At 32.9% G+C, this 118,022-nt stretch overlaps 15 protein-coding genes and 1 long non-coding RNA gene across 24 annotated transcripts; 7 read left to right on the forward strand and 9 right to left on the reverse strand.

Moving 5' to 3' along the window:
• Window positions 1–17,420: 17,420 nt before the first annotated feature.
• LOC145943081 (uncharacterized) lies at window positions 17,421–33,789 on the reverse strand. 2 transcript variants are annotated; one of them, XR_014426476.1, is made up of 5 exons: window positions 33,572–33,789; window positions 32,527–32,631; window positions 31,587–32,003; window positions 29,600–29,790; window positions 17,421–17,489 (listed from the first exon to the last, which is right to left on the reverse strand). It is a non-coding gene; the product is annotated as an uncharacterized LOC145943081 (long non-coding RNA). The 2 variants fall into 2 exon arrangements; XR_014426475.1 differs by lacking the exon at window positions 33,572–33,789 and having other exon boundaries at window positions 32,527–32,816.
• A 479-nt stretch (window positions 33,790–34,268) lies between these two features.
• On the reverse strand, window positions 34,269–44,372 carry Kto (mediator complex subunit kohtalo). The gene is made up of 12 exons (XM_083049337.1): window positions 43,322–44,372; window positions 42,358–43,088; window positions 41,483–42,263; window positions 40,826–41,151; window positions 40,104–40,635; window positions 39,405–39,998; window positions 37,569–39,283; window positions 37,045–37,470; window positions 36,485–36,965; window positions 35,954–36,237; window positions 35,410–35,571; window positions 34,269–35,322 (listed from the first exon to the last, which is right to left on the reverse strand). The coding sequence occupies exons 1-12, from the start codon at window positions 43,863–43,865 to the stop codon at window positions 35,074–35,076; spliced, it is 6,825 nt and encodes a 2,274-aa protein (XP_082905463.1). The 5' UTR covers window positions 43,866–44,372; the 3' UTR covers window positions 34,269–35,073.
• Window positions 44,373–45,919: 1,547 nt separating this feature from the next.
• On the forward strand, window positions 45,920–51,324 carry Tm9sf2 (transmembrane 9 superfamily protein member 2). Of its 2 annotated transcripts, none has more exons than XM_083049071.1 (16): window positions 45,920–46,049; window positions 46,125–46,335; window positions 46,641–46,708; window positions 46,816–46,909; window positions 46,989–47,124; window positions 47,579–47,700; window positions 47,775–47,898; window positions 47,996–48,135; window positions 48,240–48,416; window positions 49,046–49,202; window positions 49,360–49,537; window positions 49,655–49,814; window positions 49,903–50,054; window positions 50,130–50,241; window positions 50,329–50,500; window positions 50,605–51,324. In XM_083049071.1, the coding sequence occupies exons 1-16, from the start codon at window positions 45,964–45,966 to the stop codon at window positions 50,670–50,672; spliced, it is 2,157 nt and encodes a 718-aa protein (XP_082905197.1). In that variant the 5' UTR covers window positions 45,920–45,963; the 3' UTR covers window positions 50,673–51,324. The 2 variants fall into 2 exon arrangements, with proteins under 2 accessions (XP_082905197.1, XP_082905198.1); XM_083049072.1 differs by having other exon boundaries at window positions 49,058–49,202.
• An 854-nt stretch (window positions 51,325–52,178) lies between these two features.
• On the reverse strand, window positions 52,179–57,778 carry Acn (apoptotic chromatin condensation inducer acinus). 2 transcript variants are annotated; one of them, XM_083049070.1, is made up of 9 exons: window positions 57,614–57,778; window positions 55,556–57,059; window positions 55,161–55,248; window positions 54,956–55,066; window positions 54,672–54,876; window positions 54,386–54,594; window positions 54,079–54,303; window positions 53,722–53,979; window positions 52,179–53,418 (listed from the first exon to the last, which is right to left on the reverse strand). In XM_083049070.1, exons 2-9 carry the CDS (start codon window positions 57,055–57,057, stop codon window positions 53,299–53,301), a joined length of 2,718 nt encoding a protein of 905 aa, XP_082905196.1. In that variant the 5' UTR covers window positions 57,058–57,059; window positions 57,614–57,778; the 3' UTR covers window positions 52,179–53,298. The 2 variants fall into 2 exon arrangements, with proteins under 2 accessions (XP_082905196.1, XP_082905195.1); XM_083049069.1 differs by lacking the exon at window positions 57,614–57,778 and adding an exon at window positions 57,445–57,581.
• Window positions 57,779–58,072: 294 nt separating this feature from the next.
• On the forward strand, window positions 58,073–58,908 carry Np15.6 (NADH dehydrogenase [ubiquinone] 1 beta subcomplex subunit NP15.6). The gene has a single exon (XM_083049702.1). The coding sequence runs from the start codon at window positions 58,235–58,237 to the stop codon at window positions 58,664–58,666; it is 432 nt and encodes a 143-aa protein (XP_082905828.1). The 5' UTR covers window positions 58,073–58,234; the 3' UTR covers window positions 58,667–58,908.
• Window positions 58,909–59,043: 135 nt separating this feature from the next.
• On the reverse strand, window positions 59,044–63,749 carry Grasp65 (Golgi reassembly-stacking protein 2). The gene is made up of 7 exons (XM_083049701.1): window positions 63,545–63,749; window positions 62,743–62,823; window positions 62,434–62,637; window positions 62,126–62,343; window positions 61,928–62,012; window positions 60,073–60,400; window positions 59,044–59,739 (listed from the first exon to the last, which is right to left on the reverse strand). The coding sequence occupies exons 1-7, from the start codon at window positions 63,605–63,607 to the stop codon at window positions 59,321–59,323; spliced, it is 1,398 nt and encodes a 465-aa protein (XP_082905827.1). The 5' UTR covers window positions 63,608–63,749; the 3' UTR covers window positions 59,044–59,320.
• A 173-nt stretch (window positions 63,750–63,922) lies between these two features.
• LOC145943132 (uncharacterized) lies at window positions 63,923–67,171 on the forward strand. Its single transcript, XM_083050538.1, has 10 exons — window positions 63,923–64,059; window positions 64,261–64,433; window positions 64,584–64,725; window positions 64,809–65,017; window positions 65,109–65,255; window positions 65,358–65,593; window positions 65,675–65,857; window positions 66,055–66,217; window positions 66,411–66,608; window positions 67,105–67,171. The coding sequence occupies exons 2-9, from the start codon at window positions 64,278–64,280 to the stop codon at window positions 66,444–66,446; spliced, it is 1,272 nt and encodes a 423-aa protein (XP_082906664.1). The 5' UTR covers window positions 63,923–64,059; window positions 64,261–64,277; the 3' UTR covers window positions 66,447–66,608; window positions 67,105–67,171.
• Window positions 67,172–68,184: 1,013 nt separating this feature from the next.
• LOC145943135 (uncharacterized) lies at window positions 68,185–78,990 on the forward strand. Of its 4 annotated transcripts, XM_083050541.1 has the most exons (9): window positions 68,185–68,593; window positions 68,658–68,792; window positions 69,316–69,533; window positions 76,940–77,016; window positions 77,102–77,302; window positions 77,716–77,924; window positions 78,139–78,282; window positions 78,451–78,550; window positions 78,734–78,990. In XM_083050541.1, the coding sequence occupies exons 3-9, from the start codon at window positions 69,451–69,453 to the stop codon at window positions 78,823–78,825; spliced, it is 906 nt and encodes a 301-aa protein (XP_082906667.1). In that variant the 5' UTR covers window positions 68,185–68,593; window positions 68,658–68,792; window positions 69,316–69,450; the 3' UTR covers window positions 78,826–78,990. The 4 variants fall into 4 exon arrangements, 3 of the variants coding, with proteins under 3 accessions (XP_082906667.1, XP_082906669.1, XP_082906668.1); XR_014426485.1 differs by having other exon boundaries at window positions 68,185–68,792; window positions 78,139–78,367; window positions 78,734–78,988; XM_083050542.1 differs by lacking the exons at window positions 68,185–68,593; window positions 68,658–68,792 and adding an exon at window positions 68,929–69,012 and having other exon boundaries at window positions 69,312–69,533.
• Window positions 69,585–72,696, reverse strand: LOC145943131 (uncharacterized). Its single transcript, XM_083050537.1, has 4 exons — window positions 71,895–72,696; window positions 71,427–71,528; window positions 71,005–71,214; window positions 69,585–70,231 (listed from the first exon to the last, which is right to left on the reverse strand). The coding sequence occupies exons 1-4, from the start codon at window positions 72,639–72,641 to the stop codon at window positions 69,842–69,844; spliced, it is 1,449 nt and encodes a 482-aa protein (XP_082906663.1). The 5' UTR covers window positions 72,642–72,696; the 3' UTR covers window positions 69,585–69,841.
• On the reverse strand, window positions 74,469–76,752 carry LOC145943130 (uncharacterized). Its single transcript, XM_083050535.1, has 2 exons — window positions 76,578–76,752; window positions 74,469–76,352 (listed from the first exon to the last, which is right to left on the reverse strand). The coding sequence occupies exons 1-2, from the start codon at window positions 76,724–76,726 to the stop codon at window positions 74,567–74,569; spliced, it is 1,935 nt and encodes a 644-aa protein (XP_082906661.1). The 5' UTR covers window positions 76,727–76,752; the 3' UTR covers window positions 74,469–74,566.
• Window positions 78,991–79,143: 153 nt separating the features above from the next.
• Window positions 79,144–82,049, reverse strand: Rdgbbeta (cytoplasmic phosphatidylinositol transfer protein 1). Its single transcript, XM_083050545.1, has 8 exons — window positions 81,811–82,049; window positions 81,493–81,641; window positions 81,284–81,372; window positions 81,052–81,059; window positions 80,906–80,977; window positions 80,658–80,756; window positions 80,405–80,560; window positions 79,144–80,195 (listed from the first exon to the last, which is right to left on the reverse strand). Exons 1-8 carry the CDS (start codon window positions 81,859–81,861, stop codon window positions 79,950–79,952), a joined length of 870 nt encoding a protein of 289 aa, XP_082906671.1. The 5' UTR covers window positions 81,862–82,049; the 3' UTR covers window positions 79,144–79,949.
• A 128-nt stretch (window positions 82,050–82,177) lies between these two features.
• On the forward strand, window positions 82,178–85,973 carry Der-2 (Derlin 2). Its single transcript, XM_083050544.1, has 6 exons — window positions 82,178–82,460; window positions 82,984–83,049; window positions 83,322–83,489; window positions 83,608–83,730; window positions 83,858–84,021; window positions 84,183–85,973. The coding sequence occupies exons 1-6, from the start codon at window positions 82,362–82,364 to the stop codon at window positions 84,283–84,285; spliced, it is 723 nt and encodes a 240-aa protein (XP_082906670.1). The 5' UTR covers window positions 82,178–82,361; the 3' UTR covers window positions 84,286–85,973.
• Window positions 85,974–86,654: 681 nt separating this feature from the next.
• On the reverse strand, window positions 86,655–89,682 carry LOC145943134 (protein phosphatase PTC7 homolog). Its single transcript, XM_083050540.1, has 5 exons — window positions 88,851–89,682; window positions 87,846–88,025; window positions 87,539–87,737; window positions 87,159–87,415; window positions 86,655–86,840 (listed from the first exon to the last, which is right to left on the reverse strand). The coding sequence occupies exons 1-5, from the start codon at window positions 89,101–89,103 to the stop codon at window positions 86,791–86,793; spliced, it is 939 nt and encodes a 312-aa protein (XP_082906666.1). The 5' UTR covers window positions 89,104–89,682; the 3' UTR covers window positions 86,655–86,790.
• Window positions 89,683–89,997: 315 nt separating this feature from the next.
• Window positions 89,998–92,140, forward strand: 128up (GTP-binding protein 128up). Its single transcript, XM_083050539.1, has 8 exons — window positions 89,998–90,198; window positions 90,282–90,447; window positions 90,642–90,772; window positions 90,967–91,206; window positions 91,295–91,463; window positions 91,547–91,676; window positions 91,766–91,888; window positions 91,974–92,140. Exons 1-8 carry the CDS (start codon window positions 90,157–90,159, stop codon window positions 92,074–92,076), a joined length of 1,104 nt encoding a protein of 367 aa, XP_082906665.1. The 5' UTR covers window positions 89,998–90,156; the 3' UTR covers window positions 92,077–92,140.
• Window positions 92,141–95,405: 3,265 nt separating this feature from the next.
• On the reverse strand, window positions 95,406–100,134 carry Dila (centrosomal protein dilatory). Of its 2 annotated transcripts, XM_083050325.1 has the most exons (11): window positions 100,124–100,134; window positions 99,304–99,531; window positions 99,074–99,167; window positions 98,852–98,915; window positions 98,294–98,738; window positions 97,828–98,045; window positions 96,465–96,624; window positions 96,126–96,382; window positions 95,881–96,052; window positions 95,633–95,796; window positions 95,406–95,544 (listed from the first exon to the last, which is right to left on the reverse strand). In XM_083050325.1, exons 2-11 carry the CDS (start codon window positions 99,523–99,525, stop codon window positions 95,406–95,408), a joined length of 1,935 nt encoding a protein of 644 aa, XP_082906451.1. In that variant the 5' UTR covers window positions 99,526–99,531; window positions 100,124–100,134. The 2 variants fall into 2 exon arrangements, with proteins under 2 accessions (XP_082906451.1, XP_082906452.1); XM_083050326.1 differs by lacking the exon at window positions 100,124–100,134 and having other exon boundaries at window positions 98,294–98,735; window positions 99,304–99,568.
• Window positions 100,135–100,351: 217 nt separating this feature from the next.
• On the forward strand, window positions 100,352–117,477 carry Drep2 (DNA fragmentation factor-related protein 2). 2 transcript variants are annotated; one of them, XM_083050327.1, is made up of 5 exons: window positions 100,352–101,330; window positions 106,474–106,570; window positions 107,647–107,820; window positions 108,595–108,959; window positions 109,471–117,477. In XM_083050327.1, the coding sequence occupies exons 1-5, from the start codon at window positions 101,319–101,321 to the stop codon at window positions 110,326–110,328; spliced, it is 1,506 nt and encodes a 501-aa protein (XP_082906453.1). In that variant the 5' UTR covers window positions 100,352–101,318; the 3' UTR covers window positions 110,329–117,477. The 2 variants fall into 2 exon arrangements, with proteins under 2 accessions (XP_082906453.1, XP_082906454.1); XM_083050328.1 differs by lacking the exons at window positions 100,352–101,330; window positions 106,474–106,570 and adding an exon at window positions 108,161–108,345 and having other exon boundaries at window positions 107,682–107,820.
• The last annotated feature ends 545 nt before the right edge of the window (window positions 117,478–118,022 follow it).

Consider the following 118,022-nt stretch of genomic DNA (forward strand, 5'->3'; position numbering starts at 1 on the left):
GTAATTATAACAATTACCAACCATATATTGATTCGATTATCTTATTTGATAATTTCTCATTGCATTATAACTGTTCGAACAGTCTGGCGTGGAAAATAGACTATATGTTCACATGTGTTCTTTTAAGATAGCAGGTTGTCAGTTGCGCGTTACACTATTCTAACGTAATATTTCTTCCCACAATCTCATCCATGGAACAATAACTGATGATCGCATGAGATCCTCACACGCACGAAGAGAATTCTTTTTCTCCTTACTTTTCTTTCTCTATCAAAATCTTGGACAAGAATAGGAATCAAAACGAGCAAAATATAATTGAGCAGAATTACCTCGATAACAATCTTCCTAATTGGAAGTAGAATTCTTATTACGTATTATAAAAGAGCTTATTTTATTATTAACATTTCCTGCATTATTAAATATATTTAAGAATTAAAAGATTTAGAATAAACAATGAATTCTAAATTTATTTTTTTTTTAAATTGAAAAAGATAAAAAAGTTAAGTAATCTATGTTTTAACTGATATATTTCAAAATTCTATCCATTATCGATATAACAAAACAGATGTAATTAAAAAAATTGTTGCATTAAAATTTAATAGGAAAATACAATATATAATTATTTTTTTGCAATATGATCGCTTCTCTCCATATACTTTCTTTATATAGAAATGTTAACATATTTTTAAATGATGCTAAAGAGATGCTAATCTATTAAAATGTCTAATAAAATGGATCTATTAAAATGTAGGTTAATACATTTCTATGACATTGACAATTTTTTGATGTTCCAGATTTTTAAATCAATAAAACTTTTATCGAATATACATAAATTCGCGATTTTTTGCGAATAACAGAACAGAGGGGATTCACAAGAAATCGGTATTCACAATAAGTAGCCGTGAAGGAAAGACTTTCTAAGCTGAAACTGTCGCAGTCGTGACCGTCTGCACCTGATGATATATTCCATAAGATCGTCGGAAACTTGCCAATCACTATTCGGGGATTTACGCTGTCCCAGAAGTGACCCTTCGCGGTAGCTCATACAGAATCGTCCTAAGCTATGACATCGCTCGACTCTAGTGTATCCTTCGGTCGAAAGTCCGTGATCGCGCTTACCACGACGGATTTGCATACGAGGATGAGAGAGTAAGAGAAAGAGAAAGAGAAAGAGAATAATTCTGGTATATATATGTGGTATATATATATATATATATATATATATATATATATATAAAGAAAAGATATTACACAAATAAGAATAAAATTAAAAAATAATTTTATTCTTATTTATGTATCTAAATTTGATTCTTACAAACAAGCCCTCCCCTATGTGACGTGTGCGTGTAATTATTTTTGACATATATTACTTTTTATCGTCTCTTTATTATACAGCTCATTTCATAAACTTTGCGATAAATTTCGAAATAAATTTAAATTTACATTTCGGTTGTTTTCGTCAAAAACTTAAAGTGAGTCATAATTATAGTTTTTTTTAACGTTGAAAATTGAGAAACGGTAGAAAATTAATTTTCAGGGATGTCTTCATCATCGTCTTAGACGCGTTATCTGCTCGAGATAAAATCATATTTCTCCAGTGCTGACAAGAGCTTTATGTCGCCCCGAGCCAAAAAACGATTTTGAGATATTCACGTGCTCGTGAATGCGAAATAAAGGATGCCATGAAGATGATAGTGCCGTAAGCGGACCGTAAGAACGTCGATCAAATTTTTATCGACTTTCTGCGCCTCGTCATACTTTACTTTGCACATAGCCTCCTGTTATACAGATAGTTACGTCAACACTATCAGAGCAAATATATTTCAAATTGATTTCGAAATACGCTATGGAACTGATAATAACCTTGAAAAGTACAATAATTAAAAAAATTAAAACACTAACGTTCAGTCATTAAATATAAAATAGAAAGTTAAGATTGACACGTAGAATACAGAAGTATTATTATCTTTTTCTCCACAAACTTATTAATTAAGAATTAATGATAACGATATTTGCATGACAAAGATTAATTATCCATCACATCTATATGTTCAAACCTGTATTCGGTTGTTCTAGAGTTCTAGGTCTAGTAATATTAAGTCATTAAGTCTATCAGAAAATTATTATATTTTTGATACTTCCACAAAAATAAAAAAAAGGATTTTTTTTAAGAAATATAAAATCCTATTCAACTGTTACACGGCATAATAATTTAATTAATAAAATTAATATTTTATTCTCTGAAAATTCTTTGCCACAAATTATAAATTCTAAAGAGAGATTTATGATATTTTATCGGTTTTCTCATTCTACAATCGCTCCACAAAAGAACTTTTATCACACATTTTATATCAACACCGTAACGCGTCAGAAAGAATCGAGCAGTAAAACATGTAACGAACGTATGGGCAAACAAAACGAGCTTCAATCCGTCGCTTTCCATATCCGCCTCGAAATAACATAGCGGGAAAGATTCGTCAATGCGAATCACTGTTGACCAATAAACTCCGTTGTCAAATGGCAGTCATTGCATGGTATTTTTTGAGCTGGGCAAGGCGCGATCGAGGTGGAAAACGCAGCGTAAGAGAGCAGGTGACAAAATTCAACGGAATTCACCTGGTTTTCTCCGGAGTGGCTGCGAATAACTATGATGAGGAGGGAGTAACGCGGGAGGTAAGCGAGAGAGCCGCGGGGCAATTAGTTAATTGAGTTGATCGATGGATTTCGTTCGCGCGACACGCGCCCTGATTCAACGTCTGATTGAGAGGCTCCCTCGCTTGCTTTCATTGTCTCTGTCTTTATCTCTATCTCTATCTCTCTCTCTCTCTCTCTCTCTTTCTCTGTTGTGTGTATACACGTGGTTCAACGGGCCCCAGGCGTTTCTATGTCGACAAAGGACCGCCGCGGTAACGGTGCGTGTTTCGGAACGCGAAACACCAGGGAGACACGGGAGACGTGGTTTTCGCGGGTAATTAATCCCCTCGTATTCATAGGTGAATTATCTCGTGATCTAATTAGTATTTTGTGAAAGGCAGCTTGCAACGCGATATCGCAAATTTGTCGTATCAGATGATATTTCGACATCGCGCGATAGATTTTCCTCTTTCGAGACGATATCGCATTTGTGATCTATAATTTATATGTTGGCATTTACACTTTCGCATGTGGTCAAGAATATAATTATTAAAGACCTATATAAGTAAATAAGATTCTGTCTGGTTTCTTTCTTCAAATAACACGTAGCAAATATAAAAAGATCTAACGAGGCTCAAACAATCGAGTCTGGTGTCTAGATTAATTAGAAGGAGACGCCATTTAACTTGGACACGCTCGCCTGTCTTCTAATTATAAGCAAATCTGCTTTCTTCTACGATTTTAATCCAAATGAAGGCAAATTTGCCGATTTTATTTATTATGGAAAACTTACCTTTCAACAGAAAGGCCACATCGAGTAACGGAGGTAAAGGCGCAGTTAATCCAGTTTTAAAATGCGCTGCAGACACTCTAATAAGTCGAAACCAGTCAATTAGCGAACTCGCGCCGCCGTTCGTCCTGAGCAAATACCCGCAGGTGTTGAAACGACGTGGCTGGCGATGCAGAGGGTCACATCAATGGACGAAGCTAAAACACATGCGAAAATTCATTTCATGAATAATCGTAGAAACAAGAGACCAAAATCGCATTTCGTAATTTCATAAAATCTTATCCGTTATCAAACATAATTGATTTATATACGTGTATGAATATGATTCCAGTATATTCAGAGTATTATTTCATAATGCAATAGTCTGTCTCTCACAATAAAAGAGAATAATTACATAAATATCACTATATTTTAATAAGAAAAAAAGGGAAAAAACAGTTCTATTTTTTAGATAATTTTAATAACTTCACAATAATTGTTAAACAATAATTCTCTCTTTCTCTTTCTCATTTCATAATTTTTTTATAATCATATTTTTTTTAATATTAAAGGATATTGCATTTTATTTATATTTATGTTCGTTATATACATTGGATTGTATTAAATTATATTAATATGTACTTTTGATTAACTTGATGTAAAAATGATTATTTATTTTAAATCTGCATCATTTAATATAAGAGAAGATAGAATTAAATAATGAAAGCAAGATAAAAGAGTCGTATCGCTTAAGTTTGCTTACAAATATTTCACTTGCACTTTTCGCATCGAATGAAAACTTCTTGACGAAAGGAGAATAACAGGAATCCCGACAATTTATCGACAAGAAGAAAACGCATTCCAACTTTACATAGGTTTACTATTCTCCATACAAGAGTAACATCGAAATCTTAAAGAATAGTCACATCCTTCCTACTTGTCTTCCCTACTTGTTCATGATACAATCTTATCGTAAAGCTTTAAAATCTAATTATATTACGTTAAAATATGATAATACAATTTATTAATAATTTTTTATTAATAGAAGTTCTATTCTATGATGTATTTTTTATGGCAAATTGTATTAACAGAATAGAAATGAATTAATTATGTCGTTTTATTTTAATTATAAAATTATATTTTTTTATTAAAATGTCTTTATTTTTAATTTTTTTTAATTAATCAAACTTTAACTATCCTTTAACAGAAGACTGTTAAAAGCATTTGAATTTTACTTCAATCGAATTTCAATTGCAAATTAAATTTCGTATTGCAACGAAATTCTGTATGAGAAATTTCCGTAGATTGTGGGCTGCTTGTGTATAATAATCGATGCCACTCATTCCCAAGCTTCGCAGCAGTTTCTTACGAGCGTCACTCGGCCTGCTGACTTTCGGCAAAACTTTCGAGCAAACTTCGCAACTCTCACGCGGTAGCGAGTGAATAGCTGAGAGTGACAGCGAACGTTGTTTCGAACACAAAGAGCGCGCTTCTTCTTAAGATAGAAGCGCAGGAGGAGACATAATGTATCTCTTCATTTCGCAAGTTCTCGTGATGACTGGTGTAAAGCCGCTTGTAACAATATCGGTTAATAATCACTTAACCCTTACGTCTCTATATCAACTCATATTTCCTGCTTCGCCAATTTAAATATTATAAAATAACAAGAATATCATAATTTTTTTACATTTTCTTCGATTAAATTTATCGAGATTATACAATTTTGCATAGAAAAATTGCGATAAATCACTATCATCAATTTAAACTTTATTTTTTACGATTAACTGGAATTGTAAAAAAATGCCAAACAGAATTAACTCATTAATTGTGTGATTAAGCAGAATCAAAAAGTTAATCAAGATAATATTATACTTTAATATATTCTTTCTTTTTTATTCTTTCTATTTATGTTTTCGCTACATCTTGAAAAGAACAAACAGCCAAGTTTAGATCACGGAAAATAAATACTGTGTTGATGAAAAGGAACCTCAGAATCGTTTGGAAAAGATTTTCCTTTGCCTTTTCAAGAGACTCGAAAGATCGCCAGTTAAGCGAATCGACTTTGCGAGCAACGCTTCATTCGGGAAAACGTATCAATTAGTCTTATCGCGGTCTGTGTAGAAAACCGCATTCCGAGACTGAACTTTAATTCCATTAACCGTCGCAAAGAGGTGTCTCCGAGCACCACGAAGGCGCGAAAAGTAGATTAGAAACGGTTATCACACGGAACACAGCCACTTCGTGGACCTTAGACGAAGGATCTTGCGAAGTTTCTGAGAGGCTCTATTTCCGCTAGTATCCTTCGTCGCAGGCGGTACATTCTTTGTTAATAAAACTGAAATATGTAAATTTTTTAATGATAAAGCTTTATGCACAATAACCGTGATTTTTTCGATTAGAAAAATATGAATTTTGAAATAACTAAAGCTATGTGATATACAAAAATGATATAAATTTGTATTTTTGTAATAAAATTATAATTTAAAAATATTTTGATATATCGAAAGATCACGAAAAAATTTCACAATATCTGTAGAATCATCATCGCCTCTTGAGAATGATTTATAAGCCAGCCGTAAAGACAACAGTATATAAAAATATAAATCTTATACGTAACATTTAATAGGTAAATATATAATAGCATATTTTTTATTTTTTTTTTTAGTCAAAAGATGAATTATCTAAATAACTTTTAACCAATTAATTCACTAATTTATTTTTTTTTATTTTAGTTAATATTAATATTAAATTTCTGCTAAGGAAAAATGCATATAAAATATATATTTTATACATACTTATTTTATGAGAAAAAAAAAATTACGTAGTAAATAGAAACTCACGAACATGTGCTACCATCTCTGAATACGAGAAAGAACTAAACTTGAACGTTATATTGTATATTATATTCGTGTTTCTCTCAACAAATATCATCTGTGATAATTCGTGATATTAGAATAATATAATAAATTTCTCAACTTTCTAAGCAAAAAAAATTCTAATTAAGCATATTATATATATTATATCAAATTCTAAGTAAAGTTACACATTTTGAAATACATAAGTAAAACAAGATTTAGTTAAAAAATTTAGTGAGTTTTAATTTCAAATAGTGTCTAAAAATAATAAGATATTAAAAGCTTTTTTATTTCGTTAATTGTTTAATTTTTTGCTGAAATAATGCTAAAATTTCTGTTGAGTTTCGAATAATTTTTAAATATAAATAAATAAACTATAATACTAAAATGTTAAAGATTCATATACTTTAATTTATCGCTTGTTTATTGAAATGTTTGTTAAATATTTGTCTATGAAAAGAAATGTTGAAATAATAAATTAAAAATAAAATAATAGTAAAAATATTGCAAAATTTGCTAATCTCTAATGTACTATATTCTATATCACATACAGAAAAAGATTTGTTAGACGTAACACAATAAAATTTTTATATAAAACAATTTCTCCTCTACATTAATAGAAGGTTCTGTAAAGGAATAAAATTCAATCTCGATAAGATGAAGCCGCTTCTCGTCGCTTCGCGCCGCAATTTCTCTCGACGTCGGGACGACGAAGGGGCGGTAAGACGCGAACTCGTGGAAGAAGTTTCGCGCAAATTCATCCTTAAAATGAGGCGCGGCGTAAAGAATCGGGAGCCTCAAAGCTGCAAAAAGGGAGCCAGGCTGCTCCAAAAGGAGAGAGCGCCGGGCGAGCTCGTCGGAACGGCTGGCTTATAAATCGTTCTCGAGGGGCGACGACGATCCCACGGACGTTCCGGAGCTCTTCTCCGCGATCTTCGCGGCAACATCTAGGCGATATATTTTTTGGTACTTCAACGAATTTCGACCCACTTCTCTAGAGAACGACTCCGGGGGATTCGGTTTCCTAACATACCACCGTACGAATTTTCCGTAAAGACGATGCTCTATTTTTTCCGAATAATAAAGTATAGACTGCGCGATAGTATTTTAAAGTATCGATAACGCGAGTCAATAATTTGTCAAATCGACAAATGCAATTTTTGTGATTTTAAAATATAAACTTAAAAATTTCTTTTATATAAACTTGCAAAATTTTTTATTTCTTAATTGAGAAGAATTAATTTCTTAATTTATTAATACAGAAATTATTTTGTTAGAGAAGACTTTCATATAATTTTCGTATGATTTCTCTCTCATTTCTTAATAATGCCATTTTTATAAAAAATGTTTAAATTTATTTCAACTGAAAAGCATTCTTTTCAGTGGACATTTGTATCTACTTTAAACATTTTCTTTTATCAGAAAGATATTTATTTCAGATTTTGAACAAACTTATATTGCTTATGCAGATAATTTGTGTTGACTTGTTACTGTGCTTCGTGCATTTATTCTTTTGTATTCATTTATATGTGACACATTTTCATCAATTCTAGTTAAACAATTAAGTAACGCTATCTATATTGAGTTAAATGAAACTTAACTAAAGCAAGTAACACAAGTTAATTAGTCGTGTCAACCAACAATAGAATCTCTACAAGCTGTGACAGATAATTAACTCATATAGCTCCCCCGTAACTCAAATTAAATGGTTGAATTAAGTAAAGTAAGCAAAAGAAGAGAACTAAATCACAGAAGACATCAAAGCACGGTTATAAAAATTTTTTTCCCTTTTCTCAACTATAGAAAAGCTAAATCTGTTATTTTAGTTTCATAATTTTTTTCTTCCGCTGTATAACTAGTAAAAAATTTATGCTTTACTTAGAGCCTTTATCTCAGATATCTTCTTATTAAACTTCTCACGTAAAAAAATTTCGGAATATTAAATTTTCCCAATTTATATTTTTCAATAAAATTATCCTTATATAATGTATTTTTAAATTTTAACATGAATAAAGAAATATATATTTTAAATATAAAAATTTAGTTTTCCATTTCCTTAGGATAGTTGACATTACAGGCCTAAATCTGTGAATCTATTTCTAAATCTAATACATATAAACTTTATCGCTTGCAGTGTCATCGTCGCAAGAAACGGCGAACTTCACCAGATCTCAACCCTTTTAACACCCTCTCCCATTCTTTGGCAGACGCGCATTCTTTCCCCGGAAGTGGTGGAATTCCAATCGAAGTGAACGAGCGATTGAGCCACCCCGCGGCGTATTCGGAATTGTGCCGAGGCATCAGTCGATTCTCTCTCGACGCCTACTGTCGTTGAAATATGTTCGACGAGGGTGAAAAAGAGCTGACGATATTCATACCCGTTGCCAGCGGGACGGTGCTGGGTGCGAGGCGAAGTGGCGTTTTCCAAAGTCGTCAACAGCGACGGGATAAAAAGGGAGAGGCGAAAAGGGAGGCTAAAGGAACGGGGGCGAAAGGCGAAAGTGTATCCTGCTGTACTTCACGCTACAGCGAACTCGCGAAGCGACTGCAACGTCAGGCGTTTCGTCGACTTCGATGGTGCTCGAATTCGCCGATGTGAAACGTCTCTCTGTCGAGATCGCCGCGCGGCCCTCTCTGTGTATATATTATATATGGTATTGTGCATATTATAGTTTAATATAATCTACTATAAACTTTTATCTTGTTCTTCTAACTGCAAATTCATTGTCGCAATATCACTTTTACCTATTCTTTCTATTTGAATTATATTTGAATTGTATTTGCATTGTTTTTAATAAAAATTTTGACATATATCGATAACTTTTGCATCTCTTTTATCGAGAATTGAATTTTAGGAATTTTAATAAATTGCAAAAGTACACAAATAGATATAAAAAACTTTGCTTATCTGATTTTAAGTATATTATTGTTTAACAGCAGCATGATTAAACTATTTGATCAATTTGCAATATGTAAAGATTCAATTGTTCCAGCAGTTCAAACATAAAAAAATTGAAAAAATTTGAATAGTATTTGTTGTAGACAGAAATACTTTCAAAAGATATCGCCTAACTATATTATTTTACCTGAATTATACCTTAATACCTTTCGATTTAAAAAATCTGAACAATTTCAAATTCAATATTCTGAAGGTATTCGTATTTTTATAATCATTAAAAAATTCCGAGTACAAATGCAAATTGGCTCTCTTCTAGTTTTGTCTACACAATTTGTTTAATTTGATATGGGCACATAAATTTGCAGTTTTGTTCACGATCTAAATGGTCGTCGCAATTGCTACTTCATACCGAGTTTATTTCAAAGTCCTATTCAGATTAATTGGACCGCGGATTTCCTATGATCCGGATAATCCCCGTAATCCGACGAGTGTGAAGGCTTCGGGACTAATTTATACGAAGCAGGGGCTTAAGAAGATCCTACGCTGTCTTCCTGCATCTTTAATTTCCAGGATCACGCTGCCAGACGGTCAAACCATTTTCTTCGCGCAGAAATTTGACTCTGCCATCTTCAATTACTGATCTTTACTTGTCAACGATAAAAGTTCTCCTCTTTTCACGAAGAACGAGGTGTTTCAGTTAAATAATATTCAAATTTCAAACGAAGATATTGAAGGAATCGCAAATTTAATTTAATGCAGGCGAATATATGACAGCAACTTAAAGGATCATTGATTCGACATTATTATACAAGCTGCTCCAAAAACGGTAAAATTAATCGCATGAATGTATTTTATCGTCACGTAATTTTAATACACTTTTGTAAATATGTGTACACAAATAATGAAATAATTTAATTGACAAAGATTTAATTTTACATTATATTTTAGATTAAAATATTTTTTTGTGTACAAACATAAATCATTTTATAATAACATACGATAGATCTCATATATGAATGTTAACAAACATTATCGACTGTTGTATTAAATTTTATTCTGAATAAATACACGCGTTTTGTTTCTCAAATTAATATTCCCAGAGTTCTCTCACTTAAAAATGCATGACAGAATGCATAAAATTGCGAAAGACTGTATAATAATGTCGTTGAAACAGACTACTCTGGTTTATAATTTTTGAAGGGGACTTTGGGTTTTTGGTCAGGATTAGTTTGCGGAAGCTAGAAGAAAGAAAAAGAGAGGAAAGAAGAGTAAAAGAGCGAGGGCACTCGTTATACCAGAAGCGATATTCGCGCGTGTTTTCCCTCTCCATTTTCCGCACGTGCTCGCGTTCTTTCTCTCGCGTTTCGCCCTGCCGGTCCCTCGCGTCTACTCGTCTACTCCCTCTATTACGCATTTCCGGCTCGCTGGACCGGAAACGCTAAGATAAGACGGGTCTGCGGGGCGCGCACACGCACATACAAACAACGACCAAGAAAGCGACGGAGGAGGGTTAGAATGGTCTTATCCGAAAAATGTTACGGCCTCGTAGATGCCATCGATCTTTCGTATAATGAACTGATAAAACGTACGCGAACATATCTTTAAGCAGAATCCACGAATTTAACATTTATATGAATCGATCTAATTCACTGGTCTTTTTCAATTTTCGATGCAAAAATAGCATCTCATTGAAAAAAGGTATACATTCTCAAATTAGACAGTAAAAACTATTTATAAGCGTAGAAAAGATTAAATAATCGCAACACACATGCTTTTCAGAATATTTCTATAATGTGTGAGCCAAATTGATATTTTAATCTTAAATATTTCTTAACACAACAATCTCTTTCCAATATTTCTTATTTTCTTTTAATTAACCGATCAATCAATAAGTGACAACTTTGTATTAATGTGTATATCAATAAGTGACAAAATTGTAATGGAGGAGAGTATGATATCCTTTTATTACAAAAAAAAAAAAAAAGGAGATAACGTATATCCATAAAATTGAAATTATTCTAATTCTCCTATTTTTTAAATAATCAAATCATCCTATTTTGAAACTATTTAATCTGTAGTTTTATCGAAAACTTTTCTTTTAAATTTCTAAACTATTCGTTTACTGCCTACTTGAAGTATATGTACAAAGTTTTTAATTAAAATAATTCAATGCAGTTCTGATATATAAATAAAATCTACATACGAAAAAATAGAGATTTAAAATAGAAGCAAAATTTCAACTCACAATCAGATCTCTACTACTAGTCGATTCGACAGAGCCTATAGATTAAATGTGCTAGATATTTTGCCATTCCGCAGCATCTTTCCAGAGACGAAGATATCGACTGGAGGTGGCGGCCGATGCAGTTGGAGAGTGCTGCATAAGCTTGTTAAGGCAAGACAAGGCAAGACAAGGCGAGACAAGCTAAGACAGGACAAGCCTGCCTCTTCGTGTCCCAGCCTTCGCTTGCAACCCTCCTCAGGCTCGCGCGACGCAAAAACGGAACCTACCATACCGACGTCGTGTCCCAAGAGGGTTGCTCGTCGGATCGAGCGGACAATTTCAAAGAAAAGGGGACGGCGAGTGTGCAGGAGGACGCAGAGAGGCAAGGGAATTGCGAAGGCGCAAGCAGAACAAGCCGCGAGGACGAGAAGGGACTAGGAGATGGCTAGGGGTGGTGTGGGGAAAGGATGAAACTGAAGGAGACCCTCGAGAGACAATGAGGCCGCTCACGAGTGTCGCAGCGAGTGGGTGCTCTTCACTATTGCTAACTCAGACCCTTCAGGCCTCCCAGGCCTGCATTTCGCGCGCCGGCTAATACACGTTGCGTCGCAACCACTACGAACAACTACGGTAAGACATAGCGAGGTCGGAGGCCTCGAGAGAGATGCCATCGTCACATCTGCCGATGTATCCTGATTTTTAATTTGCTCGTCGAATCGTGACAAACTTCCACTTCTACCCGACGTATGTGAACTCGCGGATCGACTAGCACCGAAAAAGGATTGTGTGATGTGATATTCGATTGATAAATTCATTAACAATCGACTGGTTAATTAATTTACATGGGATATTCGGATATAAGAATGAAAGAGTGAAAAAAGACATGTAAAGAATTTCGATAAAGTCAGTTGAAATAGTTTGAAAAATAGTAAAAATTAATTGACAAAATAAGTTTAATTTTTAAATACAAATAGAAGACAAAATGACTACTTTTTTGTTTTCTTTTTCACTTTAATAAATTTCTATTCTCTAGTACGTATATGTGTAAATAATGATCAAAAATTTAAATAAACTTTCATTAGATTTTAAATGTTTCAATAAATCTGCGTTTAAATTAGATAAAAAAAATTAAATTTAAAAAAGTTTAAGTATCGAAAAAAGAATTAAACTAAATGTACGATATGTTGTATTGGCGTTTTTTGCGAAAAGATAATCTAAATATCTAATCTAATTCTGAAAACTGTATCCAGAATTTTTAGAATAGTTTGTAAAAATACTTAATCTGATATAGTTTATATATATAAATTATAATAATTATATTACAATAATCAAATATAATTTAATGATATATAAACATGTGTTGTAAAATGTAATAAAACAAATTGGATTAAAATACGTATGTGAATTTCGGTATAATATCCAGTCAACTAAATTATGAGAATAGGAATAATAGAACGTGACGTTTATTCTTTTCCAGAAACAAAAGCGCAATCTCATTGCCCGACAGTTATAATTCTGGTGTAAGTTACGTCAGCGTTTTCATAAATTACATCCGAAAATGGAATACGGCTTTTCGTTTAACTCATTATTGTTTTATTTTTAAAACTAAATGAAACGGCTGGGATTAAAAGAGAGATTTTTATACATATATATGTTAATACTAACCTCACTCTGATATATATATGTATATGTTAATATATAAATATGTATTTACAATAGAAGTGAAAGCCACATTTGCAATTTCAACATTTTCTGTTTGAGTTGAGCTTTGCAAGCACGAAATAAGTATTTGTTAGAACGATTATTCGTGTATAAAATTTCTTTGATGTTTGAGAAAAAAAAGAGTGCAACTTAAATTTTTATATAAAAAAATACGTGCCTTTATAAATCATATAAGCGATTATAATCGTCAATATGTAATAAAAAATGTAAGTTTGTTTACTTTCAATACCTTAATAAAATGTTATATTTTAATAGTTTTATTAATACAAAAAGATATTACGTAAAGACGAAGAGAATATGCAATTCGACCATAATGAATAAAGGCGAAAACAACAAAGGCGATATCAGCCGGAAATTCAAGAGAAAACGCAATGACAACGAAGACGGAAGGAAACCCCTCCGAATCGTCGCTGCACAAAGAAATCGCAAAACTCGTTTCGCTTCCTCTCAGTTTTCTGGACAGCACCAAATCTCCCTTCAATTTAGTGGCGTCCACCGTCAGCGAAGAACGCACCCGGGTAATGCATCTTCATCCCGCTCGTATTTAACTTGTACGAAAGTTTATCGTCAACTCGGCAAGAAGCAGCCGGCTCCCTCCCCGCGATCCACCCGATATATCCACCCCTACACGCACATCCTCTCCATCTTTCAGCCTTCCCGACGTAGACGAAGAAGACGAGCGTCTTCGTGAGTAAACCGAGAACGCGAAAGACGCGCCATAAAACAACCCCGATGCCAGGCGTCGTCGATACATAATCGCGCGGTCGGGAAAAGTTGCGTTCCTATGCCAGAAATGCGACAACGCGATATTCCGAGGTCCCTTTAAGTAAAGATCCTATCGCGTTAATGTCAAACCGGCGATTCTACATTCCGAGAAGGAAAAACCGAAAGATGTTGCGAAATATACATTCTAAACAGTTCTATATTCTAAACAGAAACGAAAATATCGACGGATATAACATACATCAAAATTCACTCGAGTTTATTTTTTATGCGATATCTTATGTATTATAATTTGTTAAATCTGCGCATTTTTTGAATTTCAAATAATTATATGAAACGTATTATTTTATCACATACAAAACTAAGTTATAATGTGAAGTATTAAAAATTTACTTCATAATTTTATTCCAAACCTATTTAATAGGGAAAGTAGACAAATTTTTTTTATATAATTCATTAATAAGAATTTTAGCAATTATTTAAAATTTAAATTATAAATATATTTAGATAATTTTATGAAATAAACTGTAAATAACGCTTGAACCCAATTTTACTTTAAACAAATTAAAGAATATATTTTTATATAACTAATATAATATTACTTGGATTTAATTAAAATCTACCCATTAAGAGAAAATTTGTGTGTGTATGTGCGAGAGAGAGAGAGAGAGAGAGAAAGAGAAAGAATATTATATATCCCTTTTTAAAAAAGGCATGTTAAGTGCAACAATACTTGCGAGAATCGACTTAACATGCATTTTTTAGAAAGGAATGTTATAATATTTTCAATTCAATTAATATTTTTGACAATTATCAGCTAATTCCTATCAAAAAATATTAATCGCGGATAAGATATTATAATATATTTAAAATATATTACTATTTTAATATTTTCAACATATTATTTTAAAGTTTAATTAGTAAATAACGCTTTATTATCAGCTAATTTCTATTTAAAAAAATATTAATAAAGCGTTAATTTGCTAAATTTTTAAATAATAATATGTGTGTGAAGCTGGCGTATAATTTCGTGAAAACTCGTAAATAATTAAGAGTTCTGGCTTTATCTGCAATAGTGGAACTATTGAAAATAAAGCCAGAATTCTTAATTATTTATGTTTTCACGAAATGAGACGCCAGCTTCATACACCTCCATTATCCATTATCGTCATAGAAATGTTATAAAATAAAATAAATAATTTCTCACTCACCGATGCACATATGTGCAATAGCAGAGTTGTAGAACACAGCACACACGTTGATCTGAAAACAAAATATTCAAATAATGTATATACATATATATGTGTGGGGGGGGGGGGGTATGTGTGTAGACAGGGTGTTTTGAAAGTCTGGAAACGGTCGAATATCTCAATGTAGTTTAGAAAAAAAGTTTTTATTTTCTTACCTTGCAGTTGCCCCGCTGTCGCCCGATGCCGCCCTGGGCCTCCTCCTCCTCTCTTGGTCCATGGGTGGTTGGAAGATCCGCAACACTTATTACAAACTACGCGAAATAGGTGTTTGGAGAAACGTCTCACGACAAACACTCGAACTCGCGAAGCGACGAACGCCGATTTTAAATAATCGCGGATGCCCGACCGCGTAATCCAATGGGTAGATCGAGACGTTCGTTCGTCGCTAAATTCGACACTCGCGACTCGTCACACGCGGCAGATATTTGCGACATTTATCATAAATTGCGCGAAATACGTGTTTGGAGAAACGTCTCACGACAAACACTCGAATTCGCGAAGCGACGAACGCCGATTTTAAATAATCGCGGATGCCCGACCGCGTAATCCAATGGGTAGATCGAGACGTTCGTTCGTCGCTAGATTCGACACTCGCGACTCGTCACACGCGGCAGGTATCTGCGACATTTATCATAAATTGCGCGAAATACGTGTTTGGAGAAACGTCTCACGACAAACACTCGAATTCGCGAAGCAACGAACGCCGATTTTAAATAATCGCGAGATGCCCGACCGCGTCATTCAATGGATAGATCGAGACGTTCGTTCGTTGCTAGATTCGACATTCGCGACTCGTCATACGCGGAAGGTACCCAAGACATTTATCATAAATTGCGCGAAATACGTGTTTGGAGAAACGTCTCACGACAAACACTCGAATTCGCGAAGCGACGAACGCCGATTTTAAATAATCACGAGATGCCCGACCGCGTAATTCAATGGATAGATCGAGACGTTCGTTCGTTGCTAGATTCGACATTCGCGACTCGTCACACGCGGCAGGTATCTGCGACATTTATCATAAATTGCGCGAAATACGTGTTTGGAGAAACGTCTCACGACAAACACTCGAATTCGCGAAGCAACGAACGCCGATTTTAAATAATCGCGAGATGCCCGACCGCGTCATTCAATGGATAGATCGAGACGTTCATTCGTTGCTAGATTCGACATTCGCGACTCGTCATACGCGGAAGGTACCCAAGACATTTATCATAAATTGCGCGAAATACGTGTTTGGAGAAACGTCTCACGACAAACACTCGAATTCGCGAAGCAACGAACGCCGATTTTAAATAATCGCGAGATGCCCGACCGCGTAATTCAATGGGTAGATCGAGACGTTCGTTCGTTGCTAGATTCGACATTCGCGACTCGTCATACGCGGAAGGCACCCAAGACATTTATCATAAATTGCGCGAAATACGTGTTTGGAGAAACGTCTCACGACAAACACTCGAATTCGCGAAGCAACGAACGCCGATTTTAAATAATCGCGAGATGCCCGACCGCGTAATTCAATGGGTAGATCGAGACGTTCGTTCGTTGCTAGATTCGACATTCGCGACTCGTCATACGAGGCAGGTACCCGAGACATTTATCATAAATTACGCGAAATACGTGTTTGGAGAAACGTCTCACGACAAACATTCGAATTCGCGAAGCGACGAACGCCGATTTTAAATAATCGCGGATGCCCGACCGCGTAATCCAATGGGTAGATCGAGACGTTCGTTCGTCGCTAGATTCGACACTCGCGACTCGTCACACGCGGCAGGTATCTGCGACATTTATCATAAATTGCGCGAAATACGTGTTTGGAGAAACGTCTCACGACAAACACTCGAATTCGCGAAGCAACGAACGCCGATTTTAAATAATCGCGAGATGCCCGACCGCGTCATTCAATGGATAGATCGAGACGTTCATTCGTTGCTAGATTCGACATTCGCGACTCGTCATACGCGGAAGGTACCCAAGACATTTATCATAAATTGCGCGAAATACGTGTTTGGAGAAACGTCTCACGACAAACACTCGAATTCGCGAAGCAACGAACGCCGATTTTAAATAATCGCGAGATGCCCGACCGCGTAATTCAATGGGTAGATCGAGACGTTCGTTCGTTGCTAGATTCGACATTCGCGACTCGTCATACGCGGAAGGCACCCAAGACATTTATCATAAATTGCGCGAAATACGTGTTTGGAGAAACGTCTCACGACAAACACTCGAATTCGCGAAGCGACGAACGCCGATTTTAAATAATCGCGGATGCCCGACCGCGTAATCCAATGGGTAGATCGAGACGTTCGTTCGTCGCTAGATTCGACACTCGCGACTCGTCATACACGATGTTCGAAGGTACCTCCATTACTTATCCCTTTGTCAGATTGCACTCGCAACTCGACATCTGCAACATTAAAAGATATTCGAGACATCAGACTATGCGAAACATACAACTCGTGTTTTGCATGTACACAGAATTTTCTCTTAAAATTTACCCTTAAACTCGATTAATATTTTTTATCAGAAATGAGCTGATTAAAGCGTTAATTTACTAATTAAATTTGTAAATAAAAATATGTAAGTAGATATTAAAATAACGATGTTGCAAATAATATATTATAATACTTTAAATTCGAATAATATTTTCTGACAAAAATCTACTGATAACTGTCAAAAATATTAATCGAGTTAAAAGAATTACAACATATTTTATTTAAAACATATTATATCACATTATTATTTTAAAATTTAATTAACAAATTTTCGCGTTATTAATAATTTTTGGCAGATATCAGCCAATTAGAAAAGCGTTAATTTGCAAATTAAATTTTAAAATAATATGTTTCAAAAATTAAAATAATAATATGTTTTAAAACATTATTTTAATTTCTATAACATATTTTTATTTTAAAATTTTATTAGCAAATTAATACTTTAATCAACTGATCTGTCGAAAAATACACAGAGAGAATTTTCTCGTAGAATTTATCCTGAAAATCATGATAATCGTGGAACAATATGATATAGAAAGAATTTTATGAGATTTTCTCTGATTAATATTTATCACAATAAAAATAATATCTATTACAATAAAATATAAAATATGTTTGATCAATTTTACTATGCAGTTTAGTAAAATTAATCAAATATGTTTTATCAAATATATTTTATTGTGATAGATATTTTTATTGTAATAAATATTAATCAGAGAAATTCTCATAAAATTCTTTTCATGCCATATTGTCCCACGATTACCGTGATTTTCAGGGTAAATTCTAAGAGAAAATTCTCTCAGTGTATTAATCGTTTAAATAAACTTTATATATATTTTTTTTATATAATAATTCTTTTTAATATAAAATTGAAGAATAGCGCGCGCATAGCACGCGCTTGTGTTTTGTTCTAGTATTATATAAGAAATAAAATAAACTCTTAAGTTGCCTTTTTTTAAATAGATTTTTTGTTTTTTATACATTATTTTATTCCCTTATATATATTTTTCAGTGCCATCGCCTCAATTATTGGACATGTTACTTAAAAGTCAAAGATATATTTATATCTTCAATAATGAAAAAGCAATCGACACGGAAATGCTAAGCTCTCCGATACGAATAGAAAAACAAAGAAAAAAAAAGAAAAAACAAAAATCGGTACAGCTCGCGGCGTATGAGTAATTTCGTGCACGGAAGAGCCTGTTTTGCAGGGATACGCGGGATAAAGGAGAAATATGACGACACGGGAACGCGCGCGGTTATACGATAGTGCGTTCAAACGGTCGACGTAACGGGAGCGTGGAGACGATAAACGATTTGGATGGCGAAAATGTCCGGTGGCGGGGAGAGATTACGCGCGGTCGCCGAGAGATACCCTAATTCGTCGACTGACTGGCGGATCCTGGCTAAGCCACTATCAGAAGCTTTCGGGTTCGGCCGGAGCTACAGGACGGGACTGGGCTCGCCAAAAACGTGGCTTTATTAGGTATCGCGGATTTGCTTCGAGATCTCGAATCAAAGCGACGCCCTGGGAAATGCAATGCTTGCAATGATGTATAATTCTTTTTACATTACATTATTCGTTTTATTTCATGTATGAAGCATCTAGAATTTATAACTGTTAATTGTCAACGACATTTCTTTAATAATATTTTAACATTTCTCATTTTAACATGACTTGAATATGAATTTAAAGCGATCAGGCTATAAGACTAAGTCATACCTCAAATTGTAAAACAGCAGTGAAATATTAAAAATTTTATAAATCATAGTCTAATATGCTTACAGGACACTTTCCATTATTAATTTTTATTTTGTATCTGAAAATAACACATGAAAAATCCTCAAAAATCTTCAGTTCTTTAGTCTCTTTTATACTTTCAAAAAAGAAATGTATATATTTAGTAATTAATTATTAAATAATTTCAAATATAATTAATTTATTATAGTTATATTTTTCTCTAATTATAATTTTTCATTAATATATACGAATGCTATCGACATAAATTTTGTTTCCTTCTAATCAACAAACATATTAATAAAACACATAATAATTACGTCTACGTTGTACGTTGATATTATATAACGATAAAAAAAAGATTGAATTGAAAAATATTATCGCATTTATAAGAATGGTTCTTGATAGCAAGGCTACATTATGTATATACAATATGATATATAAAAATTTAGCGCCTGATGTTTGTAGAACGTATTATTATATGCTGTCTTGTCATTTGTGTAGTGAGATTTGAGCGCAAAATAGCAACGCAAACCATTCCATGTATTGTCACACTATCTCTCGAGAAATATAATCGTGACAAGTAATAACAATAAGAGATACCAAAATCGTTTGGGTGAATAAGCAGCGGCGATCCTTTTATACGAGCAATTGAAGATCAGCCTACGCGTTTAATTAACGATTAAATCAAACGTGCCTAACGAAACGATGGCTATCTATCAAAATAGCTATTTCTTATATATTCAATCATTATATAAAGTGAATGAAAATGCGAATTTTAAATTATTGTTTTACTGATATTCACAAGCAATAATCATTTCTGAAAATCCTTAGAATAAAATATATTTGGCCTTGCATAATGAATTTTTCAATTTAAGTATATTTTTCAATTTTGAATTATGAAAACGTGAAATAATACATAAATCGTCGTATCAAGAATTCAAGCAATGAAAAAAATTATACATTTCAATAATCATTTCGTACATACATATTATTAATATTAAATATTTCGTGTCAATAACAAAGCTATTATGAGTTCGGCAATGTTTTACTTTCGTGCCGTATAACATACTATTCTCTATACACAGTCACCTTGTTGTCATTCACATGTAAGATAATACAATAAGATACACGTTGTGCGATTAATGTCGAAAGTATCGTGGAAAGTGCTGTTGTCTTCTATTAATTAGTGCATCATGCATAATCAATGATCGTGTTTTCGCGAGTGAGTATCATAAAGAAACGGATAAAAAATTATGGCGTTAGGCAACGACAAAGCAACCATAGAAAAAATAAGTGATTTATTAATTAATTAATTTGACTTATTCTTTATTTGTTTTATTCGATTTATTATTTGCTTTATTATTTGCTTTTATTATTTTTTGTACTTGTAAATTTAATTGCTCTAATAAATTAGTACAATATTTAATCCTTACATATTTTGGTATCTATTACATAATAGAATATTAATCAAATTGCACAAGTAGCTTGAAATGTATAGAAAATTTAAATTAAATTAGACATAAATAAAAAAAATCGATAGAAAATTTCGCAATATATTATATTATATTCTACAACGTGTCAATTTGCTAATTTTTTATAGTCTATCTATATTCATCGATAACTTGTATATATATGATTTAAAATAAAATTGAATGACATAAAATCCAATAATATTGAATAATTCTGACAAAGAGTCGTAAAGGCATCATACCGAAATAATTTTTAACAGGATTGTAAACAATTAAAACTATGTTATTATTATTATTATTAATCTTTTCATTATTCTTTAAAATTCCTATGTGAATGACAACTGTGAATACGATAATGACTCAAAATGGACCAAGTTCTTAGAAATGCAAGCAAAATAGATTTACCGCGGAAACAAACTTCCCAATTAAACTCGTAATCGCCAGGTAATGGCATTTGACTCGTTTTTTATCTAATTTTGAGGATTAATCCACTTTTGCAAGCATTGAAAGGGTTGAGTGCGGCGAAACATCGTTCTCGTTCAACGTTCCTCGGCGATAATGTTGAATTGGAACGATTATGTCGCAATGTGAACGCGATAAAAAAGCTGTTTGAAAGAAAGTTTCCTCGACGAGCGGAGTGGAGCGGAAACGAGCGACTGCCACTGTCGTTTGTTTAACTTTTGCGACGATTCCCGGCGTTTTTGCATCGGTTAGAAGGGCTTTTCCTCCTTCTCTCTTTCCCTTCCCTCTTTTCGTCCTCCCCCCGACCGATTCCTTGCTCTCTGTTCCTCTTTCTAACTTCGCTCTTTTCCCTACTGTCGCAAACAAACAAGCTACAGGCCGAACTTCAGCCTCGAATGTGCTTGGCGAGACTTGTCGAAACCTTCGACAACTTTCAAATGCAATTTTCAAATTCGTTTCAGCGCAGTTTTCGGGGTTCGCGACTTTCGAGTTAGCCGATACACAACTTCAGCCGCGTAAAATATTCGCGAATCTAAATCACGCCTTGAATAGTTAACCCTTTCGACATTTTTAATGATGCAAGAATTATTGCATCGTTAGAGATTTTTTTTTTATAAACTCTTTTTAATAAACTCAATTCTCTTGATACTTTTAATAGCAATGATAGCTTTTATAGCATTTTAAAAAAAACAACTTTTTATATTATTCACAATTTTGTTTTTAATTTTGTTTCTGCACTGTCGATTTGCTTTTGATCCATTTTACGATATATGTATTTATAAACTATCCTCTCAACGCTAATTTTATTCTGTATACATCCTATTCCAATATATCTGTGAGATCTTCTCATATCTACAGGTCATTGGATCTACATCCATGATCTATTTCGTGGAGCGATTCAATATCAGTTTTATTCACTATATATATTTCCTATTCTTATTTCCGAGACTCGCGTATTCCACATTGTCGGCACACTTGGTAACGATTTCGACCATCTTCACAATCTTCCGACAATCTTTTCAATTTCTTTGTGCCGCTCGTTCGTATTAAATTTCATAAATGCAACCTATAGCGCGTCAGGGAAACGTCGAGTAAGAATGAAAATGCCGCGATCTGATCGAGAGAGCACTATCGTTCCAAACTCCGAGAAATCGCGCACGTTATTTATGGAGGCGGCCGATAGCGATAAGAACAGCAAATCGAGCGAACTCACAATCGGACCAAGCTGTATTCAATTCCGGCTCATAATTGTTAAAGTGGAAAAGTTTCAAAGCGCCGTATCGGGCCACCCTCGCGACATCCCTCCCCGCTTCGTCCCGCGAAGGATCCCCGAGAAAGCGAGTGTTCCCTTTTCTTCTTCCGCGTCCCGTTTCCGCATTCGTTTCTACGAGTTCCGGACTGTCGCACGATCCTTTCGCGAGTTTACGATTTCCGTCTACACTGTCTGTACCGCAAAAGGTTTCCTCGTTCTGTTTCAACAATCGGCGAACTATCCAAGAATGAAGGCGTGTTCTTTATACGTTGTTTCTCTCAGAATTAAAAAAAAAAAAAATTCCGCTATTTCTCTCGCCTTATAAAAAAATATGTAAGGCCGTTTCCGTATCATGTATCGTCACATCGTTTTGCAATCTTTTTTTATCAGTGCTCTTGATATCGTAATATAATTAATAATCTTTAGTAATAAAAATTGTGTTTTTTTTTTTCGTTATTTAAATTTACATTCAATTTCAATTTCTCTAAGTTTGTGGCACGAGCCACATTTAGTCAATGTCATATACATTATATAACACATGCCAGTTTATACTATTCTCGAGGAATTTGATCGCTAAATATTAAAGTACTCCGTCAATCTTGCTTTACTAAATTTCACCAGCTGTAATAATACAACCCTAACAAGATTAATTATTAGAATTTTCCCAAAATAATCCTGTCTTCTTCTCTTTTTAATTCTATTATCGAATCTCCTCAATGTTCGTCAAAACGAGCCAAAGACTTGCAATATTTCAAAATCTTTCAAAATCTTTCAAAATCAAAGTCAGATGATTTAATAGGAGCGTGCACACATATTTTATATCACAATATAATTTCATTTCGGATAACAAATTGTTAATTACAATTATTATTATTCTCAAGAGCTGAGAGCATTGTATACTATTTAATTATTAAAAAAGAATACATTATATGATTATAGAGAAATAAAGAATATTACATATATTTCTTCATAAACTGATTAATTATATAAATAAATCCAAAAATGATTACAAATATATATTTCCTGCTAAAGTCATAAAATCATTAATTATTTCAAGAATGCTACATCTCCTGAGGAAAAACTAAACATTTAATAATTTAATTTTTAAATTGAAAATATCATATTATCTCTTCAAAAGAGAAAGAATAACTCTTATCAGACATAGAATTATAGAATATTAAATATTAAATATTTTTAACTTCCGTGTATTTAACGACGCGTTTCAATAAAAATATTTCGCTCGCGACAGCAGCGTGGCGATGGTAACCGGTGTAAAAAAAAAAAATATCAATATCAATTTCAATTGCGGCGAAACTCGATCATCTCCGTCGAAGAAATACTTGCGCGTTTTCGGCTGCCGGCCACAACGGGCCTCCACATCCATTTCGCGGGTATGGAAAAAGCGGTGCGGGAACATCGGGTTATTGACCCCCTTGCTTTCTATCAGGGGCTCTATCGGCGTCCTCCGTCGCGCTACCGGGCGTTTCAAATCGATGTGGCCGGATTTACGAGTTGCGGACTACACATGACGCGTTAAAAGCGAGCGCTTTCACGCCCGGGGACATTTTCCGTTAAATCCGCGCGCGACCGCGAAAACAATTCTGGCATGGCGCGAAAATATTTTTTCGCATGGCGCGAATAAAACGCGAGCATTGCCCCTGCAAAATGCATTTGCTTTCCTCCCGGAAAACAGGATCTTTCATGCTTCGATTCATCGGAATTCGACAAATGTGACACGCGACTTATTCCGTTGCTGCAATTAATTTCGCTGTATCTAAATAAATTCTTAAAAAAAAACCACCATTTTTATTGCTACAGAGATACAAGAGTTACAGTTTGCTCTTGCCCTTAATTTATTTTGTCGCCCTGAGATAACGTCGAAATACTGTATTCAAGAATTGGTATCGTAATTGGAAATACGTTTTAAATCTAAAACGATCCGTACATCATCTCTTTTGCCACGCAAAAGATACATTTTTATTATTATTTCTATATTTTTGCACATTTAAAAATAATAATAAAGAAAAAACACGCGGGTTGCGACACAAGGAGGCGAAACTTGGCGCGTTACCAGTGACTCGCTTTCCTCTCTAACCCATCCACCGCTTCCACCTTCCGATCCCCTTATTTTTCCGTATAAATGCAGTCGGGACGATTCCCTTCCAATTATCCTTAAGAATTAATCCGCTTTTCGACGTTAGCCGGTTGTTGGCGATTAAATGCGCCAATAGGACGCGATGGAGGGTGGCGCCGTACGATGGGTGCGAGTGTGACGGCCGAGGGTGGTTGCACAAACAACAAGATGGCCGCCGGCGGGGCTCCTTCGGCGCCCTCCTTCCCCCCCGATTCTACCAGGGAGTGCGCCGCGACGCCAGCCTGGCCCGCGGACGAAAGGGTTGTTTTGCGAAAGGAGAGAACGCGCGCGTACCTTGTCAATTCTTCCCGAATGTCTGGCCGTTTGAAATATTGGCCGGGCCGGGCCGAGCCAGGCTGCAAAGCCAACCACCACCCTCTTCCTATATCTCTCGACCTCGATCCTCTCTCGCTCTCCCTCGCTACCCCTGACGATCCTGCGGATTCCGCGATTGTTAAAAACAACGAATATCTAAACCCGCGAATTTCTGGGGACTACCGCGTGCACCACAAAATGGGATATGTAGAACGTCGAATTTTCGTTTTCGTTATTCAACGACTTCCGGTAGAACGAATTTATTTTCCTTATGATGAAATCTTTTCAATATAAAATTAGATACGCGCGCGTTAAGTGAAAAAAAAGATCAATATTATACATGGAGCGATCACATGCACCGATATTGAAGCTAGAGAATTAATGTTTCAGATATTAGATCATTTTTATATCTCTTTTACTACGCTGTTTTTATTGTATAAGTATTTTAATCTTGGTAGCTTTTTATTTTCCTACGAAATGCTAAGGTAATTGGGAACTCAATGCTCGGTCATGCAGCCGACGAAAAGATTTGTCCAATTAGTGGAGCCATCTCCAATGACGAAGATAAGACATGTCTCGTCTACATGGCCGATAAGCATCACAAATAATTAACATACTCTGCCTAAATATGAGAGGGACATCGCCCATGCTCTCCACAATTTGTATGATTTCTCGATCCTTAATTTTCTCAATAAAAATAATAATAGAAAGATTAAATAAAAGATTGAAATAGATTAGTTAAAAGATTAAAAGGTAATCCCGAGATTTATTTTGTGATTAAACACAAAAAGAAACGAGAATTAAATATAACATTGAATTTCTATCTCATTTATCAAATTCTTTATTTTATTTCATTCACTTAATAAATGAAAAAGCAGCACTTTTCTCTTTGAGGAACAAAGTCTGCATCAAAAATTAAAACATGAATATTAGATCGTTTATTTTTGATATTTATTATGTTTAAGATAATAAAAAAATTTTTAAACGAGCTTGAAAATAATTTGTTGTATTTCTAATAACTATTTCGTAAATATTTGAACTGTGTGATTGAATTATAAATATTCCCTATATATTGTTCATTTATAATATTCATTTTATAATATTAATCAGATTTGTAGATACTATGCATTAACATTATGTATGCTCCATAGTAATTATAATCACACGTATCAATCTTTCGCTAGACCCGTTTTTGACCTCATTACATGACAGGTGATCGATAATTTTGGTAATTATATCAAAATCAATTTATATCAAAAATTTCGTGTATATATATATATATATATATATATATATATATAATTTAAAAATGACAGAAAAGAAACTCAATGTCATACATGAGATAGACTCGAAAAATTCGCTTGTTTCAGATTGTGTTTTTTTTTCTCGTTTCTTTCGTGTTAAACTCTTTTTTTTTTAACTCGTAAAGCAAATCGCCGAGCGGTACTGGCAAGCGATCGCAAGAGATGGTAAGACGAGGAAAGGGCTCGGGAAGACGTCGAATAACTCGATTACTCGTCGGAGGAGTGTCACTTTGCCAGGCCGTGCATCCAAGTGCGAGCGGAATTTCGTTAAGGCGCTTCTCGTAACCACCTCCACCGTCGCTTATCCGTCGCTTTTCTCGTAACGTCTTTTTTCCGAAATATTCGACGGAACGTTTTTGCGATAATGTCGCGACAGAAGCGAGCACTCGGGATAAATGTCGGAAAATGTGGCACGTAACCGCGAAGAACGATATCGAGCTATTTCAAGGAACATCATATATATCTCAATTTCAATTATTCAACACTCAGTATATTAGCAAATGCTACGTGCTATGATAAGCTGATTTCTTTGTTGTCATAATTAGATATCAATTAAAGAGTTATCTTACGTATAAAAAATAAAATAGTTGTTTAATGTTAAAAATATGTGTTGACTACACATATAACTTATGTCAAAAGTCTAAAAAAAAATAAAAGAAAAATTATTTCAGAAAGATAAACGTGCGACTTTGGTGTTGATTAATTTTGATATACTTATATCATAACTTAATAAAATCAAATATCATTATTAATTAAAAGATTTTTATTTTCAAATAACTCTCCAAATTTTGAATAAGTAAATCAGCCATGGTCATTTTCGACGTATAGTTAATTATGATTATATAACATTCATCGTACATTTCTGAAAATTAGTTAATTTAACTAGCCAAAGATTTTCAAGCAACTTAAATTTTTTTGTAAATAAATCTTATTTTCTATGCATGTACCAAATTTTTCATTTTGTTATCTTGTTAAATATTAATTATAGCAAATAATGTATTTCGTGATATTCTAATACAATATCGAAATTAAGATATCAGTAAGGAGAAAAAGAGAAAGAGAAATATAATTTTAATTTATATATTTATCCTAAAGTGATTCCGTCAATATTCGAATTTACATTTTACACTTGTATATATTTTATTTTATATTATTTATATTCTATTAATATCAGTTGTATTAATTCTTTTAAAGAAATATCGCGTTTTATTAGTTCTTTAAATGTATTAAGTTTTAATAAAACGTGATATTTTTAAGAGAGTTATAATATAGTTGATATTAATAGAATTAATAAAAAAAAAAAGTAAAATATACAAGCGCAAAATGTAGAGTTGAAGACAACAGATCTATTAAATAGCGTATAAAATATATCCTGCCAAGTCATATTCTATCGCACGAAATATAAAAATCAGAGCGGCGAGGCAGAAATAGGATTCCAAGTCATACGCGTTCTAGATGCATCTAGGAAAAATATTGCACCGGCTTATCAGGTTTCGCGAGCAGGCTCCAAATTCGCCCGTGATGTTTTGTGCTCTGCGATATAGTCTGCGATTTCCGAAGCGTCCGCGGAAACTTGGGATGAGAGCTACGAGCTCGACTCTAATCAGATACCGTCTAGGTCGGGTTGGCATCAACAGCCAATCGCATTTACGAGATTGCCGCTCGCTGTTTTTGGCATAAAGGCTCGCGCTTATTTCGCGTACCATAAGTAGATCATGGTAAAACGAAAAGGCACTCCGACTTAAATTCATCTTTTAACGGCCTCGTCTTTATTCGATACGTAAAATATCGAGAATATTGGAGAAATTGCGAAAAATATCTTTCATATAATTTACTAAAGATACCAAACTGCCACTCCCCTTCGTATAAGATTGTAATATAGATGAAATTGCATAATGTGTACTGTGCATAAATGTGCACAGTATGCTTATCAAGAAGTTATTCAAAACATTATGGCATGTATAAACTTTAAATATAATATTTTATGACATACACATTGCTCTTAGTATTTGCCAAAACCAATAGCATGTTAAATATATTCAGATTATTGGAATAAGTCTTTCGACATTTGAGATTTTTTATTTGTTATAACTATTTTAATTCTGTATGTTAAATTATCAGAGAAAGTTAAAAAAGAAGAAAGAATTGCTTACAAATTAAAAAATATTAAATCAATTGTTATCAGAAAAAGTTTACAACAAATTTGCACAATGCAAATAAGATTATATTATATTTCAATATTAATTCCGATATTGCTAAATAACTCTTAAAATATTTTAATCATTAAACTTCTTATTAATAAAAAGTCCATCAAATAAATTATAAAAAATAATGTCTAGAGAATATTTTCTATTTTCTATTTACAATAATTTATAATAAAGCTAAAACATTAAAACTGATTATACTAAAGCAATTTATTTTCTAATTTTGTATATTATATAGTTCTCTACATGATAAAATTTAATATTAACTTTTTTAAAAAATTTATTGATAATTAATCAAAAATAAATCCTGTTCGCAAAAAATCGATACTTTTACAGTTTAATTCAATATAAAGCAAAATAAGAATAATGTATTTGATATATTTCATTAGAAAGACATTAAATTATATAAATAACGCATTGCCATTATTATGTGCAACTTTTGTGCAAATCTGTTGTATATACATGCAATAATTTTATTTGAATAAAATGAAATTATATACATGTGCACAAAATACATCAATAATACTGATCTTTTGCAGTAAAGTGATAATTAAAAGCTCAGTTCATTTATATAATAACAAAATAAAGTTAATTAACTATAAAGTATTAAAGACTTGAATGATGTTTCATGTGAAATAAAAAGTTAATATCATCTCCATCTCTCATAAAAGATAGAGAACTGTTTGATATCTTATCGTTGTGCGCTCGATAATTTCTATTTTGAAATTAGTATTACCATCGAATTTCTCAGTTATCAAATATATAGGAACAAGTGAACAATCCTAATATTATCAATTGTTGATAAGATAGCGATAATAATGATCGTGTATAGATTAAATTTATCAACTCGTGAACCCACGAAATTACCATTTCTTATGAGTCTTATGACTAGCTTTCTCGTGAACAAGTGTTTGTCATTATAGGGCCAACGTTGAAAATAACAGTGGCGTAGATACTGGATTACTGCTGAAAACTAGATGTTGAATACACATACGAGATAGATGCAACCAGCATCTACGACACTGCTATTCTCGGCGGATGAGAAAGTCGACTGTAAGAAATGATAATTTCTTAGAACATCGATTATTACATTTATACAATAATAAACCAAAAATAATACATAAGTACATATTCGACTCACCAACTGCATTCCGATGAATTCTAAATCCTCGGTAATCCTTGGTAATCCTTGGTAATCCCAAAAAACCGGTACTGGACACTTTACACTTAACATTTAATTTCGAGAATCGCAGGATTTTTCTCGATAGTCTCGGTCGGAAGCAGCGAACCAATCACAGTTGAGCGTTGTACAATCGATTCTCCAGTCATAATCTGTAAATAATATAAATGTATCTCTTATTTTATTGCAAGCAGCCATTAGAAGTAATGTTAAAAAGATGGCGCAATAGAAAAAATATAAATATATAATGTATAAATATATAACTATAAAAATATATAATATATAAAGAAATGTTTGCTTCTTTTGTTCTGATCGAAAAATTAAACATTTCGAAATATTTGTAATGTCCATTCGATCGCATTCAACATTTCATGTTGTATGTAACAAAGAAGCATAAATAACGATATTTAAAATAGAGAACAATATGGAGATAAAAATATATTATATATTTATATATAATATAATATATTTATATATAATATAAATATAAATATATAATGTATAAATATATAACTATAAAAATATATAATATATAAAGAAATGTTTGCTTCTTTTGTTCTGATCGAAAAATTAAATGTAATGTCCATTCAATCGCATTCAACATTTCATGTTGTATATAACAAAGAAGCATAAATAACGATATTTAAAATAGAGAACAATATGGAGATAAAAATATATTATATATTTATATATAATATAATATATTTATATATAATATAAATATAAATATATAATGTATAAATATATAACTATAAAAATATATAATATATAAAGAAATGTTTGCTTCTTTTGTTCTGATCGAAAAATTAAACATTTCGAAATATTTGTAATGTCCATTCAATCGCATTCAACATTTCATGTTGTATATAACAAAGAAGCATAAATAACGATATTTAAAATAGAGAACAATATGGAGATAAAAATATATTATATATTTATATATAATATATTATATATTTATATATAATATATTTTTATCTCCATATTGTTCTCTATTTTAAATATCGTTATTTATGCTTCTTTGTTACATACAACATGAAATGTTGAATGCGATCGAATGGACATTACAAATATTTCGAAATGTTTAATTTTTCGATCAGAACAAAAGAAGCAAACATTTCTTTATATATTATATATTTTTATAGTTATATATTTATACATTATATATTTATATTTTTTCTTATATAAATATATAATATATTTTTATCTCCATATTGTTCTCTATTTTAAATATTGTTCTTTATGCTTCTTTGTTACACACACCATGAAATGTTTAATGCGATCGAATTGGCATTACAAATATTTCAAATTATTTAATTTTTCGATCAGAACAAAAGAAGCTAACTAAGCTTTCTTTGTTCTGGTCGATCAATTAAATATTAAATGCTTCGAAATATTTTTTGACGCTAAATCGACCACACCTATAATTACTTTAAACTTCAATTTTTTCAAGTTTGACGACGATTTTCATATGCGACTATACATTTAAAACCATCATTTTCGTATACGAAACTTATTTGTACTTTGTACATGCTCAAGAAAATTGGAGCTTTAATATTGTATCCCAAGTAACAAATTAATGTAATATAAATATTAATTTAATGTTTATTAAATATTTGATATTTCATTAATAAAATATTAATAAAATAAATATTTAATAAACGTTAAATATTTATTTTATTAATATTTTATTAATGAAATATTAAATATTTAATAAACGTTAAATTAATATTTATATTATATTAACGTTAAAATAAACGTTTTTTTAATGAAAAAGGAACTTAATCAATTATTTTAACATTTTTAAAATATCTTTAAAAATGTTTTAAACATTTTTTATACATTATTTTGCTACTTGAGATACTGATTTTTTTCGGACATTGTCAAACAAAAAGAAATAAATTAGCGATACTCAAATTGATATTAGCGTACAATAACTATTGCATACCTAATGACGATTATGTACTAGCTGAATTTCCGCTGCATTTTCGCTTCGACGAGAAAATAACACGAAATATGCAAAGAAATCTTTGTTCGTAGAGCACAAAGAACATAAGTGCCGATATTTCTGAAATATCGCGATATCGATATATTTTCAGAATTGCAGGCAGCGTGTTTACATTACGATGGAACTTTGAAACACTCCCTACAGTGAATCGCGCGCGAAATCCACTATTTGACTCTAATAATCGCGTGAAAATTTCCGGAGCGAAACGACTACACGATTTTCCATGGCGTCCGTTGTTGACTGGCAATTTAACTTTCGAGAATCGCAGGATTTTTCTCGATAGTCTCGGTCGGAAGCAGCGAACCAATCACGGTTGAGTGTCGCACAATCGATATATCGATTCTCTCCAGTCATAACCTGTAAACAATATAGATGTCTTACTTCATTGCAAGCAGCCATCAGAAGTAAATGTAAGAAAGATGGCGCAACGACTCTAATGTAATTTTATCTCCATATTGCGTCTATTCTCAATATCATTTTATGCTTCTTTGTTACATACACGAAACGCTGAATGCGATCAAATTAGCATTACAAGTATTTCGAAATGTTTAATTCTTCGATCAGAACAAAAGAAACAAACATTTCTTTGTTCTGGTCGATTAATCATACGTTTCGAAATATTTTGTTGACTAACTAAATGGACCATCCTATAATCACTTGGCACTCCAATTCTCTACGATGATTTTCAGATGCCACTGTACTTCTGAAACTATCATTTTACGTATACGAAACTTATTCATACATGCTCAAGAAAATTAGACCCTGCTCAAATATTAATTGCGCTTTCTTTCGAACATTCCAATATACAAGTAGCCGAGCACAAAGTAGCAAATTATCGATACTCAAATCATGATATTAGCGTACGATAACGATTGCATACCTTATAAAATGATTGTCCACCAGCTGCATTTTCGCTTCGGCGAGAAAATAAACGTGAAATATGCAGAGGCCTTTCTCCAACCTTGGAATATGATTGCCGGTACTTCTGAAATACAGTATCAGTGTATTTCGAGAATTGCGGACGAATAATGGCGAAAAATATCCGGAGCGAAAGGACTAGACGATTTTCCACGACGCCCGTTGCTGATTGTAATTTAACTTTCGAGAATCGCAGAATTTTTCTCGATCGTCTCGATCGGAAGCAGCGTATTCGCATTACGAAATACTCCCGACAGTGAATCGTGGGTGAAGTTCACTCTTCGACACTAATAATCGGCAAAAATATCCGGAGGGATACGACAGGACATGCAACAAGTCTCGCGATCGCGTCCGTTACGGACTGGGTGCTCAACTTTCGAGAATCGCAGGATTTCTCTCGATAGTCTCGATGGAAGCAGTGAACCAATCGCGGTTAAGCGTCGTACAATCGATATATCGATTCTTCAGTCATGACTGTAAATAACATAGATGTCTCTCTTACTTCATCGAAAACAGCCATTAGAAGTATATGGAAAAAAGATGGCGCAACGACTCTAATACAACACATTTTCATCTCTATAGTGTATCTTTACTCAATATCATGATTTATGCTTCTTTGTTAAATGCATGAAATATTTACATGAAATGTTAAATGCAATCGAGCTGGTATTACAAATGTTTCGAATGTTTAATTCTTCGATCAGAACAAAAGGAGCAAACATTTCTTTGTTCTGGTCGATCAATCAAACGGTCGGAAATATTTTTTGGCCCTAAATCGACCATATACCTATAATTATTTGCATCTCCAATCCTTGAGCGACGATTTTTTATAGGCCATTGTACTTCTGAAACTATCATTTTACGTATACGAAACTTGGTCGTACATGTTCCGGAAAATTAGACCGTGATCGAATACTAATTGCGTCTTCTTTCGAACATTGTCGAGCACAAAGTAGCAATTAATGATACTCAAATCATGATATTAGCGTACAATAACGATTGCATACCTAATGATGATTGAGCACCAGCTGCATTTTCGCTGAATTTTTGCCTCGGCGAGAAAATGACGTGAAATATGCAAGGAGACCTCTCTTCACACTTGTTGCACGATTGCCGGTACACCGAAATCGCGATGTCGGTGTACTTTGAGAATTGCAGACAGCATATTCGCATTACGAAATACTCCCGACAGTGAATCGTGGGTGAAATTCACTCTTCGACACTAATAATCGGCAAAAATATCCGGAGGGATACGACAGGACATGCAACAAGTCTCGCGATCGCGTCCGTTACGGACTGGGTGCTCAACTTTCGAGAATCGCAGGATTTCTCTCGATAGTCTCGATGGAAGCAGTGAACCAATCACAGTTGAGCGTCGTGCAATCGATATATCGATTCTCAAGCTGTAGATTATAATAAAAATATATTATAAAAATTATATATTTTAACTAATTATTAGAAATCGCTATTAAACGCAAATATTTAATGAAATAAATAAAATAAAAAATAGCGCAATCTTTCTTTCATGTTTTATCTCCATATTATGTTTTATCATTATGTATGTGTAATTATTATTATTAATAATTCTTTGGAAAATTCCTTGAAATTCGTTTCCACAAATAACATAAAGAAAAATATTAATTTATATACGATTCCAATTATATCTGTGAATTTGAATTATTAAACAATTTTTTATTACCGAGTTTTTATTAAATGCACTCTTGTTAAATACACTTATTTTTATTATTAATATACACGAGAGAGATTAATATTATAATATACAATTCTATGTAAAAAATATGATATACAAGTACACTTAAATAATCAGATAACAGTAACAGTACATCTACTTTTTGAGATATACAAGTTATAATACACATGGTCTTATATTATATGATATCGATCACCTCATATTCGCTTTATATCTGTGCTCTCTCTTTGGAGATTTTATACCATAACTTTATATAGGTATTTTACGAGAATTTTTTTTTATATAAAAGAGAAAAAACTGTTTACACACAATTTTTTTATATGATAACAAAAGTGCATCAAGTCAATATATAATTGAATAATATATCGAATAATCATTAAAACATGATTTTTTATATATCCTAAATAAATCTCCATATATAGAATATAAAGTACTTATTCATATTTTTGATTTCCCAATTAAAGATAATTTGTATGATCAAAAACATCATAATAATTGTAAAAATATTCAGTTAGTAAAAATAATCATGATATTCGGCTTGATATGAGATGCATAATTTCGCACTTTTTTCTATATTAAGAAATTATTAAACATAGCATCCAAGTATGTAAAAAATATTAACCAGTAAAAAAGATTGCAGTAAGTCAAATAAAAAATTTCTTTAGAATTTACCTTTTATTCTCTATTGCAGGCGTCGCTTGTTCATTCAGCTTGCAACATAAAATTCGGAAATGATCTATTTTAATTATGTGCATTGATCTCTAATTAGCACATTCTAAATAGAATATTTTTAAATTTTCAATAAGGTGGCGGTTGATGCTGATAGGAATGTTGTGGTGGTTGACTCAAGTGCCTTTGCAAATGCGTCACAATTTGCGGAGTTGGTTGTTGGCCACCAGCACCACCCTGCTGCTGCTGTTGTTGAGCAGCCTGCTGCTGTTGCTGCTGCGCTTGCTGCTGCGCTTGCTGCTGCGCTTGCTGCTGCGCTTGCTGCTGCTGTATGGCCAACATCTGTTGCCTTATGCGTTGTTGGTTAATGGCTTGTTGCTATATACGTAAGAAAAATTAATAACAATAACTCATCAAATTTTTTAGAGATATTATACTGCTACTGATATGTCTTAAATTGCATACCTGCTGGAACTGTTGATTTTGCTGCAAGCTAACATTGGTCGCTCCTACTCCTGTCACTCCAACTGCACCCGGTTTCCCAGCAGATTGTCGATAAGGAGGAGCAGGTTGATTCTGAACTCCTCCACCCATTGGTCCCATTGCATTCATTGTTACGTTTGGCGCCTAAATGAATAATATATCTTTTTTAATATACATTTATTAAATTTTATAAATGTATTTTGTAATCTTTCTATATGTATTTATTAATATTATATAATTTAATATTATATAACATTATAATTTTCTGTATGTAATCTTTTAATAACAATGTTATGCTGATATGTTTAAAAAATTATAGAAAAGATTCGAATATGATCGATTTAAACCTTAACAATTTTGTAAATTCCATTTTAATAAAAATATTCAAAACAATTAGTAATTTTTACATGCTCATCACGTCTCATATAAAAAATTATCAATTTAAAAAAACTAAATAAAACTAATAAATCTTATGCTTGAGTTAATTATTTTTATCTTATCATAATAACGACTATTATAAATGAACCTGTAAATAAGGTGGCCTCGCAGCACCAGGTTGCATTCTCTGTTGTGGCATATATTCTTGTCCCCTCTGTGGAGCCATCATTTGTTGCTGCTGATTAAACATCATATTTTGTTGTTGATTCAGAATGCCTTGCTGCTGCTGCTGCTGCTGCTGCTGCTGCTGTTGGAGCAACTGCTGCTGCTGCTGTTGCTGCTGCGTTTGCTGTGGCGTTTGCTGCTGCTGTTGCTGCTGCTGTTGTTGTATCATTTGCTGTCCGCCATATCCTGCATAATTCTGATTCATACCTGTAAAGAAAAATTGTTTTAAACTACGCTCGAAATTGTAAAGACATCACACTTTCTCTATTAAACCATATTGATTAGAATTGCAAAGTATAATGTTTCACAACATGTCGCACTTATTAAGTTTATTGAGCGCGTTTTTTAATACGTTAAAGAAAATAATATTTGTTGAGCCAACATATTGAACTAGATCTGTGAAATCATATTTTTATATATATATATATATATATATATATATATATATATATACCTTGTTGAATTCCAGCATATATTCCTTGTTGTTGCTGCTGCTGCTGTTGTTGTTGCTGCGCCGCAAACATGCCCTGTTGAGGATTTATGCCAGGTGCCCCATGCTGTGCTCTCAACTGTTGCCTGATAAACTGTTGCCTCTGCATTCCTTGGAATGCACCCGGTCCGGCGACCGGTGTGGCAGTCGGTGGTTGCTGCTGCGAACCCATGAATTGAGTGGACGGTAATCGCAAGCGCAGCATGTTGGATAACGCTTGCTTGGATTGATTATTCATCCCTGGTCTCTCATAACGCGGACCACCGACCGGCGCAGGCGGCAACTGCTGTCCGTATCCATACTGTTGTGCTGGTGTGTGAGTCTGTTGATTGCCGTACCATTGTTGTTGAGGCTGTGGTGGTTGTCCAGCAAACATCCCAGGTTGTTGCGCAACAGGAGCTTGTTGATTAGCAAATGCCATTTGTTGCAATTGAGACGGTGGTTGCTATTAATCATAAAAGAAAGAAATATTAAATTTAATATATAATATCTCATATTATATTATCATATATAGTTAAACTCACCTGCATCTGCTGTGATATGGGCGTTGTAGGCGTAGCAGCTTTCGCACGTCTATTATGTCGTTTATTTTTCATAGCTTTCCCTTTACCATTAGTATTAGCATTACCTACTCCAGCGTTACCCACGCTGCCGCCAACTCGTCCTGGTGAATCAATACTCATAGGAGTATCTGCTTTGCCAGGTTCCGATTCCTTCTTATCTGGCTCTAGATCTTCCGGTGGTAATGGTGGCGGATCCAAATAATGGCTGGCTTGACGAATTTGACTGTGTGTGTGATATCGCAATAGTTTATGCGCATTTTGATACGTAAGAGGTTTACGTTCCAACCGGACAGCTCTGAACCAAGCCCAAGAAAGTGGTGCAGGATTTTTATGACCTTCTAAGAGCTCCCATGCCGACACTCTTTGAGAATCGCATACTTGCAATCCCTAATTTCAAATATAACACATTAAAAAGAACGTTTATATATTTTTACATAATATAGAAAAAATATTTTTATTCAAAGATATCAATCAAATAAATATACCTGTTTTTTATCGATGCTATCGAATCCAGCAATCTTGTTGCCTTTAGTATCAGTCAAACATCCGACCGGTTCGCACGTGATGACTTCCATAGCCAATTTCGGCAAAGGTAGGAGTTGTCTAACAAAACGAATACTCGGAGAATTTCTATCACCCAATTCTTTCTTCAATTTTTTCATTAAGTTTTGATAGTGTTTTTTATTTTCATCTTTTTCAGACTGCGAATCTGACACTAAAGTAGAGTGGATTAGCGTTGCTAGCATATCTATAACGGTTGTGAAGAGTTCTGCATTATTATTTAAATCTATAACACCATAGCTGACCAATTGAACTAATAAAATTGCCCAGTCCGTCGTAGCAGTCGTATTTCTCTGTATCGTGTCAAATACACCTCCAACGAGACTGAATCTTAATTGCAATGCATCTTGCAACACTTCTCTGGTTTTAGGATCTTCAGAGCCAATATGCTTCTCTTCCTTACTGGTATTCAGAAATTGTGAAAGTTGTGAATGTAGTGATGTCAATAAGCCTTCTCTCTGATCGTCTTGTCCTTTCAAACATGTTAATACCAATGATAAAAATGGCTGATGATTGAACAAGGAGGGCGATTTGGATCTGCCTCTCTCACGACCAGCTGTTTTCGACCAATTACCAGATTCTAATACCTGCCCTGCTACTTTAAGAACTCGGCCTTGTACTGCACTTGGTAACTTAGAAACCAGCGGAGCGACTAGCCATATAGAACCCGATCTTTTATCAGGTTTGCTACTTAAAGTATTGTTCAACTGAAAAACGTCAATTGCAGCTTTTGCGACTGTATCCAACCACTGAGAAAGATCGTTGCAACCTGGCGCAAATTGTTTATACATAAGTTGTAAATCCAGCCACGACATTCTCAGACTCCACTGCTCCAAATTCTCCAAAATATTCGTAATATGAGTTTTCTGATCGATAAAAGCTTCGATTGGAGTTTCAGGATAACAAATCATATGTAATAATTTTTGCGCCTGTCGTGGTATCAACATATTGTCCAACAGCATATCTTGATGACAGAGTTCTTCCGGATTTTGTAAACATCTCTCTAGCACCCATTCCTGACTGCAGATCTGACGTAAAACATGATGAGCAAAATCGGAAAATCCCTTTACATTTTCCGTTGTCATGCCAGCGCTACTACTGGACGAAGACATAGCCAGATCGAGGCCGAGATCGTCGCCGCCACCTAAGATATCACTAGTCCCTAAAATGTGGCTGATCGATAATTCACCAGATCCGCTACCGCTCACACCGACTCCAACTCCGACGCTGGCTGGGCCACCTCCCTTACTGGAATGGCTCAACGGTATATCAACTTTCTTCGGAGGCTGTTTAGTGGCCGTAGCATCTCCTACGACTAATATAGCCTTGAGTACTGCCAATACTGGCCCTACTCTTATATTATTGTGTGCAGCTGCCAATAAGTGCCTATCGCAGCTTAATTTTATGCTGTAACCTCTTGTATTTCCACTTGGAAGGGGATGAGGACTCGTGCTAACCGAGTATAAAGCCGGCTGCGGACATTCGACGGTTTTAAAGAGTCTCAATAATAAATGACAAGTTAAACGCGCACCAGCTTCTGCTTCGATATCAATATCACCACGACCGTCATTACAAGTTTTTACTAATGATGGTAATGCTATATGCACAACAAAATCCTCCAAAGAGAAACAATGCCTTGCTGTAAATATAATAAATCATTATATGAATTATAAGATCCACTAGATATTATATTAGTATGCTATTACGACATTTCGCATTTAATAATCATACATAAAATGTAATATTTTTTTACAACTTACCGATTAAAATTGATGTGAATATAGCCAGAGAATTATGTATACTCAAATCTTGTACATCGACTTGATTTAATACATCAATATAGAAAGCAGAACTATTGGAGGAACAACAAAGTGCCATAAGTACGCCCAACCATTCAGCATTGAGAGCATTGCAACACGCAGTTAATTCTGCACAAGTTATAGCAATGTCATTGAGTTTATCATTATCCGTTTCGCTGCAGACCGCAACAATTGCATTGCAAACGAAACTGTAACGATTAGCCGGTGTTTCGTTTAATTGTCTTGCCCATTGCGGCTCAATTTTTCCACCTCTTCGTGGACTAGTAAAGACATCCACCATAAATTGCGAATTATAAACGTGGCTTGAAGGCGTTGGTTGCAATGTACTATAAAGAGCAGCGCGAATTTTTGGATAAGCGTTACTAAATGCCTCCACTCCGTGTGATTTCGTTTTCAGAAGGGAACACGTCGAATATAAGTCATACAAATGCGCTAATACACATCGTTCAGCAGAACTGCAGTCGCTTGGATTTGAGACATGTTTCACTACTTTGCATAGTAAATCAAACACTGCTGTCGTCTGCTCAGGTGATACTGTAACAGTCATTTAAATGTAAAATGTTAAATGTAAAATGAATATATACATATCATAATTTATATATATGTATATATGAAAAATAGCGATATTAATAAACTTACATAATAAACAACAGTGATATCTTCTTAATACACCAACCACATACAAACTCAGATTTGTGGTATAACTTCTAACTAATTGACTGTTTCTAGTTGTCAACTGGGCTTCTACTTCTGGCAGCTCTTTCAGAATTTGTATACAAACATCGATTAGGCCATATATATTTAATGCCAGTTCCATCAGATCGAACAGAAAAGCTACATGTTCATGGACTGGTAAATAGGATGAACCAGATAATGCAAATGTGTTAAGCATTTCTATAACTTGTGTTGCACACTGCCACGTCACAACATGTTGATCAAAGTAACTCAGATTTTGAAACTTCATAGTGACAGCTTCAAAGTTAAATTCACTTCGAGAATGTTTCTTCACTTTACCACCCTCTGCGACATCAATGCTAAATTTCTTGCCAAATAGTTTACACACCTCTTTCGTCATTTTTTTCACGACGTGTCTGGCCTCATCTCTGACACGTCCAACACCATAAAGTAATACATGTCGCTGATTACAGTCGTGCTGACTACATGTTTCGTCCTGTATTAATAAGTATTTATAAATTAAATATTATTAATAATATTAATAATTATTAAAAACATTGTTTTAAAAATATTTATACATATAATTTATATCCAAACAATTTCAGCAAGTATATAAGAAATATAGGACAATTTAATTAAACAATTTGCTAAAATTATTTGATGAAGAAAATATAAAAAAAAATTACTTGTGGCAGAGGGAAATGGGTAGTGTACAATAAATGCCTGCTATGACTCGATGGCATCTTTGAATCGAGACTTTCATGACCTCCATGTCCAGTTAATGCATCCTCTTTAGGGCTATCTGGTGCATCCATGCTATTTTGTTGATCTTCTTTAATATGCTGTAATATTTTGTCTAAATCGTCATCGATTTTACTATCATCATAGTCCATAGTACGTCCATGATCTGGTACTTCCAATTTAGTTGGTTTTAAATCTATACCCGGAAAGAGACTATCTTCATCGATTGGTTCTCTGTTACTGGGTGTTCCAGGTTTGCTAGCTACTGGACCTAGTTAAGACAAAATAATTTAATTTAATTAATTAAATAATTAATCAATTTCCAGAATATTTTATAATAAAATAGAAAAAAATGCCTATCACTTAATATTAGTGTCTGAGAAATAATTTTTGAAACATACTTTGAATATATTAATATATTCTAGTATCTCTTTTGCGTTTTATTGTTATGTTAAATATATTTAGCACGAGAAATGCATATCTCTTAATTTCAAAATGTAAATTCACATATAATTTTTCTTTATAGTAATATAAACAAATAAACAGATTAAAGTATATACAGTTTTTTTTTTTTGAGATAAGTAAATATATATTAGTATTACCTTGTATAAGATCACCTCTTGAAATAAGAGTGCACATGTATGCATCATGTGAGAAAACATCGTGCCTTATTAATTCCGAGAACAGATGAACTAAATTCGTAAACTGGGCTTTAGATTGAGCTGAAGTATTATCCAATACTGGCGCGTCCACATCCAAAAATTTCATTAACAAGGGTTGAAAGATTGGAAGTACAGGCGGACTTCCATTACTACATGTACTGTCTTTATCATCATTATCATTAGTCTCGCCAGTAACCTCACTCTGTCTCTTTTCAAGAAGCTTAGCGACCGCCATTGCTCTGTGTTCTCCCCAACGTTCGGCGCTTACTGCCCATTCGCACAAAATTTCAACTACTGCTGAATCCTGTTGTGGATTATATTCTGTCTTTGTGTCACGTTCGTTACAGTTATCTTTTGGCGGTTGTGTAAAGATTTTTGCATACAACGTATCGAGTGAATTAGAAGCATCCATTCTATCAAAACTATGTCGATCAAGAGCGTCTAGTGCAGCCAATACTTTAGTAGTCGTCGTTCCAGCACTGCTCTGTTGCCATTTGTCGCACGACCATCTACCTTCCGCTGCTTGAGATCGTGCCTTTATATTTTCTTGCGCGATTCTAAGTTGTTTCATTGTAGGATTGCTGGAACTCGCTGGTGGACATGGCAAAGCTGCAGGAGGACACGGTAAATAATCTAAGGGTGATCCATTCAAAACTGATGGTGCCTTTCCCTCGCCAACGCTATTCCAGACCAGTGCTGTGGGACACTCCAATGTTATGACCTATTGAATAAATTTTTTATTTAATACTGCAATACAATTAATTTAATGTATATTAATATGTAAAATATGAAAAATGGTAACATATTTTATTTACCTGTATTATAGTAGATAAACTGTAAATTATATCTCTGTGATGCGCACAAGTTAAATAATCATTGAAAGCAATTGTCAAAGGATTCAATGGTGCTTGGACAGCAACAGTAGTGTCCTTATTACCATTAACTTCGTTCTTAATAATGGAAGGACTCTGAGGATTGTTGTTACTTTCAATATTATTGCACATATGTGCTAATTTACGACAGCACAAATATGCCAATCGTCTGGCTAATAACTCAGATTGTATAAACTCCTCTAAATATTGTAGAGCTAATGGTAATAGAAGCTTCAGTATACCATCTTCCGAGGGTGAAGATCTAATCTTATCTAATAATTCTAGGATCCATTGTAGCAACTCTTGTCTGTCCAGCAAGCCTTCCTCAAACATGTATTTAGCCAACTGTACACAATAGTGCCATTGTTTAAGCGCTAATTTATGTTCTTCGTTCATTGTACTGCCTGTTACAGGCTGACTGCTCGAAGTAGGTGTTGGTGGTTGATTATTGACAGAATTGTTATTATTGCTTGCATTATTATTATTATTAACATTGTTGTTACTATTATTGTTACTACTGCTATTATTCGTCACAGCAGTCCCATTGCTGTTGCAGGAATTGTTTGTTGTACTACTATTGTTACAGGTATTGGCTACATGATTGCCCATATGATAGTACTCTTGCAGTTTAGATAATTGGTCTTTCAAAAATTTTATCAAGGTACCTGTCCATTCTGCAAGAACAAAAACAATAATGTTTAATATTCTTTACAAGCAAAAAATTTTATACAGATTCATATTAAATTATGATTGAAAAGTATATCATCTAAAATAATTCCATTAATTTACAAATCATTTGCCTAGCTAATAATTCTCTATTCTTCCAATATATTTCATTATTTTTTTTTTTTATTTATCAAAGACAATAGCTATATTATCTGACATATGAAATAAAATTGTATTTTACCTGTGGTTGGATCAGGCAGTTGACGTTTCTTTATCTTGGCCTCTGAAACTGCAACCGTATAAGCCGAACTGAGCTTGATAAACCAAGCTGCTCTCAGCATTGGTACTTGATATTCGCAGAGCATCATAAATATTTCTTCCTTTTTATTGAAGTTTGGAGCTTTCTTCGCGAGAGCGACCAATGGCTTGCTGCCCGAAAGATCTTTAAACCACGCCTCGATGCCGTTTTTAGTTCTAGCTGTCACTGGCCAAAAGTTGTCTTTGGGATTAATCTGCTGCCTCTTCCTGCCAGTGTCGGGCATCGTCGCGAGTTCCTCTTTTTTGGCGAGGATCGCGTTAAAATACGCGCCAACCTTGGCGGCAGTGACATTGGAACTTCTGGCCGTTCCAAACTCATCCGCGAGCTGAGGTATAGTGGTAAAGCCATGCTTGACGTTTGTAAGGGAAAGCTCGTCTTCCTTTTGCTTCGGCTCCTGCGGATAAACGTCTGGAGGGCCTAGCCTCGGCCTCTTCAGCGGCCTTTTCTCATACAATATGCCCATCATAGTACAATTGGATGCAAGAGGTCGTTACACCACGTACACAATCGTGAACATTATTTTTTATATATATATATATATATATATATATATATATATATATATCGCTGGGCTAATTAAATAAGCGGAACTTTGGTGCGTATAATAAATTGTAAATACGCGTAACATATATTAATCAACGTTGCGAAATTTACATTCGTCCGCATCATTACGACTATAATGAGAGTTCCTAGACGACGTACCGACGCCGTTAAGGTCACTGTATCACCGCCTCATCGCTGTTAATTAGATACACTGATGTATGATCGAAGGATCAAAGTTCGTCACGATAGAAGCCCCAATTGAGACTTACATTGCATCTATCTTATTATCTTTTTTTATACAATTACTCACATATATATATTTATATATATATATATATATAGAGCTTACATATGTACTTTAGAAAATTTCAGCTGTTATCAGCTGGTGTCCGCTGGTTTGATTCGTTCATGTATCATCGAGTATCGTGATGGGTATGTCGAGTCAGAACATGGACGTCAGGGTGCCGTCACATGGGGCGTAACTTGCGTAAGCGTAACCAGCGGATCGCCAATCACCGAGTTATTCCGATAGAGCTCGACGAAGGGCTCTATCGGAATAACTCGGTGATTGGCGATCCGCTGGTTACGCTTACGCAAGTTACGCCCCATGTGACGGCACCCTTACGTCCATGGCTAAGAATAATTCAAATAGAAGATACGCGAAATGATAGAGCTCCACAAGCTCTAGTTACTTTTGTCCTGATTGGCTAATCACTAATTCCACTGAACCAATAGATTTTCAGACATTACATATCGCGGATCGGAGCACCAATAAAAAATTATCACGCTAAAATGAACATCAGGCACAGAATGAAGAGAGAGATATCTTCACTTGAATAATACTTGGTTCTATGCGCAACACGGGACGAGAGAGAGAGAGAGAGAGAGAAAGAGAGAGAGAGAGAGAGAGAGAGAGCGCGTGTCGATGTCGATGTGCGCGGTGCGTTCGACTTTTAAGCTTCAAGTGGCGCCGCGTCACGCGGTCGGAATTCGGCGCGCGGAGTGGGGGGCTGTGGTGGGGGGTGAGAGTGGGGGGACGCGCGCGCCGGTGCGCCGCGCACGTGAGAGCGCGCGCAACCCCCCACTCTCACCCCCCACCACAGCCCCCCACTCCGCGCGCCGAATTCCGACCGCGTGACGCGGCGCCACTTGAAGGTTAAAAGTCGAACGCACCGCGCACATTGACACGCGCTCCAATATTATATATTATATATTCTATGGTTGCGCGATTTGAAATTGGCAACACTGTTCATGCTATAAACTATAAACTTTGTGACCATGGACGTAAGAATACCTGGACGGAACGCAATCCTGCGGGGGTGAAGCACAAAGGGTGAAGGGAATGAAATGTCTATAGACACGGATATGAGGCATCTAAGATGGCGGCGGCGGATAATTTCACGGAATGTTATCGTTGTGAATGTGTATAAATGTCTCAACACAGTGTCTATACAAATCTGTGTGTCTCGATTAACGTCGTGCGACGTGAAAATAGACGCTAAATCTGAGGCATCTAAAATGGACGCAACCGTAGACCTTTCACTCCTCAGGAACTACTCCCCGCGTCTAAAAGGGTACTTTACGTTCCGTCCAGGTATTCTTAGGACTAGTCTACAATAGAGTCGTAAGGTCGTAAACGTAAGAAATTGACCAATCACAATTGAATTCGAAGAGAATAATCGACTGTGATTGGTCAATTTCTTACGTTTACGACCTTACGACTCTATTGTAGACTAGGCTTTACGTGCATGAGTCGGAAAAATAATACGTATGACAGCAGCGATGACACTTGTCCACGCGGGACCTTCTGATTGATCCGTCTAGTAAAAATCCCTAGGCATCGAACGTTGCGATTGGTCCGAGCAAACGGGACGCTCCTGATTCCCGCGTCAGATTAAACGGCGCGAAATTCAAAACTGACAACAGCTCCGATTTAAGGATATATCGATGGGGGGGGGGGGCGTTGGAGGACTGGGACTTTATTAGTCATCGAGAGACAGATACTCGTCGTCGCGCACCTCATGACGTGTCATGGCAGCGCTCGAGATGTGATACGCGTTTGCGTTGTGCCTCGCGACGACGTTTCGCGTAATAATCTAATCCCTCGGTAAAGGAAGAAAAGCCGCGGTGTGTGATGCGATCGGATGCTTTCACGTAGGAGAGTTATATATATTTTACGCAGGAAAGGCGAACAGCGGAGCTGCTTTGAGAAGAAACCAGCGATTGCGTCGACGACGACGTCGACGACGACGGCGATGAGAACGACGACGAGGACAACGGCGACGGCGATCTTTTACACGCTGTGCGTATTTCACGGTGCCTCGGCATTCTATTTGCCCGGCCTGGCGCCCGTGAATTACTGCAAGGCCGGCGAGATCACCCCGACCTGCAAGGTATTGGCAGAAATCCCGACCGGTTGGTTATGATCGCGACGGATTTTATTCCGTATCATTTGTGCGCTTTGGTATCTTTTTTTTTTTTTTTTTACGCATTAAATTTTATATCTCTTATCTTATTGATTTCATATATCAAATATTTCAATGACAAATTGAACAAGTGTCATTTCTTTATGATTACATATTTGTATGTCAGAGCTGAAGTGTATTAAATCCATTTTTGTCAGATGTGCTTTTATTCGATCAATGTATTAAAATTTAATTATGTATTTTAATTATGCATCTATTTAAATCTGTTTCAGTCTGACATCAAACTGTATGTAAATCGTCTAAACACGGAGAAGTATGTCATACCATATGAATATAATCAGTAAGTAATATTATAATATCTAAGAGGTTTTTTTATTATATATTTTCTAATATAAAATATATAATTTTTGTAACCATTTTTTAATATTTTACGCAATTTTAATTTAGTTTTGACTTCTGCACGGTGGAAGATGAACAATCCCCAGTTGAAAATTTGGGCCAAGTTGTATTCGGAGAACGTATACGACCGTCTCTATACAAGGTAGAAATAATAAGATCCAAGAATAATTTTTTTAATGCAGGCTTTCTGAAGAAATCAATTAAAATATTGTATTTTTTAGTTGCAATTCTTGAAAGATGTCAAGTGTGCCAAAACTTGTATGAAATCATATACAGGAGGTGATGAAAAGTTTGAAAAGAAGTTGCTGTTATTAAAGAAAGGGATAGCAGTCAATTATCAGCATCATTGGATTGTTGGTAAGTATCAAAAAGCTTTAAGCAATTGAAGATGTATTTGATATCAATTAAACTCGCCTTTTTTTGGATATATTTAGTTACAATTATTTCCTGTAATGCTATTTTATTATATCTCAAAAAGATATTACATTATTTATGTAATTATGTATCTATTTAAAAAATTTTTAAAAAAGGCAAATGATAAATGTGAGCAAAATTATATTGAGCTTTTATGCTTTAATGTATATGTTCAAAAATAATGCATTTATTGAATCATTATTTTATTAAATCGTTTACTTATTTATACTAATTTAGTTTTGTTGTTTCTCTATTGTAATTGATTAACAAATTTTTATGAGAGATTATTGTATAAGTAATATTTCTGAAAAGTTTTACAATTACAATAATTTTAATTATTATTTGTATACTTATAAAAACTCTAATACTCAGTTAATGTATTCCATTTGTGTGTCAGATAACATGCCAGTAACATGGTGTTATCAATTAGAAGACGAGCGACAATATTGCAGTACTGGCTTCCCTATGGGTTGCTATTCCAAAGAGTCTAGATCTCAGCTAGATACTTGTACTATACATGTGAGTAAGACCAGTTACTAATTTTTTTTTAATATTATGAGTTAAATTTAATATTTCTTTGTGTATTTTGCTAGGGTCCATACAACAAACCGAAAACTCATTATTTGTTCAATCATGTGAATCTTACTATAACTTATCATAGTGGTGGTACAGAAGAATGGGGATCATCTTTTAAGGAAAATGGAGGTCGTATCATATGTAAGTATTTGTAAATCAAAACTCATCTAGTTTTTAGCTTTGTTAATTATGCATTAATAAATATTGCATTAATCATATGAGTGTATTTTTTTTATAGCTGTAAAAGTAGTGCCTCACAGTATTAAGCATACTGGTACAATTGATTGTGAAAGTCAAATACCATTAGAGTTACCAGCCAATGAGCTTTCAGTTGGAGATATGTTTCAAGTGATATACACATATTCTGTTAAATTTGTGGTAAGTTTTTATGAAAATAAAATGATATAATAATACAAGAATATCTTAATAACAATTTGCAAAATTTGCCACATAATTTATTATCATATTTGTTATTATTTCAGAAAAATAACACGATCAAATGGTCGTCCAGATGGGATTACATTTTGGAATCGATGCCACATACGAATATTCAGTGGTTCAGTATTCTTAACTCGCTGATAATCGTTCTATTCCTCTCCGGCATGGTGGCTATGATAATGCTTCGCACACTGCACAAAGATATCGCACGATATAATCAGGTACTTATATATCACAATTAATCATTTTACATAACTTTTACTCAAATAGCTTAAATACTCCTTTTAATTTAATAAATACAATTTGAATAGCTTTAACTTAACATAGCTACACATAATCTTTCCTGTATGTTACACATTCTTTTATTTTTTATATGAAAGCGTCTAGATAAAATTTAATAAAATTTTAAGAATTGTTAAAAATAATGCTGTAGAGTATAACTTTATTTAGCATTATAAATGTTTCGAAACATTTGATTGATCAATCAAGACAAAGAAATTTTTGTTTCATTTATTCTGATTGATCAAATGAAACATTTATAACATCAAATGGAGCATGCCTATAAATTAATATACTCTGATTTTCCATTTATATAACAAGAGTTTTTAATTTTTCCAAAATTTAGTTTTATGGAATTATATGCCCTTTTAATTTAATAATTCAATAATTTAAATATTGCATATTCTATACTAATAATACTAAGACATACTTTTAATAACTTGTATTCAATCGCACATAGTTGAACTTTCACATAACAATGTAATATATTTTATGAAAAGGTGAAGGTAACCAAACGTTTTCTTCACTTTTACAAAATTATGATCTGTTTGTCTGTGTTGTGATAACGCAGGCCTACTTCCAGATAGAATCAGGAGAGGATGCACAAGAGGAATTTGGATGGAAATTAGTACATGGCGACGTATTTCGCCCTCCACGTAAAGGAATGTTGCTTTCGGTTCTGCTTGGATCTGGTGTTCAAGTATTCTTCATGACATTAGTTACATTAGGTAAGTCGTATTTATAAAATTAATTAAGAGTTAAATTTATGATTATTTTAGATTACGAAAAATTTAAGTTTAACGTATATTAATTAGATTAAATTCATACATTAATTATTTTTCTTTTACCTTTATCAAAATATATATTATAAATCTAATTTTATAGCATTCGCTTGCTTGGGTTTCCTCTCACCCGCTAATAGAGGCGCGCTAATGACTTGTGCAATGGTTTTGTACGTTTGTCTGGGGACTACTGCGGGATACGCAGCCGCTCGGATATATAAGAGTTTTGGCGGAGAAAAATGGAAATCCAACGTGTTACTTACATCTATGCTTAGTCCTGGGTAACTTATAAATTTGTTAATTTTTCTGCATTTGAAATAAATAAAATAATCTCTTTCTTTTATCATTTATCATTCGAGACATAAATGTATATTACAAGATTATGTTTTCTTTTTCAGAATCGTATTCGGCTTATTCTTTATAATGAATTTGATATTCTGGGTGAACGGAAGTTCAGCTGCAGTACCTTTCAGTACTCTAATCGCGCTTCTGGCATTATGGTTCGGAGTGTCAGTTCCATTAACATTCATCGGCGCCTATTTTGGCTTTAAAAAAAGAGTAATTGTTGATTAATATTATTTTAATGTGATACTTCAATATTATTTTAATGCAAGAACTATATACAATACTGTAAATAATGTCACAGGCTTTGGAACATCCAGTACGAACAAATCAGATTCCTCGACAGATACCAGAGCAAAATTTCTACACGCAACCAATACCTGGTGTCATAATGGGTGGCGTTTTGCCATTCGGTTGCATATTTATACAATTATTCTTCATACTTAATTCTCTTTGGCGAGTATTACAAATATATATCTTTATTAATAATCTTTATTAATTAATTATTCTCTTATAAATCGTTTTTTATAGGTCAAGTCAAGTGTATTATATGTTCGGATTTCTCTTTTTGGTTTTTCTTATACTCGTCATCACATGTTCCGAGACGACGATTCTACTCTGTTATTTCCATCTTTGTGCGGAGGTAAAAATATTTGTATTTTTATGTGTGCGTAATGAGAACTAAATTTTTTTATTAAATATCGTGTAATGTGAATAACATTTTTTCTAGGACTATCACTGGTGGTGGCGTAGCTTTCTCACATCCGGTTTTACTGCTGTCTACTTGTTAATTTATTGTGTACACTTCTTCGTTACTAAATTAGATATTGAAGGCGCCATTTCTACATTCTTATATTTCGGATATACGTTTATCATGGTTTACTTATTCTTCCTTTTGACTGGTGAGTATTATTCATTATATATATATATGTATGTATATATATATATATATATAAAATTATAATGTTTAAACAAACGAAAACAATTATTTCTTTTTCTTTTTCAGGTTCCATTGGTTTCTTCGCCTGTTTTTGGTTTGTGCGCAAGATTTATAGTGTTGTGAAGGTTGATTAAATAAAACTGATGGCGAGAACAATGCCTGTTTGATGAATGTGGTAAAATTAGTGTGAAATTAATTGAAACGAGAATGAGCGATAGTCGATATTATGTAAATTGGCATTATAAAACAAAATTCGTTGCGATAATAATGAGCGAATATTAGTATATTATTCGCGTCGTTATTGTTGAGATGTATCTCGTATTCCAAATATTGCTATAAATACTAAATGTAATTTATTTTATTAATATAAAAGAGATACAGTTTTCGGATAAACACATCGATATCGCGTTATCGACTATCTGACATTCTTCAGAAATATTTTCCCGAAACGTCTAACATCATACATATTGATGACGTATGTTTCAAATATTCACAAAAACTATCTATTGTATAAACATTTTATTTTATTTCTTCGTTTCCGGAACACTTAAAGAAACGTTATCGTGCAAACACGTTTTGGGTTAATATTAATATCTTGTCATATTAAATCTTCGATGTGTTACATAAAATTTGACCAGATTATTTATCGTTTATTAATACATTTATCACTACAAGGAGATGTGACAACGATTTCTTTGTAATTAAAAATTGATAAAAGTATTAATCGTGAGACACATAAGAGAAATCAAGTACAATTCAATTGAATAAAATGTGTTTTTCAAATTATATAGATTTACACAAGTATAAATGTACAAATTAAGAACCAGTCTAATAATTAAATTTTATGTTTCTCTTCTTTTTTTTTTCTTTATTGCTATTACTAATCACTAGTATTCGTAGCCGTGATATATACTTAATAGTCATAATATGCATATTTTCTGTATTCAGATTTTGTAAATTAAATTAACTACAGTGTTAGCATTGACACCCGACGAAGTATTGTTAAAGACGGCCAACTTTGCGTAAATTTTCGTGACCATCCAGTGTATTCCATAGAGCTGAATATATAATTGAAAAATGATGGCATTACCGGATGTTTTGATTGCATTAAAGATATAAAAGTTATTTTAATCATGTGAATATTTTTTAGTTCATTCAGCTATTGTTTTATTATTTAAGACATAATTTTATCATACCAAATTATTATTTTCTAACAATGCAAAGATTTACTTACCTGCAGCAACGAGTTTTTTTTTCAAGTTATGCTCATTTCCACAAAGCTTCCGTAAGGTCGTCTTTAACAATATATCTTGTCGCTTTAATAATATTCTACTTTAATAACATTATCATTTAGTAATGTTATTAAAAATACAAATTATTAAAAAAAATTGAATTTTATATATTTTGCAAAGATATTTATCCGCCGCGCTATATTTTGCGAGACATTTTTCGTTAGGAATTTATTACATACAATTTTACGAATATAACAGACAATAGGCGTTCTTTGTTTTAAGCATAAATGTATTTGCTCTTATCCATGTTCTTCTCAATTTTTCGTCTACAGATGAATAACAAAGTCTCCGATAGGTGTATTGTAAAAAGTAAGCGATAAATGTATTTCTATATATCCTAGTAGTGTATTCTCTTTTTTGTTTAAGATTTATTAATAATTTTACATGTGTCACACTATGGAATATCGGTTATATTTACATATATGTCTTCGTTCTGCGCTAGTCTATCGCACAATTAAAACACTGACGCGACATTTCCAAGTGAAGTCACTACCAAAGTTGAATGACTGGTAGTTGTCGAGTTCGCGAAGATCGAAATAGACTATGGAAAAAAATATTTAATGCGGAGACAGTTTCTTTTTCATCCATCAAATGATGTTCGAGACGTCTTCACAACAACGTTCTTCTACAGTTCAGAGCGACAGTGTTTCCCAATCAGATTGCGTCATGTCCATTCAAGTGTGTACTTGCCAATGTTCAATTTGTAAAAAAAGAAGAAAACAGAACAAAGGAACGAAAATTACTCAATCATGAGTGTCAAGTCTATTCCACATTCGACAATGTATCTCGTCTATTTTCTTCAAAGAGTTTCCCACGTTGTAAAATATTTCATGTGGATACTGCGAGCAGATGTGTCTCTCATATATGGTCTTAACATGATGTAGAGATAAATCAGTATCACCTGCCGTGGTCGATGCAATACACAGTATCACTACACCATGTCTGATCTAATAATTGGCTCTCTGTGGGATAGACAAATGTTGACCTGTAAGAAGTATGGTTTAATTCTGATATATAAGGAGAGGAATCGGAAGGACTCTTGATAGTCATGCATCAATTAATATTATCTGTAAGCGATTTCAAATCAAACTGAGGAAGGAAATACGACAAAATAGGAGATAGAAGCAAAATAAAGAAAGAAAACAACACAGGAAACTATTACGAAACAAATGCTTGAAATTGATGGTCTTCATCCTTACCAGGAAACAAAATCAGAATGTAAACGGAACAAATGTTGAAATGTTAATTTATCATCTTGGAAGTTCTCTCTCTCTCCCTCTCTCTTGATAAAAAAAAAAAAAAAAAAAATATCGTATATCTGTGATAAGTAACATAAAAACAATGGGATTTAGAACTACAAGACTGATTAGGGGGTTGAATGAGTTGATGATTAAAGCTAAATCAAGTTTAGGTTTAGGTCAAATCAGGTCAAAGGAAAGGTATGTTGCCGATGATACATAAATTTTCTCTATTTTCTCGGACTACGTCGACGCCGACCATCCCTGTTTCTGTCAGCACGTCTCATCTCTTCTAGTCTGCGCGCGTGTTCGGCCATGTGTTGTCGTCGCATCTCCTCCTTCACGACTATCTGCATACAATTGTTTAAAATTTTATAATAGTATTGCATCGTCAATCCATTTATTCATTTGATAGTCGAAGTTCTCCCAAATAAAACAAAATTTCATTTAATCGACAAAAGAAAGTGTTGAAGTAGTAAAATTATAAAATGATAAATATTAATTATATTAATTATTTATTATAACTTTCAAAAACGTCTTGTTACTTTATATTTACAACTTTATTTCGATAAACGTTCAAATATTTCATAATGAAGGAACTAATTTACATTGTTATTTCTTACAACTCTTTGATGTTCACTGAATTCACTTACCTGCTCATTTGTAAGCGGCAGCCAGTATATGCAAGGCACCGCCTTCGTCTTTCTAAAGAGATCGTCCAGGAGCTTGGCTGGTGGCGGATCGTCCTCCTTCTTCTTGAATTTGCGAGCCGGCGCCGATAAATGCGCGTCCAATGCTGGGCTTCGACTCCTCGCGCGTCGCTTCTTGTCGTGTTCCTTTTTCTCACGTTCCTTCTCCCTCAGGTGTTGACCATCCTCTTTGCCTAAATCCCATTCTCTCACTACGGTCACCTATGAACAATGAACATGTCCCGTTGAATTGATTGAAAACGTTCCAATGTTTTAAACAGTTTTAAGCAGTATCATGAGCAATATTGTGCAAGTTCTTACCTTAGTTGTGTTGATCTTCTCATCGCGACTCCAATCTTGTTGCCATGGATCCGACGAGAGCGGCTCGGCTTTGCGAGCGATTGGTTGTTCCTTGGATGATTCCCGTGCAACCTCCATGTCCTCATTTGTAGCGTATTCCACGTGGAGCTTCTTGGGATTTGACATAGGCCACGAGATTCCGTGAAGCGCCTGTCTTGTCTCAAAGGCCTGATCCTCGTTGGAATACTGTAATATCAGAATAATTATAAGGTATTGGTCTCTATAGTTCAATAGTAATTATAACATTCTGTATTTTCTATAATCGTACTTCAACAATGCATTTAGATTTAATTCGATCCATCCAGAATCCGTTTTCCACGATGGTGCCAGTACGCGAAAGAAGCTCCTTGATCTGATTTAACGTAAAAGGGCGAACTAAATTCTTGATCAAAAGAATATTCGTAGGTTTAGACGCTGGCGGACTCGGCGATTGCACATGCGGCATCTCCTTCACGATCGATATTTTTCGCCTCGCCGCTGCGTAGGAAAAATTCGAACATTTCAGGTAAAGATTTAATTTCCATTCTAACAAATTACGAATATGAATTACATACCGATGTGATTATCCACTTTTCCCCCATTGCCCTTTTTAGCAGTGCCATTCTTCTGTAAGCTTTCGTCCGTTATTTTATTATCATTTGTACTGTCACTAGAATTGTACCATTTATCGTTACTTCTATGACGATCTTTGTCCTCGTCGTCGTCCTTCGACAGACGAACTTCGTTGATAGATAATGGCTTCGCACCCGGCACCAGCGCCTATCAATATTATCGTTATTGAATTTCGATATTCAAAAATGAAAGTGAGATGCATAATAAAATATTAATAAAAAGTTACCTTTAGTGAGTCGGTCGAAATGGAGAACGAGGGTGCGGTATCTGTAGAAAGTGCCGTTCCCCATCGACGTTTTCTCGGCACACATTTCGGTTCTTGTTCGCTGCCGTTTTCCTGAAATATATATCATTCATTTAGAATACAAATTAAGAAAAATAAAATATTCTTTTGCAACAATTAATAGAGCGTTAAATTAAACATCATATACCTTATTTTGACTATTGGACTCATTGTCGACGCTTGCATCAGCATCGTCTTTTTTGACTTCATTCTTTTCAGCTAATATCCTTGCCGAACTGAAAAACAGATAAAAATTATCAAACTTAAATTACATATAATTAATTTTATACATTATTGTGTGATCTTTTAACTATTTGTATATCATTTATTGATATGTATACAAGAATTGAAATAATAGTTTGTTATTTAATATAAGTTATTTATAAAGTTTAAGTTATTTCTTCAAATTATCATTAAATGTCAAAATATTATTTAAATTGAATTTGCAAATAATGATATATTCAAAAACTTTTAGTAATATCTATTATATAAATTACACGTCTTTTTCAAATAAAATTCTTGTGCAAGGATAATTATTCTTACAATGATCTCTTCAAGTTGACTTTTACGGGCCTATAAGGGACCGTCTGAATGCTGACTGGTGCAGGTTGCTCCGATTTTTCAGTTGTATTTTCTTCTGATTTATCCTGCACAGTTTCACACTGCTCAATCTCGATTTTATCTACATTGTTCGAGTGAGAGTTTGTTCTTTCCGGCGATACCGATCGTTCCTTATCATTTTCTTGCGAATACTCTGTACTTGGTTTTTCATCTTCTTCCTTTTCCTCTTCCTCCTCGACGTAAGGTTTGGAGACTTTACTGTCAACAGTTTCGTCTTCGGAATCGGGTGTCTCGGAATTAGACGAATCTCTATATTTGTTCCGATGTTTTCTGCGAATCGCACGTGGCGACGTTCGGTCGCTACTCGTTCTACTTCTTTTAGGGCGCGACTCATCGTTAGAATCGGACGACGAGTCCACCGGACGATGAGTTTTCGCCTTATCATCCTCCTCATCCTCACTACTAGTGTCTCTATGAAGTGTCTCATTTTCCACAGTAATCTCTTGGCTGAATACTTCTGTTGGTTTTTCGCTGACAGGCTCAGGATCTTTCACAGGTTCAGGATGTTCCACAGGCTCAGGATGTTCCACAGGCTCAGGATGTTCCGCAGGCTCAGGATCTTCCACAGGCTCAGGATCTTCCACAGGCTTCTCTTCCTGAACGGTAACAGCGACATCGACAGCGTCAGCGTCAGGGGGGGGCTTCTCGCAAAGATCATCGCCGTTCGCGGGACTAGGAGGCAGCGCGGTTGTTGTGCTACCCGGCTTACCAGGTTCGTTATCAACGATTTCGGCAGCGCAATTTGCCTCATTTGATTCACCATGCTGATCTATGTTTGGTTTATCGTCAGACAACAAGTTGGCCGAAGTGGTTTCAGGCAGGATCTCCTTTCTATCACTTACCTCTTCGTTGGAGTCCTGACCTGGGTATGAAGAGGAGGGATCGTTCGGCTGTTCAGCGCTACTGAGGGTTCTTGTACAAGAAACCAGTTGCTCGTCCGCCGAGTCAGCCTCCTCTGCAACGCCCTCACCACTTTCTTGCCACTTGCTACTTGACTTAACACTTTTCCTACTCGAAGATGCTGTATCTGATGATGCTTCTGATGTGTTGCGCTGCCTACATAGCTTCAATTTCTGTATCTCGCCGGGTGACGCATCAGCCCTCGCTACTTTCCATACGGAGCCGCCGTTATCCTCCTCATTTTCTGGTGAGTCCACCTTCGTGTCTTTCTCAGTAGAGGAGACTTTCTCTTCGCACCCAGGTGGTATCTGCTCCAACTCTTTACTCTGTAGGCGCGTCTGTACGCTTGTCTCCTTCTCAACTTCCTTAAGTTGTGTGTCTTTAGCTGCGTCTTCGACAATAGCATCTTGCTCGGGCGAAGTAGAAGGCGATCTCTTACGTCTACGCGTCGATTTCCTCGTCGGTTTCTCGACTTTCTTCTCTGGAGATCCCTTCGCTTTATTTCTTTCACTCTTGCGCCTCATACCTAGAGAGGAATAACAAAATTATTATAATCATGCATATTTATAATTTATCCACATATACATAATTATCAACATATAATTATTAACTATGTCAATTTTCAAGTTATACCAATGTTTTCAACCGTAATCTATCACGATGTAGACTTGATCAATTTTTCATATAGCTTAATAATAAAACAATATTTATCTACAATCGCAAGTTTTGCGTTTTATCATCAATTGAGGCGTCAAATACATACAAACCACACACACACACACATATACGCTTGTCTGCCTCCATATTAATTTCGCGCGTCGCGATCTAATGCTGATTGGCGGAAATATACGTTCAGGATCATTAGATCACAATCTATATCACTCGGATCGTCATTTCGATCATCTCGGCACCTCTTTTTGTACGCATTGCCGTCAGCAGCTCGCCGCAGCCAAGGTCGAGGTCTCCTTCGACGTCGTCGATCGATCTCTAACGCATTCCCGGTTTGTGGTTATCGGTGTAAATTCGCGCGCGAGCTTCTCTCGGCGACGGCGATGACTGACGACGGCGATGTTTACTCACTCGATCTCGCTGCGCTGCGTCCGTGCGTTTAATTAAAGGCCTCGTGTCCGGCGGCAGCCTCGGTGACACATAAATATGCCGACGAGAAATTGTCCTCCCGACGACGCTATTCAACAATTCCTTCCTTCGTTCGTGCAAAAGCCACCAATACGACCGCTCGATCAACCATGAAACTATAGCGTCTCGTTAGATGGGTAGACTCGATGGATATTTTTCGCTTCTTATGCCGCGTTTAAATGTTGTACACATGTATTGAAAATTAAGATATGTATTATATTATTTAATTATAAAAAATATAATGTTGTTTTAAAATTCAATAAGGCTATATATTATAAATTTTCCGATAATTGTATTATTATGGAATTAATTTATAGCCAATCAAAATATATGGAGCGTCTGCTATTAGCCAATCAGCTAATTCGTCAAGTTTGCCGGTGAACATCTAAACTTGACCTAACATATGTATACTCGCACGCACGAATTACGTACGCGAGTATACCTGAAGAAATATTATCTAATATTTCTCTCACTCTCTGTAAATATTCTCATAATATAATCATCATTGGAATTTTCACGTATTTTTCGTGACAATTGTCACAGCAGGTGAAGACAATTGCAACGATGACAGCGTTATTTCGTATGAATTGCGTGCAAGGTTTACGCAGAGGGTTAGCTCTGATGACACCCAAGGAGACGACGATATGTCGCAGGATAGCGACGACACCGAGGTATCACGATGAAGCTAACGAGAAATCGTTTGTCAAGAGAAAGTGGGTGAGTTATGGCTTCAGCGAGAAAAACGAGGCCGAAGATCGTCATACCCTGCATGCGACTATGTTCGTCCTTATAACTATAGTCCTTGTGATGGGAACCACTGTCATGGCTTATCTGCCCGATGTCAGAGGCAGGGACTGGGCGCAGCGAGAAGCATTTTTGCGACTTCGTTACAGAGAGGAACACGGACTTCCTCCCATAGATTCCGATTATATCGATCCATCTAAAATAACACTGCCAAGCGATGAGGAATTAGGTGACACTGACATTATTATTTAAAGTGTTAACGATGCTAAGAATTTTGTTTGAAATTCAAGTGTCGTTGCTGCCTACCTGTATCAACTTAGTACTTGTTATAACATTAATTGAGGATTATGTGTATATATAATAAACTCTGCTTTTACAGATTAAAATCTCTTCTCAAATTGATAAACAAAACCAATGATTGTACGATCTTCATCTCTTGTCCTCAATTAAAATAAAATGTTTTGAATTTAAGTTTATACCACTGATTTTATGTATCTATTATTGCAAATATGATTATATCTATATAATTGAAACTTTGTAGGGTAATATATAGAAAATTGAACATAGTATACATATATTTTTGGAATAAATATTAGGAAAGAAATTTTTTTTTGTGTTGCAATATACAATTATGATCTTGTAATTGTTTTATATATTTATGTACAATATTACAATACTATAATAATTATATTATTTTCTTCAGTATACATAAAAAAATTTATATATTGTATTCATGATATTTGTGAAAGAAATTAAACCTAATTTTATCGATTCAAATCATACCCTAGCTTAAAACGAACAAATTAATCCAGTTCTATTTCACTTTCTATTTCATGCTTAAAAATATGTTTTATTAAAGTGAAAATCACATCCTCCTTTTTTATTTAATTTTTAAGAATATGCACTTTACTGTATGGACGTTGACGATGTCAATGTTGGAGCGACAGTGGTAGTGCTGATATCAGGTGAAAATTGGTTTTGCTGTTGAACAGATGAATAGAAAGAAGTGTTTTGTGGGAGAGAGGCGCTAACTGTGATAGGCGGCATTCCTGGCAGTGAGATGGGTGTCGTCACAATATGAGATTGAGGCACGTTAAAGCCTGTGGCCATGGTTACATTATAAACAGGATTTTGTTCTCTTTGCAGTCCTGGAACATTAACTATGCTCGCACCTTGAACAAAATTCTGCTCCGTTTGCTGTCTTGGGACATTAATTGGTCCAGATGGTACTGTTGCTTCATAAGAATTGGTGCTCATAGGTAATGCTGTTGGTAATACTGGGATAGTTGGCATACCAGGAATGTTTGGGGTTGCTTGATAAGTGCCTAAATAATTAAATCAATAAATCAATAACAGTTTAAATAGTTAAATGGTTAAAAGATATTTAAAAATCTCTATTTTTTTTTTTTTTTTTTTTTTTCTACTGAACATATGTATAGAAAAGTATAAAATAGCATCTTGGACTAAAAGTTAATAAATATCTTTAGGAAAAACTTAACAATATATATTTTACGGTAAATTTTAAAGTTTTAATTTTTTCATGAAAGAAATTATGAATAAAAAACCTCTTAATTTCTTACAATTTAGTTTGATTGTAGTTTTGTAATTTAAAAAATTATTTACATAAGGAAATACAATTAAAATTTTGTCATGCTTACCAGGTATGAAATTAACAGGAGGCTGATTCGAAAACGTATGAGGAACTGAACTGGCTGGTGTGTAGCTACTAGCAGCACCAGTGAAATTGAGATGGCTTGTTGTCTGTGTTGTTTGTATATTTAATCCAGATATATTTTCAACTAATTTACTAACTTCTTGTTCGCTTCTCAAACTTTTCACAGTGTGTTCAGAGTTATCCATTGGAGCGGTATAATTTGGCGGAATGGATAAACCAGGTGGTGCATTGATAATTGGATTAATTTCTGCCACAGTAGTTGTAGTAGTCGTTGCTGTTGCTACTTGAGTTTGTGTAGCAAGTTTTACATTCTGAAATAGAAATAATCATAGAATAAAATATACAGAAATATATAATAATATATACATATATAGCAAAGTGTGTGTCTTAAAAGCATTTATAAAGTTATTCTATTATCTATGCACATTGTTAATCACACACGTTTTTATTTTTAGATACAAATATTTATACTTGTGCTAAAATATTATATAGTGAGTCACTAGTGGATCCTGACATCAATAAAATATATACATATTTAATATTCATAAAATTCATATATATGTATATACATATTCATATATATGCATAATCATAAATGTACATACATATTCATATATATGCATAAACATAAATGTACATACATATTCATATATATGCATAATCATAAATGTACATACATATTCATATATATGCATAAACATAAATGTACATACATATTCATATATATGCATAATCATAAATGTACATACATAATTCATATATATGCATAAACATAAATGTACATACATATTCATATATATGCATAAACATAAATGTACATACATATTCATATATATGCATAAACATAAATGTACATACATATTCATATATATGCATAAACATAAATGTACATACATATTCATATATATGCATAAACATAAATGTACATACATATTCATATATATGCATAAACATAAATGTACATACATATTCATATATATGCATAAACATAAATGTACATACATATTCATATATATGCATAAACATAAATGTACATACATATTCATATATATGCATAATCATAAATGTACATACATATTCATATATATGCATAAACATAAATGTACATACATATTCATATATATGCATAAACATAAATGTACATACATATTCATATATATGCATAAACATAAATGTACATACATATTCATATATATGCATAAACATAAATGTACATACATATTCATATATATGCATAAACATAAATGTACATACATATTCATATATATGCATAAACATAAATGTACATACATATTCATATATATGCATAAACATAAATGTACACACATATTCATATATATGCATAAACATAAATGTACACACATATTCATATATATGCATAAACATAAATGTACACACATATTCATATATATGCATAAACATAAATGTACACACATATTCATATATATGCATAAACATAAATGTACACACATATTCATATATATGCATAAACATAAATGTACATACATATTCATATATATGCATAAACATAAATGTACATACATATTCATATATATGCATAAACATAAATGTACATACATATTCATATATATGCATAAACATAAATGTACATACATATTCATATATATGCATAAACATAAATGTACATACATATTCATATATATGCATAATCATAAATGTACATACATATTCATATATATGCATAATCATAAATGTACATACATATTCATATATATGCATAAACATAAATGTACATACATATTCATATTATGCATAAACATAAATGTACATACATATTCATATATATACATATTCAAGTGAGTAATGCATTTTCTTACCGCATATGAATTAGCAGGTTTATGCTCTGGTATACTTCTAACAGGTATTCTGTGCAGATATCCATATCCAATTCCACATCCTAAGCTATAAGAATATAATAATATATATAATATATGTACATACTGCATTATTATTTTTAATAATTAATTAATTGTATCTCAGAGACTTTGAAAAGAGGCTTTTGAAAAGCCATGTACCTTCCTTCTCCACCCCATGTATTATTAGGTGTAATAGTTACTTCTCTGCAGGAATCATCCTTAGTATTATATACATACAATTTAAGAGGTCGTGATTCGTGTGCTTCTATTAAAGTGAATAAATCTTCACTTTCATGAAGAATGGAATCTGCGCCAATGATGTAATCAGTAAATGGTTGTAAACCAGCCAACTCTGTGGGAGATGATGGATGTACTTCCTATGAATTTAAGAATCAAATATTAACCTTTTTTCCACTGTGAAATCATATGTCATTATACGAAATTGACATGAGATCTAACACACTCACAAGCACATGCCAAACATTTTCATTGGCGCCTTCAAACGAACAAAAACGTATACTAACGCCCAATAAACCCTGTCCACCCCATGTCATACTTGGTATAATTTTTGTTCGTCTTACAGATTGTGTTTTACTACTATACACTGTAATTGTTAATTCCTTATTTACACCAGCCTTTAGAAGTTCCTTCAAGGTGTCATTATCTTGGTCCTATTAGGAGCAAATGCAGGATTTTAAAATATAGGTACATATTCTACAATAATTACTGCAACTGTACAATATAAGCATCTTTATCTCGGCAGGAATTAAACGTACTAGTCGAGTATTTCCAATTGCCACAATAAAATCGAAAAATGCTTCAAGTCCTGCTTGCTGCCCAGGAGAACCTTCCTGAACCTATAAAAAGAGAGATACACATTATTGTATATTTATTATATACATACACACACACACACACACACACACACATATATATATATATATATATTTGTATTGTATGATCAAGATGAAAATATTTTTAGCATGTACTATAAATGAAATTTTATTTTCCTAATTTCTAATACGTAACTTTATATTGATAATCAGTAATCATAGCAAATAAGTTATTTATAAGAAAATATGAGATATATATAAAATGTCTTATGTATATATTTATATTTCTGAATTTTTTCATAGCATAAACTAAAACAAATTATGATTTGATTCATTTAATTTTAAGTAGACTTTACTCTGATTATAATTTTAGATTCAATGAGAAAGGAAATATTTTATATAAAAAATTAATAAAGCTTGTAAAAAATGTTGACTTTTCTTAACATTTTTATTGGATGGAGAAATGAATCTTGTTCAAACTTGTAATTTTTTTTACAATGTATAATATTAAAGAGAGTCAAAAAATAATAAATGTATTATGTATGAATGACATTTCTAGTAGTCAATATGTCAAACTTGCAGACAAATTGGATTATGCAGACAGAGCCTGAATTCATCTAAATAAGTAGAAATTAAATAATACTTTATGTTGTGTTCTTTCTATACAACATCTTAGTATGCAAATAAATTCCAAAAACGAATGACACATTTGGAGTAATTAGATGTTCTTGACAGATCACCTTACCCTCAATACATGATAACCTTCTGTTCCGCCTCCCGGTATTTCCACACTATGAGACAATCCCATTTCTGCCGAGAGCTTCTTAGGTAACTTGCGACAAGCAGATAAAAGACATTAAATTAATTGTTATCGCGCGAGACACTTGGAGATACTTAAACAGCAAAAATACGTGGCAAGGATGTTAGAACGCAACTACAGTGACGTCACGACCGCCATGCGGCATAATCTGGTGATATTCAATGTTGTCCAACTTTACCTTCCAAATAACCCTAGTAACAATTTTTTTTTTTTTACTAGCAATTATGTCTGGTTTTCAAGAAACGTGCAGCCACAGCGAAGCGGAGATCCTTCTAGAAAATTACATGATCGATGATATAAAGATTCAAATACAAAGCGTTAAGGAGTAAATCATCATGATCGGTGTAATGTGAAAAGTAGAGAAAAAAATTGCATACTTCTAAGAGAATATAGTAGTAATAGTGTATTGAAAAGCTATAAAACTGCTTTTAAAATATTTAGTAAGTTTTTCAAAGACCTTTAATGCAAGGTTTACCTTTATCTTCGCTAAATTGCAACCCTATATAAAGTAATGAAAAAAATGTTATATTGATAATATATATATATATTATTATATACATTATTATATTTTATATAAAGATTTATTATTAATGTATTTATTTCCTTATATAATTATTTTTCTTATTGAAATCAATTTGCAGGTAACACATAATCAATCATGGATCTGTCCATCAATAAGATTCATCATATTTTATTGGATGCTGCGTTACCATCGACTATTGAAGATCTCAAAAATCCAACAGAAGACTATATTGTGAATTTGTTAAAGGCATTCTTATCACAATTCTATATCGATATAAACTTAATGTATCAGGTAAGATAAATTACTTTATAAATTACTTGTATGTAATTGTTTATATGTTATACACGGATTATATAAACTATCTCTTGAAATAAGACACATATACACACACATGGATTTTTATTTTTATGTCTATCTCATTTATCTGAACAAATTTTTCAGTTAATTCCAGAACAATATACTGTTATGATGTATTACGAGGATTCTGATATAATCAATCTGATAAACTTACACACAGTTGTGACACAAATATTTAATAAGATATTTCTAAATGATTTTTATCTTCATGATATCACTAATCCAGGTACAAATTTTAGTTTAGATTTTTTAAAAAGATTATAATATATATATAATTAATATTCTTGATATTACAAATAAATTTTATAGGACACAAACGACTTAAAAAACATGCAAAATATCTTTCCAATTTTGTATTGTATGCAATGCATAAGAAGCCAGAATTTAATGACAAGAATGATCAAATTGAAGCAACATCAAGGCAACGAGAAGAATTAAAAGAAAGAAATATTCAAGTTGTGGAATTGATTAAGAATAATGCTAAGCATAAATTAAATCAGTCATCTATGATAAAGAAAGTAATAAAAAATAATTTTTATTAAAATATATTTCTGCTTTTAACACTTTGTCACAGCATGCAATAATAAAATTATATATTTTTTATATTAGCTGGAGAGTGATATACAACATGTACTATCACAAACAGAAAAAATTAATAAAAAGGAGTTGCAATATGAAGCAATGAAAAATGAAATAGAAAAAGAAAATCAAAATGCTAAGGAGTTATGTTGTTCTGTTAAAACAACAATGGGAAAGGTAAATATCTTTATTTGAATCTTGATCTTTCATAATAATGTTACATTTTTATTGCTAAAAAAATTTGATAAATTTGTAATGCATGTACAATATAATTTTTAGATGTCTAAGAAAATAGCTGAATTAAAGTCAGAAGTTGTATATTCACCAGAAGAATATCAATTCCGTTTAGATGAACTCAAGGAACAATATAAATTAAAATTAGAAAAACGTGATATAATACGGGAAGGTATACAGGAAAAAAAGCAATCCATAAAACAAATTGGAGAAAAACAAAATTTTATTCCGAAAATGAATGATACTTTCTCTACTTTGATAAATATATATAAAGAGCTGATGTATGTTTTTATTTACATTTAGATTGTACATTATTGTATATATTATGAACACAATTATCACTATTATTCTATTTTATATAGAAACAAGAAAACAAAATTAGATAATATTAAAAAGCAAATTGATTTATCAAATAATATATCAAATGAATGGCAAAGCAAATTAGCAATGCACAAGGATCGAATGGATACAGAAATGAATAAAGTACAGTTACATCGTGAAGAAGATATTGTTCCATTGCTCAACGTGCGTAACCAACTATTGAGGTAATATCATTTAAGATTGATTTAAGAGTCACTTTTTTAACGAGAACCTCTTTACATATTATATTCTTCAGTTTTTATTCATACATATATACATACACACACACACACACACACATTTTAATAATAAAAAGTTTTACACGCACACACACATCTATTCTTTAATTATGACGATAATTAAAATCAAATAATGTTATTAGTGAGAAAAAGGAACAGAAAGCCAAATTTGATGCAAACCAAGCTTGTTTCAATGAGAAATACTTAAAGAAGAATAAATTACAAACAGACATTAAGAAAAAAGAGGAAAAAATTGCAGATTTTATCCACAATTGTCAAGAAATTTACGACAATGAAATTGCTAACGTGAGTTATATTAATCACACTTTGATGTATGATAATTAAATTATAAGTTATTAAAATCTTTATGCTATGTGTATATATATATATATATATATATATATATATATATATAATTATGTACATATACATAATTTTTAAAGTAATATATGAACTCTATTATAATACATTTTTCAATAATATTTTTTTTTTATTTCAGGAACACGAATTATGGGAAACTTGGAAGAAAGAATAGAAAACCCATTTAAAACAAATTTGCACGATATATTTAATAAGATATATTTAGATTATCAAATAAAAATTTAAAAATAAATATATAGATACTAAAAATAAATATGCAGATATTTAAATTTCAATGGACGAGATAGAGCCAGACACGAATGCTAGTGCATCAATTGTAAGGAAAAATTTATTTTAAATAGAAATACTTTTAGATGATATTTTATAATATGATATGATATTTAGATAATATTCTATATAATATATGTGTGTTTTGTTGGAAGAGTTTTATTATTAACTTTAATTATTTAATAAATAATAGTTAATTTTTATTTAAATAATAGTTAATTTAGTTAATTATTATTTTAATATAAAACTTTGTTTTACACCATAAGATCAAGATTAAATTTCTCTGGTGTATTTTTATAATTTTTAATTTTTTAGAACGATTTATTTCGTCGGTTTTTCGATAAATGTGAAGTTGGGCATTTACGTTTTGATTAATTTAGCATGTAGAAATAAAAATAAATTAGCAATATTATAATTTTTCGTGACATTAAGTGGTTAAAGCTTCTCGAAGAATTAAGAAAAGCTCATTCGTCAAATGAAATTAAATCGGGAAATGTGGAATGCAAATCATTAAATGCGAATCAAACGTGAATTTTTGTCAGCAGAAATACGAAGAGTCTGTATTTGATAAATTGCAAATACGACTTCTCATTAACACAAAGAGGCATTAACCATGTGGATCTTTTGTGTAAGAATTGTTTTTGGTGGATTCAATTGATATATATATTCAAAGATCATATGTATATGTATGCACGTGTCGTATGTGTATTCATTTATGTGTTTATTTATTTATATTTATACATTTATATTTATACAATATACAATGTTATCGTTTTAAATAGAGAAACGAAAATATTTATAGAGACTTTCAGAATTTTAAAGCCTTTTTTTTTAAATTTAATAATTTGGAATATTTTTGTATTTTATAGGCATTGATTGGACTCTTCCAACTTATAAGCCTATTGATGTTGTCTGGTATTCTGTTTTCCGTCGCTGCCATTTCACGTTTGATGGAAATAACGATTGTTCTGATATATCCTACAGCTGTATTTTTATTGAGACAGTCCGCAAATTTAATCGTTGTGAGTATAATTAGACAATTTAAATCTTCTACTAATTAATTTTTAAAATTACATATTTTTATGTTTCTACTTTAAAAATCTTCCGATTTTCTCTTTCTCTATAAGAGTTTTATATTATATAATTATTAATAAATATTTTATTAAGCAACATATAATCAAGATCACACAGGGCCAAATAGCCCCGTGGCCAGTTAATTTTGAACACCTGGTCTTGCACAGCTTCTAACAATCCTGTCGGCAAGAATGACGTCCTCGGCGTTTCAGAAACTGTGCGCACTTGTTAAATGTGATCAGTATCTGATTGATCAATCGGAAGGAATTCCTCAGCGAGAAAGAATTCCTCTATCGCCGGAGATGGCTCAGCTTCTCGATACGCAAACTCCTTTCGTGCCATACAAAAAAAGCGTTCTTGAAGAAATACCAGAAGACATTTTACTTTCAAAAGACAAATGTTCTACTACATCATCGGCAAACTATGATATTGATCCTGTGATCGAACCTCTGCAGGATCAATCACAGGATAATAATTCAATGGAGGAGTCAACTGCATGCAAAAATATGATTGATTGCCAATAAACAAAAATTAATTATTAATAGAAAAGATTTTTATAAAAAAATTATGCGAAAACAATTTTTTATATAAATATGAAATATATATATATATATATATTTTTTTTTTTTCTTACAAAATAAATTGCATGACAATCTAGAAGAATGAAATTCTGCGTTTCATGAAAAAATGTGCAAAATTATTTTAATAGATACACTGTATATATAAATGAACGTGTAAAAACAAACGCGGCGAGATAGTTCATTGCTACGTCAGTACGATTGATCGAAATTACATCAAATTAGTTGACAAAATTTTATTTCTGTTGCAAATCATATATTAAAAGAATTTTTTATGTCACAATGTAGTGCCTTATATATTATATTATATAGTTTTTTATTTGCATTAAATTTTAAAAAATTTTAGTTTTTTTTCCACAAATTTATTGAAGAAGAAATGGATGTGAGTCGTTCTCAGATAAATTTATTGTAAAATTAGGCTATTATAACTATTTTTAATATTACAGCTGGAGACTATATTGGTGGATTTGAACGAAAAAATTCCTTGTTTGCGATACATCCTTCGTCCGGAATACGTTCCGTATTTCATCACAGTTGCAACAGTGTTGATAGGATGGCTGCTTATTTCTTGGATATTTCATGTAAGTATCTAAAATTTATTCAACTAATTTATAATTAATCATAATTAATTTTTATGTAGTTAATTTGGATGTTGCTCACTCCTTTAACAATAAGCGCCATTGCCATAGCGCTAATATGTCCAGCAACAAACAAATTGTGTTTCCAACAACTGGGAGCAAATTTAGAAGAAATAATGAACAATTTCGTCCATAAATTTCAAGCACCTCAATAATGATATATGTATATATATATATAAAGACTTGTAATAACATAATATTTAAACTATAAGAATATTACTTCATTTATATTTACATTATGGATCGTATAATTTGTTCAGTTTATACTGCAAATCTTCTTAATAAATAAAGCAAATCTCTTTTTTAAATATTTAAAAAACAAATATATATAAATATATAAAAAAAAATATGTATATATATATATATATATAAGATTTTTTATTATATTATAAAAATTTTTAAACTAAAATTAATGATTTTTTTATGTGCTGAATTTTTAATTGTCACGTGTAATATTTTCAGATAGATTCTTCAATGAACAACATGAATTTGTTCATAAAAACTAATGGAAACGTTTCGAAAAATTTCAACCTCGAATCCGATAACTCTAAAATTGATAAGCATATGATCAGAAAACAAATCACGTGTATAAATATGTCTCATGTTGAAAAAGAACTACATCGGACGGAAAATATATAATAGAGAGAGGAAAATCACAGAAATGGGAATGCAGAGCTCTAAACGGTGAGTGTTTGAATTTATAAATTGCATTTATGAAAATAATATTTCATCATATTTATTAAAAGGGAAAATTTTTATTTCTTAACAACATTTACAAATGTATATATAAAAAAATTTTTTAAATTATTAGACAATTAAAAACAATTTAATAACGATATATGTAAATAATAAGATGTCTATATAGCTATTAAATACGTGTTTGTGTTACATCAAGTAACAAATTATTTCGGCATATGTATATGATTTAAAGATTTAAAGGCTTGTCCTATTCTTCTTCTCATTTTATATTTTCATCGGTTTTTGTAAGTGTCTTAATGCTTTTCACCGGTCTCTGCGGTTTCTCTCTGCTCGTCATTCTTCAATTGAATGGAGCTAGCCTCTCGTTTTTGATTGTTAGAGATATCGTTTATATTTGAAAGGGCTTCTTGTGGGCTTGTATTATTCTCCAAATTTTCACGTGAATCTTGTGAATTCCTATAAAATGGTCCTCCTGCGTTTACGGTGATCTGCGGTACACTACTATAGGGAGTATTTTCCTTGGAATAAGAGTCGTAATTTGTCACAGGATAAGAATAGGTAGGGCTAATATATGTTGGACGATGCGATTGATACGAATCGGATTCATATTTAGGAGGATAATTATATATGACGGGTTGCACCGTGAGTTGCATAGGTTGCTTTTTTTTGTAATGCCTTGCTTCCTGCAAAAAGAAAATAATTTGTTATTCATTATTTATGTGTGTATTGTATTTTATAATATAGTTAGTATATTTAGTTATTTTTTAAATTCTTTTAAAGATTAGAAGTCTCATTTTTTTATAATTGGATGTATTTGTATCTAGAATCGATATATATATATAATTTTCAGCATTCCATTTGTAGCTGGGATCCCTCAATTAATTGCTTGATTAATATTTCGCTTTATACGCATCAAAAGATTCCAAACGCAACACGATATTTGAAATATTTACGGTAGATAGAAATATAAAGTATAGGAAAGTATAAATCGAGGATCGAAGGGAAAACAATTGAGAAGGTTTCATATATGAGAATAATTCTTTTTATTTTTTAAACAAACAATACATATAAATACGTTTTGTTGAAGATACACATTCGATACAACGTTGTAGACGTTGAATCAAAATTTACAATTCAATCTTTAAGTCGCTTGGTCCAATTTCCTTAACGAGGTCACCGAGGATATAAAGAGTTAAATCTGTGCGTGAAACCACAAATATTATGTATTCAAGTCTCTCAACTGCCGGATCTTTTTTAAAGAATCTCTTTATTATAAAAATTCTTTATGAAAGGAATAGAATTGCGTAAATAGGAATCTTTTGATGCTTCAAGGTTTCCTTGTTTTGCTAAGAATTGCACAGTCGAAATCGCACGATATCGCTCATTTATTATCCCAAGATTAATGTGAATGTTGTATGTCAGGTCACTGTCCGAATCACATCCATTTGGTACTCACCGCTTCTCTGGCCTGTGCGGCTAAGATGGGCAATGTGCCATCACTTTCTATGATGCTGGGATTGTATTGCATGGCCATAATCGGGGAGGCTCTATAGGACGGTCCGCTGCTGGTGGGATATAACTTTACGTGATGCTTGTAGGGTCTGGGTTTCGAAAACTGTTCGGTTCGACAACTGCATTCGTATTCTTGCTGAGGTGCTTCTACATACTGTGCAATGAATATATATGTATATTAGAATATATATTAGAACGAAAAAAAAAACATTTTATGTAGTATTGATGCTTTGTGAGATATGATAGTCATTAAAAAAAGTTTGCATAGATTTAAAAAATTAAAATTACAAGAGAGCTCTTAAGAATGCAAATTCAAAAATTTAATAATTCTTTTAATTGACAAATCTTATATATGACGTTTCATACCTCGACCAGTCTTGTTGGTTCTTCCTCGCGGTAGTAATATTCCACGGGAGTCGGTGCAATTAACACTTCGGATTTGCAGGAAGGAGGTGCAACTTCCACTCTCTGTTTCAAAATCGGCAAGTTTTAAATCGTGAAGAATATTCATTATATATCAATAATTAATTACTTCTTTGTTAATTTCAAGCGGACTTTATATATATAATGGAATATAGTATAATAATTAATTTAATTCAGTTAGAGACAATTATTAATTAGAGTTAGAAAGCTAATAAGTAATCTTAATTTAAATAATTCAATTTTTTCAAAGTTTTTAATTATCCAGATATCTAAAATTAAATTTTCATTAAATGTTGAGAATTTTCAGAAGAAATTATCTTCAAATTTGTATCATCTACTAACTTCTAATTTTTGTAATATATATAATTTTTGATATATATTTAGATTTATCTGAACTTATTCTCTTCTTACCTGTGGCATCGGCCTTTCTTTCACTTCCAATTTCGGTTTGACTTCTTGTGGCTTAGGCGGTTGTGGCCTAGACGGTTGTAGTGTTTCCGGTAGTTGAGGTGGTTGAACAATGTGGACCATGTGAATCTGTTGTTGCGGTGCCGGTTGGGGCAGTTGGGGTTGGGGTGGATGTTCACAGGGCGCAGAGAGAGGAGCCGGAATGATGTTAATGATTGGCGTTGGAGCAGGAGCTGCTGCGACAGGTATTAAGGTCTGTTGCGATTTTACTGGAGGCGCTTGTTCTACAACGGAGGGTTGTTGCGGTTGAGCTTGAACTTGGATGAACTGTGGAGCTGGATGAGGAACTTGATAAACGTTCGGCTGAACAACTACTTGAGGAGGCTGTGGTTGCGATGGCACAGACTGGACCAAGACATTCGAAAGTGGATACTGTGGTGCCGGTGCAGCTTGCACCAAGGTATATGGTTTGTAGTCAGGAGTCTTGACATTTAGAATCGGATACTGTTTTTGCTCCTGGTTCTTACAAGGAACCACCTCTTCTTTTCCCGAGCGGAGCTCTACGCAGAAAGTCGTTGACTTCTTTGCCCTATCCTTGTCCGCACCAGTATCTTCTGGCTTAAGGCTTTCTTCGGCGAGCTTGGTCTCCGTCTCGCTGATCGACTTCTTCTCGATTATCTTAGACGAGGGTGCGGCCTGGCAGGCGACTAACGCCAGCAGGAATAAGGCACAACAACTCTTTGAATGCATTGTTCGTATTAGGTCGAAATCGCAGTCGAAACTGAACTGATGAAGCACGACGAGCGCGTCGGTTTTTTAAGGGAATCCGCGACTAGCTGCGAAATCGGAGTAACGACGAAATCATCCACGTTGCTTGCGAAATTATGCGAGCGATTCGATGCATCGGCAAATTTTAATGCATGATTAATCAATATACATACGTCTCCTCGTTATTGCGTGATCGTGGAAACGTGCGTGACCATCATTTTATATAGGTAAAATGAATGAAAAATTACTTTCCCTAAAATTTTAATATTTTGTGCAGAATTATATGAACTTTCGTGTCTTATGTTATTACATATGCAATAGTTGAATAGAATAACAACGAATATCAATATTATTTAAGAGATTTCTAAAATGAAAAAAAAATTAATTGCTTTTTTATTACATACTTAATTTTACATTTAAATAAATAGAAGATAATTAACAGCACAGAGAATTAAACAGTATTTTATGTTGTTCTTTGATAAATGTCTTATTTTTATATAATTATTTAATCTTATCCAATTTTTTTATTACACAGTTCCTAGCATTTATGGGAGAATATTTAAGACAGAATCTATGAAATCTCATAACATAATCATAAAAATATGGAAGGGATAGTAGTAATAAGAGAATCTCGTATTTATTTAGATGTGTAATAAAACATTTTTTAAATTTGTATTAATTGCATAATATATATACATGCTCTGAATTTTTCTTTGTAAAGTAAATTGTTTTTATGAGTAAATACGCATATTACAACAACGCTTGACAATTTGCTGCATAATTATTAAACACTTGCAAAACTGCATTACTTAATTGCATTTTTATGCATGTCGCAATAGGATTACACATACATACATCGCCACTCTCATTTTTTTACGCACTTTTTTTCGCTTATATGTTAAATTCCGCTAACTTGACGAATCCAATGAGAAACGTATTTGCTTTCTGCATGCAAAAAATTTATAGGTCAGCATACAATTTATTCATTCATACGAATGTTCGGAAATATTTCTTTATGTATCTATATTTTTCATTCATATATTTATTTTAAAGATATCATTCATATATTTATTAAAGATCATATATATTTATTAAAGAGCAGAAATAATTCACGTAAAAAAAGTAAACGAAATTATTAATAAAATACAAACGGCAATATATTTGTTCAAAGATAGATTTTTAACAAAATTAATTATTTTTTATAAAATAACAATAAAATGTTTAAATATAATTGTCTATAAAAAAATATATTCGAATTATTTTTAATATTAATTTTTATTTATTTATATTTAATTTTTCTACAATTTGTATATTTTTTACAACTTGAATTTGGAATGATAATAATTTATTAAGATAAAATAGTGTAATAAGACAAAATGAAACCGCACAAATAATATTCTTTGGATTTTTTATTTATTATTGAATGATAATGAAGTTGGAAGCAATTCTTTTTACACATTGTAGAAAATATATACATATATCTAAAATTCTTTTTCAAACAGAACATATAACAAATCTTCGGTTAACTATTAATTTTTATATTATATTATTTATTGCATTAAACATATAATTATATATATATACTTATTATTAATTAATAAACATTAAATAATATGACTAATAATTAAATATATTTATAAAAAGCAAGTTTCCCTTGAATTAAAAATTTTTCTTAAACTAAAGGAAAAATAGAATTTTATTTTATGATAATATTATAAAATTTTATTTATCTTTATATATACATTAAAGTAGTTATTTTAAATAGTTTGTAACTTTAAAACTATTGATTTCTTGAGACGCATTTTTATAAAAAAAAAATTGTAGACTTATTAAAAAGACTTATTCAGATAAAAGATGATTCGTTAAGTATATGATACATCACGTATAATGCTAACAATTTTTTGTTATTATTGCTTAGGTGTGGAAAATTCTGTAAGGGATTCTATCGATGTCGATTCGGTTGGTTCTAGTGGAAGATCTTCAACATCATCTAATAGATCAGGATCAAGCTTCGTCAAAGTCTGAATGTTATCTCTTACATTCTTTTTGTCAAAAATATAGTCGCTATATTCATCCACATCAAACATATCCTTAGATGGAATCAAATCTTGGATATGCGCATCATTCTGAGTAATATCATCTACAAAGAACCTCTCATTTCTTTCTTGCATAGGATTCGCACGTAATATATTATTTTTAGTTTCTGGTATTTTCTGTATCTTCGAGGAATCGATAGGATACTTCGCATCATTTAAAACATTTAAATTTCGAGGAAGGATGTAAGCATTATAGGCATTAATTACGGGTGCGCGATCATTATTAGTTTGTGTTTTACTTTCAAGGATTATATCTTCATTTCCTATATTCTGAAAGTACTTATCATTATTTTCTTCAGAATGCATTTCTAATTGATCCATCTTGTGTGAGTTTTTGCGTATAAAATCCAAGTTATCGAAAAGTCCTTCATCCTGCATTGTTTCCCAAATATTCATATTCTGTTGACGAGCATAAGGATTATATCTATTTTGTTTAGTCTCAATGGTATCTTTTACAGTCTCGTCTTCAAAATATTCCTGATTCATATTTTCCTGCTCCGCGAATTCCTTATGCTTGCTTTTTTCATTTTCAAGATGTTCGATATTCTTTCTCATCGTTGGAAACACTTGCAGCCAATTATTTCTAGCTTTCTGCAATCGATTAATTTCTGCGGATTCCTGGGAGTCCCAATCATTGAAGGACTCTCCATTATCCATCAATTGCTGATCTAAATTCTGAGGAAGCATATAAGACTTATTGATTTGTTCATCCTCAATGATAATTTCTTGTTCTTTCGAGGGATGCATTTCTAAGAAATTATTTTCAGCTTGCTTTAACTGTTCCAGATTTGAAGACTGTGATGAATATTTTATGTCGTCCCAATTATCCAAGAACTCGTCATCTTTCGTCGGCTTCCAAATATTTACATCTCCAAAGGGATGAACATAAGGATCACGTTTGATTTCCGGCAGACTGAAATCTGCGGAATTAAATTCTTTTCGAGGATACGTAAGGCTGTATTGTTGACTAACAAGACTCGGAGATTTTCTGATTTCATTTCTTTTTGCATCGAAGATACGAGAAATCGGATCTCGGCGAGATTGGAAAATATTTTCGATCTTCGGGATGAATCTCTGTGGTAGGATATTTGAAGAAGAAGCGTCTCTTGAATTCACTGAAGGCTCTGCATTTCTATCGGCACGATAAACGACAAGCATTTTACTCGTAGGATCCTCTTTGTCTTTTATATTATTCTGAAAGTTTCCATCTTCTAACGAGGAGCTGAAATATTTATTGCGAGGATTTCTAAAAATATTTTCCGATCTTAAATTTTGTTTCGATGGAGGAATGCGAGCAAGAGGATATCTATCCGTAGATTTATCCTGAGAAAACATTTCCCGCCTATCTAATAATTTCGGAAATTTATTAAGAAAGTTTTTGAAAAATAAATTTTCACTCGCGGATTCTTGTGGAGATGAGAAGCTCTTGTAGTTTCCAAAAGACGCTGAACTTTTACTCGGTAGAATTTTATCATCACGTGTTATATCCTGGGGAATTCCTTCTTGTATCAAACTAGAGTGAATAGAATTTTGGAGCGAATTGACAGGAAAATCTCGTAGAACTCTTGGTTGCAGATTTGATTCTTGTCCTGGATGCCTGGAACATTTTTGTAAATTTTTTGTTCTTTAAATTTAAAACAGGCTATAATTAAAAAAAGTTTGAACTTTTAATTTTTTAAATTCTGGTATTAAATGTCTGAATTTTAAAATTTGGTACTTTCAAATCCTTCGAATCTGACATTTTTGAAATTCTAACACTTTGAAAATTGGAGTCCTGAAATTTTTTAAGAAAAAAATAATTCTATATTTAAATTATCCTTACCATGGTAGCTGAACAGTTAAAGCTTCTGGACAATCTTGACTGCACGAGGGACAGGAAGCTCTAGGAACCCTTCGCGACGATCCGCAAACTAGGATCGCGCTCACGGATAAATAAAATAACAAATAGCGATGAAAAATTCGTCTCGACATACTTAAAAGATTCGAGCAATGGAATTATTACAGCTCTTTATAAACTTGTATACGAAGGATGCAACAAGGACACATGCTGCTGAGAACAAAAATGTTTTCTGCATTGCGACAAATCATTTACTCGCTTTTTACATACATCCGTTAACTTTGAAAAGAATCGCTTATTTGTTTAATATCTCTCATTATTCACTTCCGTGTTCTTTTAATTTTCAGACAGGATACAGGTGATGACATAATATCGCAAAAGTCTCTGGATGCAGTGAAAGAACTTATACATTTTTTGAAAGAACGTAAGAATTTATTTTATGCATTACACAAAATATTTATTATATATATAATATAAAGTTTTAAAATTTTAAAAATTTTTGTTTAAAGATGCTAGAGTGGAAGGACTATTTCGTCGGGCAGGACGTCGTGAGCTTCGACGGCATATTCTTAATTCCCTAAAAAAAGGCCATAAGCCTCACTTTGAAGATTCAAACAATGCAGCTCTGGAATGCGCGGCGGCTTTACAGATTTTTCTCAGTCATTTAAAAAAGCCGATTATGCCGCAACATGTGCAAGAATTGATTCTCGGTAAATATAAATGACGAATAAAAAAATTAAAATTAAGAATGCATTTAAATTATATAAGAGAATATAATAATGGTGAATATTTTTTATAATCGCAACTTATTTGTCGTTTAAAATCGCAACGCGAAAACGCAATACTTATCGACAAACATATTTATAAATTCATCGTCAGCGAAATTCCAGTTCTGGAATTACGCTGACCACATGTTCCGAATTACGATATCATGATGTCAAACTTAAGATATCAAGATTAAAATGTTGACGTCAGGAGCAATTAATCTTTTTCTTCGCCTATTTTTTCAGAGATTTTTATCAATTTTTTAATTTTCAATATTAGATATTTCAATAACTTTTTGGTATATTCTATAAATGTGATATATAAGTAAGTTTTAAATAAATATTTTATGATTGATTAGCTGACAATCCAGGGGTAGAAGCACAAGTTATTGCGCAGGATGCTTTAGGACTTATTAGACAGGATGTCGGTGGTCGTCATGGCGAGCTTCTGATTGACGTCTTGAATCTTTTGAGACACTTGACTTTATCAGGACCTCCATCTGAGTGTTCTGAACTGCGCGGATCTCCCTTACCTATTGCTCTTTTGCCAGTGTTTTTTAATTTATCGGTGATAATATATTTATTTTATTTGTTTAATGTTACAGACGTTATTCTATTAACTTAAGTTTAATTAATTAGGAATTAAAATGTTTTATTCTCTTATAAATTAATTTCCTCTGCTTTTATTTTGTATGATAAAAGTTATGCATTTAAATAACTTCGCAGAATACATTTAAAAAAATTTTTCTTTTCAATTATTTCATGCCAATTTTATTTTACAGCCCGGCGATTTGATACGATGGAAGCAAGTAGCAGCTAGATTCAGCGAATTAATTACGGAAGCCGCCACGCAACTTCATCGGAATGAAGAACAGCGTGGCATTTATACGGAAACTATACTAAATTCCGCGACAAATTATGCCAATGTAAGAAATTCTTACTGGAGAAGAGCAGCTAAAAGCCAGTTACAAATTTTTCGTCTTGTATCAACTTTGCTACGAATCGCACTACGTGATTGTCTTAGTTTTAAAATAATTTTTGATGAACTAAAAAGAAAAAGAACACCTCCAGTATCATTTATCATGTATTTTTAGATAACGTCGATTTCGTTAGAAGAGTCTGAGGAATTAATGAGATTGCAAGAACTTTCTTTATTGTATCCTCTCGTTCGACTTACAGATCATTATAATGCCTGTAAGATATTTATTTTAGTGAAAAATTTTTTAAAATAGTAATTTTGATATGTTAATCTTATTAATATGAAGAGTTTGTAGAAGATTTCATTATTTCAATTCCATTTCTTATTAACGAGCTTTCGTAGTGCGTTAACGATTTAGTAGCATTTGTTGATGATTCAATGTAAAATTTTGCTGACAGGTCATATTGGCGAGATGGCACGTGTCCTCATTACACCGTTACAACATCCGGTCGTCAGCAGGTTACATTCGATAATTGTTAATCCTAATTAGATGATAATCGAGTAAATATGCAAATTATTTCTGGGTATAAATCATGTGTCTATATTGTTGCAATTTTGTTTATGATAATTACTGAGTGACTCAACTGTATCTTAATTAAAATATTACGTTTGTCGGTAAATATTATATGCTGGTCGATGAAGAATAAAATAGTTATTCATTATAAAATTAACGTAAATATAACTATATCTGTAATAGTGAAGATATATTCACATTTGAACAAATATGAATTATGTATTTGCAAACACATATATTTTTGAGTGCCTCTATACATCAAACTGCGAATAAAAATTTGATACACTTAATTAATTACGCTTATTACAACTTACGGAATACAATTTTGCATGATAAAATTAATTTATTACTAATTCATAAAGTAAAATGCAAGTGAAACAAAAATAATTTAAATGTAGGACCTAAATATGTGAAATATCATAATCTGAACTATAATTATTCAAAAGTATTTTTTAAAATTTGACTTTACGCCATTTTCGGAATGGCTTAGACCAGCTCCTTTATAGGCTATATATTGCTGAACTTAAACTGTGCAACATAATTGGAGTGTGACATTTCGAAGTGCGTTTGTCGTACATGATATATCGAAACAGAAATAAAAATTACTTTATAAGCCTACGTATAGAACTATGCTTATGTATATGAAACGTCCCGAGAAATGCTGTAATCAATTACCGAGAGACATATTCTTTTAATAAATTTTTATTTATTTCTCCTTATTTGGAACTCACTAATAATTATATTTTTTAATCTCTTATGAAAAATTTATTTTTCTTTTATAGAAAAATACTGATATTTTATTTGTGGAGAAACCACAGATTAGTATAGTATAATAAAAACAAAATGTATTAGTTATATATCTAGATCTAGTTTTATATACATTTTAAGAAAAATTCTTTAAAGTTTCGAGCAATCAAACTGTTGATTAAGTTGTCAATATAGAATTCATTGAAAGAATATGCCCTTGTTACAGATTCGTGCATTCTCTGGCAACCTGTATATACATAAACGTGAGAAATAGAGAATATCACTTGAATGTTAACCAAATCGACGAAGAGCTGCCGTAGCACCGAGATCAACTTGTCGCGCTAATTTTGTGGCTACGACCAAGAAAACCACGATCGATTCGGTTGCGTGGGCGACTTCGCCGTCGGCGTACTTGGCGCAGGCGAAGTTGGTGTACCGGGCTGCTTCTCGTTTAGCTGATTTCTCAATCTGACTTTCTCGTTTGTCTCGGCCTGCATCTTCTGCTCGTATAGCCGCACATCCTCTAAATTCATGTCGTACCACTCATCAATCCAAGCGAAGGCTTGTCTGTGACCCAGCAGCAGGATATCCCTTATACACTAAAATTTTGAAAAATCAATAAATAGTGAATATTATTTTTTTATGTTGCATGCGCACAATCCATATGCAAATTGAATTAAACATTAATGTGTATCATTCAATATTTTTTAGACAATCTCGACCTTATTGATATTCGATGCTATTATGAAAATCATATCACTTTTTAGTGAAATGTAAGACAAGCAAAAACCTAACTGGATAAGCTTACTCTATGTATAAAATCTTCTACTCGTGTCTGCATGCCCCAGACTTCGAACGACGCGTGAACTAATTTGTACGAACACATTATGGGTTGTGTCGTATCTCTCCAACCTTCAACCAGAGGACCACGTCCTGTTCGTTTTGATTGAAAAAACTTTGGATCCTGTTGCAAGTATTAAAATAAGTGTCTCATTTAGAATAATATGTTAAAAATTAAATGCATGATTTTAAATGAGTAATTTTATATTGTGTAAGCTTACTTCTTCTTCTTTATAATGTTTCGCAGAGATCTCATCGTATGCAATGTCAACGAAATCAACTTCCCGATGGATCAATTCAATGGGTGACAATCCTAAGCACTACAATTTAGTAACGGTAAAGAATTATTATTACTAGTAACATTAATATATTAATTGTAATATTATAAGTATATATAAATACATTACAATACAAAAAGTATACAATACAATACAATAAGTATGTGACAGAGATGCAATAAGTTACTTACATTCTCTGTGGAACCATTATTATCTTCATATCGAGTATTTATTGCTATGTGAAACTTTGGTATAAAGGAACACTGAAAAACAAGGAAAAATTTAAAAATAAAATTTAGGGAATTTTATGACAATTCTTATACTGAATATTACTCACAGTGTATTCTGCAGTCATCAAGAACAAATATGCAAGAAAAAGATCAATATTAATAAGAGTCCAATTTTTTTAAATTGAGAAAATATAAAATTTGAATATTTCATCAATTTTCATTTTTAAATAAATTATTTCATATATAAACTTAATGATGTTTATTAGGAAAAGCATCTATCATGAAATTTAATGAAAAATTGATACAGTATGCTATATAAATATAAATAAAACAGAATACCTGTGATAGTAAAAGGATAATAATTCCATGCTTTCTCCGTCACATAAAATATTCGAGGTAGGATAGACTGTATCCAGTAAGGGAGTTTACTAGAAGGAAAATAAAGCATTATAGTACTTGTCTTAAGAAAGTAGAGATGAAATCATTATGTAATGTTTAAGCTGTCTATATATATACATATATTTCATAAAAATATACAAAATATTTACCTGGAGAGATGAATTCTTTTTTCAGTGTACTGACCCTTTCCATGGACAGGATCTTCGCAGGCAGAATTTTCTACTACTTCTACTCCTTCATCGTTATCAGATTGTTCATGACTATGTCTAGCGATCATATATAACTGGCCAATGCGATACTGAAATGAAATTGATTGATTAGTATAAAGAGCGATTTTTGAAAAGATTATCTTGCAAGAAAAGAATGAATAAATACGCGCGTCAATATATAATAATAATAATAATAATTTTCAGATAAATAGATAATCTTATTATCTGGATACTAAATAACGCACGAAAAGATTATACCTCTTCCGTGGTGAGCGGCATACAAATGCGATATTCCTTCGTGAGAACCATTCTTAATTATTTAAATACTTAACAATTAATCACAGCAATATTAACTGACTTTAGATTAGCGAATATCCCGCCGAGGAATCTCGCCAGAGAGAGAGAGAGAGAGAGAGCGAGCGAAGGAGCGAACTTTTCAATCTTCAGCGTCTAAATGGTCTAATCAGCGTCCGATCGTAAACAATCCGAGGTGCCGGATGAAGTTGGCCGCTTCTCGAACAGATGATCGATGAGAGATCGCAGATGGGCAACTTGAGGGGGAGAAAATCCCTCCTCGGCGATTGGCGACAGTTTCTCCCTGGTTTGGACAAATCGGCGACAATTTCACGTGTTACGTGTACAAAAATCGTGCGGACAACAAATTCGTAGAAATACGATGTGCAGATAACATTGCCGCGCTGGTGACTGCAACATGCGATGGTGAAGCGGGAAGAGGATAAGAAGAAGCGGCGAGAGTGCAGCTGCGAGGTCTCAAGGAAGGAACACGGGCGGAAGATCGCCGATAATCAATGCCAATGGCCTACGAAGCATTATGGCACGAGTACATGCAGATGCCTGTGGTAACGCGGGCTTACACCACAGCCTGTGTCATCACCACCCTTGCCGTGGTATATATTTATCTTCTTTCTTCATCTCTTTTTCTCCTTCTCCCCCTTTTAATCGCGCGTGACAGTTCCACGTACCACGTAGATTGCTTACGTTGTCATCGCACTTCTTTTAGACACATGGATCTCGGAGTCTTATTCGCGGAATCCTCGAGTCTCTAGATTTCTAAATTCCGAGAGACACTACTTATCTCATATTTCTTTCAGATCTTTCGTTTCTCTTCCTAGTTTTAGAGAGATGTCTATATTCATAAAAATGATAAAACTGCGGTATCTTGTGGGATCGTTAAATCTTATATGTTTGATAACTTTATTTATATCGGTGTAATCTCTTTGCTGTCTTTATGTTCAATAATTAAACAAAAAAAGATGATATCTAATAAAAATTCTATAAGAATAAATGCAATTTTTATAATTTATAAATTTTAGTTAAATTAATAATAAACTTAATTAATTGTACAATATAGTGCATTGAAATATATTTGCGAATAAAATATATTTGATCTTAATTACTTAAATATTTCAGCAACTGGACTTGGTATCTCCATTTCAACTGTATTTCAATCCTATTCTAATTGTGGAACAGTACCAGGTATGAAAAAACAGATATGCAAATAGCCACGTTAAGCATTTGACTTCATTATAACAGGATAGTCCTAAAATCATTATTGCTAGATAAAAACTTGCACATGTGTGGATATATACTTTTCTCCATTTCATTGTATTATATACTGCAACAGCTTATATAATTGTTTTAAAAATTATTGAGTTTAGAATTATATTAATGAATTATATCAGAATTATATTAATGAAAATACTCGTTCTAAGCTGTTTTTTAAGAAAGGTTATTTTGAATTATTACAGATATGGCGATTAATAACAACATTCTTGTTTTTTGGAAATATTGGATTCAATCTATTGTTCAATATGATATTCACATATCGATATTGCCGCATGTTGGAAGAAGGATCCTTTCGCAGAAGAACAGCTGATTTTGTAATGATGTTTATTTTTGGCGGAATATGCATGATTGTATCCTTTCGAAAATATTATTTATTATAATAAGTAACATTATTACTCAGGGATTAAGATTGTATTGTTGAAAATATTTTCATCCCTTTTACTATTGTTATTTCTTAACCATCTACAGACTTTTGCATTCTTTGTCAATCTGCTGTTCCTGGGACATGCATTCACAATAATGTTAGTGTATGTATGGTCGCGACGAAATCCTTTTGTCAGGATGAACTTCTTCGGACTTTTAAATTTTCAAGTAGGTCCTTTTTTTTTAAAGCACACGATTTAGATATTATTTATTGTTTATGATGTTATAATTTTTGATATTACGATTTTTTATGCTTGATAATTACTACTATTGATATTATTTTCATATTTTACAGGCTCCATATTTACCATGGGTACTGTTAGGCTTTTCTGTATTGCTTGGTAATACAATATGGGTCGATCTTGTTGGAATGGCGGTAGGGCATACTTATTATTTCGCGGAGGATGTATTCCCGCGGTTAAGAGGCGGTTTCCGGATTTTGAAAACTCCACAAATACTGTAAGTGCTACAATTATTATGCAAAATTAAAAATATTAATTAATAAAATTATCAATCGGGATATTTTTCATATTAAGAAATGTTATCAAATTGAGTAATATTAGATAACAAATTAGAGACTATCAGTGAGAGATAATTATATAATCTTTTTTTTTCTGTAGTAAGACTTTATTTGACGCACATCCTGAAGATCCGGATTACATGCCACCGCCGGAAGACAGGCCAGGTGGCTTCAATTGGGGACAGGAAGCCAATGTGCAGTGATCAAAACATTCAATAGTTCTCTTTCTAATACTGTTTCTTATGTCGAATTACCCGAGAACGTTGCGGAAACGCGCGTCCCCATCGTTGTTCCTTCATCTTTAGAATTATCAATAACTTGATGTTTGGATTTGCGTATGCAAAGACGCGTAATGAGAGAGATGACGCACATAAAGGATAATATCATGATGTATATAGAAGAAATGTAAAGAATAATATACAAAATGTATATTAAAGATCCCGGCATTTTTTGAGGAATCGTCCACAATGAAAGTTGATTATTTTATTTATAAATCAAATTAATCGTTGAGGGAGTTGACACCAAATTCTTCAAGGAAATCGTAAACGAGAAAAAGCATGCAAATTCTTATACATCCTATGTATGTATGAGAACTGGAGATATGTACGTCAGACGTTTATCATCAGTACACTGTTATTCGTTTTTGCATACGAAATTCGATTTTGATATTAACTCTTTGGAAGCCAACCGTTGCGCTTCTAGCATTATTACACACAAAAAATATAATGGATTAAATTGATTTAAAGTGTACAAGTGAAATTATATTTTTCTTTCAATCTAAGAAGATTGTTCTGTAATTAATTTGAAATGTGTAAATCCAACTGTAAAAATTAGTAATTTTAATTGTTATTATGTAGATATATACAATTGTACAGACTGTTTATGTATATGATTCTAATGCCGCTATGGTAGCTTATTGCTTATTTCATCCTATATATTGTAATGGTTACGAGTATTAAAATTTTCATAGATTTATATCTGAATTTTGCAATTTAATAGAAATAGTGTTTTATATGCACGCAAGTGCAACTGAATTGGCATTCCGAGGGTTAAATTTGTCTATCGCGAATATAAACTTCCGATTTTGTGCACGGAAGTTGTAATTTTTCACTCGCGAATTAATTAGATTTACTGTATCGAGAGCGTCACTTTTGTAAGAGCGATATTTGCGATTGGTGGTAACTTTGTGATACATTCATCGTGCTCATAGTTCTTGCAAGTATCAATGGAAGAAAGAGAAAAAATGCCATTGTGCAAGGGATACTATTTTAAATTGTATTAAAGCATTTATTTATATTTATTAATATAGTGAAGTGTAATCTAGGCAACATCTACAAAGTACAAATCGTTAAATATAAACTAAAGAAATAATATATACACACTTCCCACATTTTGTTCATATATGTATATTTGTACTATGTGAATACAATGGAGACTTGGCATTGATTATAGTTAATAACTATCGCTTTTTTTTTCTTTTTTGTGGGAACAATGGAAAAGTAATGTTTTTTTCTTTTCTTATTATAGTCTATTTACTGTCTAACGTTAATAAATGTTATGATAAATTTAATATTTTATTTTTCTTTCGAATTCTTTAATGAAAGAAAGAAAAAAAAAGTAATTATCTTGAATCTTTAAAAGCATGAATTCTTACATTCTAATATAGCTTCATAGATTCAATTTTTATTTGGAAAATAGACATTACTTTACCATGTATAATTAATAACTAATATAACTTTTTCTGCGATCCTTAAAAATGTTATATGAATTTGTTCTGCAGTGTATACTGGTTTAGACAAAGAAAAAGGGAAGCCAAACTTGTGAGAAATAATCGTTCTAATCGTGATTTTTAAGATTCTCGGGTGTTTTAAGTCCTTTAAATATTTTATTCTTTTGAATTCTATATTTAAATCATTATAAGACTCTAATTTTTTTTTAGATTTGCCTATATTTATCTTTTCTTATATTTTTGGGCATTCAGGATCCTAGGATACTTTGCACGATCCTTTGTTTCTTAACTTTTCTTGGATTTTCATATCTTTATATTATAAAGTCATAATTTGATAAATATTTTATATCTTATATTTCTAATTTTAATACAGATGTATGAGGAAGAGGGAAAAGGGTTAATTTTTGACTTGTTAATCCTGGGATTTCTGGCCTCTTATTAGACATTAACATTTATCATTCCGAAAATCGATGTAATTAATGACAATTACATCTTTAATCATTTCCTGTTAGGATGCGTTTGTATTAACTTTTTCAGTATCTCATTAAATATACAAAGCTCATTGATTTTTTATCAATCTTGGTTTATCTGATTATTAAACATTTTTTTTACAGCAAAAACTTAATAAAAAAAATAAATTTATGTAAATGGACATGCGATGACTGACACATAAGAGGACTGAAAGAGTGAATCGACAAGCGCATCCACTACCGCCAAAGAATACGTTAATAATTATCAGAGCTGTAAAGAAATCAATAATAATGAATAGAGAATAAGAAATGATTTTATAAAACCATTTATTTCGATTTAAATAATAAATGATTAAGATTATATATATATATATATATATATATACATACACATATATATGTATATGTATATATAGGATTAATATAATGATGTATAACTAAATACATATACGCAATGACATGGACTATAATACAATGATCATCGGGGCTCTATTGTACACTTTGTTTTATCATATCGCCACCGTTGCTAAAAGCACCGTAATGTCGTCCGGTTTACCACCTAAAAATTTTGAATTTTATTTTTGCATGCTCTTTTTCTTGTCAAGCATTTTTAATTTAAACTTTGCATCTAATAATTTATTCACATTAGCAGATCAAGTTTTAATATTTTTCTAAATTTTTTATGCAATTAAGATTCAATTCTTATAAAAAAAATTAAAAAATTTCAGCACATTACAAATTTAGCTTATAGCTTTGCAGAATATTTTTAAAGCAATTTCTCTGTTTATACTAATGCAAAGCTGCTTGAAATATAAATAAATATATAACAGGATATAAATGAAATATATAACTAATATAGTTTTTTCTCTTTACATACCTATTGCATCAATCCCATTCTCTCGGGCACTTTGAGCAAACGGAGACATAAAGGCGTCGTCAAAGGCCAAACGACGCGCCATCCAGGCTATCGTGTTAGCGACGCACTGTATCTTTGTTGGATCCCTTTCGCCCTCGATTTTCTGCATCTCGGTGACTAGCAACTGGTCAGGCACATTGTCGAATACCCCGTCGGTTGCTAAAAGGATTACATCGCCGTCCTCTACGCCGAAACTCGAAGTGTCAGCAGAGTCTGGACTAAAAAAAAAAAAAAGAAAAAGTAAGATTATTATTTATAAATATTGCATGCATGTGCATATATATATATATATATATATATATATATTAATATATATTAAATATAGCTCAAATATAACGTACCTGTCGCGAAGTACCATATCAGAGTGTCCTGGAGGTGGAAGCGACAATTGGAAGGGAGTGTTAAAATAATGTTGTTGCTCCGAAGAGCGATGCACCACCTCTCCCCTTCGCACGACTACAAAGCCACTATCTCCTATATTAGCTGCATAAATGCTGCTTGTCTCTTTATTAAGAACTATTACACATGCGGTGCTGCTACCTGTACATAAAAAAAATATTGCCGATCAGAAATCAATCTTTGAGCAACATTTTTAATTATATATTGTAAATCAATTTTGAATTTTTTTAAATTTATTTGTTTTTTTACCTAATATTGGTTGTTTATTTTCTAATAATTCGAAATAACTACGCGCTAATAAGCCGGCGGGTTCTGTAGGTGTGAATCTGCCCATAGAGACTAGCCTCTCGCAAGTCCTCATTAGAAAATTGGAAAACTCTCCTGGATCGATTCCATAGTGTCGCCATCCTCCAACTCCATCAGCCACACCTGAAAAATTATAATTTAAAAATAATTAAACCTAATGTGTAATAGCAATTTATATAACATTATCTAAATAGTGCTTAATATCAATTTTATACTCATAATAAAATGTAATTGTGGAAAGGAGAGAGAGAGATATATAGTCATCTATATATAATTATTATAAATGAAAAAGAAGAACATGCGATTTCAGATCAATTAAAAAAATTTATCCTGAAAAATACACTGCAAAATATATTTTACATTGAATCTTGCATTCCTTTTAACTGCATTTTTTGTACTTTCTTGCATTTCTTTCTCTCTTTCTCTTTTTCTAAAAGTTGAATACATACTTATTTAATTTTTTCAAGCGCAGCAACTGTAATATAATGCAGTTGAAAAAAAAAAAACATTTGTTTTACTTTTCTAGTAAATATATTTAGACTCTAGAAATAGCCTGTGAGAAAATTTAGCAATTTAAAAATTTCACATTGTCATCAACGACTCATTGTTACTTCAGAACCAAAGTATAAGTCAGTTCTATTCAGATGCACTAATTGTTTAATTTTCTGCAATCGAAGCGAAACGTAATCAAGATTTGAAGAAAGATAGAAAGAGAAAAATTATACAAAAATACAGAAACTAGTTAAAGAGAATAGACTTAGAAAACCCTTTCAGCAGTGTTATATATATATCTATTACATATCTATTTTTTGCTTGAGATAGGTACACAGGATTCCAAGGAAGGGAAAGAGAGAAAAGGGATAAAGTAGAAGAGAAAGTATAAGGGAAGAAAGGGCAAACGTTACTAGGAGTCGAAGAGGATGTGTAATTCGCGTCTTCCTGCCTCACCTATGACCTCGGCCGTCCTGAATTTGGCGGTGAACCAGGCGTCGTCGCCGAACTGGCCCTTGCGTATTCGGCTCCGCGCGAAGTCCTTCGGGAAGCCGCAGACGGCGGAGATGAACGAGGCCTCGCGGCGCCTGCTGCTGCTCGCGACGACCGCGTTCGGTTGCTGCTCGGTGCCGCACGAGGTGCTATAGCTCGCGATGCCGTTCCAGAGCGCGCGCGACAGCAGCCGTCCGGTCCAGTAGATGGATTGCATCGCGCGAAATAATACTAACCAGGATGTCGGTGCTTACCACCAGCACGCGACCAGAGAGGTTGACATCGTAACGCGCATTCTTTTTACTCGATTCTTTCTTCCTCGTCTCGTCTCGTTTTCCTTAATTACCCTACACAGTGGACAGCTCTCACAGTCGTCTCGACGCCATCCTCTCCGTCTCTCTTTTTACAGGCTCTGTCCAGACTCGTGGCCGAGGAATATCGTACACGATGGAAGGATGACGATGATCGAGATCCTCGCGCTTATCGTTTCGTACACCACGCCGAATCCACTGAATTACATGGGGTAGACGAAAGGGTTGGCGTTGACGATAGACTTGGTGCGCGGTCACGTGGCGCGCTGGCGTCGAGACCGATTAGACTTTGCCTTTAGGCTCGCTTTACGCCGCTGGCATTCACGAGAGAGAAATCATAAAAGCTTATCCAAACGATCTCGTTAATGTTTATCGATACAGACTTGTATAAAAAATTAATCAAACTCACGCATTTGATGAATCAATTTTTCTACGTACATCCTTTGCGTATCTATGTAAGTTTGTTCGAAAGGTCTTGAAATTTTGTATAATGCTAATCTATTTCAAATACAATGTTATGGATTTATTAATGGAAAAAAAATTTTTCAACCTTTCTACTTTGTTAGAACGATTTCAGAAATTTGTTATTCGGCACATATGATCATATTTCATGAATTTACCATCTATCAATGGGAGCTTTCCAAGAAATATATGATTGGTTATCAAATAGAGAAATTTTGGGGATTACAAAATTCTCTATTCGATAGCCAATTACATAGCGGTTGAAAATTTCGCTCGACCGATCGAGTTTTATGTCTTCGGTTTCTCATCTAGAGACTTGGGATGATCCGTGGCGTATAATGGCGGAATTAACATATGTATATGTGCACGTGTGACGTGCCCGGTGGCGTTATTACTCCGACGATTCTGCAATTGCGAATAATGTGACAGGTTCCCTCAGCTGGACGATTCGTTTTCAAGCTTGAGATTATATTCCACGATTCTTTGTAGATTCGAGGATGAGTACGATTCTGGAGAAGATCGCCTCCATCGAGGCCGAGGTAACCCTCCTATTCCGCAAAACACAACGAATCTCGTCGCAATTTATACGATTTATATGAATCGCGATGCTTTCCTCTTCCAGATGGCCCGTACCCAGAAGAACAAGGCGACTTCTGGACACTTGGGTCTCCTGAAAGCGAAGCTAGCCAAGCTCAGACGAGAGCTAATCACTCCTAAGGGTGGCGGCGGAGGTGGCGAGCAGGGTTTCGAGGTTGCCAAGACCGGTGATGCTCGTATTGGCTTCGTCGGTGCGTTTCTCGTAATTGCGTCGATATTTTATAACAGCTACAATGTAATCTAATGTTAATCTAACAGAAAAAGTCTATCCATATTCCGTAATTTAATTACATCTTGGAGAATATGACAAAAACTTATAGATTACACGTAATAATATTTTCGTTTCATCTTATGTATGATTTTATGTAAGGATAAATTTTTGTAGGCTTTCCATCCGTTGGAAAATCCACCCTGTTGAGTACACTCGCTGGTGTGTACTCCGAGGTAGCCGAGTATGAGTTTACGACACTTACGACTGTCCCTGGTTGCATAAAATACAAAGGAGCAAAGATACAAGTAATTCAAAGTCTAACCTGGATTATTGATAAGAAATATTTGGTTTTATGTTCTGTACAATGGTTTGTGAATATTTTTTGGGTTAATATTCGTTGTCTTCATAATAAATATTTCTTATTTAAAATTGAGATTTAGAGTCGATTTGTATACAGAAATAAAATCAAGTTAAGATTGTAACAGAATGCATCTTGCAGCTGTTAGATCTTCCAGGTATTATAGAGGGTGCAAAGGACGGTAAAGGACGTGGACGACAAGTTATTGCTGTAGCGCGAACGTGCAGCTTAATTTTCATCGTTCTGGATGTACTCAAACCACTTGGGCACAAACGGCTGATCGAGCATGAATTGGAAGGTTTCGGTCTGCGATTGAACAAACAACCACCAAACATAACTTTCAAGAAGAAGGACAAGGGTGGTATCAATTTACAAACCATGGTAAGAAAACAATTTGTTGAGAGAATAATTAATTAATATAAATAATTTGTATGGCACAAAAAAAACTAAAGTGCTGTGTGTGTTTCAGTGTCCACAAACTGAGCTTGATTATGATACAGTGAGGATGATTTTGTCGGAATACAAAATCAGTAACGCGGATATCACGTTAAGGTACGACGCCACCTCTGACGATCTGATCGACGTCATAGAAGGGAATCGTGTTTATGTTCCTTGCATTTATCTCTTAAATAAAATAGGTAAAATTTTGATAATATTGAATTCTATATCGTTTATATTATATAATAAAAAAACATATTTATGAATGGGAATTTGTTGGCAGATCAAATAAGTATAGAAGAACTGGATGTTATTTATAAAATTCCACACTGTGTACCTATCTCAGCTCATCACAAATGGAACTTTGATGACTTGCTAGAGAAGATGTGGGATTATTTGCAACTCGTTAGGATGTAAGTTTATGATTTAAATATTATCTTATAACTTAATTTATCGTAAATCTCTATCAAAGTTTAATGATTAATTTTAATTTTTTTAACAGTTATACAAAGCCGAAAGGACAACTCCCGGACTATAATGCACCCGTAGTATTAAACACCGAAAAGCGAACCGTTGAAGACTTTTGTAATAAGCTTCACAGATCGATCGCGAAAGAATTTAAATAGTAAGTCTTTTGTATTTTAAATTTTTAGAAAAAAAATTGTGTTACACATTCTTTCGTAGATACTAACTAATTCGTTATGTTACAGTGCATTAGTGTGGGGTTCATCAGTGAAACATCAGCCACAGAAAGTAGGGAAGGATCATCTTCTTTGTGATGAAGATGTTGTGCAGATTGTAAAAAAAGTGTGATTCGTTTTCTTGTGGACATTGTTTAGCAGTGGGTAAATAAAAACTTAACCGATGAGATATAAAATTTGTAAAAAGATTACATTTTAATAAATTATATATGATTGATATATTATATATATACATATACATACATATATATATATATATATATATATATATATATATATATATATGTATGTCATGTATAATATGTTTAAATCATTGTCATATTTGACAGATAGAAAATGCGCAAATGTAATTAATGAAAACCTGTCTGACTTTTGCAGCATTACAGATTTTATATATAACTAGAATAACACAAGCGCGCGCTACGCGCGCGTCATTCTTCGGTTTTATGTTAAAAAAAATATTTTTTTAAAAATAATATAAAATTTATTTAAACTCGATTAATAGTTTTTCATAGAAATTAGCTGATTAAAGCGTTAATTTATTAATTAAATTTTTAAATATGATAAAAAATTTAAATAGTAATATGTTGTAAATAATATGTTATAATATCTTATTCTCGATTAATATTTTTTGATAGAAATCAGCTGATAACTTTCAAAAATATTAATCAAGTTTAAAGTATTATAACATATTATTTAAAATATATTAAAAGACATCAGGACTCTTTCTTGCGCTTATTCAGTGGCAGAATCTGCGAGAAAAATCAGTTTTCACATATTTTTGTTATTAATTTACAGATAATTATTAATGCAATTAACGTGCAATAATACGAGTCTTTTAATATCTTCGATAATTCATCTAAATTAATAGATTATATTTTGCGAAGAGATAAATAGTTAACGAGCAATTGTCTTATTGCGGTCGAAAAATCATCTGAGTTAATAGGGGAACATATTTTGCGAAGAGGTATAGTGTAGCAATATGTGTCTTTTCAGGTCCGAAAAATCGTCTGAGTTAATAGGAATACATATTATGCAAAGAGGTAGATCGAAGTAACGTCGGTAATAAAGGTTGGTAATTTATCGATAATAACGTCGATAATAACGTCGATAATTTACCAACCTTCATTACCAACGTTACTTCGAACAACCTCTTTGCATAACATGTATTCCTATTAACTCAGACGATTTTTCGGACATATTAAAAGACATTTATTGCCGCACTATCGACACTACCTCTTTGCAAATTATATTCTCCTATTAACGCGGATGATTTTTCGAATATATTTATTGCTGCACTATCGACACTACCTCTTTGCAAATTATATTCCCCTATTAACTCAGACGATTTTTCGGACATAAATGACACATATTACTGCAGAGATAGTGCAGTCTGTTCTATAGTTATACATATATATACATTTTTTTTACATTATTATTTTATATTATTTGTTATATATTTTTACATTATTATTATTTTATATATTTTATGCATTATTTAAACAGATAAAAATAAGAATAATAATTAAAATAATTAAAAAATAATGTAAAGAATAATTATATTACTTTTTTTCGAAAAAGTAAAAGTTTGCGCAATTAAGTTATAGAACATTCTATATATAATTATAAAGTTTTTAACAAGATGATCTTGGAAATAATATGATTGATATGCTAAAAATAATCTAAATACAAATGCAATAAAAATATAAATGTGTACATAAATATATATATATATATATATATAAATGCGTACATAAATGTATATATATATAAATGTGTACATAAATGTATGTATATATATATAAATATGTACATAAATGTATATATATATATATATATATATATATATATAAATGTGTACATAAATTAAAAAGTTAAATTTAAAACGGTGACATAAAATAATGTAGTAAATGTAAGTAGTATAGGTCAATAAAAGTAGTATAAATCAATAAAATATTAAAAGTTAATATTTATAATAATAAATAATAAGCAAAATTAATTATTTTGAAACATTATAATTAAGGGATTAAATGCAAAACAGTGATATAAAATAATGATGTAATCAATATAAGTGGTATAGGTCAATGAAAGTAGTGTAGATCAATGAAAGTAACATAAGTTAATAAAAACATTATCAATCAATACATATAACAATAAATAATAAGCAATATTAATTAATTTTGACATCATAAATTAAAAAGTTAAATGCAAAATGGTGACATAAAATAATGTAATAAATGTAAGTAGTATAGGTCAATAAAAAGAGTATAAATCGATAAAATATGACAAGTTAAAATTTATAATAATAAATAATAAGCAATATTAATTAATTTGGACATCATGATTAAAGGGTTAAATGCGAAACAGTGATATAAAATAATGGTGTAATAAATATACATATATATACGCGAAAAGATATAGCAGCGTTAAATTAATCATTTATGAGATATTGACGCTAAATTGAGAATAAAATAGTCCATTGATTTTAAAATGGAATCGCGCATAATTCTGTATTCGCAAGCTACCTAAAAGTTGCCTCTTTTTTGCGATGTTGATTAGCTGCCTCAATTTGCATTGTAAATTATATTCATAACATCGAGAAGCTGTCATTGTGAGGGTTAGCAGTTTGATAGTTTGTCCAAAATAAAATAAAATAAAATAAAATAATAATATGTTTTAATACTTTAAATTCGATTAATATTTTTGACAGTTATTAGCTGATTTCTGCGTCAAAAAATATTAATCGCGGATAAAGTATATATACATATATTATAACTATATATTATAACATATTATTTTATTTACAATACATTATTATAATTAAAATAATAATATATTTTAAGTAATATAATATGTTATAATACTTTATCCGCGATTAATATTATTGACAGAAATCAACTGATAACTATCAAAAATATTAATCGAGTTTAAAGTATTATAACATATTATTTAAAACATAAAAAATTATTTTATTTTATTTTATTTTGGACAAACTGTCAAACACACTGCTAACTCTCGCGATGACAGCTGCTCGATGCTATGAATATAATGCAGTAAATGCACAATGCGAATCGAGACAGCCAATTAGTATCGCAGAAAAGCGACAACAATGTTAATAACATGCCTTTTTTTAGAAAGGGAAATTATGTATAAAATGATCTTGAAGTTGATATTTTATCTTGTCATTTAAACTTTTTTTTCAACTTTTTTTTACCCTTCTCTTTATATAATATACAATGTAAAATATAAATCTATTCTTTATCGTATGGTTATATTTTGGATGGTTTCTCTACTTTAGTATAGTATTTTATAGCATTCATGTTGAGAAAAACACAATTTACAGCTTAAAGATGGGAAAGCTATTTTTATATGCAATAAAATATTAATTTATTTTTTATAAATACACACACATATATACACATATTTTTATATAAAAATTATTTACAAAGTTTGCAAAATATATTCCTTTCTCTGCTGATCCAATAATTTTTCCAGGTGTTTGCATCTTGAATTAACGTCATGGAATTTTTTATCGAGATTCTTTATAGTTAGAACTTTTTGAGTGATTACGAGTTTTATTCTACAAAAAAGATAATTTAATGAATGCGAATACATTGTAATGTATTAATTTTACAACAAACATTAATTTATGTTTATTGAATTTTAACCTGTTGTGCAATTGTGCCATAAATTGATCTCGATTAGCATTATTCTGAATTATTTCTTGATAAAGCGATGCAATCTTATTTTCCAGTTCTCTCTTTTCTGTCTCAATTTCCTGCCTTGTTATCTCTTTTGCATTATCTCTTTCTGTAGTCAACTTTACAATTGTCTACAAATTAAATTACAAATATAATTAAAGAAATTTGTAGCTATCGTAATCTCAATAAAATGTTTATACATTCATAAAATTTACCTCATTCATATTATTTAGATTGGACATGCATTCTTTTAATCTATTTTCCGTTTTTTCAAATTGAGCTTCTGTACATTTAAATCTTTCTTCCAATAATAATAATTTATTTTTATGAATGTTTTCGCTTTTAATTGCAGATTGTAATTTTCCATCGTAATCTTCTTTCATTAGTCTAAAAGTTATTTCGGCAAAATTGTTATAATTTTATTTATATTTTTATTCAAAAATTATATCCTTAAACTTACTCTAATTTATTATCAAAATTTTGCTGCAACTTAGCTCGCATCTCGCGAGATTCTTTTTCCAATCTAGCTATAGCGATTTCTATCTGCTTGTCTCTTTCCTTTTGATAATCATTACGAATTGCAGTCTCCGCCTTTATCAAATTTGCGCGCTGTTGTTTTTTATAATCATCTGCCCATGTGAGCCATTCCTTTCTTAAGGATTCCTCGAAATTTCTCTTAGCAATTTCATGTTGTTCTTTTAATCTTTCTGTTTCTTTCTTTACAGGAAAGTCTATTATTACAGTTTATCTCTTAACAAAATAATAGAATAAAAATAATAAATTTTGTTCTAAAGCAAACCTGAAAATGTAACTGCGTTTGTTGCATCATCACGCTTGTTTTCTGGTCGCGTTTTTTTTGTTCTGCAAGAAGTATAGACTTCTCTCTTTCGAAATGTTCGGCAAATGTTCTTTGTTGCACTTGATAGTGTGTCTCTTGCTCTTCCAGTTTTTCTTTATATCTAATAAAATGTAAAATTTTATTATAATTGATTATAATTTATTATAGGTAGAACAACACAAGCGCGCGCTATTCCTAGATTTTATATTTAAAAAAATGATACTTTTATATAAAGTGTGTTTAAACTTAATTAATATTTTTTGACATACATTAGCTGATTAAAGCGTTATTTTGCTAATTAAATTTTAAAATAAGAATATGTTATAAAAATTAAAATATTAATGTTACAAGTAATATTAAAATGTATATGTAATAATACTTAAAACTCAAATAATATTTTTTGACAGAAATCAGCTGATAACTGTCGTAAAATATTTATCGAGTTTAAGTACTATAAAAAAATATTAATAAGTTGTTAATTAAACTTTTAAAATAATAATAAATTATAAAATTTAAAATAGTAATATCTCGTAATAATATGTAATAATGCCTTATCTGCGATTGTTTCTTTAAAGGTTTCTTCAAGACCTACAAAATGAGCCCTCAGAAAATGCTCTACGACTTTCACAGGCCTTAATTTTTGAATTCAAAGTTTAAACGTTTCTTGCGAAAATTAAGGCCTGTGTGAGTCGTAGAACATTCGTCTTGGGCGCGTTTTAAAGGTCTCTTCAAGACCTACAAAATGAGCTCTGAATAAATGTTTTACGACTTATACAGGCCTTAATTTTTTAATTCAAAGTTTAAACTTTTTTTAAACGTTTTTCATCAAATTTTCGTTGTAATATTTTTTGACAGAAATCAGCTGATTAAAGCATTAATTTGCTAATTAATTTTTAATATAATTTGTTATAAAATTGAAAATAATATGTTTAAAAATATTAATCGAATTGAAATAAACTTTATATTATTCTTTAAAAATATTATTCTTTTTAATATGAAACCGAAGAATGGCGCGCGCTTGTGTTATTCTAGTCCCTTTCTAAAAAATGCATGTTAAATCGCAAGTATTGTTGCCTCCTTTTCGCAATGTTGATTAGCTGTCTCGATTTGCGAGACTGTCAATCAATATCGCGAAAAAGCGACAACAATGTCAATAACATGTCTTTTTTTAGAAAGAGAAAAGATTTATTATAATAATTAATAATAAGCTATAATAATTTATTATAATTTATTATAATTTATTATAATATTTATTATATATAAATTATAATACTAACAACAAATACAGATTAGAATTAATGCACGTAAATAATTAATGTTCCACCTTGCTGTTAATATGTCCTTCTCCTTGGCTAACATTTTCTCATGATTGTCTGTTAATTCAATTCGCAATTGCTCTAATTGCTGATTCGACTTACGCATCGCGCGTAATTCCGTGTCTTGTAATTCCTTTATATGCACGCGTCTCAATTCCTGTATCTCTTGTTGATGTTGCTCCATCATATTGTGCAGCTCTGGTTCTAATCCTTTCACTGTCATTTCCTGTGATATTAATAATCTCTGCGTTATTTATTACGAATTATATAATTATTATGCATTGCATAATGTTTTTATCATTCTTATAATATAAATTTAAAGATATTAGCTACTGGATATCCTTGTATTTTTTCACGAAGGAATTGAGACAACCTTTTCTAGAATAGATTGTTATTTTCAATCATTTTCAAAAGAATTCAAACGAGTCCTTGAATTATATTCGATGAGAATAATTAATATGAATTAACGACAACCTTAATTTTCGAGGTTTTTATCTCCAGCCATCTCTCGCGCCGGATCTTTTCAGATGCAACTATGTTTTCTTTCGCGCGTTGCAACTCGACAGCGTGTCTTTCAGTAATTACTTTCAAATCTCGTTGGATCTTTTGTTCTATATCTTTTATCTGTCGCGCCAGAGAGTCGCATTTTTGCGTGAGATCTGTCTTCTCGGCGATCAGCTGTTCGATAAACTTCTGATGACGTTTTACGATTATCTTATACTTGTTCTCCAATTCCTTCATCTTGGTAGCATTGCAGCGTTTTTGTGACATTACTTTGTCGCATGCCGCTTTTCGTTCGGCCTTTAATTGATTTTTTAAACATTCTATCGTCGCGTTTTTCTCCTCAATCTGCAATCTCGCGATCTCTAAATCATCTTGCTGGCAGTCGAAAATTCGACTGATTTGTATGTCGTTTCTGCTGAAGGAACGATATTTTTTTACTATATATTATATATACAAGATTTTTCCCCCCGTATTTTAGATATAATACCTTCTATATATAAATCAATTAATTATTATTAATATCGTTACCTAGGATTTTTACACGAGATTATAGTTGCTGGATTTTCTGCAATGACATTATTCGGTTGCACATCTATTAACAATAAGTAATATTGTAGATAAATAATTCATTTTAATGTAAACAAAAGTAGAACCTTTTATTCAAACGTGAATTTAAATATAATTAGAAAGGGAGAGAGAGAGAGAGAGAGAGAGAGAGAAAAAGAAATTTAATCTACTAAATTTTAATACCATTTTCAAGATTTTCTAGAAAAGACATTATGTCTTCGTAAGTTGTTGCAATTGAATCACATGTATTTGCGGTGACATCTTTTTCCGGTTCAATCTGCGCTTGATCATATTTGATTTGCAATATTAATCGAATGCATTTACGAATAATATAATGTATAATGATATAAAATATAAATCTGTTTTTATAGCTAAAAAATTAACAAATTTTAACAAATAAAATGTTCGCTTACATGTTCCGAATACTTGTGCAATACTGGCTCTCGATTGATATCGTATTTTATGTCAGTAGCCAATAAATCAACTCGATTGTATTCCGCAGTTTCAATACTGTTATCTTTTTCCAGTTGGTTTATCATCTTGCGCAATTGTTCGAACGAGTTAGACGGCTCGATCAAGTTTTGGTTGAAATCGTGTTTTTTCTCACAGAAATTCTTCTTTTCTACGTTTGACATATCTCTCTGTTTACAGAGTAAAACATGCGCGTTACCGAAGCGAACTGAGCTAAGTTAGTCGACAAACTTTCATACATAGGGGTGCGGGCGCTTTTATTTATGCGTCGTTCGGCGATCGCTATGGCAATGCACGTGTTACAAACAGGGGTGGCGATACCCTTACATGTCGAAAAAACATTTTACAATGCATATGCATAATTTAATTACAGGTGAATTGAACAGGTGAAACGCGGAAGAGACGTTAACGCCTTTTTTTACAATTCTTTTCTACTTGACCAAAATGTATCATATTATTTATATTTATAATATACATATAGTTAAAAAGATTTTATACATCATTCTCTTCAAAGAGTTAGATTTTAAACAAAGAATATATTTATTTATTTTAATAATGTATGTTTCTTTTAATAATTGTATCGATTTTCGTATTTTCAGAGATTCTCGAGCAAAGGATTCGATTGTCTGACCATATGATGGGATTATCTACTGATTTCCATCTGATGTCTTTCATTTCAACTCTCGGTCAAGAAAAATCTGTTCATCGAATAATCCCGAAAAAAATGACACTAACGTTGTGCGGAAGTGCATCGACTTTTACCTTCGGAGAGGGTGTCTTCTCTCAAGATCACCCTCGCTGCACCCTCGGCGGATGGGTGCGAGAGGATGACATTTCCCACATAATAATATAGTCGTGGATGCTGGCTGTCGGTGGCGCTCGCGGGGCGAAGTTTCCTAGGGGTTTCGGGCGGCGGCGGGGTTGGCAAAGCCAACCCGGGGGTGACTGGGACGCACGGGGAGGATATACGTGCAGAGCGGCCCTTCCGACCCCTCGCGGCGGTACGTACCGTAGGAGAATCGATCTAAAACTAGGAGTCGCCGCAGTAACTGCTGGGAGGAAGCCAGTGTTACAATTCGCCCCCGTCGTATGCGCCAGTGAAATCTTAAACGCACGCCGGTTAATCGCACGTACGCACGGTCGTCGGGGCCAGGTACGTCCACGTCGACGAACGGACGTACGTACGTACGTCGCCGCAACCCCTGTTCGTCACGCGCTTCTCCGTTCCATTTGCCCTCTCTCTTGCTCTCTCTCTCTCTCTCTCTCTCTCTCTCTCTCGCTCTCTCTTTCTCTTTCTTTCTTTCTCTCTCTCTCTCTCTCTCTCCCTCTTTCTCTTCCGTCTCTCCTGGCGGCACGGCAGCACAGGGGTGGCCGGCCGGGGGTGGCCGTGCTTTAATCGCGGGGGATATAACGGCGGGTGTTGTGCGCTCCTCGCTCTCGTCTACCTCGCGTACGTGCGTGCGAGCGAGCGGGACGGAGCGAGGTGCGGCGCCGAGGGTGCGACAAGGACCGCGACAGCGTCTCGGTGAGGAGCAGCCCCGTGAGGAAGGGAAGACACCACGGTCGTCGACAGCCAGTGAATCCAGCCAGCCGCTAGTCAGCCTATCAGTAGATAGAGTCTGCTGCTATCCGGTCAGTGGGTCCAGTCGGAGTAGAGTCAGCCAGACGCGGTGTCGCAGCGCGTTTTACCCTCGCGCTCGAGAGACCGAGGAAGAGGAGAAAGACGGAAAGAGAGAGAGGCAGAGACGGTGCAAGAGAGTGAGGGAGAGAGAGAGACACCTTGCGAGGGTGTACGCGCGAGCAGGCTGGGCGGACAGCAGCGCAACCAGAGAGCAGCATTCACCGATATATGATGCGACGTGCAGCCTTCTTCTTCCTCGCCTTGGTGGTCGTTCCTTCGGAATAAAGCCGCGTGCTTGCTGCTGGGACGGTTCCTTACCTGCAGGGCTATGACGTAATGGCAAGAGAGGTATGTACTATCCTTCCGGTAGCACCTTCTCTCCATAATCTCGCGCGCATGCAGCATCCACCCCGCGATCTATGTATTACCGCGGCCGGGAGGAAATTCTCGTGGAAATTCCTCCCTATCTAAATTGCGAACAAAGGAACTCCGTCGTCGTGGAGGGAATCTTCCCTTCGCGGAGAGGACGCCTCTCAGTGACCTATTTTCACGTGACCTCGTGACACCCGACGGTCGGTCCTCGGCTTGCACCCCCCTAGAGTGCATCACCCTCTCGGCAAGGCCGAACAGCCGAAGGGACGAGCCCTTTGGCCCCTTCTTTCTTTCTCGATAAGTTCGCGCTTCTTCTTCGCGAAGAGATTGATATTCGCGCGAATGCTCTAATTTCTCGCTCGCTAATGTTTTGTTCTTTTTGGTTACTTTACGATTGTGCCTATATGATTGCTTTTTTCACAGAATTCTGTCCGTTCAGAATATTTCTCGTTATAATTTCTAATATTTTAGGATTGATTTTGCTCTTTCTCGATTATTTCGCGTATGTGCTTAAAATCCAATCAGAAATATCTTCTTGCTAGATTTTATCAGTTGAAAATTCTTGTGTAACGTTTTCCGATAATTCCTGAGATTCCTAATCCCTTCGCATCCAGCATCCATTGTGATGGACATACTTTTTCTTCATTTGTAATATGGAAGTACATAGTTGTAGAGATACTCGCTGCTGTTGTCCTAGTTTATGAACATGTTCTGAGTTATGATTCGAGTCGTTTATCACCATCCGCGACTTCCAAGGGGAATAATAAATAGGGAGAAAACATATTTGAATGTATCTTTTAATAAATAGAGCATTAGATCTTTGATATTTAAGATTCTCCATTATTTATACGATCGTTTTACTTAAAAAAAAAATTTATTAGAATTCTTTCTCTCTCTTTGTCAATTTTTAAAAAGTCTCCTCATAGGATATTCTTTACAGTGAATTAATCAACAATTATTTAACGATAATTTCTAATTACCTATCTAGCATTAATTAACATTTATCTTTGCATATTCCTATAAAAACTTTTGATCTTTACTCTTATTTCTCTTGGCTTATAATATTTCTTATAATTTTATTTTTACTTTCTCGAATAACTAGAATATTCCTTGACGTTTTGCATATTTATTGTCAATATTTCTCTTCCATTGACAAAGCTTTCAACGACGTTTTTAGCATTAGTAGCATTTTATTCGTTTTCGTTTTATTCACGTATAAAACCGTTTTTGACATTTTTTTCACTCATATAATCCATTTTGTCGCTTTATTCCTTGATAGAAGCTCCTTCATCACTTTGCGCTTTCACAGAATCCTTGCGCCCGTTTTGTCTACTGGCAGAAACTTTCTTCATGTTTTTCCCGCTCATATAGACTCGTCCTCATTGCTTTTCATCTTCTTATTACTTACTAGTCCATCTCACTATTCGCTCGTAGATTTTTCTTCACTGATTTGCAATATCTTAGAATTCTCGTATCATCTCGTATCAGTTTCATTGCTGAAATCTTCTTTTGAAGAAAACTAGGGTACAAACTTTTAACATAAATAGGCTGAGAAAGAATATTTGAAAAAAGGGTATCGAATTTTAATTCGGTTAAAAATTATACAGAGCAGAGTCGCGAGAATGTTACTCTTTCAGTGCTGGAATGCTTTTCTCGTTCGTAGAACGCTCTTTACCTCATTGTATGTTCGTTCGTCGCTACTTTGCATGCTCACAAAATTCTTCTCGTCGTTCTGCACGTTCGCAGACTCTTTCATGCGAAATCCTTATCATCGTTTGTCACGTTTTATGTAATTCCTGTATACCTTTTTGTTTCATTGTAGAAGCTTCTTCGCACATTTGCGGTTTCGTGTCAGATCTTTTAGAATATTTAAAAAAGATTTTTCGGATTTACAGTGTTTGATTGTAATTTGTAAAATAAACAAATCGGGACAGAATAAAAATTAAATGAATTATATATAAGCGTAAATAATCTCTAGATTCTTTATTAAATTTCTTTCATGAAAATTAAGAGAGAAATTTTTCAAGTAAATCCTAGTAGATTTCTTGTTATAGAATGCACCTGAGTTCATGAATTTTAATAAGAAAATCCAAATTTTTCTTCAAGATTATCTACGTATTTAATTGTGTATATAAATAAATACGAAAAAATAAATAAAGGGAAAAATATATAAAAAAGGAGAGATAATAATTTGAAAAAAAAAACAAAACATTTAGCATGAATATTTAAAGACGTTTCAATGCGCTTTAAAAAGACATTGTCATAAAAGGAAGGATTTCGTTAAATATTTTTTTAACGTTATTCTTATTGGTTATCTGAAATTCCATGACTTTAGAACCCTCCGAGTGTGATGAGTTTCAATAAATCAAAAATTCGCAGAGAAATCGTCAGTAGCGGCGGCGATTCTCGACGATACTTCGTTAAGAGATGCACCTGGGTACATCCACGTTGCATAGCTCGCTGCAGCTGCAGGCGGTTCCCTATTTGCTCGTTAGCACGTTGCAATGTTGTTTACTAAGTTCCATCCATGGCAATTTTGCGAATGCGAAGAGAGAGGCTTATATTACTTAAATAAACATTTCAATTTTAAAGCCTTAGATTTTTAAATCTTTGAATTTCTGGATTCTGATGAGATAGAGATGTTGAAAAAGCGCTTTAATAGCTGATTCTGAATTCTAAATTATAATATATTGTATTTATATATACTTATATTCTTTTTATAATTCTTTTACATTTTTATGTAATGTTATTTAGATTATTATATATATATAAATTTATATGTTATAACTTGTTCAGTTTCGAGATTTTTAATTAATTATATCCGTAGATCTTTAATTAATGTTTCGTCATCTTTGAAACCTCGCCTTGATTTAAATCTCTGCATATGTCAATTTTGGAAATTAATTTCGGAGAACAATAAGATAATATAAAATAAAATATAAAGAGTAATAAGAAATAAATGCAATAACTTGTCGTACAAAATAAAAATAAATAAATAAATATAATTTTGCTTTACACACATTCGGTTAAATTTAGGATTCGTATCTTTTGTTGTGACATATATACTTAATAATGATAAATTCTTAACAAATGTAATAATCATATATTGATATAGGTGAGGAATAACCGGCATATTCGGCCACTGTACAGAATAAATAACCGATATTACAAGTTAAGATCGGTTGAACCAGGTCAGTGCTTTCGAGCAAAAACTGCGCACGCGTCCTGCACACCCTTAGCGCCACCCCGTTGAAGACTAGGGACAACCCCAAACATAATGCACCCCTTCAGCTCGCATTATTCCGAGATCGCTAGTGTCGTCGGGATGCAATCTCGCCGATCGAAGAGTGCAAGTGTATCTAGTGCAAAGTATGATAAAGTGTACGAAATAAGCTCGGCAAATATTTGCAAATAAATCGTATAAAATAAATACATTTCTAAAATAAATTAACGAGATAATTATCTCTCAATAAACATCGTAAAATTTTTGAGTGGAAAGTTCGTAAAAAAATTCGTGCAAGACATTATAGTAAGTGTCTAGGCCTTTGCGTATGTTTTTAATACAAATATTATTAAATATTATCGTTTATATATAGTTATACTATTCGATATATATTTAAATCATAAAAGAATTTGTGGACATTTAAATATTCATAATCTAAGAGAAAAGATATATCTTTAGATTCTTAGATGTAAAGAATTTACAATAAAACTAGAGATTTAGAATTGTTCTTAAATTTTTCTTAAATTTTTCTTAAATTAAAAAAAAAATTCTTCGTAATATATACTAATTGCATTAAAGTGTGATAGTTCTAGGCTTTGCATACATTTAAATGTTGATTCTCATTTTCTTTTATATAATTTTTATTATATGTTAATATTTTTATATCGCTTCTATCTTTTTTTTCTCTTTCTCTCTCCGGTGCTTTTTTTTGCCAATTATCAATATATTAGTTGCAGGTATATATTATGGACTTAGGATAATTTTTTTTGGTCCTGTATGTCCTGTATGTCCTGCATGTGTTAATATCATATATTAATCTTTATTTATACAAAATTTGTATAAATAATAAAATAGAAACTGAGCAATGTTCTTTATGTTATGATGTTATTTTAAAAATTAAACAGAGAAATTAAATTTATTAATAAAATTGAATAAAATATTTTATATATGTATACAAGTTTGATTTTTTAAATCTTCTTTTTTGAAAGAATAATAAATGTAGACTTAAACTACTGAACGTATTGCCGTTCTACTTGTTCAATCTTGTGACAATATTTTTAATAGTCCAAAACTGTCGTGTTAATTCCGTTCACGACAGAGTGAAAGTTTTATATGAAAGATTTTATTTATCAGCCGTTCTATATGGTCACTATGTGTATGAAGCATGCTGAGAAATTATTTACCCCACTTAACATCTGGGCGACAAGCGTTTCCCGGGGTCACCTCTTCAGGCCTTCATACGGCTTTTCTTGCCGCGAATTATTTTTAATTTATGTATAAGTTATTGTTCATTTGCAAGGTCCCTTAATTTGCTACAAAGTGCATGGCAAATCAATTTTGATAAATTATTACTTATTTAAATTTCGGAAACTTGTGCAAATTTTAAATACATATAAGGTTGCACAGGATTGCATTCTCTAAAATCTCTCATACGCGCGAGTAAGTAGCAAATTGCGTATCTTAAACAGTGCTGACATAAATCTGCTATTTTACCCTTTTTCTAATGTTCAATATTTTTATTTTTACAAAGTGTTTTAACTCGCATGAACTTTCGGAGACCATTTAATAAGGTCAATAATAAATCGCAAATGTCAACCATTTTTAACTTTACCGTGCCTTAAGGTCCAATACACACTGGCATTTTTTCACTATATTAAAATTAATCGATGTCAGATATCATGCCCTTTCCATCAGAATAGAACCCTTTTCTTTCTCCTTTTCTCTTGATATTTAATTTTCACTTCGGGAACTACATATATCTAATATTTTATAATTTTTTAATTACAAAAATTATAATTTAATAATTATTTTTTTATTTATCACATTTTTAATAACTATAAATAATATTAATATTATTTAGAAGAAAGTTAATTGTGTCTTATTTAATCTTTGCAGGAGTTACGGACCAAGAGACCTTTTAAGATATGGGACAGCTGGCGTAACGTAAGAAAAGGACTGGTTGTTAGCAATTTCGAAGAATTGATTGTCCGGGGTGAGGAATATATTAAAATTTAAAAGATTAGCCGTTAAACTTAATATTAAACGATTAAAAATCGCATTACATTGATGACACTATTTAGATATTAAAACTGCTTCTTAGTATTATCATTAAGGCACATTTAAAATTATGCTTTCGAAATGTCGTATTCATCAAAACAAAAATTTTTTAAATAATAATTTATTATCCGCGCGCGTGCATCTATTGTTTCATAATGCATATTAGCAGCAACTGAGTATCGTAATTTTTTTTTAACAATATTTTACAATATTAGATCACTGGTTATAAGGTATCGCTTTTTATAGAGAAAATTTTTTCATTAAAAAAAATTGAAAAAAAAATTCAAGATCACGAGAAGAAATCAGATATCAGATTTATTTTTTACGAAAAAATAAACGCATATCTCGTTCAAGATAATTTTTGCCGAGTATCACGCGTCATCTTTTCGAGGTATACTTTTTATATTGCATATCAGCAGCAGCTGAGTATCGTAATTTTTTTTACAATATTTTACAATATTAGATCACTGGTTATAAGGTATCGCTTTTTATAGAGAAAATTTTTTCATTAAAAAAAATTTGAAAAAAAGACTTCAAGATCATGAGAAAGAATCAGATATCATTTTTCACGAAAAAAATAAATGCATATCTCGTTCGGAATAATTTCTCCCGAGCATCACGCGTCATCTTTTCGAGGTATACTTTTTACCTGTCCGGCGACGAAGAAATATTTCCGGTCGGAAATATTTCCGCGCGGCGTATCGCAGCGCGGAATTGCATTATCTGTAAAGTTCCTTTGAAAATGTCGCTCCCGCAACACACATTTCTCGCAACATTTCTCAGAGACAAAGCGCCGTTCGTTCGTTCGAGGACACGCCACTATTATTCGCAACTATGTCATTCACACGATTACACGGTACAAGCGACACGTGGCATACGCACACTTATCTAAACGGACACGAATACATAACGCACATGTATACATCCGTACACGCTGATGAACACGTTGAAGTGTTATCGCAATGCTAAACGTCATCTGACACTCACCCCTCGGTCAATCCGTGGTTTCAGGTAAGGAAAAGCTGGGCGTGCCACCAAACGAGAATGTCTCGCTAGTTTTGGAGTCAGACGGCACGCAAGTCGAGGACGGCGAATATTTCAAGACACTAGGCAACAACACGATCCTGCTCCTGCTGCGGCATGGTGAACGCTGGTGTCCGACTGGCGTCGACATCATTCGCGCTGGTAGGTGAAAAGGCCCCATTGCATCCATCGATCTTAGGGGAAATCAGCAGCTTGGTTGAGGGATTTAAGGTTGAAGCAACACGACAGAAAATTCGAAAGGATGTCTAAAGAAAACGAAAACGTTTCTAAAAGCTTTAAAAGATCGCGAGATATCAGGGAATCACATTATTTTTTTATAAATGTATATTTATTTTGAGAAATTAAATTCTCATTGAATTATTTTACAAATAAAAATTAATTTTTTACCTTTAAACCAGACCTTTAAATAATCAACCAAGTAGCTCTTCTTCTACTATCAAATGTCTCGATTTTCTGGATTTTTGAACCCTCGAATATGTAGCTGCTTTAGAATCATACGCGCTGCTATGTAAAGGGGATATTACAACGATCAACTTTGGTTGATGGAAATCGGCAACTTGGTTGAGGAAACTAACTTCGAGGCAACTGATAAAATTGATCAAACTGAATTACACGTGGATCAAACTGAATCCTTACACACACACAAGCCTTTAAACGATCAACCAAGTAGGTTTTTTCTATTCTTAAACTCTCTTTAGATGTTTTAAATTTTTTATCATCTTTTTTACTACCCGAAACCTCTCTTTAGACTTTAAAATCTGTAAATTCTTTAGCTCCCTTAAGATCTATGGATCTCGCACTCTTGCGATGGATCATCGGCACTGATTGTCACGTCTTGCAGCACCAAACACCACCCGTATCTTTGCTTTCGCATCCATCAGTAACTTATAATTTGTTCTCTTTCTGTATTCCCAGCAATTTCGGCGATCCCGAAAATAGTCTGCGAGACGATCCACGCGCTGGAGTTGCACGATGAAACGCCATCGTGGAAAATCATGGACAATAAAGGCCGAGTCACAGTGGTGCTACACTGGGACCAGCGCTCGTCGTCGTCGTCGCAGGTACAGCAGCAGCAATCTAAGGCAGGTCAGGATGCCCAGACCTCCAAGTACTCGCCGACTAAGAAAGTCGACCTAAGCGGCGCTCAGCGACCGTCCTTGGTGATTCAGACTAGCCTGGACAAGCTCGGTTATGATGGCAAAGGAACGCATCTGCCCGGCGAGATCGGCCCGACGCGGTACACCAGCCCGCGAATCACTGTGATAAATCATGACGATATGGTATTGAAACTGTGTCTTATTAGTTCAAGCGTTTCCCATTCTCAGATTCTAATTCGCAATTTCCTAAAATAATTGCATCTGCAATTAAAGGCATTACTGCCACAGATCTTGATAATTTTTTTAAGATTCTGAGAAAGCTTATTGCCAGATATTAAAAAAATAATAATAAAATAAAACACCATTGCATTTTAAATTAATCGATCTCAACTAGAATAAACACATTTTTCAGATTATAATTTTTTAAATCTTATCAATCTATTTGAACCGCCGTACATCGTCTGTAATTAAAGGAGTCGATGCAACATTCATTAATTTTCTAAATTAGTTTTTCTAAAAGCAATTCTTAAACTAATTCTTAATTTTTCTTAAAAATAAGGGCTAGATATATTATACTATTGTGTCGTTAAATTTTTTTATTTTAATTGCATTATTTCTCTCTTTTACGTAACTTTTTTTCTATTTTACACAAACTAAACAATCATTGTTAAACTCATTTTTATTCCAACAACAGCAACCGACACAGCCACACTTGCCGGGCCGCCTAGTGAAACAGGGCACGAATTCGTTCGACAGCACGACCATTCACATTCACACGCCGGAGTGCTCAAACCACATCCATCAGCCAGTCGCGCGAAACGGCAGCCCGGTGAACGGTGCTGACGGCGGCGCCGTCGGCGAGTGCGACTTCCACTGCTGCGCCCTGCACGAGGAGGGTCGTAGGATCGCCGTGCATAAGTCGGTAGCGACGTCACCGATCCAGGATGCGCAGCACGCGCAATATCAACATCCGCATCATCCGCATCAACAGCAACAACAACAGACGCAGACGCAGACACCATCGCCGCAGCCGCCATCCTCTCTATCGGACGGCACTAAGCGACCCGGTCTTAGCAAAGGTCACGTTCGCTTCCGCGACACCGCCGACGAGGAGTCGAGCTCGCGTCTGATCGGCGCGACCGGTTTCCATCTCCACCACAATCATCATCATCATCATCAAGAGCATGACAGCTCCGAGTCTGAGACGGAGAACACGATAATGGAAGACGAGATCGTGACTTCGGAGAAATTTCTGCTTTTGATCGACCAGCTAACGGTCGAACAGAAGCATCATCTTAGCATCAAGGACATCGGCATCATACTAGAACGACTTAGCTCCAAGATCCTCGACGTCGAACGATTGGATCGCGAGAGCGAGAGCGAAGAGTGCTATAACTGGACGATCAAGGCGATCATCCGGGGCGATGTTCTGCGGGAGCTCGGAGTGATTTATAACGGAAACTACTACGCGATTTCGGAGCATCCCGGCTACAAGGAAGAGTCCGAGGAGAATAACGAGGATAATGAAGAGGAAGAGGAAGATAGACTTTAATATGATGCTGTTTTACTAGATAGATAGATAGATAGATTATACACCTATTCCTGGTTATTATTAACTTAGGACATGTAAACGGAAATAAGGACGGGGAACATTATGTGGTTTCACTCTTCGATCCGAGGATTTTTCACCTCCCGAATATTTTGTGATTTTTTTTGAGAGTCATAACATTTCTTGAAGTCTTCCTAATATTTCTGTAATCCTTCAAGGATTTCCCGAGAGCTTCCTCCCTTGAGTCTTCCTAGGATTGCCAAATATTCTTTTAAGAACAAGTAATAAAGTAACGTTGTCTCGTGCCAAATACATCTATGAAAGTTCTACAGAATTAATGCAGAATTTTTAGATTTTTGAATAATATATAACTATGTAGAAATTCCAAGTACCAGACCATGTAAGGTCCAAGATTTGATGTGTATGAATTAAAAATTTTTTAAATCTAGTCTTCTAAGCTTTTCCAAGATATTCTTAGATTTTTTCTAAGATCTCAGAATCCCTGAAAAATTTTCTTTTTAATATTTTTTGATATTATGATCTTGTGAAATTTTAAGATTCTCCTTAAGATTCTGTACATTAAGAATTTATTAATAATTTATAACATTTATTTTAATATCACAATTTTTTCTCTCAAAATTTCTCAGTTCTAGAATTATATAAAGAATACTTTTATGTTTGATTCATAATGTTCCGATATGCTTTTAGAACTTTTTGATTTCAAAATTCTTAAAAACGAATTGCCAAATATTACCATTTTAGATTCTTGTATTTTTTGAACTATTAGAGATACTAGTTTTTCAGATTTCAATAGTTTATTCAGATAAATTTATAATTTAAATCTCTTAAATTTTGAACGCCGTAGATCTTAGATGTTACAAAACATCTTCGCAGACTCTAAACACTGTAATCCTAGGTGCCTTAGATTCCAGATATCCTTAAATCGCACATATTTTAGATTCTTAGATCCTAGATGTCTCGGATCGTAGATATTGTAAATTCTAAATTCTTTAGATCTTTAGATCTTCGTATATATTCAATCATATATATTCAAGCGATCTTGATATGAATTTTAAATTTCTTAAATCTTGACATATTTTCGATGTTTCAGGTCCGTATGCTAAGTCGTTCTCCGCGATTATACACAATTTCTTACAATATTCCTTGTATCTCCTTGCATATTCTGGCTACAAGGTAAAATTATAGTAGAAGAATAAGGAAGAGATTTTAATTTATTGCTATATTTTGCAATTAGATAGAATTAATAAAATAGATAAATAGTAATTAAAAAATGTTTTGTGCAGTTGTTATTTAAATATTTTTTCACTTACTTGTTCGCATTTACGAATATTAATATTCAAATTAAAAAAATTAAAAATAGATCAATGTTTCTTATAAAAATGAATAACATTGTGCCAAATTTTATCAATTATCCATCACTTACGACGACTTTGCATATGAATCTATGAACAGCCTAAAGGTTTTTAGTTTTTTGGGTGTTCACAAAATCTTCGGATCGAAGATAAAGTCCACAAAAAAGCGAAAAGTAAGCGACGTGTGCGAATCGCGTTGCGGGGAAAAATTTTAAGATCGAAAGATGACAGAGGGTAGATCGATGAAAAGCGCTACTTTTCTCTTCCAGAGATGTTTCGTAATAAGAAAAAAAAAAATGAAGAGAAAATAAACCGGGAGAAAAGGAGGAGAGCGCATCATAATGGAATCATGTAATATGATACAACTTTATTAAAAACCTAGTTCTAAAGACGGTTGTTGAGAAATATGTACTTATTAAAACTAGCATGTATACTTGTAGGAAACATTTTTGGGATTACGGACGCCGATTCCGTAACCGTCCACAACACTGCCCTATCTAAAGTGGAAAGACAAAGTAGGAAAGAGTGAGAAATAGAGGAAGGAAAGAAAAAAGAAAATGAACTGAAAGATGTGAATATATACAATGAGTAACGATTTGAGACTCGACTAAACTCAATGATCTAATTCTTTTTCTTCGCTCCGTTTAATGCGCCGTTAATTAATCTCTTATTGCAGGATTTAAATGTAATTTTTTGTAAACTTTTTCGCAATCCTGATTAATTTAATTTTAACTAAATATTCTAAGATATATAATTTAGATTTATGGATGAAAAGTTCTAAAGCAAATAGCCCCTTTTGAATTTTAGAAATTAAATTAAGTTCTTATTGTAAATTACAATTTCTAGAGTATAATTTTTCTCAAATTTTTAACTCTCTTGAGTGATACATTTTAGAATTTAACTCGATTTTTAACTCTCTTGAGTGATACATTTTAGAATTTAACTCGAAAAATGTAGAGCACATTTAAGAATTTTTATCTCATAAATAATAATTAACATAGTGAATCTGTTATATATTTCTTCTAAATAAAATTCTGCAACATGTCTTGCAATAAAGGATTAATTTATACTTTTAATAGGCGCGGTCAAGAATGTGAAAATCTTGCGAAGATGCAAGCTTGATCGTCGACGTCAGGAACGATCGATGATCTCGAATAGCGGATGGATAACACGTGGCGAGCACATGTATCGATCCATCAGATCGCCATAGAATGCTCACTAACGATATTAAAAATATGAATAAATGTAATCGCGTGGCTGCCTTTTATTCATCGAACATCGCGAACGATTCACTGCGCAAAGATCGACTTCAAAGTTAATGAGAAAGTGACGCGACAACAGTGGGAGATGAATCTGTTGGTTTCTCGCCGACGTAAATTCTCGCCGACGTAGACTTGTGAAACATGTTCTCGTAGCCTAAGATCCTTGGATCCTTCGGATTCTCCGATCTTCGATCATCTGGGTACTGGGTTCTTTATATAAATGTCATGTTTTTTATAATCTGAATTATTTAGATTTAGATAATGGATTAATTTGTCGATTTCAATTTTTTAGGATTTTTTTATAAATTTCTTTCAGATTTTATACAATAAATTGTCTAAATTAACAAAATTTTTCCATATTTAATTTTTCGATTTGTTTAGTTGTCAAAATTTATTAATTTTTCTTTAAATCCGCACAATTATTAATATGCTATTTTTCATAGAATCTAGTGCTCACTTCATTCATTTTGGCTCGTTGCAGCTGCGATATTTCAGATTGGATCCGCGAATGAAAATCACATTTCATTCAAAGCGGAGCACATACACAAAGACAGCATCGTTCAAAGCTCTTTACTCTTCCTTCTCTTCCTTTAAAGTTTAAAATATTAAATCAGTGCGTAATTATATAATTTCTCTTTCTGCTTGATAATTGCTAATTATTTAGAAAAGACATTGTCAAGATATTAATTTTTAATAGTAGAGAATTTCATTTTTTCTTTAATTTTATATATTTTTAGCTCTCAAATGGCAATAAGGCAAAGATATTTGAAGAGTTAAGGAACACGTCGTTGTTGCCTCCTTCTTACGAACTATTTTGAATTTTTTTGTATTTATAATAATTTATAAGCTTTTTTTTTATTAATTTATTATATTATCAAAGTTATTAAGCTTTAATTTAACGCTCTTTCTAACAAAAAAATTAATATCGATAAGTATCGAGTTTATTTTACGAGAAGGAAGGAAGTTGAAAGTTTCGAACGGCGCTTCAAAAACACATATGCATACATATGCGCGCGTAAAGATTACGTGTAATAATAAATATAGTCGGAATTATTCGGAATTTACGTTAGCGGATGTATTACATGATTATATAAGTGATATATCGATACGTGTCGGGGATACGCTCTATGTGAAACTTTGCAATTTTAATATATTTCTATTGTAAGTATACTCGAGAAACTGTGTGTGTGCGTGTGTATGTGTGTGTGTGTGTGTTACGTGTGTATGCGTGCGAGATAGAACAAAAGAGAGAAAGAAAAAGACGATGGCACACGACGCGCGGGAGGTATTCGATAGCGTATATAAATATATACATATATACATACATATATATATATATATATAGATATACATATATTATATAATAATACAGCGAACTGTCGTGAGAAAACTACTTTATATAGACGGGTCGTCTCGTTTTGGCCGACTCGAGGAACGCTCGAGGGCGAATTTTGGGGCGACTAAAAAAAAAAGATGCACCCGCATATAGAAGAAGAATTTAAGTTCGTAATTCCGTTCGCGTTAAGATTTTTCCATGTGTCTTATCTCATCTCATACTTCGTTCGCGATCATCTTATCTTTGATGCGCTTTATTAAATCCTGAGATTGTTGGAGTCTAAAAATATTCTGGGTTGCACTGATCCTGCAGATCTCTCGGATCCTTCACGTTCACCGATTTACTTGAATCCTCGGAATCTAGGATTTTACTTTTTGTCGATTTTAGATCCTTCGAATTTGAAATTTCAAATTCCGCGGAGGATCTCGAAGGTATAGATCTTTTTCCAATTTAAAATTTCGTGGTTGTAAGATTATAGGTTTCTTGGATCTTGCATTTCTTGATAGCTAAATTGTTGAAATTCTATTGTTTTTCATTCTATTATTTTTCTAGCATCGTTGCATCATTAAACTCTCCTCATGGATTTTTGAATCTCGATATTTTCACTTTTTAAGATCACGTGTGAAGAAGGAACTTAAGATAATCACAGAAAAATATGGAGAAGAGAGCAAAAGAAGAAGGAGGAAACTATGAATAGAATGATTTCGATTTGTCGAGTCGATCATACATTTTTTTCGTTGTAAAAGAACGCATGCTTTTGCAATAAAAAAAATGAAAAGGTTTCTGCCCCCGAGAACTATTTCATGATAAGAAAAAAAACCCTTTACAGGTTTCTGGTCTCGTAGTGCCACTTTAAATAATAATGAATAATAATATAATAAAATAAAACAACAACAAATAATATATTAATAATAACAATAAAATAATAATGATAAAAAGAATAAAAAAATTGTTATAAGTTGTAACTGTTGTTTCTGGTACATGCAGATACTATACACATACACCCTAAACTAAGGACATGGCCTCCGTTGTTTATTTATACATAACTTCGTCCTATAATCCTTTTGTGCAAAGAATGCAATGTTCTGGAATTATAAACAAACAGAGAAATTAAACCGTATTTCATATATTTCACTTGTATCGCACAAACATAGCAATTATTAGAGTGATTTATTTATATAATTATTACAGACTTCTTGTATCTTTTTAAAACAAGAACCATAAAATCACAGATTCTTGAATTTTTCTTAAATTTTTTTGCAACCCTAATTTCATATGAGATCTTCGATTCCTTATGATCCTGCTAATATTTATACTATGCATGATTCTTATCTATCGAGTAATTTATATTATCTATAATAGAATACTTCTCACACTCTCTTGAATGTTTCCGAATGTATAAAATTATTAATATCGAAGAGTTTTATTTTACAAGAATATACATATTTACGATATGCTATTCTTGTTTATATGCGATTTGTTACTTGAGATATATATTGTTACGATTCTTCTGTCATTTTATGCATATAATAGCGCGACTTTTCCACGACCTATCGATCGATCGATCTGCAGCAAACAACTGACGATCAACGTAAGGGAGAGATCTAGCGTAAGCAACCTCGCATTATGATTACCTCTATGTATCTGCATGACCATATTACAATAACCTTTAACTACTTTTAAAGGGAGAAAAACATAGCCACTCTACTCGATGTAGCAGAAAAGAAACTCTATACAGAGCGTTCCAAAAGTATGTGCCAAACGTGTGTCGAGAATACTCGGTGCTAGTATTTTACCTTCGCGACGACAATCTTTCCCACTATAAATGCCCTCTTGTAATCCTTATTGCGAAAATGATTAAGAATATTTCTTGTAAGCATTTCTTTTGAGCGCTTTTCAAATATGAGATTTTTAAAAATATCTATTTAAACAATAATTCACGGATTTTCCATAAATCTTCGTATATGATTCTAAAATCAAATAGGATAAATTTTTTTTTTTAATGAAATATATGTTGCGAGACATTAATTTTTGTCGCGAGAAATTAATTATTGTCGCGCAAAACTTTCGGAGCATTCTGTATAAATATTCGTATCGATCACGAAGTACATTTAGCATCTCTTGTCGCGTAGCGATTAGCTCGTATTAATGGATAAATGAAGTAATTAATTAATTGCGTTAACTTATGGAGGTAAGATTCGAAACAATGAAGCAGGGGAGTAAATCAAAAGACGGGGATTCCTGCGAGATTTATTCAGGACGAGGTACTTAGGAGGAGTCTTCCCTCGCGAGAGGCACGTTGCCCTATATACACGTATACAATATGCCAAGAAAGCACTCGTACATCATCATGGCTTTATTATGCGATTATTATATTATATTCTTTTCATTGCGTGTATTTATATTATGTGACAAACAAAATAATTCATTAAAAATTCATCAGTATAAGTATAGAGATTTATTATAAATTTAACATATATAATAAGTTTTTTTATATTAAATTATAAAATCTCATGTCTTTTAAATTCTATGGATCTCTCTAATAAAATTCCTCTTGTGTAATTCTAAATCTTCCAAATCCTAGATTATTTATTGTTGAAATGCTTATATTTAAGTTACAGAAATTTTACATTATTTAAATATTCATTTAATTGAATTCTAAGTTACTAGTTACTACTATACTTATGCAACTTCACATAATACAAATACATTATTACATAATCACAGAATAGATTTAAAGCGTCTAATTAAGATTATCTTTTAAGATGAAGTATGGCATGAGTGCTCTCTTCGCATACCATGCATATTTATACATAATATAAACTATATAATATAAACTAATCATGATTTGCAATCCTACAGTGCACTGTCGAAAACGAAACATAAAACAAGTAGTGCAAATTAAGGTTTTTTAAGCATTAACGATGAAAGAAAAAGAGAGAACTAATGTACTGACGATGACGACTTTTTTAACGTTTTATCGCATTACGGAGTATAATATGTGTATATATACATAAATGCATAACATATACCCACGGCAAAAACACACGTAGACCACATGTGTCTATGTATATACATATATATACAATTCATATAATCGCGCGTGCGTGAAAGTGTGCGTGTGCGTGTCTGACAAGTGTGCAGCAAGCATGTAAATAATAAAGACCGTATAATACCATGATTATCCACGAGGATCTATAATTGCCAAGTGTATAAGCCACACACACAATACATATGTTTTATATATATATATATATATATATATATATGTATGTATGTATGTACAATATATATATATATATATATATTACATATGAGTTTGATGCACAATAGCGACAATCGCATTATCCTGTGCGATTTTCTGACAAGCGAATTTTTGCACCACTTTGTTTGTGAATTTTCTTGGAAAATAATGTCTAAACAAATTTGCGATTAATAAAAATACCGACTCAATTTTTTATTCTTTCTAGATTCTTTGGATTCTAGCAGATAATTGGATTAAAGAAACCTCTAAATCCACGGTTGCCTGAATCCTTTCTTCGATTTTTATATTATTCCTTAAATCCCGAGAATTCTTCTGAAAATTTTATTTTATTTTATTTTATTTTTAAAATTATACCTGAATTGTCGCCAACAATCGTTGGTAAAAAAATTCACCAACAAAAAAACGGTGCAAAATTATTTCCGATATGAATATCATCAATAAAATTAGACATTCCTCGTTAA

This window comes from Prenolepis imparis, unplaced genomic scaffold (assembly GCF_030444845.1).
Source record: "Prenolepis imparis isolate NDT839.2.m4 unplaced genomic scaffold, iyPreImpa1.0 SCAF_11, whole genome shotgun sequence".
Classification (NCBI taxonomy): Eukaryota; Metazoa; Arthropoda; class Insecta; order Hymenoptera; family Formicidae; genus Prenolepis; species Prenolepis imparis.

Excerpts from the sequence above, each read along its gene's own strand:
- LOC145943132 (XM_083050538.1), top strand. The coding sequence starts at position 64,278 with ATGGATCTGTCCATCAATAAGATTCATCATATTTTATTGGATGCTGCG. Across the intron at positions 65,256-65,357 it reads TTAAAACAACAATGGGAAAG|ATGTCTAAGAAAATAGCTGA; the intron begins GTAAATATCTTT and ends TATAATTTTTAG. Across the intron at positions 66,218-66,410 it reads ACGACAATGAAATTGCTAAC|GAACACGAATTATGGGAAAC; the intron begins GTGAGTTATATT and ends TTTTTATTTCAG.
- LOC145943130 (XM_083050535.1), bottom strand. The coding sequence starts at position 76,726 with ATGTCGAGACGAATTTTTCATCGCTATTTGTTATTTTATTTATCCGTG. Across the intron at positions 76,353-76,577 it reads TTAACTGTTCAGCTACCATG|GCATCCAGGACAAGAATCAA; the intron begins GTAAGGATAATT and ends AAAATGTTCCAG.
- LOC145943134 (XM_083050540.1), bottom strand. The coding sequence starts at position 89,103 with ATGCAATCCATCTACTGGACCGGACGGCTGCTGTCGCGCGCGCTCTGG. Across the intron at positions 88,026-88,850 it reads CAGGACGGCCGAGGTCATAG|GTGTGGCTGATGGAGTTGGA; the intron begins GTGAGGCAGGAA and ends ATAATTTTTCAG. Across the intron at positions 87,416-87,538 it reads GATATGGTACTTCGCGACAG|TCCAGACTCTGCTGACACTT; the intron begins GTACGTTATATT and ends TTTTTTTTTTAG.
- Der-2 (XM_083050544.1), top strand. The coding sequence starts at position 82,362 with ATGCCAATGGCCTACGAAGCATTATGGCACGAGTACATGCAGATGCCT. Across the intron at positions 82,461-82,983 it reads TCATCACCACCCTTGCCGTG|CAACTGGACTTGGTATCTCC; the intron begins GTATATATTTAT and ends TAAATATTTCAG. Across the intron at positions 83,050-83,321 it reads TAATTGTGGAACAGTACCAG|ATATGGCGATTAATAACAAC; the intron begins GTATGAAAAAAC and ends GAATTATTACAG.
- Grasp65 (XM_083049701.1), bottom strand. The coding sequence starts at position 63,607 with ATGGGATTGTCTCATAGTGTGGAAATACCGGGAGGCGGAACAGAAGGT. Across the intron at positions 62,344-62,433 it reads AAAATGTTTGGCATGTGCTT|GAAGTACATCCATCATCTCC; the intron begins GTGAGTGTGTTA and ends TTAAATTCATAG. Across the intron at positions 60,401-61,927 it reads AACCTGCTAATTCATATGCG|AATGTAAAACTTGCTACACA; the intron begins GTAAGAAAATGC and ends TTTCTATTTCAG.
- Kto (XM_083049337.1), bottom strand. The coding sequence starts at position 43,865 with ATGATGGGCATATTGTATGAGAAAAGGCCGCTGAAGAGGCCGAGGCTA. Across the intron at positions 36,966-37,044 it reads CCATATCACAGCAGATGCAG|CAACCACCGTCTCAATTGCA; the intron begins GTGAGTTTAACT and ends TATGATTAATAG. Across the intron at positions 36,238-36,484 it reads ATATGCTGGAATTCAACAAG|GTATGAATCAGAATTATGCA; the intron begins GTATATATATAT and ends TTTTCTTTACAG.
- Np15.6 (XM_083049702.1), top strand. The coding sequence starts at position 58,235 with ATGACAGCGTTATTTCGTATGAATTGCGTGCAAGGTTTACGCAGAGGG.
- Acn (XM_083049069.1), bottom strand. Across the intron at positions 54,304-54,385 it reads AATCTAAATGCATTGTTGAA|TATTCCAACGAGGATCAGGC; the intron begins GTACGATTATAG and ends CTGATATTACAG. Across the intron at positions 53,419-53,721 it reads TGCCGCTTACAAATGAGCAG|ATAGTCGTGAAGGAGGAGAT; the intron begins GTAAGTGAATTC and ends AATTGTATGCAG.
- LOC145943131 (XM_083050537.1), bottom strand. The coding sequence starts at position 72,641 with ATGCATTCAAAGAGTTGTTGTGCCTTATTCCTGCTGGCGTTAGTCGCC. Across the intron at positions 71,529-71,894 it reads AAGAAAGGCCGATGCCACAG|AGAGTGGAAGTTGCACCTCC; the intron begins GTAAGAAGAGAA and ends ATTTTGAAACAG. Across the intron at positions 70,232-71,004 it reads CCGCACAGGCCAGAGAAGCG|GAAGCAAGGCATTACAAAAA; the intron begins GTGAGTACCAAA and ends TTCTTTTTGCAG.
- 128up (XM_083050539.1), top strand. The coding sequence starts at position 90,157 with ATGAGTACGATTCTGGAGAAGATCGCCTCCATCGAGGCCGAG. Across the intron at positions 90,773-90,966 it reads ACAAAGGAGCAAAGATACAA|CTGTTAGATCTTCCAGGTAT; the intron begins GTAATTCAAAGT and ends TGCATCTTGCAG. Across the intron at positions 91,464-91,546 it reads TTATCTCTTAAATAAAATAG|ATCAAATAAGTATAGAAGAA; the intron begins GTAAAATTTTGA and ends ATTTGTTGGCAG.
- Rdgbbeta (XM_083050545.1), bottom strand. The coding sequence starts at position 81,861 with ATGGTTCTCACGAAGGAATATCGCATTTGTATGCCGCTCACCACGGAA. Across the intron at positions 80,561-80,657 it reads AACATTATAAAGAAGAAGAA|GATCCAAAGTTTTTTCAATC; the intron begins GTAAGCTTACAC and ends TACTTGCAACAG. Across the intron at positions 80,196-80,404 it reads TAGAAGATTTTATACATAGA|TGTATAAGGGATATCCTGCT; the intron begins GTAAGCTTATCC and ends TCAAAATTTTAG.
- Tm9sf2 (XM_083049071.1), top strand. The coding sequence starts at position 45,964 with ATGACGTGTCATGGCAGCGCTCGAGATGTGATACGCGTTTGCGTTGTG. Across the intron at positions 49,203-49,359 it reads CATGACATTAGTTACATTAG|CATTCGCTTGCTTGGGTTTC; the intron begins GTAAGTCGTATT and ends CTAATTTTATAG. Across the intron at positions 50,242-50,328 it reads ATTTCCATCTTTGTGCGGAG|GACTATCACTGGTGGTGGCG; the intron begins GTAAAAATATTT and ends CATTTTTTCTAG.
- Dila (XM_083050325.1), bottom strand. The coding sequence starts at position 99,525 with ATGTCAAACGTAGAAAAGAAGAATTTCTGTGAGAAAAAACACGATTTC. Across the intron at positions 98,916-99,073 it reads TCTAGAAAATCTTGAAAATG|ATGTGCAACCGAATAATGTC; the intron begins GTATTAAAATTT and ends TATTGTTAATAG. Across the intron at positions 98,739-98,851 it reads ATCTCGTGTAAAAATCCTAG|CAGAAACGACATACAAATCA; the intron begins GTAACGATATTA and ends TCGTTCCTTCAG.
- Drep2 (XM_083050327.1), top strand. Across the intron at positions 107,821-108,594 it reads CGTCGACATCATTCGCGCTG|CAATTTCGGCGATCCCGAAA; the intron begins GTAGGTGAAAAG and ends CTGTATTCCCAG. Across the intron at positions 108,960-109,470 it reads TGATAAATCATGACGATATG|CAACCGACACAGCCACACTT; the intron begins GTATTGAAACTG and ends TTCCAACAACAG.
- LOC145943135 (XM_083050541.1), top strand. The coding sequence starts at position 69,451 with ATGTTGAAAAAGAACTACATCGGACGGAAAATATATAATAGAGAGAGG. Across the intron at positions 69,534-76,939 it reads GGAATGCAGAGCTCTAAACG|ACAGGATACAGGTGATGACA; the intron begins GTGAGTGTTTGA and ends TTTAATTTTCAG. Across the intron at positions 77,925-78,138 it reads CAGTGTTTTTTAATTTATCG|CCCGGCGATTTGATACGATG; the intron begins GTGATAATATAT and ends TTTATTTTACAG.